We start from the raw sequence: 118,406 nt of genomic DNA on the forward strand, positions 1-118,406 counted from the left end.
TATGGCATTTGCAACCAGGCACAATTTACTCTCTGGTGGGCTTCTGCCCAGCAACCTGTGGCTTAGCTGGTGGGCCAACATGATAAATGATCAACCACCAGGTGGCTCTCTCAATGTGTGGGAAAGGCATCCTTTGCACATGAAAGACTGATACAGTTGGAAGGGTCTTGAAGCTAATCTGCTCCAACCTTTTACAAATGCAGGAAATGCGCTGCTCCAATATTGCTGATCCATTGCCATCAGTGGCAAGTTCTAATGAAGAACATCTCACTTCCATGGGAGATGCCTCCTGCTGTCAACTAGCTTGCACTGAAGGGTGGAATCATCGGTCCGTTTCAGTTTCCTCAGGTTCTCATTTTTCCAGTCTTAGTTCTCCAAATTTCTGCAGGAATTTGCAGGTTCATTCTTTTAATCCTCATGAAAAGACATCAGCACTCTAGTGCTGATTTCTCCTAATAAACACTTTTTTGTACACATTGTTGTGTACAACACTTTTTTGTACATTGTTGCAGGGGATTTCCCCTAATACTGTATACAGTGGTACCTCGGTTTAAGGATGCAGTTGGTTCCTGGGAGCCGTTCGCTCCCCGAGCAGTACCTAAACAGAGTGCCTCTTCCGGGTGTGTGCGAAGCGCTGATAGAGCACTTCTGTGCATGCGTGTGCCGTGCAGATCGCTTCTGCGCATGCGCATGCTGCGCAGATCGCTTCTGCGCATCCGCGCACCATGGAACCCAGAAGTAAACACTTCCAGGTCCGCAGAGTACTCAAACCGCAGTGGACTTAAACCGAGGTATGACTGTATTCATTTTTATGCACACTTGCCCCTAGTAGATCCTTTTTTGTAAACATTGTTTGGAGAACTACATCACAAAATTTGGGAAAGCGTGAATTTCAAAGGATGGCTCTGTTTCAGTTTGCTCAATGTTTCAGAAAGTGTGAATTAGGTAGGTTCGCCTTAAAATGCAAAGTGAATTGAATTTCTGCCCCGTTTCCTACTTCCACTCCCATGAAGTTCTTCCTAACATTTAGTCTATAAACAATTTCCAAGTGCTACTCTTTGGAGGTTTGCTTTGAACTCTCAATGACAGGTTATAGGACAACTGTGTTTTCGTAGCATATCTTTTTCATCTATAGCACAAACCGCCACCCTGGCTGTTTAAACTGCTGAACAACAGGCTGCTGCAGAGTAAAAAGAAAGCTGGTGGATGAAAGTCTTTCCTTCCGTAACATTCAGTGCAGGGTGAGAACACTCCCTCTAGCAAAAAAGTTTGCATTTCCTGAAGGCCCAAAGTGGGTGGACCAGATAACACACACATCCATTACCTCTCCTTCCTCCCCTCCTGCATCACAGAGGACAGGCCTTTGTTGGAAGACATCCTCTATTTAAGGGCTGTCTGGTCCAAGTCTGGTTTAAAGATAAAGAAGAGCCTTCGGAAAGGAATGGAATGGAGATGGATCAGGCCCCAAGGTCACCCGGTCCCTGGGGCAAAGGAAGGGGGTGGGGGGGACGCCCCGGGTGTCACCACTGAGGGGGTGACAAAATGGTGGGGGGCACTCACCGCGGGGCCTGCAGTACGCCCAAAGCACATGTGTCTCCTGGGAGTGACACGGTGGCTTGGGTGCCCACAGGCTCTGCTTTGCTCCAAACGGTCCACCTGCCGCCTCCCCCTTAGCTGTAGGGCGGCTGAGTGGGAAAAGGCAGGCAGACTCCTTGGAAGCCCCACGGAGTGTCCTGCCCCAGCTCACCCCACCCCCGCAGGTGGCTGGCCCCGCCCCTGGGCGCAGGGCACGCACGCCAACCCAGGCACCTGATCAGCTTGTTCCGCCACTGCCCAGTCCACTGTCTTTCCCACCATAGGGAGGTATGTTTCTATTTAAATTATAATAATTGTTTCTAAATGTGCACACAGAGATATAAATTGCAAAGTGCAAAAGTTTTGGCAAAGTTTGAGCGGCCACTCTATCTCTCCAGTGGCGTTCCTCCCCCAGCTGATACCGGGGGCAGCGCCTGCGTGGCGCCCCGTGCGGTATGCCCATATGTGGCATCCCGCGTGTGCGCACTCTGCACATGGCGGGGTGCATACGCAGTCCACACGGCACCTCCATATGGAGGGGCGGCTCTGCCCAACTCAGGGAGGGAGGGGAGAGCGGGGCAGCGGCCCATCACCTCCCCAGCCCAGCAAGCTCTGCCCACGTGCGGAGAGCGAAGCAGTGGCCCATCACCTCCCCAGCCCAGCAAGCTCTGCCTCCGCGTGTGGTCCCGCCCCCACGGGCCACTGTTGAGTGGCGGATGGCAGCCAGCAGCATCGGGGTGGCCTCTCCATGATGGCGGCCGTGGCGGCCGTCGTCAGTGGAGGTGCAGAGGGGCCAGGGGGCACTGCCGCTGCTCTCCGCAGAGTGGAGCGTGGGGCAGCCCGCCCCCTATGCTCCCCCGTTGCTATGCCCCTGCATCTCTTTCACACACATATGCCAGCACCCCAATAGCCAGGGAGGGGGTAGCCTGTGGAAAGTCTAGCAAGCCAGACTGAGAAGCCTGGTGATGGGGAGCGGGGGCATCCACAGGACTTTTCCTGGGCCAGGGGGTTGTGCAGAGAGAGAAATATTCAGAATGAATAAATAAATATATACACGTAACCAAAAGGTGGGAGCAGGCAAGCTTCTCATGAACCAAATGAGAATAATGTCTGCACAACTAACTTTAAATCCCAGGTTCCAGAAATACTTGAAGCTTACCATTTTAAAAAAATTAAAGCTGGGAATCTGAGGATTTTGGATCAACTTGGGGGGAACTGCCCCTCTTGAAGGGGCATAGCAGGGGGGCATAGGGGGCGGTTCGCCCCGTGTGCCACCCTGGAGGGGGGGTGACACTTGGCACCTCCCCCACGAGTGAGCGAGCAGCCAGCCACCGCCCAGTAAAAAGCTTCGCTTGGCGGCTGGCTGCTTGCTCACTTGCTCAGCCGGCATGCTTTGCTTCTTCCTGTTGGGACAGAGGCAAGGGACGGGCCAGAAGGGGCCTGCCCCTTGCCTCCTCTTGAATGAGCCTAGCAGGTGAGCAAGCAAGCTGCAGAGCGAGGCTTTTTAAAAAACCTCGCTCCACGGTTTGCTCGCGATTTGCTGGCGCCGTCACTCTAGTGCCGCCGCGAGCAGAGGATCCTGCCACTGGAGCGCCATCACCGACAACCTGCTCCATAGTGCGCATGTGCAGCATCGCTACAGAGTGACTACGGAGTGCATGCATCACTCCGTAGCGACGCTGCACATGCGCACTATGGAGCAGGTTGCCACCCCGGGTGACCAAGCGGCTTCCTACGCCGCTGCCCTCTTGTACCCCATGAACACCCATGCCTGGTGGGTCACATTCAGATAAGCACTTCTGTTGACCTTTCCTATGGTAAATGTTTCCTCCGTGAAACACTGGAAACTATTATTTATATTTCTCAGCTGCTTTACTCACAGAAATGACTCAAAGCGGCTTGCAAACACAATAGAAAAACTACAACCAATTACAATAAACACAACAAAGCACATCTCTAGAAATGAGAGACAAGTCTAGTAGTTCCTGCCTCACCAAAGGATCTGAAGAAGTGGGCATGCACACGAAAGCTCATACCAATGACAAACTTAGTTGGTCTCTAAGGTGCTACTGGAAGGAATTTTTTATTTTCTTTCGACAAAGGAGACCACACATACTTATGAAACCTTCAAATTAAGGGCCAAAAGATGATGATTGCAGGGTCTGGGTTGGTTTATGTCAGCAGAGGTACTGGAGTCCTGATCCCTTTAAGTTTTTACAGTGGTACCTCGGGTTAAGAACTTAGTTCGTTCTGGAGGTCCGTTCTTAACCTGAAACTGTTCTTAACCTGAAGCACCACTTTAGCTAATGGGGCCTCCTGCTGCTGCCGCCCCACCACCACGCAATTTCTGTTCTCATCCTGAAGCAAAGTTCTTAACCCAAGGTACTATTTCTGGGTTAGTAGAGTCGGTAACATGAAGCGTCTGTAACCTGAAGTGTCTGTAACCCAAGGTACCACTGTATAGGCCACAACCAGCACATTTGTGCCCAGAAACTAATCAGTAGCCACTGCAGTTGGACCAGGATCAGTGCAATGTGCCCAGACTCTGTTGCTCCAACGATCAACCTGACCACCAATCTCTGCACTAGCTGCAGTTTTCAAACTGTCTGCAAAGGCAGCCCCACATAATGTATTGCAGTAATCTAAACTAGAGGGTACATTAATCTTTTGTGTATTTTTTAGACTTCCCTGACAACATGGTTGAATAGCAGTCTATACATTTGTCAATAAATAATAAACATTTGTTACCTAAAGGGTAGGCTGATTTACACCAGCAATAGGGAGCTGGGCTACATTGTTGATCTGAAATTGTCAGGAGGCTTTTAAAAACAAAGAGCAATTCTAAGTGCAGGAAGGCTATATTTTTATTAATTTATGTTTTTCCTTAACTATACAAAAACAGAGCAGACCCCAATGGGCACAAAGAATTTCAAATATGGAAAATTTAAAAAATGTAGGGCACTTTTCCCATTTCATGTTTTGACAATGTGCATTTCTGAAAATCTGGGTTAACTTCCTCCTGAATTTATTGGGTTTTTTTGTACATGTATTTTGTTTTCTGATTTACGTTATAATGATCATTGGCTATCAAAAATATAGAATCTTATAACAAACCAATATGCAGGGGATACTTGGGGGATGTGGAACTGTGTGTGTAAAGGAAAGCAACATGACAGGACTGAAATGTGAGAGTTGGAGAAAACATCCCCGAATGACCCCAGAAACTAGAGAGAGTTCTCAATGCTCTTGACATCACAGTGTTTGGCAATCTAATTGTCTCTTGACACTACGGTTCATTTCTTATTGTTCCCCTTTTCAGCATTAAAACTTGCACTTATCCCATCAAGGTATTTCAGAGCTTTGCTTTGATTACAGGGGAAATGTCACATTCTTTTCCTTGAAAACAAATATTTGGAGGCAATAAGGTTGTTGTTTTTCCACTGGAAGGTGTACTCAAAGGAATAGCTTTTCCCACCTCTTGCTTGTTCTTGTTGTTTACCAGCATCGATGCTTGCTTTATCATCCTTTCTGGGGAATGAGCTGGCACTCCCTTGTGTGTCTGGATCGCATCACAGCTCCCTATTCAGTTTCGTTCCACGTGTGCACAGCTGTTAGTACAGGAGAGATGCCCAGGCCACCAAGCTCAAGCCTGCTCTGTTAGCTTTTTCCAGCTGCAGCCGGCTAGAATTAGTCAAAGGTAAGGTTGTGTTTGGGCCAGAGGATCTTCATTGCTGAGGCATCCAACCTTTAGCAATGGATGGAGACAGAGGCAACATTTTTAGGATGGATTCTTTACCAGTGGTGTGAACCTGAAATTGGGTCATGTCAGTTCCAGCAGAGCAAACACTGGGTCAGCTAGCAGCCTTGTGCTTCCTTTTGCCCAATAGTTAAGCGTAATGGAAGCTGACACATTTGCTCAGCCCTCCCATTATCCCCACTCTACCCCTAAATTATAAACCATTCCACAGTTGCTCTGGGGATTGAGACAAATGCCCCAACCACACTATACATTTAAGGCATTACACATCACTTTAAACAGCTGTGGATCTCCAAAGAACCCTGGAAACCGTACTTTGTTAAGAGGGCTGAGAGATGTTTGGAGACTTCCTTTCCCTCCAGACTGGTTTACCAACCAATCTCACTTTCCAAGGATCTCTGGGAATTGTAGCACCGTTTTACATTAGTACAGATGGGGCTTTAAAAGTGTGTTGGGCACACACTTTTTACCAGAATTTATTTCATTTGTGCCCAATTTTCCCCCAAAGCAGCTGAGTGTTCTGCCTATTCCCACAGTTTATCCAACAACAATATGAGATCAGTTGAGAGGGAGCAGGACCGGCCCAAGGTCGGTCCCAGTACATTTCCGAGCACAATTCAAAGTGTTGGTGCTGACCTTTAAAGCCCTAAACGGCCTCTGTCCTGTATACCTGAAGGAGCGTCTCCACCCCCATCATTCAACCCTGACACTAAGATCCAGCGCCGAGGGCCTTCTGGCGGTTCCCTCGCTGCGAGAAGCAAAGTTACAGGGAACCAGACAGAGGGCCTTCTTGGTTGTGGTGCCTGCCCTGTGGAATGCCCTTCCAACAGATGTCAAGGAAATAAGCAGCTATCCTATTTTTAAAAGACATCTGAAGGCAGCCCTTTTTAGGGAAGTTTTTAATATTTAATGCTGTATTGTTTTAATACTCGACTGGGAGCTGCCCAGAGTGGCTGAGGAGACTCAGCCAGATGGGCGGGGTACAAATAAATTGTTGTTGTTGTTGTTGTTGTTGTTGTTGTCATGGCTGAGTGGGATCTCAATCTGGTTCTCTCAAGGCCTCATCTGATTCTTTAACCACTACACCAGTGACAGGGAACCTGTGGCCCTCCAGATGTGGCTGAAATCCAAATTTTGCCATCCCTGACCATTGGCCATTCTGGCTGGAGCAGAGGTGAGTCACAGTCCATTAGGGCTGCAGGTCTTCCATCCCTGAACATCACTTTGGCTGATCAGAAGGTCTCTTCCTAGGCAGCCAACTCATTCAAACTGACCATGCTGAAAAGGATGTTTGTTTGTTTGTTTGTTATTGTTAAAAATTGTATACTACCCTTCATCAGTACTCTGGGCAGTTCACAGCACAAAAATACAAAATAAAAGCACAAAATATATAATAAAAACAGGAACAAGAATAAAACAAACCAATAACCCCCTCTTCCTCAAACACATTTAAAAGGGCACCGGATGTCCATCAGCCAAAGGCCTGGTTAAAGAGGAACATTTTCGCCTGGCACCTAGAGGACTATACTGAAGGCAACAGGCAACAGTGGCGTAGCTGGGAGGGCAGGGGGGTGCACTGGGTGCCACACCGTGGGGGCAGCACGCCCAGGCCATGCGTCTCTCCTGTGAGTGATATGGTGGCTCGGGCACCTGCAGGCTCCACCCTGCCCAAAACGGCAGTGTGGGGCCCGCTTCTCCCTCAACCACCCTACAGCTGAGGGGGAGGTGGCTGCAAGGCTCTGCACAGTGCACCCTGCTCCGGCTCGCTCTGCCCCTGGGTGCAGGGCGTGTGCACCGCCCCGGGCACCCAAGCAGCTAGTTATGCCACTGCCAGGCGAACTTCCCTGGAGAGAGCATCCCACAGATGGGGAGCCACTACAGAAAAGGCCTGTTCTTATGTTGCCACCCTCTCATGGAGGAGGCACATAAAGATGGGTCTCAGAGGGTGATCTCAGGGTCCAAGTCAGTTTATATGGGGAGAGGTAGTTCTTGAGGTATTGCAGTCCTGAGCTGTTTAAGGCTTTATAGTACTGGCTGCTGTTTTGCTCTGATATTCTTGCCTGGAGTCTTGTTTTGTCCAAGGGAGCCCTCAGATTTCCGTTAGCAGGTCTAAAGCAGCACTTTGAATTGCAGAATCCGTTTTCTAAAATCTGTTCTGCCTGCTTCAGAAAAGGTTACTGAAAGATGGGAGCAGCCAAGCTGGCTCATCTCACTTAGAAGAGTACCTGCACATTCTGCTTCATAATTTTCTTTCTAGGAGGCCCAGAGACATACTCTTTTTCAAAAATGTATGTGTGTTTTTTGCCCAGTTGGGGGGAATGCTGACTGTGAGCCTGGTACATCAGTACCCCTTGTGCGCACTTCTTGGCAGCCCTCCATGTGCTTTGGCACGTTCCTTTGAGATCACCAGGGCACCTTCCAGGTGGACCATCACCATGGAAGTTTGAGGAGGTCCAGGCCCCTTGAAAAAAATGGGGGGGGTGAAGGCCCCCCGATTAACCCCAGATGGTGCCCCTGGTTTTGCTCCTACTTTGAGAGTCGCTACAATAAAGTAGCATTCAGGGAGAGTAGGGAGTCAGAGAGCAGCAGTATCTTGCAAGGTTCCAACTTGTCTCCCATGCTCTTAAAATTGGAGCGTCCAAGTATTTGGGACATGCTGCCACCAATATGCAAATGACACCCAGCTGTGGCTCTTCATTGCATCTGAATCCAGAGAGGCTATGCCAGGGGTCACCAAACTTTTTCAGCAGGGGGCCGGTCCACTGTCCTTCAGACCTTGTGGGGGGCCGGACTATATTTTGAAAAAAAATATGAATGAATTCCTATGCCCCACAAATAACCCAGAGATGCATTTTAAATAAAAGGACACATTTTACTCATGTAAAAACATGCTGATTCCTGGACCGTCCGTGGGCTGGACTGAAAAGGCAATTGGGCCGCATCCGGCCCCTGGGCCTTAGTTTGGGGACCCCTGGGCTATACACATGTTTGATGAGGACCAGTAAACTGAGGTTGACTCTTGGTAAGACTCGCCCTATGGGTAGCTTGCTCCTGTGTCCCAGAATTAGCTAGACCATCTATTCTAGGTGGAATAGCACTCCTCAGACATAGCAAGTGCCTAGTCTGGAGGTACATCTCCATTCTAAGCTGTTGTGGAGACCCAGTTGGCCTCAGTAGTGCAGACGGTCTGCAGATGGTTGGCTAACTATGGCCATTCCTGGGCTGGGAAAAGTGGGTTGCAGAGGTCCATGCTGTGACAATTTTATACTTTTGCATGGAGGTTTTTTTGTTGTTGTTTTAAAGTAGTGGTAAGTCCCACCTGCATTTTGTAGTAATCTGGTCTATTTCACTACCTACAGTAATTCCCGCATGCCTAGACCCTGCTTATACTTAAGGTCACTTTCAAAACAGTACCACACAATCTTTTATATTTTAGGGATTAACATTATGGAATAAATTAAAGATTCTGAATTGACAAAGGCTGGAATTCTGTTCACTCTTACCCTGGGAGAAAATCTCACTGAACTGAGTAAAATTGCAAAAGATTGCATTGTTAGGCAGGCTGAAATCTTATGCCCATTTACCTGGGATGCAGTATGATGGAGGAATGGAGCAACCACGAGGACAGAAAATGAGATTTAAAAAATGGAGTAGCCTTGATGGGAGAGATGAGGGCAAAAAACAGGGCAGAGAGCAGCCCTGAGGGGCAGGGGCAGGTGTGTTTGGATAATGATCCACTGTGGGAGAGAGAAAGATGTGGCGTGAGTTGGCTGACAGAGAGGAAGAGTTTGCCTTCTGTGAAATGTTATTTGTTTCGGTTTGTGGCCTTTTGTGAAAGGGTTCTTTTGGAGCAGAAAGCTGTAGGTTCCAAGGATTTGCTGTTGTGTTTTGGGACTCAGACCCTACCTATCCCTTGTGCTCACTTCCTTCCTAGTCTTTTTTTGCTTCACCAGTTTCCTTCTGTCTGCCCATGCCCCCTAGGGCAGCCCTTGTGAGAATGGGCATGCCCCCCCCACTCCCCGACAGCCATTTTGTGGTGGTGCCCTTAGTGCTTTTTCAAAATTCGAAATGGGCTTACGGACCAAACACAATTGGGACTCCTATGGTAACTCCTATGACAAGTCTGTGGAGGTGGAGGACCTTGTTAGACCCCTGCCAAGGCTCCCATGTGACGAGGGCCCCTGGTGCCACACACCTCGAATCCCTGGCCTTCCTCCTCCTCACTGTTGCTGCCTGTTGCCTTATCTTGTCTAAGCAAATGAACAGGGACAAGACTGGCTGGAACAAGCATCCTCTTTTCCATTCATCTTCAGGTAGCTGAAGAGAGAGAGTAGCTGAAGAGAAATAGTAGATCAATGGGCAGTGCTGGCAACTGGGAGGCTGTGGGATTCCCTCTTCACAAAGCTGTGTCTGGCACCTTCATTATGTAGTTTCCACTGTATGTTTTATCCTGGCCTTTGACATCTGAGACCCGCTGACTCTGCGCCTGAGATGGTAATTTTTTAGACATTGTTTTTCATATTGAATTTTTAATTGTTGTAACTTACTCTGGCACCTGCTGGTGAAATGATAAATAATTAAATAAATAAGGAGGGAATAAAGGTACACCTGATGTTAGGTCCAGTCATGGACGACTCTGGGGTTGCAGTGCTCATCTCGCTTTATTGGCCGAGGGAGCTGGCGTACGGCTTCCAGGTCATGTGGCCAGCATGACTAAGCCGCTTCTGGTGAACCAGAGCAGCACATGGAAATGCCATTTACCTTCCTGCACTTTGATGTGCTTTTGAATTGCTAGGTTGGCAGGAGCTGGGACTAAACAATGGGAGCTCACCCCATCACAGGGATTCGAACCGCCAACCTTCTGATCAGCAAGCCCTAGGCTCTGTGGTTTAGACCACAGTGCCACCTGCATAGAAGAGGCTCATGGAGAGTCTCTTCTCCAAATCCACCACCCCCACCCCAAATCTTGGAGCCAGCAGTCTTTTTTTTTGCCTTTCATTCCCTCCCTAGTATGAGGATGGTGTGAATAATTAAAAGAATTTATATCCCATTTTTCATGTCAAGAAAAGGACTTTTTGATCCAAATGTGCCTACCTGCACAAATAAGACCTTCAACAGAGGCCGTCCTCTGGGTGGCTCTCAGGGAAGGGCCTGTAGTTGGTGGCCCCTCAACTGCAAGATTTAGTCCCCAGGGCGACTCACCTGGTGCCTATTTTGATGTCGCTGAATGTCATAAAAATCAAGGGATTGTAGAGCTGGAAAGGACTCCAGTGGTCATCTAGTCGAACCCCCTGAAGTGCAGGGGTCCCAGCAGGAATCTCCCCTCACTGCTGCTGTTTTATGCTGGTTTTTTAAACTGTGCTGCTTTAAAGTTGGTTTTGATTTAATTTGCGGGTTTTGTTTTGTCATTTTATTTCTCTGTGTGTGTGTCTCCCAGAAACTTACACAGAAAGCACACACTTTTGAGGACTGAAGAATTTGGGGTGGGGGTGGGGAGTGATCACCAATTGTAGTTTCTGAAAAACATCCCGCCAAGAGAGGAATGAAATGAATACATAAATAAAATGACCATCCTGACACCCTTTCACATGCCTTCCCACACCTTTGCCCCTGCATTACAATCTTAAAGTATGAATCATCCAAAGCAGAGAGCAGCCCCCACCCCGGCCGCCCGCCAACTTTTAAATACATGTTTCCTAGAAAGTAGCCAGTTCCGCCCCCTCCCCATCACCCCCCCCCGCTTCAATGTCTGTGCTTTAGGAATGCCACAAGGCAGATCTCAGATTACAGCCAAAAAGCACATGATATCACCCACTTGAGCCTCAGCTGGTGTTGGCTGAGTGTGAAGGGGGTGGGCCCTGGGAGGGGCTTGCCTGCCCTGAGAGAGGAAGACTCCCGTGAAATGTGCAAGGAGAAGAGGCTCTCCTCAACTGCTGCGAGGCTCAGTCCGGGAGAGGCGCTTTATGCAAGAGGATCGTTTCCCCGCAAGGTGTCCTGCCAGTAACTGCTAGGTAAGAGCAACCACTAGAGAATTAATGCGTGTAATGATGTACTGTACTGTACTTAAATTGATGGAGCTACAGAGTCAGCAGCAAACCAGGGAGAGTTACTTTCTCTCCGGGTGTTTGTGGGCACGTGCATTTCTCTCTTGCTTTCTCCTTGCCTTTGGTACCATCTGCATTCAGGAACCTGGAGGAGTCAACATGCAGAGTGTGGGGCATTGCTCCGTCCACCCCGTGCTTTGCAAGCAAAAGGTCCCAGATTCAGTCTTTGGGGTCTCCAGCTAAGACTGGAAAAGACATCTCCTGTCTGAAACTCTGGAGAACCGTAGTGTCTCGCTCTCCGGACTGGCTGCTTCCTAGGTTCTGAGCACTCCTGGCAGAATGTTTTTTTCAGAGACTGGGGTAATCAGCCTCTGAACAGCCGCTTTAGACAGAGCAGCTGGAGACCTGGGAGTCCATTTGCTCTTGCCTTCAAACTTTCTGTCAACATCATGAACTGTCCTGGGCATAAGAGGATAAAATTGAATAATATGTGGGGCCAGGGTGCTGGAAAAAGTTTTCATTACAACTCAGTGCACTCCAACTTAAAATGCAGCTAGCTCATTTTCTTAATTCCCAAAGAAACAATGGGATGAAGGATAGATAGGGATTGTGGCTAACTTCCCAAGCCAGCACTGGGAGTACACTGGATGCAGAGTAAGGGGGAGTGTGAACACAGCCACTTTTCCATTCTTTGTTCTTGGACAAGGGGAGCCAATATACGTATTAAGGTAAAGGTAAAGGGACCCCTGACCATTAGGTCCAGTCGTGACCGACTCTGGGGTTGCGCGCTCATCTTGCATTATTGGCCGAGGGAGCCGGCGTATAGTTTCCAGGTCATGTGGCCAGCATGACAAAGCCACTTCTGGCGAACCAGAGCAGCACACGGAAACGCCGTTTACCTTCCCGCTGTAGCGGTTCCTATTTATCTACTTGCATTTTGATGTGCTTTCGAACTGCTAGGTTGGCAGGAGCTGGGACCAAGCAACGGGAACTCACCCCGCCACAGGGATTCGAACCGCCAACCTTCTGATCAGCAAGCCCTAGGCTCAGTGGTTTAACACACAGAGCCACCTGGGCCCTAATATACGTATTAGGGGGAGATAAAAGTCTGTATTTGAGGAGACCCGTATTCAAACACGCCTGATCAGTTCCGAAGCTCACTTATTTATATTGGGCCTGTCTACATATTTCACCCTAGCCTACCTCACAAGGCTATTGTGAGGACAGAAAGAATTTATGATTTTATTTTATTTTACAAAATAAATCTAAATAAATAGATAGCTACGTACAAATCCTGCTCTGGGGTCCTCGGAGGGCAGCATGTGTTAATGGGAAATGCAAAGATTTTATATATAAAAATACCAATATCAAAATGCTGTGACTTTGCAGATATGAGTCTGTTGCCAGACTGAATCTTTCCACCTTGCAGTCCCTGACCTAATGAGGCAGAAAGAGAGGATTGCTAATTGCCCACAAGTTGGGGCAGTAAGCATTCAGCAATGTTGTTGTTAGTGTTTGTTTCACCTTAGGAAGCCACAGATCAGAATCGTGTGTCAATTCAGCTCTTACAAAATATGGTGAGCCAGACCTGGTGCTTGAGTGGGTTCCCCAACTTCTGCCCCATGACGCTGCTGATGGTGCCACTCTCAGGCTTCATAGTGAATGTTCAGAAGGGTTTGGCTTAAGGGAATCAGATGTGCAGTGTTTGTGAATCTGATAGATAAAGACAAGGCGAATAGTGGGAATGAATAGTACTGATAACCTCACAGGCTAGATATGACCTGAGGATGAAAAATGTGCATTGCAAACTAGAGGCAGTGGGACATGGAGGGGGCACCAGCCATGTAAAAGTGATAGAATCCTATAATGGTAGAGTTTGAAGGGACCTTGGGGGTCATCTAGTCCAAGCCCCTGCAACCACAGCTAAATCATCTGTTTGGAAACCTCCAGGGAGGGAGAGTCTACTGTACTACCTTCCGAGTGAGTGCCACTGTTGCACAGCTCTTGCCATCAGAAAGTTCTTTCTAATGTTTAGTTGGAATCCCCCTCCTTGTAATTTGAATCCATTGGTTCAGGTCCTACCCCTCTGGAGCAGCAGAAAACACAACTTGCTGCATCTTCCATGTGATAACCCTTCAGATATGGGCACAGAAGTGGATACAGTAACTCCAGTTGGGGTCTGACCAAGGCAAAATAGATTGGTACTACAGTATTACTAAGGCAATTATTCAGGCTGAAAGTAAGCTCAATTAGAGGCAAGCGAGACTGAGGAAATGTGTGCATGTGAATGTGGTGTAACACCGGCTTGTGACATGAGATGCTGTGTCAAAAACATTTTGGGAAGAGATGCATTTCCCACTCCCTTGAAATTCTGGGATGTATCTCTAACTAGAGGTTATCCGAATCAAAAAATACAAAAAGAATGGAAAGTCTTTAAAGAATATTTGGAACAGCATAACAACAACAACAACAACAACAACAACAACAACAACAACAACAACAACAACAACAACAATTTATTATTTATACCCCGCCCATCTGGCTGGGTTTCCCCAGCCACTCTGGGCGGCTTCCAACAGAAAAATAAAACACAGTGATCTATTAAACATGAAAAGCCTCCCTAAACAGGGCTGCCTCCCTAAACAATATCAAACATCTCCTGGCAGACATAGATGATCCTTGTAAGATAAAAATTATAATGCTGTTATATGCGGATAAAATTAAAAAGACAATATAATGATGTGGAACTGTGTGTGGAAAACTGGAAGAAATAATGACGCAACGAGTCTAATCAGAAGTCAAGTGTGTTTATTTTTGTTTTGTATCTTCTCCTCCCCCCTTCCCCCCTTTTTTGTTTTCTCTCCTCTCTGCCCCCCCCCCCTTTGAAGTCTTTTTCTTTCTTTTGTGGGGTTCTTTGTGTTAGACCTGCTAAGAGAGAGACAAAGGGATAAAAGTGGAATGTCAATATCTGGACAATCTAAAATGAAGTAATATACTATTACTTAGCTGATGTTAAGCGGGTCAATCGTAACGAAGAAATGTAGTAGTGAATGATATTCTTTTCGTATTATTGTAACTATTACTTTTGTTATTGTGAAATTCTAAATAAAGTATATATTTAATGGGGGGGGAGAAAAGAAATTCTGGGATGTATCTTCACTAGTGGCAAGCAATGTTTTGCCAGAAGTTTGGGTTTTAAGCAAATGAATTCAAGACTTTGAGCATCTACTGAATCTGACTATAGTTCACAAGGGCTTATGCATTAATAACTTTTTAGCCTTTAAGGTGCCTCAAGTCTTCTTGTTGTTTTTGAGTAAAGTGGAGTGATATACTAAAAATGGAGTAAGCAGCTCATTGCTTTGCGATCACTGTTCTTTCAGTGATATTCTTTGAGAAAGAGCAAATAAACAGGTCCTGGGGTGCACATCAACCTCTCTCTTACCTGGAAACCCTTCTGTTCCCCCCCACACACCCTCTGAAAACCATCCAAGCTGGTGGCCACCCTTATATTCAGCCCTTCGGAGTGTGTGGTGTATTGAACAGAGCAGTAATTTTTAAACTCTGCCCTTATTGGGAGTTCCTCAATAAGACACTCAGCAATGGCAAAGAATGCTTCCTGAGTGATTCCCACTCCTATTCATCTTCCCTTGGCCTATGAATGGAAGGAGAGTATTAACACAGCTTTATTTAAGGTGCTCTCTTGATTCTTGTTGGACAGTGATATGACCCCTGAGAACCAGCCAGCTCCCCATGTGAACTGAGCACTCCCCATAGAACACTCCCCAGAATCATTTGCAATCGCCAGGCAAGTGTGTGTGTGTGTGTGTTATTACCCTGCACTTCCCCCAAGGAGCTCAAATCAGCATACATACCATAGTTCTTCCCACCCCCACCCCCATTTTATCCTCACAACAACCCTGTGAGGGAGGTTAGCCTGAGATATTATAATCATCCTAGAGTTACATTGTAAATGTTATGGCCGAGTGGGGATCCCTGATCCTAGTCCAACATCATAACAACACATTGGCTCCACAGAGATGGAGAGGGGGGTGTATTTCCTGGAAGTCAGAAGTTTGAAAACACCCACTATAGATAGTTGTATCCGTCACTCCTGAGCCAGACTCAAAAAGGATTTGGAATGGCCTTCAAATGGTGAATATCCTGAATCAGAGGTGTGTGTGGTTTTTCCAAAGTACTCCCAGATGTGTCTACGAGCTCAGGGGACTGTAATATAAACGTCATTTTGACGGATTCTATCAGGACTGAATGCAGCCCTTATGTAGTGCTTTGGTTCATGGCTCCAGGAGATTCCTGCCTCTTCTGAGGATCAAGTAACAGGTGTCACCTGCTGAAGTGTGTGTCTGGAACCTCTGGAAATGCACAAGGGAGGGCCAAAATTTAGATAAAGTGACTTTGTAAGCAAGATATATACAAAGAGCATGGAGATTGAAGCTGGTGGTAATAACTGGGCTGAGGAGGAGTTAAGGGGGTTATCTGGAGAGTCACAAAATGTCTGTGTGGAAGGCACTTCTATGTAGGAAATGATCTGTATCCTGTGTGTGTAGGTTATCATTCTTTCTATTCATGTCTGAGAGGTATGTGTGTCATTGGCCCATGTGATGAAATGCATGTTTTTCCCCCAGGTCAGGTAGCTATATTTCTTTGTTGTGTGGGGAGCAGGGGAGAAGCAAGGTGTATTGTGTTACTTTAAAGACTAAGAGTGAGATCTGATGTTAGCCATACTCAGAGAAGACCTTCTGAAGTCATTTATTTCAGTGGGTGTACTCGGAATCTGACTATCCCGGTGTTTATAAATGAAATTATCAAGGAAAGATACAGGGGTTAAAGATAAGCAAGATTGGATTCTAGAAAATAGGTGCTTTCCTGTTCACACTTCAAGTTAAGCCCTCTTTTGTAAGAAATGTTGGTGAGATCTTGCTGGAAACTGGTGCTGTTGGCGTGGCAGTTTTCCACTGGAGGTGGGACACTTTGGGGGGCTCCACCTTGGGGGCTTCCTCCGCTCAAGATGGTCACCCCATCTTGCCTCATGGGCAGGCAAGTCCCTGAGCTTGAAGTTCATAATTGTTGGGGGAAATAAATTAAAGAATTCACATTCCACTGTGTGTGTGTGCTTTGATGTTTTCCTAGGCTTGCTGTTCTATATTTTGGCACGTCAGCTTGTAATAGTCTGAATGCTGAAGGAAAAATTGCTGAGGGTCTTGTGAACTGGAACTGGGAACTGAACATGAATGACAGTACTTCATTTTGTAAAGCTATGGGTGTGGACAGGAATTAGTTCCTTTTGGACATGCTGAACTAGAACTAGTTCTATTTAAAAATGAACTTTCCAAACACTGTTGCAGACCCTCACCGTCTATGAATAGGAAGGCTACAGGAATCGTGACTTTATGTGCACCTCACAAAAGAGACAAACCCTTAATCTAGAAGTTAAAAGATAAGGTTTGAAAGAGGAAATCAACCCCCAAGAGCATTTGAACCTCTTGGCTCGTCTCTGGTTTGTGTTAGGGCAAAGGACAATGAACTGAAAAGAAACCCCATTATCTGAGATATGTAGAGTTTAGTGGACCACAAGCACACTGAACCAGAGAAACTGCTTCAAGCTGGCTCTGGCTATGTAAGTTTCACTCAACAGCAAAGAGTACACTCCATCTCACCCTTTGAAAGCAAGTGCCCCATTCCTAGTCCACACTCATCTCTACCTCCCTTACATACAAAAGGTCCCCCAGTGCTATCCCTGGCAGCTCAAGCTAGGGCTGGGAAGATCCTGTGATCGGATGGGGAGGGGAACTTAGGAGCCTCCAGACACAGTTGGACTCCAGTTCCCATGAAACACATCTGAAGGGTCATAGGTTTCCTATCCCTGGTGTAGACAAAGCTCAGCTAGGTTGACCAGTTGTCTGACATGGCAGAATGCAGCTCCCTGGGCTCAGAGATTTAACACCGGCTCCTGGTGCCAGGACTTCCAGTTCAGCATGAAAACTTGCAAGCCCTATTATGTTGCATTCCGGATCAAGATTTCTTCATTGGAGGCTTTGGCCACTCAGCAAAAAAACCAGCATGTAGTGGAAGCTGAATCTCTCCCAGTGGGCCCAGCCAAGCTCCATGAATCTGTTCTGCTTTTACCCCTTTGTGATTTTCTGCAAAGGAATTCACAAAGCTTCTTGTAGTTAATGTAGGGGCTTTGAATGGCCAGCCCCTGTTCTCTGACGGCAGCAGCATTCATACATGACCTCATTTGGAAGCCGAGGTCTCAACTGGCACAAGAACTGATGTGTCTGTTCAGTTTAGCATTGTGGAGGAACATCTTATAGCCTGATCCTTTCTTGATGATGATGATGATAGTAATCATAATCATAATCATAATTCTTAGCAAGGGAGCTCAGAATTATTATCTTCATATTACAGGTGCAGGGGGAGGGGGAGGCTGAGACTAATACGGTACATACTGGATTGCATAAGGTGACCAGGCTAGTTCATGTTTGAGGGGAAAGGTGAATCCAGGATATTCTGACTCGCAGCGCAATCTCTTAATCATTAAAGTGGTGCTTTTTAGTATGCTGGCCTTTGTTGTTGGGTCACCCTGGCTCATGGTGGGTTGGATCAGTGGCACCAGCATTGTTTTCTTTTAGATTATTTGGGTTTGTTTGTTCTTTACGAGGAGAGAAAATTCCAATGAATTTTCAGTGCTGCTGAGCCACTGCTTTTGGGGCAATTGACTGAAAGCCAAACCAAGTTGGAGGTTCCACACAGGCCATCTTATAGCACTGTATTATCTAGCAATACCCAGACCCAACAGCCTTCAAGAGTATTTACAATTTGGATCCTCTCAATTTCTCATTTTTCCAATCTTAAATTCTGTTCTCCACATTTCCCCAGCAATTTGTGGGTTGTTTTTTTTAATCCTCATGAAAATTCATCAGTATTGTAGTGCAATTTCTTCCCAATAAACACACTTTTGTATACAGGCTTGACTAATGTGCACATTTTCAAGCAATTTCCCCTAATATAATGCACTTTTCTATACCATTTTCACTCATCTGCATTTTAATGCATTTCCCCCTAATTTGCTTGGTGGAGAACTGCCTGACAACATTCAGAGAAGTGCAAATTTCAAAGGGTAGCTGTACTGTGGTTCACATAGTACTGGTTGAAGAAGTATGAATTAGGTGGTTTCTTATTAAGTCCTGTTCCACAAAGATGCTTTTTAACATTAATTAAATGTTTCCTGTTTGCAGATGCTTACTGGTTTATGACTTCCTGTTGAGCCAGGGGGCCATGTGTGCTACTTTACAGGTGTTAAAGGTAAAGGGACTGGATCATTAGGTCCAGTTGTGACCGACTCATCTCACGTTATTGGCTGAGGGAGCCAGCATACATCTTCCAGGTCATGTGGTCAGCATGACAAAGCCACTTCTGGAGAACCAGAGCAGCGCATGGAAACGCCGTTTACCTTCCCACCAGAGCAGTCCCTATGACGTGCTTTTGAACTGCTAGGTTGGCAGGAGCAACGGGAGCTCACCCCATCGCGGGGATTCGAACCGCCGACCTTCTGATCGGCAAGCCCTAGGCTCTGTGGTTTAACCCATAGCGCCACCTGCGTCTGTAATAGTGCTCTGTAAAAGGACAGCTTTCTATTTGAAGGGCTGCCTGGCCTGCCAGGTTTAAATATAACCCTAAAAAGAGAAAGTAGGGGCCTTGAAGTTGCTCATCAACAGTTAGCATCTGACAGGAGGCCCAGAGGCTACCTCCTCCCAGTCTTCCCTGCGAGGGTGGGATGTATTAGCAAATGTATCTGTTGGACCATAAGTTCTTGTTGGACCATAAGTTCTTTCACCAGCACATGCCCACCAGTTGGATTCTACATAATAAATATGCAGGGGTGGGTGGGGACTGAGATGTTTAGAATCCTTCCTTAGAGCAGGAAACTTGACTCCAATAATGTTTGATTCTGACCTGGCTAAGGTTCTGCAATGCTCTGAAACATGAAGAACTGCCTTCTTTTTCCAGGATAAACCACACTGAAAAGCTATTAAACCCAATTAATCATCTCTGGCAGTAGAGGAAGGGGATCTGTTGTAATAGCTTTTCAGCATGTGGCTGTTTTAAAGCTTCTGCTTTCATGAGAGCAGGAAATAATAGCACACACCATGCATGGAAGGTGCAGATATGACGGGATCCCTGCATGGCCCTGTTAAGTGGGGCTCTCAAAACTGCAAACGTTGTACCTTTCAGGGTACCAAAAGGTGTACGCCAACCGTCCCAACCTGGTGCCTTCCAGCTTTTTTGATCTACAGCTGTCATCACCCTCAGCCAACATAGCCAGTGATCAGGGATGATGGGGGAAATTTGGAAAACTAGGTTGAGGAATGCTGGCGTTCACATACAATTACACTCACCCCAAATAGCATGACCGGACCTGCTTTGGTAACTCTAACCCCATCTGAGTTTCAGCTGTTTGGATTAAGAGTGTCTCTATTTGAATTCTGAACAGAAGCTGTGCTCTTGCAAGCAAGTCATGTTTTGCTCTATCAGCTCAGGCCTGCAAAGCTTGTCTAACATTGCTCTTTAGGAAACATGGGTGAACCTCCAGGTTCAGAAGCAGTATATCTCTAGATACCAGTTGTTGGGTAACAACAACAGGAGAAAGCTATTGCATTCATGCCCTGCTTGTGCCCTTCCTTGTTGGCTCCTGTGGGAAACAAGATCTTGGTTTAGACCAGGCATCCCCAAACTTCGGCCCTCCAGATGTTTTGGACTACAATTCCCATCATCCCTGACCACTGGTCCTGTTAGCTAGGGATCATGGGAGTTGTAGGCCAAAACATCTGGAGGGCCACAGTTTGGGGATGCCTGGTTTAGACCTTTGGAGTGATCAGGCATGTCAGCAAAACTGGCAACAACATCCATTTATTATTACATTTATCCCCTCTTTCCTCTGTGAGGTAGGGTCAGCTGGGAGACAGTGACTAGCCCACTGAGCTTCTTGGCCCAGTGGAGTTTTGAACTCTGGTCTCCTAGGTCTTACACTCCAGCCACTACACCACATTGCCTCTCCAAGAGTGCAATGCTTAGCAAAAGGCTGGTCTTCTCTTTTCCTCTGTCATTTCCTTATCACGTTTTTTGCACTTGGTGCTGAAAACAGCCTTTTCCCTAGATGTCTGTTTATGAGCTGATTCTTTCCTGTGTTTTGGCGGCTGCTAGGGAGAGTAATCCTACTCTGGGAAATCAAGTGGTGGGCTTCTCTCGCTGCTGCTTGGCCTCGCTTCACGTGGAAGCTATTCCACACACATGGCCCTTCCGACCGCTTCACGTGCCGGTTGCAAGGATGACAAAAGAAATTGGCAGCGAGTGAACCAGCGGGCTCAGTTTGAAGGCAGGCTCATGTTTCTTCCTTGTCTTTTTAAGTCCCTCCCCGGCTGAATCAGAGGGTCTTGAGATGTTCTGAGCATGTCCCTGTGGTTTCAGCCCCTGCCCCCCCACCCCCAACATAAACTGACTTGTTGGCCAGGGAGGAGAATGATGCACAGGCAGGGGGTGGCAGGCCACTCTCCGTAAAATTGGAGAGGGGAGAATCTCATCTGGGTCTTTTTGGTGGTCCTGTGGTTAAAACCAGACATTCAGTAATGGAAATACTCAGTACATGACATCATATCAGGGGCCTTGTGGGAGGGGGATATTCTCTCTATTGTGAACAGTGGGCCACAGAATTTATTTATTTGAGGATCTGCCACTTCTTTCTTCTTTTTTTATTAAACATGGTACAGAGGGAGACACAGAAAGAAGTGAGGAATGAAAGAGAAAGAATTGACCCAACTCACAGTTTAAAGGAACTGTTTGCTTATATCATCTTTGGTTTCTGTTTATTACAACTCTACCCCACCCTTCCTCCCAGGGCAGCCCAGGACTACAAACAGAGAATAATACAATTTAAAATGAAATGAAAATACTTCAAGCATATGAAAACTTTGAGAGCATTTTAAAACAGCAACACAGCGAATAATCTCAAGTCTGCTGGGTACAGTCTCTTTCAGCCAACAAATGCCTGGGTGAACAGGAGTGTTTTAAAATTCCTCCTAAATGTTAATAATGAGGAAGGTGGCTGCATCTCACCAGGAAGCCGCTGCCACGAAGGCCCTGCAACACAACAGCACCAAGCAGGCAGCGCAAGCTGTTAAACAGATCAAAATCCTCCACATCAGTTCTTTTTGGGTGGCAGGCTGGGAGGGCAGGAATGCAGACAAAGCAGCCATGCTCAGTGGATCCAGCATTTCATCATAAATGCTAACAGCAAACTCAGTTCTCTAGGTGTTTTTCTTTTAGTCACCAAAATGGCATCACCTGCAAAAAGATGGAGGTTATTAGTAACCGCAGAAGAGCCCAAACTTTTGCAGAAATACAAAAACAAAAAACAAACCACACACAACTTCAGGGGGGGAACAACTTCTGTTGGACTAAACAGCCCCCAAAACAGGCCAATGAAGGTTAAGCATGTTCAGTCACTACAGAAAGTGAATTGACTATTGTGGGGGGGAAACGACATCAACAACAACAAAAATGAGGAAAGGGAAAAGAGTATCCTGAATGAGACATCCTTTGGATTCATTGATTAAACATCTTGGGCTTAATTTAAACCTTGAGCCCTATTAACAGTGTTATTTAATTAACAGAGTTAAGCGTTTAAGTTATTGAGGGCTTTGTGTTTATATTCCACTGTACTTTTGTTCCTCACAAGTCGGCTGCTACCCAGGTATGTCTCTCCTTCTGCTGTGTGCACTGGATGGTTACCTCCTCCTACCTGGCCAACCCCCCCCCCTGGCAACACCTCCCCCAGCTGGATTGGACCACTGGCTGTGTGGGCGGAGACCACAGGTATCCAGCACGGGAAGGTGGTGCCAGCCTCCAAACTGCTGGGGGCTGTCCAGTGGTTCCCAGGGGCTGTGCGCGACCGTGCAAAATGTGTACCCCTTTTTATATGGGGAACAGTCATTCTTACCTACCACTTCACCATAATGTCTTAGGGTGGGTTACACAGCCGTGTCAAAATGCAATATTACAACCAGTTAAGACTACAGTATTTCTCTTTCAACTTTTAGCTGGCTGCTGGCTTTGGCTGGCCTGGAGAGTTCCCTTACCCTTTTCCTGAAGCTCAGTGTGAGCCCTGGGAAATTCCCCTTGTTTGGAAGATTCCCCTGCCGTTCTCCAGACCCAGGAGGAGGGCAGGGGAACTGACTGATCTTGTGGTGAGTCTCTCTGATGGCTGCGAAAGCAGTGGGATGACTCTCTTTCCTGGGCATCTGAGGTTCAGCACAAGCCATAGAACTGTAGAGTTGGAAGGGAACCCAAGGGTCATCTGGTCCAACCCCTTGCAATACAGGAATCTCAACAATGCAGACCATCCAACCTCTGCTTCAAAACCTCAAAGGAAGGAGAGTCCACCACTTTCTGAGGCAGTCCATTCCGCTGGAACAGCTCTTACCATCAGAAAGTTTTTCTTCCTGATGTTTAGTCAGAATCTCCTTTCTTTTCACTTGAAGTCATTAGTTCGAGTCCTGGCCTCCAGAGCAGGAGAAAACAAGCTTGCTCTGTCTTCCATGTGACAACCTTTTAGATCAGGCATCCTCAAACTGCGGCCCTCCAGATGTTTTGGCCTACAACTCCCATGATCCCTAGCTAACAGAACCAGTGGTCAGGGATGATGGGAGTTGTAGTCCCAAAACATCTGGAGGGCCGAGTTTGGGGATGCCTGGCTGAATCCGTTGCTCAACAGTCTTTAGCAGCTGGCATCCTTCTCACAGCCCATTTCTTTCTTTCCTTCCAGGAAACCAGCCCTGCTGCCTCCGGATCCTCTCTCTACTAAACTCAGCTGATAAAGGACTTGGCTTCTGGGGCTACCACAGTTTCCCAAAATGGAAAGGTTCCTCGATTCCAGCCCAAACCACTCTTTGTTCCCTTTGCTCCTCCTTGCATGCCTGAGCCACCTGACCTTGGCCCAATATGAACATTGGCCGCACTACCCTGAGCAACAACCACAGCAGCAGCTGCCTCCCCTGCCAGCTGACGCCCCTCAAATCCAGCTGCGGTTGTCAGGGCAGAAGAGGAAGCACAATGAAGGGCGGGTGGAAGTCTTCTACAATGGAGAGTGGGGCACCGTGTGTGATGACGACTTCACCCTCCATGCTGCGAATGTGGTCTGTCGGCAGCTGGGCTACGTGGAGGCCGTGTCCTGGAGCCCTGCTTCTAAATATGGCAAGGGAGAAGGTAAGGCTTTTCCATGTTCCTGCGCATGAAGAGCATTTGCTTTCTCCTGCCTTCTGCTAGCAAACATTAGCCCAGAGGCAGGGAACCTTTTCTTAGGGGTCCACATAGCAGTGGTGAGCAGAGCAATCGATGTGACTCTTAACCTTTGTAGAGCAGGTTACAATGCAGGCACACAAAAGCCAGAGGTTTCTACCCACACATCACCACCAGCACCACACCTCTCCATCTGCACAAGCAAGAGGCTTTATCTACAGTTCAAGGTTGCCTTCCATCCAGACAAAAGCACTTGTGGGGTTGGAGCAGGGTGCATCCTGGACAGGAGGGTGCCCTATGGAGAACCCCAAGAACTGGATAGAGGGCGACTCCTGCAGCCAAGCAGGTGCCAAATGTCTTGCTCTGCTTTCCTTTGGGCCACATCAGTGAGACTCAGAGGGGGGTCATGTTGTCTGGCCAGCCCAGGATGTGCATACACACTGTCCAAGCTTGCATCCTGACTTTGGTGCTGCTAATTCAGTGGTTTGACTTCACCCCTGGAGGCACACTCCATTGTCTCCCAAGACAGATGGGATACTACCCTCCTCTCCATTTAGATGACTCAGACAGTGGTTAAACTGAACCCCCCCCCTACAGCTGTTTATTGAATAGCTGGTGCCTTTGGATAGATGTGAAAGCTGCTAGTAAATAAAAGGATGGTTTTTCAGCCTGGATAATTGGAGGCTATGGACTAATCAGCAAAACTAGTGGAATTTGGTGACATTGCTGCATTGTGAAGTGACACTTGCAGATTTCAATGGGAGGAAGCTTGTGATAAAGGTCACTTTATCCTGACCCTTGTAAACTGCTACAGCACCATCAGATGATTGACACAGAAAGGAGGGGGGGGAGTGAGGGTTTTGTGCAGACATGTGCCTCTGGAAAGCCCATGAGCAGGACATGAGAACTATCGCACTCTCCTGTTCATGATCCCCAGCCACTGGTCTTCAGAGACATGCTGATACTGGAGGTATTATATAGCAATCTTGTCTAGCAGCCATGTATGGCCTTATCCTCTTTTGAAAGCTGTCCAGGTTGGTGGCCTTCAATATATATTGCATGGGGTCCCGGGCCATTTTTTGGCAGCCCTTGGCAACATTTGATGCGTCCTGCCCCAACAGCCCTTGCACTGCCTTTCCAAAGCCGGGTAAGCAAGGTGCTGGGCTTTGGGAAGAAGGTGGGAGGGCTCTGACAAGGTCCTAGAGTCCTCCAGGCTCTTTCTCTTCTCAATGCCTAGTTAATGCTTTGACAGCTTTGGGAAGAAGGTGGGAGGGCTCTAGCACCTGCCAGAGCCTCCCACCTTCTTCCAGGAGGGGCCCGTCAAATTTTGGCCTCGCTCCTCCCCGCCCCCCAGGAGTTCTGTCTCAAAGTATTCTCACAGCCCACTTGGTATGAAAAGTTGGACCACCCTGATATCTTGGAAGGACAATATATGACCACTCAGCCACAGTAATTGAAATGTGTGGCACAGTTTCGGGAACTTTATTTCTTGTCTTTCCTCTGCAGGCAGAATCTGGTTAGACAACGTGCACTGTAATGGCAGAGAGGCTTCGTTGGCTGTTTGCACCTCGAACGGCTGGGGCGTATCAGACTGCAAACACACCGAGGATGTAGGTGTGGTCTGCAGTGAAAAGAGAATCCCTGGCTTCAAGTTTGATGATTCCCTGCTCAACCAAATAGAGGTAAGCACAGCTCGGTATTAAGCAGGGCTCACCCCCTGAAGCTTCAGCTGCTTAGACCTGTGAGAACAAGTTGCCTCCAATTCATTTGGCAAACCATTGTTGTAGTCAGGGTGCAGAGTTCTCAAGTTCTATTTAGAAGAATGTTGATAAATGAACAATAAAATATGGATTAAGGTAGGATGCACCTTTAGGCCGTGTTTGCAAACTTGGGTTCCTAAAAGCAAGTCAGTGGCAGTGTGTGTGTGTGTGTGTGTGTGTGTGTGTGTGTGTGTGTATCTGTAGGCCGATTTAGGATAGGTGTTTTCCACAGCAGGATCCCAGAATCAATGTTCAGGGCTAAAACCCTGGAGCAGGCAGGCGGGAGCAGCTCTATTGATCAGATAAGGATAGAAGGCAAGGCTCCTTGTATTTATTTTACATTATACAAAATGTACAAAATACATTGTACATAGGGTAAATATAGATGCCTCTTTAACCAGGTGTGGGCTTTTCTCCTCCTCAACTGACTCTTTTCTAACACATGTTGTTGTTGTTGTTGTTTAGTCGTTTAGTCGTGTCCGACTCTTCGTGACCCCATGGACCATAGCACGCCAGGCACTCCTGTCTTGCACTGCCTCCCGCAGTTTGGTCAAACTCATGTTCATAGCTTCGAGAACACTGTCCAACCATCTCGTCCTCTGTCGTCCCCTTCTCCTAGTGCCCTCAATCTTTCCCAACAACATGTACCTGACTCTGATTCCAGTGAAGGTTTTTCCCTTCACTAGTTAGCTTTTATTTTAAGATACCTACAATGCTTTTACATTTAAATCAGGTTGACCAGGTGCAAAATAAGACAGAAGGTGCAGATCACTCTGCACAGCTGGCAGGAGGGAGGGGTTACATGATTCTCACAAGGCCTGGCCAATCAACAGCTGGATTCCTAAGGAAGGCGGAACAGCCTCTTGCTCCCAATTTCAACTTAGTTTGGTGGCTTGGCCATCTTTCCCAAGGGAGTAAGTATACCGGTAGATCCACTTACTGCAAGTGAGATATGTACAACTGTTCTTCACCCTGGATTTCTCCATATGCCTCTTTGGGGATGTTGTATTAGAGAAGCACCAAGCATGATTAGAATGCCTTTTGCTCTCTTTCTTGAATGTGTGGGCTTTTTGCATTCCACCCTGGTTCTCTTGGAGATGACTCAACTTGGGGAGGGCACAGAATGTCTAAGATGGCTTGGGTAGTCACTGGCTTCCCCAGGGACACATTTGCATTCTCAGAGCGGAGACTGGAGGGAAAAGATGGATGTCTAGACAGAGGTCAGCTATCTCTGGAATTCTTCATATATTTAATCATGCAAGTCAGCTTCTCTGCCTACTGCTTTTCCATTTGCTAATAACTGAAGTGTATGGGGTTAATTCAAGGCCATTCCATTCTCCCCTGATGAATCCATTTGCACTGACCTAACTCTTCCTAGGAACTTGAAAAATCATACTTTGGTGTGGGAGGAAATGGGAAATAAATTATCTGCATAGGAGGTAGAGGAGCAGAGACCTTGGCTTGTGTGTGTGTGTGTGTGTGTGTGTGTGTGTGTGTGTGTGTATCAGAACATTCACAGGCCTCTGGTTGATCTGGTGCCTGTTACCTCCATGCATTGACATTTTGTGTCTTGCATTCATGAATTGACCTGGAAACTGGTAGGAAAACTCCTTGCAGTTCACACTGCCCTATGCTTAGCTTTGTCCTTCATCAGAGGATCAAATCTTGGTATATCCTGTGCTTTTTTTCCTGGGGGTACTCAAGGGTATGCAGTACCAGCATCTTTCCCACCCAACTGTTAAAAGTGTGGCACTTGCTGTAACAACTTCATGGTGAGTACCAGTACACACACACACACACACACACATTGGGTATCTCCACTTTGGAAAAAATAGTTCAGGTGGCAGGTCTGGGGGATTTTTTTGCCTGAGGCCCTGGAGACTCAGTTAGCCTAAGGGGTGGAATTGCCTGACATCAACAAACTCCCAACAGATGGTGATCACTCTCACAAGCCAAGGAAAAATCACCTTGGAGTAATTTCCACTTCCACCAGGAGTGGGGAACATTTTTCAGCTGAAAGGCCACATTTCCCTCTGGTATATGTTTGTGGGGCCACATGTAAGTGGTGGGCAGAAGCAGGAAGCAAAAGGGAACAGAGCAACAAAGGAAAATGTGAGCATTGAACAGTAGTTTGGTCTTTACAACATTCAGTCGCTCATCTCTGTCCTTCATCCAAATAAGCAAGATGCATTACAGTGGAACATGTACGTTTGGGTTCTCGAATGCCAAAAACCCAGAAGTAAATGCTTCCATTTTCGAACATTTTTTGGAACATACGACGTGGCTTCCACTGAGTGCAAGAAGCTATTGCAACCAATGGGAAGCCACACCTTGGTTTTCGAACGTTTCAGAAGTCTAATGGGCTTCCAGAACAGATTTCATTTGAGGTACCATTGTATCAAAGTTCAAGGACACATTCCAGCCAGGCAAAAACATTTGGGGGGTGAAGCAGGGCCAGTGGGGGTATGGCTGGGGAAGAATCCAAAGGGCCAGATAGAGAGGAATGCTGGACCAAATTTGGCCCCTGGTCTGAAGTTCCCCATCCCTGCACCAGGCCATAAGCAGAGCAGGAGGACAGCAAGAGGCCTCCTGCCTCATAATGAGTATGGAAACCAATAATTGATGGCTCTTAAAACAGGGATGGGCAGTCTGTTTTATCCCGTGCCCTGGTGGTCTTTGGCCTAGTTTCATGTTGGTGACAAGAAGGCACAAAATGGGACAAGAGAGAGAGAGAGAGAGAGAGAGAGAGAGAGAGAGAGAGAGATATGATGATGATGATGATGACCACAAGGGCTATCCAGTCCAACCCCCTGCCAAGCAGGAAACACCATCAAAGCATTCCTGACAGATGGCTGTCAAGCCTCCACTTAAAGACTTCCAAAGAAGGAGACTCCACCACACTCCTTGGCAGCAAATTCCACTGTCAAACAGCTCTTACTGTCAGGAAGTTCTTCCTAATGTTTCACCCTGAAAGGTGCTGTTGCATCCACAACTGGTTGTGGCTTTACGTACCACCAGCATGCGACCTACTACAGGTTACCCCCCAAGGAAATAGGGCTTGCAACAGCAACAGCAAAAGGGTTGCCCGCTCCTGTCTTAAAGGTATGGTTGATACAGGAGTCGGGAGAGAGTTTTGGAGTCATGATAGACATTGGATGGTAAGGCTGGCTGAAGATTAGTCTGACTTCTTTGGATTTGGGGGCTGTCCTGGTTCCTCTGCAGGCTGTGGAGGCTGGTCCATTAGAGCAAGTGGGGGACTGCTTCACTAATCTCCGCCTTTCCTTAACCACTTGCCCTCACTTGCCTGCCTTCCTACTTACAATCAGCCTAAGGGGTGGAATTGCCTGACACCTTCCCCCTCCTCCTTAGTCTCAGGGCTTGTCCATGCCTCCATTTGCCCCGCTGTTTTCCCCTGCGGAATCCCGCAACTTACCACTGAATCAGACCAAATGGCAATTGCATTTCCCGTGGATTGTTGTTCGTTCTGATTCATCAGTAAAGAGCATCTTTTCCAGGGTAAAGCTGTGGAGTAAATGCAAAACTGCTCTGTGCCATGCTTTCTAGACCTGGGACAAGCATAGCAAGGAGGGGGATAGCAACCAAACCTGAAGTAGGTGGCTGTGCCTGTCATTGGCTCGGTCTCCCTGCCTTCCGGTTCCTGTGGACTCGCACTGCCTGCATTACCTGCTTCCTACTCTTGTTTTCTCAACCTGAGTATGTTTTGATCAAACAGTCCATCGGCCTCTCATGCTCTCTTCTGCAGTGGATACTTAACTTTTAAAAACCTGCCTTGGATTTTTCAATGCTTGGGGAAGCGGGAAGCAAAAGGAAACTTTTACAGCAGTGTTTCAGCTGCAGAAAGTTTAGCCTGTCTCTGTGAGCCAACAGACTACTCCCCTTTGGTCTTTTTAAAACTAGTCTGAGAGTGGCATCATATCTTCCGTGGCCACTTGCTCCCTTCTACCGTAGCAGCCGTGCTTTCGGCACGTGGCACTGTGCTGTCCCAGATCCGGCAGTAGACGTCTATGCATGTGGATGCAAAGCCTCAGACTTTTCTTCCCTTAACACCACAGGGATTCTTCTGTAATGGAAAAGCTGACCATTACTGACAAGACCTGGCCGCACAGCTGCTTAAGTTATTACCACTCATTGTATACGGTAGTACTGTAAAGATTGAAAAAAAAAAACCTTATCAGCTCATCAAAAAGCATTATGCTGTGCAATTCTGTTTGACTGTTGTAACAAACCACCACCATTTCTTACCCCTGAAGTTTCTGGAATATGTAACAACAGAAATGCAGAATCAATTTTTTAAACATGTGTATTATTTGTTGCAGTCCAGCCCTAAAGACCCCACTGCTCTCCCCCCTCAGTAAAAAAAAAAGTTTGCCTGAATTAGATATTGCGGCGCTTTCTGAAGATGCTTAGGACATTAGGTACGGTAAGTCAGGCCCACTGGTCTACCTAGCTCAGTATTGTCAACACTGACTGGCAGCAGCTCTCCAGGATTTCAGGCAGGAGTCATGCCTAACTGGAGATGCACTTCATACCTAGGAATTGCAGTTGGTGGTAGGAAGGGCTGCAGCAGAGTAGTATAGCATCTGCTTTGCATGCTGCACGATCAGTTGCCTGGTATTCATGGCTTGCCACTTTGCCATGCTATCCAGCAATTTAATGGGCCTAGGACCCTGCTATTTATATTTTTTTAAATTGTCACACACACACGTGCTCATGCACACACATACACAGATGTTTCTTAAAATAATCTCCCAGACATTCCTTTTAAAAAAAATAGTTGTTGACTTTGCCCTTTTCTGCTTAATATAGGTCTTGTTACTACTGTAAATATATCAAGCCACTGTGTAAACAGAATGGCTCTGAATTCTAGCAGCATTCTAGCTGTGGGCAGATTCAGGTACAGGTGTAATAGGACCTAGATCTCAGGTCCAACATTTATATCTAGAGCACTGTGGGGTTAATAAGCAATAGGGGCATGTGTACACATATATGGGAGAGTTAAGCTGCCCCCAGTCATGAGGAGAGCAATCAAGAATTCAAAGGTCCACTAATGATCTAAGGCTGAAAATAAGAATAAATCATGGCATTCAATCTTAGATAATTAGCAGAGCATCAACATATTGATTCCATACACCCAGGCAGCTTAATCTTCTCATTTATAGAAGAATGTCAAAACAGCTACCAAGATTACCATCTACAAGAATGAGGGTGTTTTAAGCTTATTTTAAACTTCAGTTGCTTATTTTCATTTCTTACTCTTCAGTTAGGTGTTACAGGTTTCTAGACTAGATCAGTGTTTCTCAACCTTTTTTGGGCCACGGCACACTTGTCCCGTGAAAAAAATCATGAGGCACACCACCATTAAAAAAGTTAAAAAATTTAACTCTGTGCCGCCCTATATTGACTATAATTATGACTGTAAGAAACACTTGCCAATTGCTGTGTTGGTTGCAATCTCCTGTAATAAGGCTTCACAAGCCGTCCGGCGGCTCAGCGTTGTGTATTGGCGGCCGCCAGGCTCGTTTGCACTGAGCTTTGGGAAAGTGGAGGAGAAATATTGCTTTTTGGCGGGTTAGTGTCTTCAGTATTGGCGGCCGCCAGACACGTGACAATGCAAATCGCCCTTCTCGTCACCGCACGTCGCGGCACACCAGCCAGCGTCTCGCGGCACACTAGTGTGCCGCGGAACAGCGGTTGAGAAACGCTGGACTAGATGGCAAATGTTCAGCTTATTTCCAGTTTGGTTGCTTCAGTTCCTCAACTTGGTTGTTTCATAGGTGCTACGCTGGGCTTTTTTTCAGCTAGAACTCAATGGTGAGTTCCAGAACCTCTTTTTCTAGAAAAAAAAAATAGCACTAGTGCTACAGCTTAATATTTTGGTTCTTAAAGAAGGTGGAACCTTCTGTCTGTTTCCCAAACTCTTTTTACTCCCACTCCTGAGGTACCTCTAGAAGTATAACAGACCCAGGATGCCCCCCCCCCCCGGTGACTGGATTTGGATTCTTCTCTTCCTAGAAGATCTCTTCCTGACTGACTGACATGAGACCCAAGGAGACGGTATCCTCACAGCTTCTCCTTCTCCAACTCAGCCCCCCAGTTCACTCCTCTCTGGATACTCTCCCAAGACACCACACTATGTCTTCCTATCTAAGCTACGAGGCTCCTTACTCTAGCTGGATATATTTTCCTCAGAGTGGCTGTTGCACACCTGACTATGCTTGACTCTCCTCTCCCTCCTGCTCTCTCTTAATCAATCTCCCCATTTGAATCCTTTCTCAGAATCGGTTCTTTTTATTCTCCCTCCCAAAGCGCTGGCTCCACCCCCTCTTGGTAGCCAATCAGAGAGAGGCTCCAGCCCTCTGGTGGAATTCCGAGGCACTGCATCACCAGACTCTGGTCTGACTAAGATGTCTGTCACCAAAGGTATTCCTGTTAGTTTGTTCACCCCACACTTTTTAGTGCATTTCTGTTATAGTTCATAGAATCATAGAATCATAGAATCATAGAGTTGGAAGAGACCACAAGGGCCATCCAGTCCAACCCCCTGCCAAGCAGGGAACACCATCAAAGCATTCCTGACAGATGGCTGTCAAGCCTCTGCTTAAAGACCTCCAAAGAAGGAGACTCCACCACACTCCTTGGCAGCAAATTCCACTGCCGAACAGCTCTTACTGTCAGGAAGTTCTTCCTAATGTTTAGGTGGAATTTTCTTTCTTGTAGTTTGAATCCGTTGCTCCGTGTCCGCTTCTCTGGAGCAGCAGAAAACAACCTTTCTCCCTCCTCTATATGACATCCTTTTATATATTTGAACATGGTTATCATATCACCCCTTAACCTTCTCTTCTCCAGGCTAAACATACCCAGCTCCCTAAGCCGTTCCTCATAAGGCATCGTTTCCAGGCCTTTGACCATTTTGGTTGCCCTCTTCTGGACACGTTCCAGCTTATCAGTATCCTTCTTGAACTGTGGTGTCCAGAACTGGACACAATACTCCAGGTGAGGTCTGACCAGAGCAGAATACAGTGGTACTATTACTTCCCTTGATCTAGATGCTATACTCCTATTGATGCAGCCCAGAATTGCATTGGCTTTTTTAGCTGCTGCATCACACTGCTGACTCATGTCAAGTTTGTGGTCAACCAAAACTCCTAGATCCTTTTCACATGTACTGCTCTCAAGCCAGGTGTCTCCCATCCTGTATTTGTGCCTTTCATTTTTTTTGCCCAAGTGTAGTACTTTACATTTCTCCTTGTTAAAATTCATCTTGTTTGCTTTGGCCCAGTTGTCTAATCTGTTAAGGTCATTCTGAAGTGTGATCCTGTCCTCTGGGGTGTTAGCCACCCCTGGTGTCACCCCTCCCAATTTGGTGTCATCTGCAAACTTGCTCAGGATTCCCTCAAGCCCATCATCCAAGTCATTGATAAAGATGTTGAACAAGACTGGGCCCAAGACAGAACCCTGTGGCACCCCACTAGTCACTACTCTCCAGGATGAGGAGGAGCCATTGATGAGCACCCTTTGGGTTCGGTCAGTAAGCCAGCTACAAATCCACTGAATGGTAGCATTGTCTAGCCCACATTTTACCAGCTTCTTTACAAGAATATCATGGGGCACCTTGTCAAAGGCCTTGCTGAAATCAAGATAGGCTACATCCACAGCATTCCCTTCATCTACCAGGCTTGTAATTCTGTCAAAAAATGAGATCAGATTAGTCTGACATGACTTATTTTTCAGGAACCCATGCTGACTTTTAGTGATCACAGAGTTTCTTTCTAGGTGTTTAAAGTGGATTTGTTTCATTACGACAGAGCAGTTTGATCCACTTCAGTTGCACAAACCAAAATTTCTGATACACACTTGTATCCTTTCCACAAAATATAACCACACACACACACACGTACGTACGTGTTCACTCTCCCCTTCCTGCCTATCTAGGGGCTCATCCACCCATTCCTCTCGCAAACAGAGATACCCATTTGCACTCTTAAGTCTTACAGTTTTCTGCTGTTAGTGCCATTCCCTCCCTCCTCTTCACTGCTTCCTACCAACACCCTGGGTATCCTGAGGCCTTTTATGCTTAGCATTTCTATTTCTTTTTAAACTTCTGAGCAGTTGGAATGCTCCTAATACATTCCATAGCACCTCATCCAATGAACCGATGGCTAGAGAAGGAGGACCCATTTCCATCAGCTGGAGGTGGAACCTCTGCAGTCGACAGCTAAAGGATTTCCCAAGATTGCAGCCTGTGTCAGGTTCTTTCAGCTTTATTTGAATGAGGCTGTGTGCATGTGTACACACAAAACTGACAAACCACAATTCGGGGCGGGGAGAACAGAATGCCCTGTGTGCTTTCATATGATATTTCAGCTTGTCTTGGTGTGATCATAGCCTTATACTTGCAGGTGGAGACTTGCAACACAAAGTGCAGCATATCCCTCCCCATTCCTGTTCAGGTCTCTAAGCGACTTGCAGCTGGAGCCAAATGGGAATAGGCAGGGAGGGATGAAAAGTCAACTATTTTATTCCCTACTCAACCCAAAGCTTCATCTGCTGTGCTTTTGTTGTTGTCATTTAGTCATGTCCAACTTTTCGTGACCCCATGGACCAGGGCACGCCAGGCACTCCTGTCTTCCACTGCCTCCCGCAGTTTGTGCTACATCTGCTGTGCTGCTGTTGTTGTTGTTGTTTAGTCGTTTAGTCGTGTCCGACTCTTCGTGACCCCATGGACCAGAGCATGCCAGGCACTCCTGTCTTGCACTGCCTCCCGCAGTTTGGTCAAACTCATGTTCGTAGCTTCGAGAACACTGTCCAACCATCTCATCCTCTGTCGTCCCCTTCTCCTAGTGCCCTCAATCTTTCCCAACATCAGGGTCTTTTCCAAGGATTCTTCTCTTCTCATGAGGTGGCCAAAGTATTGGAGCCTCAGCTTCACGATCTGTCCTTCCAGTGAGCACTCAGGGCTGATTTCCTTCAGAATGGATAGGAAATCAGCTGTGCTACATAGCACTAAAGCATGGGTGCCAGCATGGGGGCTGGTGTCCAACAATGTCTGGAGGGTCCCAGATTGGGAAAGAAGGACCTGTCAGTTTGGTTATCTAGGGGCTCATCCACCATTAACCTTTTGCCCCATGCTTTAAAGCACTGTGTTTGAGGAGGCCTCCCCCGGAAGCGCTTTCCCCACGAAAACCCACTCTTTAATGTTGAATCGGAACAATCAACAAAGGCTGCTTACCTGTTTTGGTGGTGAGTGGCGGTTGTGGCCCACTGCGGCACCTCCAAAGCCCACAGAGCCTTGTCACGTGTCCGCAACTATTGTCGCACCTCCCCAGCCGCTGCAGAGCATTGTGGGCACCACTAGGCCCACAGTTCAAATTCAGCCAATCAGCGGTGACTCGGGAGGCGGGGCTTGGGGTGCGGACCTGAGAATCCTAGACTTCGCTCATGTTTTCTCCCCGGGCATAAAAGCAGGCCGACGCTTCTTGCAGAAGCCCAGTCAGCCCTGGAGCTCACCCCCACCCCTGTGCTGTTGCTCATGTGGGTTTCCTTTCCTTTCACCCTTTTCCTTTCTACCTCTGCAGGCTTTGCTATGGTCTTCTGACAGTTGCCGTACTTGGAGCCGGGAAGGATTTTCCCCTGCCCGCAAGTTTCGCCTTTCCTGTAGCACTGGGTTTAGGCCTTGGGTGGAATCCTTTAGTCCATCCTTGACCAGGGCGGGGGTGGAATGGTGACTCACCCCCCTCTCTGCGGCAGCAATTACAGGGTACCCCGTTAAAGGGGTCTTGAGGGGAAGTCTCTGTCCATAGAGCCAGAGGTTGTTGACTAGCGGGCCATACAGCTTCCCCCAGCCTTTGGGTTGGCCCATCTGCATAAACCCATGTTTTGCAATGGATTCTTCTACCCAACCAGACCCTGTCATGCCCCAGTCCCCTGCAAGGGGTCTGGGACGTCTCCACACCCAATGCTTATGCCAAGGTTCACCAACATCTGAAATCAGTAAAGTTGTGGCCTTTTAAATCCCAGTTGAGGTGTCCATTCTTTTATCCCTCTAGTCAGCATGCAATTTGGGTTTTCCCATGGATTGTTTGCTCTGATTCAGTAGTAAAGTGTGGGGTTTTGTTAAGAACCACCAAGACAAAAAAAAAGAAAGCACTTGAACATGGCCCCCCAAGACACCCTCAATATTTCCTAGGACAGAAGTTCTTGACCTATCTTTGGGTGGTGCCACTTTGTTGCCCAGCTATCTGGACTACCAACAGGAATGGTTGTTGTAATTTAGAGAGACTTTCTTACAGAGAACATAAGGATGGCGTTATAGAGATAATCCCTGGGGGATGAGTGGGGAGCCAAGAGCAGAAACAGAGAGGAGCTCCAGCAGAAACTGTTTTTGTTTGGCAATAATAAAGGTAAAGGGTAAAGGGACCCCTGACCATTAGGTCCAGTTGTGACCGACTCTGGGGTTGCAGTGCTTATCTCGCTTTATTGGCCGAGGGAGCCGGCGTATAGCTTCCGGGTCATGTGGGCAGCGTGACTAAGCCGCTTCTGGTGAACCAGAGCAGCACACGGAAATGCCATTTACCTTCCTGCCGGAGCGGTACCTATTTATCTACTTGCACTTTGACGTGCTTTTGAACTGCTAGGTTGGCAGGGACCGAGCAACGGGATTTGAACCGCCAACCTTCTGATTGGCAAGCCCTAGGCTCTGTGGTTTAACCCACAGCGCCACCCACGTCCCTTGGCAATAATACATTGTATTAATTTCCACTTTGTTGTTACCTTCAAGTGACTTAACCCCTAATTTATGACTCCAGCTTCAGTATTAGAAGTGTGGCCAGGCGCAGTGCTGCTCTTAAGGGTTCCTGCCAGCGGATTCTTGGCAGATTCCTGCCAGCAGATTCGTCACACTCTATTAAATTCCCCTCTCCCAGTCTTCCATTCCTCCCCTGCAACAGTCAGACAGTGTTTCATGAGTATTCAGTATGTTCAGTCTTCATTAGGCTGTTTTGGGGTTTCTTTCCTAAGGTTTTCCTATACAGTCATACCTCGACATCCGAACACTTCGACTTCCGAAGGTTTCGACTTCCAAAGTCGACAACCCCCCGGAAGTGCGAAATCACGCTTCGCGCATGCACACGAGCAGCGCTTTGACATTCGAAAACCTTGACTTACGAAGACGGCCGCGGAATGGATCGTCTTCGTAAGTCGAGGTATCACTGTACTTCTGCAAACTTGCTAACGCTTCCATCATGTTCATGTATGGTGCAATTCTACAAACTCACAGTTGGAGAACTGAGTTTGCTATTAGTTTATAATATGATGAAGATGCTGATAGGTGCTTGCTGTAGAACAAGAATGTATTTCAATGCATTTCCATGCTCCTCATGTTTACTTTCTATCATGTTATGGGAATATCTTACATTTTCTGAATTTTTTATCCATTCCGTGTTTTGTTGTAAGTTCCTATGACCACTAGCTGAGACAACAGGCTGACAAATCCAGTGCTTCTTATCACAAGTATAATTCCCAGTGGTACATATGCCCATAACACTTGTATAACTACTGCCAGAAAAAAATGTTGTGAGTGTGGTGTAGGAGTACAGGCATGGAAAATAGTTCTATGATCAAAGGTTGAAATGTGTATGTAGCCGGATGATGATAGCAGCTGCCACTGATGTGGCCCCTTAACGTCACATCTGAGACACTCTTAAGTACCGTACATACGTAAATGTACTTGGTGTGAAATTCCTTGGATTCTTCAGCTTCTTGAAGGAACACTAGATTGCTGTGGCTGTCCAGACCCATGGGAAAATTCAGACAGAGGAATGGGATACCCTAAGCAAACGTTTGTGCCAGGCAAAGTGATCACAATGTTCAGAGGAGGCTCCCTTTTTCCAATAAGATTTTATTAAGACCTTTCATAATCCATTGCAATAAAAAAGAAACTAATAAAAGCAGAAAAAGAGAAAGGAGGAAGAATGCAAAGTCCTCTCTCACAGGTAGATCTTAACTCTTGTCTCACACAGAGAGAGGTGAACCCTTCCCTTTCTTCTCCCAGCCTCCCACCCTGACTTTCTTCCCTGCCTCTCCCACAGGGTCCTTCACCCCCATCTACATGCCAACCCCTCATTAACCCCGAGTGTATAACAACAAGAAACATGATGGAACAGAGCAAAGCAGAAACAAGAACAAAGCAAAAAACGAAAAGGAAAGATAACAAAGGGATATAAATATTAAAGGAATGAGAAAATAATAAAAGAACAGAAAAGAAAGGAAAAGAAACTTCCAACTCTCCGTCTGTCAGTTGTACATATATACAGTACAAGAGTTCTTCAAAATATTCAGATGTTCACCCCAGTGTAGTATCCAGCTCTTCCTCCCATGGCTAGTTGATTTCCCCCTTGGGCATCTCAAGTTCATTCATTGGGAATGTTCAGAGCCGGTTCAATGGTAGAGCATCTGCTTTGCATCCAGTGGGTTTCAGGTTTACTCCTGGGGCCACCTGCAAGTAAAAGGATCAGGTAGCAGGTGATGGGCAGAGCTGTACCTGAGACCCTAGAAAGATGCTGCCAGTCGAAGAGGAAATTGTTTGCATTTGACATCATGCTAAATCATACCAGCGTGGCATGAATGAGGAGGAACAAGACCCAGTGGGCCCTGGGTTTATGTGCTTCCCCCTCTTCTCCTTCCATGCAGATGAGAGAAGCTTTTGCTTCATGGTACGTTGTATCACCTGAACTCACAAACTTCAGCGATTCTTCAAGAAGCTCTGAACTGAACTGAACTGAACCGCATTGTCGAGCTGGCCTGCTTTTATAGAGGCTGGCTCAAACAATGCATCTAACATAATTCAAAGTTCCCTCCTAAACTATGTACGCTAATACATAACACTAATGATCACAGCAACTCTTCCCTGTAGATCTTGCCCCAATGTGACAGTTGCGAGGACTGAGGGTCTCTGCTTTCCCACCCCTCTCTAAGGCCCCTCTTCCCCCATTCCTTCCCCAGCAGCCTAAGACTCCATTGTCTTGTCTCCCATTGCTCCACCCTCTTCATTTCTCTGCATGTTTGGGGAGGGGGGAGGGGAAGCCTGTCACAGCAGGTGGAGGGAGACTCCCTGGGTTCTCCAGCAGCTTGACTCATCTCTGTCGCTTGGCCCTCCATCCTCTCCAGCTTCTAAATCGGGACTGCTCTGTGCCCCAGCTTCCTGCTCACTAAACCCTGTTACCACTTCAGTGTCCGACAATTCTTCCTCCCAGTCTTCTCCTTCTTCTCTCTCTGACCACCCATTATTGTCCCACCACCAATCCCTGGGCTCTGCGCCTTCTTCCCCTGGGGATGTCCTTGGGGTTTCGCTGCTGGTGCCTCCCAACACTTCCCTTCATCCAGCCAGTCCATGGCACTGCCCCATTGAGCTCAGGATTGTCCACACTGACTGGCAGTAGCCCTACAGGTTTCAGGCAGGGGGCTTTCCCATCTTCCTGTAGATGCCACTGATTGTACCTGGGACATTTTGCATGTGAAGCATGCAAACCACTGAACCACATAGCCGTTCATGGAATCACAGTCCTTCCCCTTTTTAAAAGAGCTTGATTTGAAAAACAAAATCTGCTGACACTTTTTAGTCAATCTTATTGTTTTAAATTAAATTGACCATAATTGATTAATCAGCTAAACAAGTTAAAAAAAAAGTTAAAATGGGGCCCACCATTTCCCTTAGCACCAGAAATTCATTTTCCATGATGAGGAACAGTATTTAGTCTGGAAAAACACTCAACTGATATCTTTTACACCATCATTTTAGTCAATGTAATATTACACGAGCAGATCTAGTGGGCCTATTTTGTTTTATAGGTGTGCAAACTGTGTGCCTGTATGAAGTTGAACTGGGAAGCAGGAAAGAAAATGGGACAAAGGCTTAAGTTAGCGTTTCAGGCAGATCTTAAATGTTGAGTTGTGGACCTGGTAAAATCATTAGCAGACTAAAACATCCTCTGAGGATAAAAGCTATGAAATATTGCTGATGAAATTGTTCATATGTGTTCTTAGCCAACACAGGATGAAAATCAGAGCAAAAGAGGGATGGATTTTTTATTATTATTTTGCAGTACTTGAATCTTCTTTTTTTGGACTAGAAACTTTAAGGAAGAGAAACAAGGACTGGTGTGCCACAGAAGCAGGGAAAATTTCCCAGAGTGGCATTTTTTCCTTTTACACCAATACCCAATGTGTTGGCAACTCATTTCTCAAGGCCAATTTAAAAGTGATTTCACTAGCTACAATTGTTAGTATACGAGCCTGACATGTTTGCCTATAAAGCAGAAAGATCAGGGTGGCTTTCACACTAAACTTTCCTCTGGCAGTGTAATCATCTATTTACTCACTTTTTTATAAAGCATTAACTGTGTTGTAGCTAGATTTTTGCAGTGGTTTTTCTGCTGTCCTCATGTATTTTTTCAGATGTCATCCATGGTTTGCTAGTGGTTTTTTGCAGTAAAATGTTACATTTGCAGCAGCATTCTGTCTACTGTGGAGAGGCAAAGCATAATTAAGGCTTTGGGGGGCTACTGTGCTTGTAATTTAAAGCTTCCTCCTTGCCTGTTGTGCCATTTATTTTTCTTTTTGTGCTTTCTGTTCAGCTACTTTCTGTCCTCCCTTAAAAGAAATAAAAGAAAAAAAATGAGAGGATTCCAGAAATTGAAGCCTTCACTGCCCCACTATAATCCCCCCTGAACTGGGAAGTAATCTTGCAGAAATAAAACTTTTAATTTAAGTTGTAAGGGATCTTAATTGTGAATAAACACTTTAGGAAGGTGTGACAAATTGAAGCACTTTTAAAATGTTTATTTCTGCCCGGCTGGCAAAGAGTTAACCCACCTCCAGCCTGACTGGCATAGAACTCTGATGGGGGCGGGACTGTGCCCGGTTTGAAAGGAGGGAGTGTCGGTTTTGGTCAGTTAGGAGGGAGAGGGAGGAAGGTGTGGTGTGGTGTTATGAGGTGGCTTGTATGAAGACAGTTAAGAGGCTAGGAAAACTTAAAGTTAAATGTTTGACTGAGTTTATTTTGTACAACTGGAACAAAGCTAATTAATAAATGACACGTTAAAGAATCACTTATGTTTTTAACACAATAAAACTTCATCTCTGTTTTTGCCAACAAGAGGTCCGTCTGTATTTTTCCAGCGAGGTACCAGGACTCACAACCGTGGTGACTCAAGAGAGGGCAAAACTCACCTCAGGCAGGGAGGTGGTGGTTTGTGTCCTGAAGTTACACGGAGGAGGCTAAGAAGGGTAACCTGAGGTGCCAAGAAGTTGCCAGAGTGCATAGGGCAAACTTCTACGGTGGGGGGAATCCAACTGAGGGAGACCCTTTACTGGAGGCAAGAGGTTATTCCTGGGGGACAGCCTAGAGTTTCTCAAGGTACCAGGCCACGCAAGCTGGAAGGCTCTCCTTACTAAGAAACCCATTAGTAAAAGGGGTTTATTTTTTGAGGCGCCAGGAGAAGAGGGTAGGTGTTTTCCCCTCTGGATTCCTGTGTCGCAGTGATAGTAAGGTAGAGTGGGACCAGGGTCGTCACATTTTTGGTGGCAGCGTCGTGATCGAAATTAAAAGCTCACGCGCCTAGTTTGGTTTGAGTCTGTCAAGATTTTCCTGTGAGGAAAATGACTCACGTAAGAAAACCCAGAGAGGCAAAAGGAGATGAAAGAACGGAAGGGGCTGAGGGAAGCCCAGGTTCTGAGGTAGAACTGATGAAACTACGAATTGAGATGGCCCGAATTGAAGCTGAGAGGGAAAAGATAGCATCTGAAAGTGAGAGGGAAAAAGCTAGAATTGATAGTGAGAGGGAAAAAGCTAGAATTGAAGCTGAGGAGAGAATGCAGTCCGAGAGGTTAAGGGTTCAATTAGAACAGGACAGAATGAAGCTTGAAGAGATACGTTTGCGATCAGAATTAACTAGTAGCCCAGTTAATAATGATAGTATCGCAATTAATTTAAAAAGGTTCCCCAAATTTGGAAAAGACGATAATGTCGAATCGTTTCTATTTACCTTCGAACGCGTTTGTGTGGAATTTCAAATACCTGAGGAGAACTGGATGCTTTATTTAAGACCTCAAATTTGTGGGATACTAAGTGAAATTTATGCTGACCTGAGGGAAGAAGAGCTGTCAAGTTACCAAGTATTTAAGCAAAGGGTCAGGGTTCGATGTGGACTCACGGCTGAACAAAGCAGAAAGGCTTTTCGTGAGGCAAAAAAGGAACATAAAGAGACTTATGCCCAACTAGCTAGCCGCTTAGATAAATTACTTGACAGATGGATTCAAGGGAGTGGAGTGAAGGACTTTGATGAGTTAAAACAATTAATTTGTTTAGAACAATTTTTTAAGCAAATCCCTAGCAATTTACGTTGGTTCTTGAGGGATAAAAAACTGAAAACTGTGGCAGGGGTTGCTGAGGTCTTAGACGAACTACAAGGAGATTTCAATGAAATAGCATTCCCAAAACACTCACAGAAGGGTAATCCATGGAGAAACAGAGAAAATAAAGACAGGCAAGAAAATTTTCCTGTCAGGGAATCAGTTTCTGACAAGACAGGGTCTAAGAAAATCACTTGTTTTTTCTGTAATCGTGAGGGCCATGTACGTGCCAGGTGCCCCCTGCTGGTTAAGTCGCAAACTACACCTACTGCAGCTAAACAAGTAAAACTGGTAATGCAGTCACAGGAAAATAGCTCGCCTCAGACAGAAGGCTCAGAGAAAACAGACAGTCCAGCTGAGACTACTTCTAAAGTCTTGCAGGTCTGGAGGGCTGAGCAGGAGTGCAACCAAGATTACATGGAGCCAATTGAATTAAATGGTCAGTTTTGTTTAGGTTTGAGGGACACAGGAGCAGAAGTCTCACTTGTCAAATCACAATTTGTTCCAAAGGAGCAGTACCTCAAGGGTCAGTCCTATAGTTTAAAAGGCATATGGGGCCCACATTTTGAAGTACCATTAGCTGAAGTTGATATTACCTACAAAGGATTTTGTGGCAAATGGAGAGTTGGAATCCTAAATGAATTGGAGGTACCCTTTTTAATAGGGAATGACCTAGCTAGTCAGAAGCACCGTATTCAAGTGATAACTAGGTCACAGTCTCAAGTCACTGAGAGTAATCCTCCTGCAGTTATAGAGACACCCATAGAACCTGGTGAGGATGAAGGGCTGATTAGCGTGCCAGTGGTCCAGGAGCACGGTGCCCAATTCTTGAGTGATCAAAAAGAGGATGAAACTATAAAAGAGCTGTGGGGTAAAGCACAAAGTCCTACTGCAGAAGTAACTGTGGAGAACCCCTGCTTATTTACCACCATTGAGGGAAGACTGTATAGAATTTCTAGGAGGAGGAAAACTGCTGCTGTTTGGGAAAGGAAGAAACAGTTAGTGTTGCCAAGAGCATACCGGTTGCAAGTGCTACAAATGGCACACGACGCACCCTCAGCAGCGCATCTAGGCATTAGAAAGACTAGTGATAGAATCCAAGCAAGATTTTACTGGCCTGGGATGGGCAAAGACATCAAAGAGTATTGCAAGTCCTGTGTGATCTGCCAAAAAGCAGGCAAAAGAGCGGACAAAACGCGAGGCTTGTTACAGTCTATTCCTGTAATTACTGAGCCCTTTTCCAGAGTAGGAGTGGACATCCTCGGGCCTATCTCCAGAGTTACAAAAAGTGGGAATAAATTTATTTTATGCCTCGTGGATTATGCTACGCGCTATCCAGAAGCAATACCTCTGAAGGACATTGACTCAAAGACTGTAGCAAAAGCCCTCATGTCGGTGTTCTTAAGGCTTGGATTCCCCAAAGAAATTATAACAGATTTAGGGACATCCTTCACGTCCAAGACCATGGAAGAGCTTTTAACTCTTTGTGGAATTAAGCATGTTAAAACTACGGCTTATCATCCACAGTCGAATGGCTTGACGGAGAAATTTAATTCGACCCTGAGCCGGATGCTAAAAACCTATTCCATCAATCATCCTAACGACTGGGATGAGAGGCTGCAACACTTCCTATTTGGTTATCGCGAAGTGCCGCAGGAGAGCACAGGGTTCTGTCCTTTTGAACTCCTATTTGGACGACAGCCACGAGGACCCCTAGACTTGATGAAAGCAGCGTGGTCAGGGGAGGAGCAGATCGACAGCCCTGATGTTGTGACGTATCTACAGGAGCTGCAGAGCGACCTTCAAGAGCTACGGGAGCAAGCTGCTCACAACTTGCAACAGGCACAGCGTCGACAGAAGCAGTGGTATGATGCACACGCAAGAGACAGAACTTTCCAGCCTGGTGACAGTGTGCTCGTGTTAAGAACAAGACGTCGAAAGAAGTTGGAGATGTCGTGGGACGGTCCCTTCAAAGTGGTCGAGAGGATATCAGCGGTGAACTATTTGGTAGAGTTAGATGGGGAAGGGAACCGATGTAAAAACTTTCATGTAAATTTACTTAAGCCTTATTTTGACAGAAATAAGTTGGTGTTGCAAGTAAAGGGGAAGGTGACACAAGGAATTCATTTAACTGGGTGGGGAGAACTAAGTAAGGGCACAACTCTAGCAGAGGTGTCATTCGATGAAAGTCTGACCCCAGAGCAAAAGGAGCAGTTAAAATTAGTCCTTGCTCAGTTTGCTCAGATCTTCTCAAACATCCCAGGGAGGACCAGCCTAGCAACTCATAAAATAGATACGGGGGAAGCAAGACCCATAGCTACCCCTCCTTACAGAGTGACGGGGGAGCACGCCGACTTGGTCTCTTCAGAGATCAGGGAGATGCTTGCACTGGGATTGATTGAGCCCTCTTACAGCCCCTGGTCATCGCCCCTGCTCTTGGTCAGGAAGCCAGACAATACCTTTCGTCCCTGTGTAGACTTCAGAAAGTTGAACCAGGTGACCGTGCCGGACGTTTACCCCATGCCACGGGTGGACGACTTGGTTGAGACCATAGGAAAAGCGAATTATATATCTACACTTGACTTAACAAAAGGGTACTGGCAAGTGGAAATGGATCCCTTAGACAAGCCCAAAACCGCTTTCATCACTAGAGATGGGTTGTTTGAATTTAAAGTGTTGCCTTTTGGATTAAAGAACGCGGCAGCCACGTTCCAGCGACTCATCGATAGGATGCTAAGGGGTCTGAATACGTTCGCCCTTGCTTACATTGACGACATAGCGGTATTTAGCCCATCGTGGAGAGATCACTTACAACACCTAAGTGTGGTTTTCCAGAGGATAAAAGCGGCAGGTTTAACAGTAAAAGCGGCTAAGTGTCAGATGGGGAAAAGACAGGTTAAATACTTAGGCCATGTTCTCGGAGGGGGAGTGATCAGGCCAGATACTAACAAAGTGGAAGCCATCAGAAGCTGGCCGGCTCCCAAAACTAAGAAGCAGGTGCGTGCCTTTATAGGAGCTATAGGTTATTATAGGCGTTTTATCCCCCAGTTCAGCACTCACGCGGCTGTGTTGAGTGACTGTACGAAGAAAAGCCGCCCGGACAAGATTATCTGGACATCACAGTGTCAACAAGCTTTTGAACTTTTAAAGGCTGCTCTGATGACAGAGCCCATTTTAAAAGCACCTGATTTCTTTTGCCCTTTTAATTTAATGACGGACGCTTCAGGTGTTGGTTTAGGTGCAGTGCTGGCACAGGAGGGAGAAGGAGGGTTTTTACACCCAGTATTATATATCAGCCGGAAGCTATTGGAGAGGGAAAAGCACCTCTCTACCATAGAACTCGAATGCCTAGCGATTTTGTGGTCCGTAGGTAAACTGAAGCCTTACCTGTGGGGCCGAAAGTTTACCCTATATACCGATCACTCACCGCTGAAATGGCTAAACCAAATGAAGGGTAACAACAGCAAGTTAATCAGGTGGAGCATGCAGTTACAGGATTACACCTTTGATGTCAAGCACATAAGTGGGAAGGAAAACATCATAGCGGACGCTTTATCCAGGTATTTTTGAGAGGTATAGAATGGTGCAAATGATTATATGAAACGGTGATAACCCTAGCAGAACATTTGTGCTTAGGCGTTATAATCTGACACATGCCAAACATGGTTTATCTGTGTACAAGTTTATGAGATGTTAATTTAGTTGACTTTGTAATATGAATGTTATAGAATGCATTGAAGTATTTTGGACCCCAAGCCCATTGCTTTGGCATTGCTCTAGTTAATTAAGAGCAAGCCGACGCAATGTCTTTGTGGTGGGGGAGATATGTGACAAATTGAAGCACTTTTAAAATGTTTATTTCTGCCCGGCTGGCAAAGAGTTAACCCACCTCCAGCCTGACTGGCATAGAACTCTGATGGGGGCGGGACTGTGCCCGGTTTGAAAGGAGGGAGTGTCGGTTTTGGTCAGTTAGGAGGGAGAGGGAGGAAGGTGTGGTGTGGTGTTATGAGGTGGCTTGTATGAAGACAGTTAAGAGGCTAGGAAAACTTAAAGTTAAATGTTTGACTGAGTTTATTTTGTACAACTGGAACAAAGCTAATTAATAAATGACACGTTAAAGAATCACTTATGTTTTTAACACAATAAAACTTCATCTCTGTTTTTGCCAACAAGAGGTCCGTCTGTATTTTTCCAGCGAGGTACCAGGACTCACAACCGTGGTGACTCAAGAGAGGGCAAAACTCACCTCAGGCAGGGAGGTGGTGGTTTGTGTCCTGAAGTTACACGGAGGAGGCTAAGAAGGGTAACCTGAGGTGCCAAGAAGTTGCCAGAGTGCATAGGGCAAACTTCTACGGTGGGGGGAATCCAACTGAGGGAGACCCTTTACTGGAGGCAAGAGGTTATTCCTGGGGGACAGCCTAGAGTTTCTCAAGGTACCAGGCCACGCAAGCTGGAAGGCTCTCCTTACTAAGAAACCCATTAGTAAAAGGGGTTTATTTTTTGAGGCGCCAGGAGAAGAGGGTAGGTGTTTTCCCCTCTGGATTCCTGTGTCGCAGTGATAGTAAGGTAGAGTGGGACCAGGGTCGTCACAGAAGGACTTTGGCTATGAAGAAAGTTATCACTCTAAGTGCTGTGTACAACTTCTCTTTTAATTCTGCTTCCAGCTACTTGCCTGAAGACAATGCCTGGCCAACACCATTGCACAGGGTAGCAATCTTGACGTGTTTTTCAGGGCTTGCTTCTGAAATTCTTTAGTACTGTACTAAGACCAATATCTCCAGGTATTCACTGAATATATTTTAGGGGACGGAGTATCTGTGATGGGGTTGTCTCTTTTTCACCATTCAGCTATTAAAGTGAGAGGCGGGGTTGTTTAATACTGAAAAGCAGACTACTTCATCCTAGTTCCAGCAGCAATCAGCCATAAAACAATACTGCATAAGGAGGACACTTGTGTTGCTAAGGAGCAGGAGGTAGAGCGATGGATGATCCAGCAGATAGAGACCAAAGACTGTGTGAGTTATGAACTAATATAAACTAATGTCTCACTGCAGTTGCCTCTTCTAGTAATGAGGGTTTGCAGTTGGGGAGGGATGAAGGACCCGTGACCCTCCAGATGTTGCTGAACTACAGCTCTCATCATCCCTGAGGACGCCTTGCTGCTTGGGGGCTGGTAGCGGTTGGAATACAACAACACTTGGAGAATCACTAGTTTTCCACTTGAGCTATAGGGACTTTTCCAGCAGAATATGGAGATAGTTGGCCCATTTCCTCTAGGAAGGGATCAGATTTATGCTGTAGCTTCAGGGAGTCCAGACAACTGTTTACAACTCTTCAGCTAAAGTGGATTGATAGGATTGTCCAGTCCAACTCGTTCTGCTTTGGGCTTGGGACTCATCACTTTCTCTCTTTGACATTCTGCTGAACCAGAACTTTGCCTGGTTTTGAAGAACACCAAATCTGGAAATCTATTGCGAAGAAGAGGGGGAAAAGTAGTTTTTTTAATCCGGAAATTTTAGCTGAATCCTTGGAACAAATGTTTGAATTCATGACTTTAATGTTCAGCAGGGTCGATATTTATTTGCATGACTGCTTGTAGGGGAAACAGGCAATTTTTGGCTAAATCAACATATGTTACAAAAATTCAGACAACATATGACCTGTTTGCATGGTGATGAACTGACTTTAGGCAAAAGTGTGCCCCCCACCCTGCTCAATTGCATGTGCTGCCTGCCTATCATGGACAGGTGGTGGAAAATTCAAACAGCCAAACTACTGCATGATTGTTGGAAACGCCCCATGAGAAAACAAGGGCTGGGTAAAACCACCATTAGATGTTAGAAAGGGGGGAGCCACATTGGATGTGCCACATTGAGCCCATCTTTCCATATTCTGTTTATATACAAACGGTCCAAAAATGTATATGTTATAGAGCGTTTCATAGAGAGAGGCAGCATGGAGTAGTGGTTAGAACATTGGACTTGGTAGACAACAACAACAACTCTGGGCGGCTTCCAACAAAATCCCCCACTCACCCATGAAACTCTCTGGGTGCCTTGAGCCAACCACTGTTTTTGTGAGGATAAAATAGCAGAGTAGAAAGTACCTCATTTAGCTGTGGTTCCTGTATTGCAGGGTGTGGAATAGATGACTCTTGGGATCCCCTCCAACTCTGCGTTTCTGTGATTCTATTATTTTTATTTATTAAATAAATAAATAAGCTCATTGAATTAAAAGCAAGATATAAATGTAATAAAAAGACATTCAATAAGTGTCTGATCTTGCTCTTCATTTTACGGTGCACAGTGTAGTAGTAAAAAGAAACAGCAACCGTGTTCTCCCTTTCCCCTCTGGTAGAGCCCATGTTGCTCATGTTAAAAGGACAAAGCTATAAGGCAGCTGTGAGCAGCAATAGAAACACAAATGCCATATGGGAAGGCATAAGAGATTATAAGAGCCTTTGCCCTACACTTAATGAAGAGCAGGGTAGGTGCCAGACAGCCTGGGGTGTTCCCAAGTCAGGAGGCCATAGCTGGAAGGACTCCATCTCCAGCCCTGCAGGGGGTCTATTGCTCCATTTGTGGTGCTGCAAAATGTGGGGGTTTCACTGCAAAATTCACTGCAAAAACCAGTTTTGAGAGGATCCCAGATTTTGGGGTTTGTAGTTAATGAAGCTGAGGCCATATGCAACTTACTTCTAACAGCTTTTCTTTACATTTGATTACAGTAGATTTAAAAAATAGCAACTATTTTTCACAATGCTACCCAATTCACTTTCAGGGATACTGTATTACATTTATAAATACCTAGGAAGGGGGAAATTCCACAGTCGTGACATAATGGCAAACAAACCGTGTATATAAAGGAAAACAAGCTCTTTGGGGTACTTTATGAAAGTTCCAGTGAGCTTCCCACCCCCACCCCTGATTCCTTTTCTTCCTTTTTGCTGCCTGTCTCTGCAGCTATGAGCCCCCCACCTGGCCTGCTCTAGCTTTTGGGGGTCGAAGTTCCTATGAGGTTTGCATGCTGCTGCTGTCACGTAGGCCCTGGATGTGAAAATCAGTCTCTCTTCGTGACTCATAACCCATCAATTCAGTGGAAAGGGAAATCCAGACATGCTCCAGAGGAGAATTAATTTCACAGAGGCAAGCACAGAAATCCTAGGAAATTGCTAGTTAAACCTATCTACCCTTTCCACTCTTGCAAGGCATAGCTATTGGAAGCAGAAACAGCGTAATTTTAGCCAGCAAATTTTATTTATCTGGTTGTTTGTATCCTGTCCTTCTGGTGCACATGAACAAGGTTTCCAGGCAGCCCTCTGAGCTGGGCTAGAATCTGTGGGAATAGCCAGTAGTCAGGACTGAAGAGTAAGTCAGAATCATAGTGTAAACCAGGATGCAGGATTGCGCCACATGTTAGATTCCTGCAAAAGAAATAATGGTGTATTTTAAAATAGTTCCTATCTGAAACACATTTTCTCTGAAGTAAATTGTATTAGTTTTGATGGAGTTGAAAGTCAACTCATGCTTACAATTGCAGCATTATTTTAATTTCCAGTTTATGATTCAGTTATAATTAGTTCATTAAAAGTCACTTTCTTTCAACTAGCCACAGGGCTGCAACAATAGTTAGTGGTTGGGTGTGTGTGTTCACACACTAACTGGTTACTTGTCTAGGAAACTCCTTACCACCCCCACCCCCGATCAGGCTACCCAAATGTAGATTGTGTCTAGAGATTGTGTCTGCCAAAGGTAGCCCCGCAGATGCCACAGACTGGTTGGGCACAGAGGAATGGTGGGAGGCACCAGCAGGGGAGCCCCCAAGGGAAGAAGGCTCAGAGCCCGGGGATTGGTGGTGGGACGACGGTGAGTGGTAGGAGGAAGAAGAGAGAGAAGAATAAGAAGGGGAGGTGTCGGAAGCTGAAGAGGAAACAGGGCTTAGTGAGCACAGGGTGGGGTGGTCCATGACAGAGAGAAGTCCACACTCAGAGGTAGAAGTGGAAGCAGGAGAGGAGGGAGGCCAAGAGGCAGAGATGAGTCAGGCTGGTGAAGAGGCACAGGCGTCTTCCTCTCCTGCTGTGACAAGCTCCTGGAGGACCAAGAGAGGCATGAAGAGGGTGGAGCAGAAGTTAGTTTCACACAAGGACAGTCTCGGATTGCTTAGGGTAAACCTTGGAGAAGAGGGGACTTAGGCAGCTGTGGGGAGGGACTTTCCGTCTCTGCAACTGCTTCATGGGGACAAGACCTGTCAGAGATGAGTTGCTATGCTCATTAGGCCAGACACTCCTGTGCAGGAAAAAAAGCAGTGTGTGTGTGTGTGTGTGTGTGTGTGTGTACAACCACCCATACCGCCCTAGGATCTTTTGATAAAGGGTGGTATATAAATTGAATAATTAATAATAATAAAAATAGTAATAATAATATTTGTTTTATCAGCGCAACAAATCTGTTGTTTGTGATCTATTTCTTGCTTGCTTGCTTTGTATCTGCCTTGTGGCCAGTGGATTAGCAACAAACCTTTTCCTGTCTCCATCTCCTTTTCCTAGAACATGAACATCCAGGTGGAAGATGCCCAGATCCGACCCATCCTCTCTGCTATTCGCAAGCGCGTTCCCGTCACAGAGGGTTACGTGGAAGTGAAAGAAGGAGGCGTCTGGAAACGAATCTGTGACAGGAACTGGACCACAAAAAACTCACGTGTTATCTGTGGCATGTTTGGGTTTCCATCAGAGAAGAAATACAATGTCAGAGTCTACAAGTAAGAAAGGGTTTTAAAAGGGGATGGTTGTGTTCTTGGTCCCTGCTTAGAGCTAGAGGTTTCCAAAAGAAGTGGCAAAAACCTAGGCAAATTGCTTTGGTGTCCCCCACCCCCTTGTCAATGTATTAGGCAGCTTCTTTTCTTCCTTTAATTTCCTTCATAACAAGGGAGGCCCCCAGGCAGCTGCAGAACAGCTTGTGTTAGGAAACTGTTTGTATTGTTTTTCCTGCCTGAAGACCATGATTTGTGAGGCAACTGTGGAGGGAGGTCCAAAGGCTCAACATTTGCGGTTTTTATGCTTGTTCTTCTGGCTTGTCAAAAGGCTGTTTCCCAGTAAGGTTCCTGCTTACAGGATTCCACTATGTTTCTTGTTGTTCTTCATTAGTGAGAAAAGTCAAAACAGAAAGCCTCCTGGATTGGAATCATGTAAAGCAGCATGGAAAGGCTTTTTCTTTTTCAAAGTCCAGATGCTTTTGTTTTTTTCCACAGGCATCAGTAAATAAGTGCTTCCAGGTGACGTGGTGTTGTGTCCAGTGCATGGGGACAGAATATCACATGTTTACGCCAATGCTCTCTTCCCCTCTTGGAATCTTCAAAACCCACTGTTTATATTTCAGCCTGATGCATTGTGAAAGAATCCAGAGAGAGAGAGAGAGAGAGAGAGAGAGAGAGAGAGAGAGAGAGAGAGAGAGAGAGAGAGAGAGAGAGAGAGAGAGAGAGAGACTTGCTTCTTTTTGACATGGTGCTGACATGATGTGGTGCTTTGTCAATTTATATCTGGTCATCTGCTCCTTACCAGAAATTGTATCTTGTCAGCCTGCGCTCTGCATGCACTGGTGCCCTACAGCAGCGGTTTGCAAAAGTTGAGGTTTAGTGGCAGTGCCAAAGTACTACATCCTGCCCCACCTGAACATCTCCAGATTAAATGGGGGCAGATTATAGGCTGGCATTTGATGGCAATGGCTTGTATCCCATGCAGCACTTAGGAACTGTCTCATCCATGCAAAGATTCTGTGTTTCCTGAATATCGCAATGCAGTTCTGATGTCTAGCAATGTGTATAAAATGCACATACTAGGGTAAAGTGTGCATATAAATGCACATATTAGTGAAAAAAATCTTAAAATATTGGAGAAAATTGCATGCAAGATATGCATAGTAGAAGAAATTAGCTCTAACATGCTGATGAATTTTCAGGAGGACTTTATTTGCACACTAATGTGGAAATGTAGTGAACTGAACTTAATATTGGAAAAATTAGAAACTGAAATTTACATATTCAGCAATCCTAAATGTGCCTGACATGAAACTCAGCGTGTGCATTTAAACATGACACAGAACCTTCTGTAATAGTGGAGGTCATTTTTGTGGGAGATGTGGAATAGAGGTCTCTGAAGGCAGAAAAGCTTGAGAATAATTTTGCTAGGGATGTGAGGTATGAGTTTCTTTAAAGGCTGAGCCCCAGAATACCCATGTTAGGATTCCAGATGTTGGTTGGTATCTAGCAGCTCTCTCTTTTCCCAGTGTGTTCCTTAATACTGCCTTCATAGCTGCCAAGTTATCCCTTTTTTACAGGGATTTTCCCTTATGCTGAATAGGCTTCCTCGCGAGAAAAGTGAAAACTTGGCAGCTATGACTGCCTTTGTATTTTCACATACTGCCTTAAAGGGAATGCAAAGACTCCAGTCACTTGGATCCAGTCTTTTTTGCACGTGACTCTGAAGCCCTGTTAACATGCCTCTAATTTCTCTGGTTTCACTCTGCATAATATTGTAACTAGCCTTTTCCACTAGGGTGGGGCCTTTCCTTGACACAGTGGTTTCCACAGCTGGAAAACCAGTTTCCAAAATGGGTTTCTACTCCAATAAGCTGACTGTACTTTTGGGGGCTGTGGGTTAAAAGGAACCTTCCCCACCTCTCTTGCCCGCAGAACTAAGAATTTTTATTCCCAAAGCGTAACCTCAGCTTTTACATGCTGAGGCATTCCACGTGAGACTGCTGAACTTCACGATGGTGGGAAGCCAAAAGATTCCCAGATGCCTCATTTCGCTAAAGAAAACAACTTAGTTCATCATCGTCCTTGCTGCCAAACTCTCACCCTGGAATGTAATTTGGGTTCTGCATTTGACAGTGCAGTTTTATAATTAAAGGAAAAACAAACTTTAAAGCTCTGGGAGTTTCCTATCCTACTGTTCGTTTCATTGAACTCTTTGAGGCCATTTTCTAACTCATTCTTGTACCATAAGAGCATAAGAAGAGGCCCCCTGGATCAGACCAAAGGACCGTCTAGTTCAGCATCCTATTCTCACGTTGGGCAAATAGATGCCCATGAGAAGGAAGCCTGCGAGGAGGACCTGAGCTCAACAGAACTCACCCTATTTGTGCAACTGCTGTTCAAGATGTACTACCAGTCACAATAGTTATATTCTACCCCCAGAGCGCATGGAAGCACTGTTTACCTTCCCGCAGCAGCAATACTTATTTATCACTTGACACAGTCCTCCATGCGCCAGAAGCGGTTTAGTCCTACTGGCCACATGACCCAGAAAGCTGTCTGTGGACAAACACTAGCTCCCTTGGCCTGAAAAGCAAGATGAGTGCCACACCCCATAGTCACCTTTGACTGGGCTTCACTGTCCAGGGGTCTTTTACCTTTTTTATTATTCTGCTCCCACTGTCAGAGGCAGTACGTATATCCCTGAACAGTGGTTTCGGGGAATCCCAAATTGGTATGGTGTTCTGTTTTGGGGCTTCCCACTTTGAGAACAAGATGCTCTATTAGGGGAGCTGGTGGCCTGATCCAGCAGGCTTTTTCTGTTTTTATGCTACCTTGATGGTGAAGGCAGTGTATAGCCATCGTGGCTAGTAGCCACTTAATAGTCCTACCCTCCATGAATTTGTCTGATCCTCTTTTAAAACCACCCAAGTTGAGAAGAGCCCTTCTTGATGGTGTATTTAGTCCAGCATCCTGTTTCATGCACTAGTCAACCCGAAGATTCTGGGAAGCCCACAAGAAGGACATGAAGACCATTGTCCATGGGAAACATAGGAAGCTGCCTTATACCAAGTCAGGCTTCTGGTCCATCTGTCTTAGTATTTTTGACACTGACTGGCAGCAGCTCTCCAGGTTTTCAGTCAGGACTGTTTCCCAGACCCATGCATGTCAGGGATTGAACCTGGGCTATTGACGTCCTTCCCTACCTTGGCCCCACGGTATCTGAGCTTCAGAGGCATACCTGGAAGTCTCTTTTGTCAATTCACAATCTAAATTGTTGACACAAGTAGATAATTCCTTTAAAAAAACTACATGGATTTAGGCAGAGTGGAAGGTTTCCTCAAAGCATTGCACAACACAGCATTCTGAGATTTTCACTGCCATGTGTAGCAGGGATGGTGAAACCAGGTCCCTTCAGATTCAGTTGGACTTGCTCTCCCATTGTCCCTGACCATTGGCCAGGCCTGTTGGGGCTCATGGGAGTTGGAGTCCATTAGCAAGTGGAGGACCACAGGTTCCCCTGTCCTGCTATACAAGAAGTCGAATCCTTAAAGCCATATTGAAGTAGCTCAAACCCTGGTCCTGAATTGAGAGCTCTTCTTTTATGTATAAGAGATGTGTTCTTAATGAGTTTCTTCCCTGTTTCTTTCTTGTATCTCAGCTGTATATGCATTTGGATGAATATGCTTAATTTATTTGATTGTGTAAATTTACCTGGCTTGCATGTGAGTGTCACAGGACTTGGCCCATAAGGACAAACCTATTGCTTCGACTAATCTGGCTAAACACAACTTTTTGTCATCTCAGCATGTGGCTCTCAGTGATTCCAGTTTCTTCCTCCCTTCAAGGATGACGGCAGCCAGAAGAAAGCACACGTATTGGGCTTATTCCATGGACTGCACAGGCAATGAGGCACACATCTCCAGCTGCAAACTGGGCAATCGCATCAGTACAGCTAGTGGGAACGCAACATGTGAGAATGGGATGCCTGCAGTGGTGAGCTGCTACCCTGGGCATGCTTTTGCCCCTGGCAGCCACAGCGGTTTCCGAAAAGCTTTCCAACCCGAGGTAAGAGAGACAGAAATATGTTCAGCTATTGCTGAGGAGCATAAACTTGTGGAGCTTGAAATTAGCTGTGGGTATTCAACCAATCATGTGGCTCATGTATCCCACCTTTCCTCCAAGGTGCTCAGTGAGGTATCCATTGTTCTCTCCCCTCCCCTTTTTATGTTCATATGATGAGAGCTAATGACTGGTCCAAGGTGATTCTGTGACTTTCATAGCTGTGAAAGGGTTTGAACCATTGTCTCCTTAATCCAAGGCCAAGTGTGTGTCTAATCCATTACACCACACTGGCTAATTTCCCAATGGGAGAATGCCTGCCCACATTCTTCAGCCACGGAGAGGGCATACACTCCCTGGCTGAGTTCCTAGCGGGAGATGCCCAATGATACCATGACCTGGTGAGTTTGGGGCCTGAGTAAGTGGACTATTGCTGTCCTGTTCGCTGAATGTCTTGCATTCAAACATGTCTTCACTGTAAATCAGCCTTTGTCTGCCTAAAGTCCTCTGGACGCTTTGGACTTTGCAAACTCCTGTCAGCTCTAGCCAGCCATGGCATCTTGGGAGCTGAGTGAACCATGTGAGAGGTTTATGGATCTTTAAAAGAAAACTCTTCAGGGCCGGCCCTACGGCCAGGCTGGGTGGTGCAGGGCGCCAGGGCGCCTGCCCTCCAGGGGAGGGCGCCGCGGAGCTCCGGCCGCCCACTGCGCTGGGAAACAGGGCAGGGCGGGGGCGCCGGAGGGATCCGTCGCACCACGGCGCCAGGGCGCCAAATATACTTAAGACGGCCCTGAAACTCTTTGTATCCTCATCACAAAATGGCAGCCTTCAGATGTCCTTGGGGGAAGCTCTTGCAATTAAACTGGGTACATCAGTGCCCACAGCACTGTAGCTTAAGCCTATTTCTTTTACAGTTAATGTGACTGAAAGTTTGCACAACCATGAGCAATGGAATAAGATATTCCAGTGTGACTCATTGCACCTTTCCATGAATTCCTTGTGCATATTTGGGCATTATTTACAGAGCTGTAGGAATACACATACTCTCTGGGATGCAGTGACGGGATAACAGTGTTCTCAACAGTTGCCTTAGTAGATTCTCCAACCACAGTATGAACCCACCTTTGAAACTTGTATCTATCATCTATCTATCTACGGTATCTATCTATCATCTTTCATCTATCCAGTTGCAAAAGTGGTGCAGGAATTAAGGGATGGTTTCGTTGGTGATATCATGGGCATTAACCAATGAGTACTCATCGCAACTAGCCCCTCACCCCAATTCAGAGTGAATGGTGCAAGAAAGCAACAACCACGCTGAACCTCTTGTTTTCCAAAGCTTACCAGAAATGCATGCATGTTTGTTTGTTGGTAGGGAAGATGTACTCAACTCAAGCTACATTTACTACTTAAAAAGTTCCATCTGTCTTCAGTCCATCAGAGCAACATTTGTACTGTAGCAATGCTAGTCTTCCTATTGTGCAAGGCCTTGTTTATAGGCTCCCTCATATTTTGATCTGGGATGCTTTTTGACTGAGGAAAGCGTCCGTTCCATTTAGTGCTGGAAATGGCAAGCCTCTTGGCAAAACACTTGCCACATTCTTGTTCAAAATTCTTCTATTCAAGCCAATTGACTGCTGAGCTGGCTGGCTTGGCTGAACTTGCAGCTCCTTGTTTTTCTTGTGCTCTCTGCTATTCTTGCTATGTAAATGTTAAATGTGGACAATTCCTTTCCGTTATATAACTGTGACTTGTAATGGATAAACTGCCCAAAGGAACATACAGTACAAGCATTGGTTTTGAGTTTTTTTTTATATAGATGAATGTTTGATGCTGGTGAAACTGGTTAGCATCACTCCTGGAGATTATGGACCCATGATCCCATCTTGTAGAAAAAAGCTGCCACACTTTAGTGCCTGGGTAGGCAAACTAAGGCCCGGTGGCCAAATCTGGCCCAATCGCCTTCTAAATCTGGCCTGCGGTCGGTCCGGGAATCAGCATGTTTTTACATGAGTAGAATGTGTCCTTTTATTTAAAATGCATCTCTGGGTTATTTGTGGGGCATAGGAATTCATTCATTTCCCCCACCCCAAAATATAGTCCGGCCCCCCACAAGGTCTGAGGGACAGTGGACCGGCCCCCTGCTGAAAAAGTTTGCTGACCCCTGCTTTAGTGTCACACCTTGCTTCCTACATTCATAGGAGAGATAGAAATTGCAACACAGGAAGCATGATGCCATTTAGGTTGTAGTCAGATGTATGTAGCTGGATTGATTAGCCTAGGCCAGGCGCTTCCAACTTACAAAAGGTTGCGATCTACTCCCAGTATAAAAAACTGGCAGTGATCTACCCATTGTCATTGGAGGGGCCAGGAGCCTGCGCAGGGTGCTGTGTGGAAGGTGGTGGCTAACTGGACGCGGGAGGGGGGAGTTTAAGCATAGCTGCCAAGTTTTCCCTTTTCTCGCGAGGAAGCCTATTCAGCATAAGGGAAAATCCCTTTTAAAAAGGGATAACTTGGCAGCTATGGTTTAAGTAGGGGGGGGGAAGGAAAGCAAGGCAAAAGCTCTCTCCCCCCAAGCAGCTCTCCCCCCTCCCCCCATGTCAAAGGGAGCCGCACAGCTGACGTGGATCCCAATTGCGCCTGCCCTCCCTCCTTTCCCCCCCACCTTCCCCCCATTGTCAAAGGGACCCAGTGCCGGGGCCACCGCTGCAGCTGTGAAGGCTGGGCCCGATTGCAAGTTTAAGGAATGTCGCCCTGTCCAGCCTTCACTGCTGCAGCGGTGGCCCCGGTGCTGGGTCCTTTTGCCCAGATTTTGCCCAGAACAGGCAGATGCTATTAAGAGCAAATTAAAGCAACTGGCAGGATGCCCGACCTTTTGGAAATCAAAATGTTGCAACCATTCTAAGTGGGTGTGAGCAGCAGGTTTTGATTAAAAGGGAGTGTAGTACAGTCTCTGTGGCACATTCAACCAGACACAGCTAGCCAGGGGTGGGCAGATTGGTCTATTTCTAGTCTATGTCAGTTTCACATGTGCTTATTTATGAGTCTCTTCTGCCATTTCCACATTAATTTGTGATTTTAAAAAAACAACCATATGAACATTCATATTTAAATATGTATTATATCTCAATATAAGTATATCTGAAGGTGTTATATTCTAAACTATGGATCTCTTCACACATATTGGTTCTTCTTTTGAGCTGAGAACTATATCACAAAATTCAGAGACGATTGAAATCTACAAGAGAGTTATGTTCTGATCCGTGTATTAGTCCGGAAGGTGTGAATTAGGCCGGTTCACTCAAAAGGGCTGACTGAACAAAATTCTCCTCCCTCCCTGGACCTAGCTCCTAGCTTGTGGAATGACCACATTTTTTTTTGTGCAAAGATCCCAGGTCCAATCCCTAGCATCTCCAGGCAGGGCTGGGCGAGACTCCTCTTTATCTGCCAGTTAGTATAGACCAGGCATCCCCAAACTGCGGCCCTCCAGATGTTTTGGCCTACAACTCCCATGATCCCTAGCTAACAGGACCAGTTGTTGGGGAAGATGGGAATTGTAGTCCAAAACATCTGGAGGGCCGAAGTTTGGGGATGCCTGGTATAGACCATGCTGGGTTAGGGAGACCACTGTACAGAGTCAATTTAAAGCAACTTCCTATGGTATGTTCTTGATGCAGCAGGTCAGGGACCTGAGCTGCTGTGGCCTGGTGGTACTTGGAGGTATCCTTAGTTGGTGGGAGTGGTCTCCTTGCATCTCATTTGTTTCATCCAGAGCTGAGTGGGAGGGCCTCAGAGAACCATTTGAGATTTTGCATATTTACTCCATGTTAAGGGTAAATGAAGAAAGAAAGCACTGATGACGTTAGATCAGGCACCCCCAAACTGCGGCCCTCCAGATGTTTTGGCCTGCAACTCCCATGATCCCTAGCTAACAGGACCAGTGGTCAGGGATGCTGGGAATTGTAGTCCAAAACATCTGGAGGGCCGAAGTTTGGGGGTGCCTGCGTTAGATCTACATGAGAAACATCCTTGCAATGCAATGCACTGTGACGTTATTTGTGTAATAAGCATTAGGGCAGACCACCTGCCCACCTGCCCTTTCCATTTAGTGCTGTGGAGATGAAATACTCACTAAGCTGTAAACTCACAAGCCTTAAGCCTGCCTTGTTTACAGTACGTATCTCCAGATTACAAACACTTGATGCTCTTTAAATCTCCAGCCTTTCACAAATCATGCAGCTGCAAAAGCTTCTCTCCCCTCATGACTGGAATGAGACCCAAGGAGACGGTATCCTTGCAGCTTCTGCTTTCCCTGGCTCAGACTCAGCCCTCCAGTTAATTCCTGCCTGAATACACTCCCAAGACATGACAGCCTGTCTTCCCATCTAAACTGAGACACCCCTTTCTCTAGCTGGAGATATTTTCCTCAGAGTGGATGTCACACACAGACCAGAACTGACTACCCCTCCAGCTCTTTCCCTTAAATTATCTGCTCAACTATCTTAGAAAATGGCTCGTTTTATTCTCCCTCCCAAAGCACTGGCTCCACCCCCCTCTTGGTAGCCAATCAGAGAGAGGCTCCAGCCCTCTGGTGGAATTTCAAGGCACTGCATCACTAGACTCTGGTCTGGCTCAGATGACTCTATCACACCATCATTTGATTCCAAAATGCATCCACAAAACACCTGAGTTCTGTGGGAGTAGGAGGATTTTTCCCCCTAATGGAATCTCAGACTAACCTAGCCAGGGTGGAGTTCCTGGAACAGCCCTGTTATCCTGTATGAGTTATCAGAGAGTGCATTTATTTCAGCACCAAAAATTGCTCTATTTGTTTTGTATATATATATAAGCATGGATTTTCAGTCCTCTCACCTTATGGGGGAGTGTGTACATCGTGTCCTTGGATGAGGAACCTGTTTTCAGTTTATTTAAAATATTTCCTATGGCTCACAGCTGTGGATGTTCTTGTTGGATTTGGGGACCTGAAGGAACATGAGCATAAGAGTGGACATAGCTCTGTCTCTTTTTAATTCCAACTTTTCAGGAGCTGGAATTCAAAAATCATTATCATTATTAGTAAAGGCTGAAAGATGAGATCTTTATACCTGATACAAAATACTGTCAAACAAATCAAATTAATCATGCAAATTCATCTTTCACCCCCCCTCCATCCAAATTTAGAAAATGTGCACATATGTGTTTGGGTTACACAATCTAGCCTGCTTCAGCTAGTCATAGGGAGGGGACGCAGAAGCTCCTCTTGACCTGTGAACTACTGCGAAGCCTAATCTGTCCCTTTTAAGGCAGAGTTTAAAAAGAAAGTAGGTCAGGAACTACCTCATATTCCTTGAAGTGCCCATAAATTGGGGGGAGGGGAAAAATTCATTTTGTTTGCATTTGAATGAGAAATTACCTTGTTCACATTTCTCAAACCAGTATATAAACTGAAAACACATCTATTCTTCAAGATTCAGCATTCCCCAAATTTTGTGATGCAGTTCTCTGACCAAATAATTTGTACAAAACTGTGTATGATTTTGTTTTGTTTTTAAAAAAGAAATAGCAAATTGCTGTGAAAATGTGAAGAACTGATTTAAAGATTGAAAATTTGAGGAAACGACTCCTCTATCCCCACAATGAATCGTGCCCTAGGTTGCTGCACCGCTTAAACTTCTCTCCTTACAAAACAATGTGTGTTTTAACAACAATTTGCCACCTCCAGTAGTGTATTCAGGAAAATTGCATCTATAAACTGAGTTCATTTCATCTCCAGTTCCTAGTAGGAAGCAAATTGTTCCACGTTATAGACAGTTGCCTGTGATGGTTACATTCCTATGAACTTAAAGGTTTTTTTCCATTGGTCTTTATCTTTTAGTTTCCACTGGTGAGGTTAAAGGGTGGAGCCAAGATTGGTGAAGGCCGCATTGAAGTGCTGATGAATGGGGAATGGGGAACTGTTTGCGATGACCAGTGGAACCTCATTTCTGCAAGTGTGGTCTGCCGAGAGCTAGGCTTTGGATCTGCCAAAGAGGCTATTATGGGTGCAAGGCTTGGGCAAGGTAAGCATGCTTCCTGTGAAGGGACCTTCAGGGTGGGCTATCGGGACAGCAAGATGAAGAACTCAGTGGCTGAGCATCTGCTTTGTGTGAAGAAATTGCCAGGTTCACTCCCCAGCACCTCTGGTTTTAAATAAAGGGACCAAGTGTCAAGGGCTGGGCAAGCCTTGGAAAGCTGCTGCCATTGAGAGTATTAAGATGATGGTTATATTTGTTTATACCCTGTCTTTTTTCCTGACAAAGACTCAAGGGATGAACAGGAATGGGGAACTCTATGACTTTCCAGGTGTTGGTGGACTACAACTCCCATCTTCCCCTGGCCATTGGCCATGCGGTCCTGGGCTGAGAGGAATTGGAGTCCAACACCATCTGGAGGGCCACAGGGATAGAAAGTAGCCTGCTGTATGCAGGGTAAAGGTTACCAGGGCTGCTCCACCCAGTTTTGCCTGTGGCCCCATCCATTGCGGGCATGTGGCCCCCAGCAGGGAGCATGGTCCTCAAGCTGGGGGAAAAGGTTCCTCGCAGCTTTGTGAGGCAATTGTTTCCACGGACTCTTCCTCAAGCCTCCAAATCGTCCCCCTGGCCTGTGTTACTATCCACTACCTAACCAAAAGCCACACCATAAAACATAATGGAAGGGTGAAATGCCTCCAGAGCTGTGTGGTTTGGGGTGAAGGAAAAGGAAAAGGAATAAAAACGTATGAGACACACTGCAGCTCTCTGGAATCTTAAAAATGCAGGCTTGCCAGCCAAGCAGCACACAAGAGTTCTCTGATGTGAATTTAATTGCAGTTATGGCTGCAGAAGTGCCAGCCATCACCCGAAAAGTTTTGGCTGCCACGTGATGAGCTCAAGCGTGCTGCCTGCTGCCACATTACACAGTCAGACCCTGGAAACTCTTTTTTTTTTTTTAAACCGTCTTGGGTGGCTGAGCTGAAAAAGACCTTTCTCTACCTGAGGCCTTGGCAAGTTGCTGCTGCCAGCCAGAGCAAGCAATATTTGGTTTGATGGATCGATGCTGTAACCAATAAGGTGGCTTTGTATGTTGGGGGCAAAATGCTAGCGTAAATGGATTTTGGGCCTTTCTTAAGTCCTTAAAACCCATCTAGGCTGGATATGCTTAGATTGGAGAAGAGAAGAGAAGACGTGATTGTGGTCTTCTAATATCTGAAGGGCTGTCATAACAGAATATGGAGCAAACTTCTTGTCTGTGTCTCAAGGTGGCAGGACTAGGACCTGATGGGTAGAAATCGCAAAGAGACATATTTCGGCCAGGGTGATGCTTTCTAATAGTAAGGGGCGTTTGACACTGCAGCAGGCTGACTCAGGTATTAGAGGTTCCTTCATTAGAGGTTTTAAAACAGATGCCGGAGAGCCCTCTGTTAAGGATGCTATAACTGCATCCTGTGTGGCAGGATCCTGCAGATCCAGCTCTAGGATTCTATGATTTGGCAAACTGGGGATTTTCACATCAGTTTAAAAAAGGTAAAAGGGTGGTGCTGTGGGTTAAAACATAGAGCCTAGGGCTATCCGATCAGAAGGTTGGCGGTTCGAATCCCCACAACGGGGTGAGCTCCCGTTGCTGGGTCCCTGCTTCTGCCAACCTAGCAGTTCAAAAGCACGTCAAAACGCAAGTAGATAAATAGGTACTGCTACAGCGGGAAGGTAAACAGTGTTTCTGTGTGCTGCTCTGGTTCACCAGAAGTGGCTTTGTCATGCTGGCCACATGACCTGGAAGCTGTACGCCAGCTCCCTCGGCCAATAATGTGAGATGAGCACCGCAACCCCAGAGTCGGTCACAACTGGACCTAATGGTCAGGGGTCCCTCTACCTTTACCTTTTAAAGGACCCCTGACAGTTAAGTCCAGTCGCAGACAACTCTGGGGTTGCGGTGCTCATCTTACTTTACAGGCTGAGGGAGCCGGCGTTTGTCTGCAGACAGCTTCCGGGTCATGTGGCCAGCATCACTAAGCTGCTTCTGGCGAACCAGAGCAGCGCACCGTAAACACCTTTTTGGCGTGCTTTCAAACTGCTAGGTTGGCAGGAGCTGGGACCGAGCAATGGGAGCTCACCCCATCGCGGGGATTCGAACTATGCCGACCTTCTATGTGAACACCTGTGGTATGAAGAGCTATGACATCTAGGCAGCTGCCTACAAGATATGCACTCACTGGAAATGAAATGCTAAGATTGCACCAAAACCTTTGCAGGGTTTTGCAAATAATATTGAAAGCAGAACCATGTGTGACTGCCCCAATAGCATTGTGAACACAAATCATCATGAATGCGTTAGAGACTAAGACCTCTATTGTATTGTAGGGACCTACCCCAGAGGACAGGATCACACTTCAAAACGACCTTAACAGATTAGACAACTTGGCCCAAAGCAAACAAGATGAATTTTAACAGGGAGAAATGTAAAGTACTACACTTGGGCAAAAAATTGAAAGGCACAAATACAGGATGGGAGACAACTGGCTTGAGAGCAGTTCATGTGAAAAGGATCTAGGAGTCTTGGTAGACCACAAACTTGACATGAGTCAGCAGTGTGATGCAGCAGCTAAAAAAGCCAATGCAATTCTGGACTGCCTCAATAGGAGTATAGCATCTAGATCAAGGGAAATAATAGTACCATTGTATTCTGCTCTGGTCAGACCTCACCTGGAGTACTGTGTCCAGTTCTGGGCACCACAGTTCAAGAAGCATACTGACAAGCTGGAATGTGTCCAGAGGAGAGCAACCAAAATGGTCAAAGGCCTGGAAACGATGCCTTATGAGGAACGGCTTAGGGAGCTGGGTATGTTTAGCCTGGAGAAGAGAAGGTTAAGGCGTGATATGATAGCCATGTTCAAATATATAAAAGGATGCCATATAGAAGAGGGTGAAAGGTTGTTTTCTGCTGCTCCAGAGAAGTGGACACGGAGCAATGGATTCATAATACAAGAAAGAAGATTCCACCTAAACATTAGGAAGAACCTCCTGACAGTAAGAGCTGTTCGGCAGTGGAATTTGCTGCCAAGGAGTGTGGTGGAGTCTCCTTCTTTGGAGGTCTTTAAGCGGAGGCTTGACAGCCATCTGTCAGGAATGCTTTGATGGTGTTTCCTGCTTGGCAGGGGGTTGGACTGGATGGCCCTTGTGGTCTCTTCCAACTCTATGATTCAATGCCACAAGACTTCTCAGTAAATACACATAGGTCCAGGCTGCAACAGATTTATTGGAGAAAGGGCCTCAGGCTTAACAAGCAATCAACTTTGGCTAACTAGGTCCTGGTTTTATCTATGTTAAAGTGGGAAGTGTGAGTCATTCTACACCCAAAAAACCAAATTTTTTTTGATGATAAAATACTTATTGAAGCCTTATTGAAGCTCAAAACATCCTGTGGAATCCTTTTGTATTCTCAGAAGGCCAAACAATCTTGGACTCCTCAAGTAGCCCACCTGTATTTGAAGTTACTTGTTTTTCTGTTCTTTTATATTGCCCTGGAAAAAGTATCCTAGTTCCCACTGAAATGTCAGAGCTTGATCAAATGCAGGTTCCTGACAGGGAAGAAATTGCCAAAAGTGCTGGGTAATATATATATTTTGCTTTCAGTTCCCGAGCTGAAGTTTGTAAATGATGGAGAGGTGGAAAGTTGGCCTTTCTTTTCTTTCTGGCCTCTTTATTTGTAGCAAAATAAACTACTGGAAATGATTTCTCAAGCAGTTTTTAAAAAGTGGCATGAAGCATTAGCAGAAATCCTTACTCTGTGGTCTTCTTGGGTTAGTATCTGAAGTTTCTAGATCTTGGGATTTGATAAGTTTATAGTTCTGAAGTATGATATCCGAAATCCATTGTTTCTTCATCTTATTTGCTGTAGAAAATTGAGAATGTCTGTGTTCCTTCTTCAAGGTATGGGCCCCATTCATGTCACTGAAGCAAATTGCAAAGGATTTGAAAAGTCTTTCACAGACTGCAAATTCAGCACACAGCTAGGAAGTTGCACTCATGAAGAAGATGCTTCTGTTCGATGCAATGTTCCAGCTATGGGGTTCCAAAACCAGGTAAGGAACAGAGCTGTCTTGTCTATAATGGGAGAACCATTTTTCTGCTTTTTTTTTGGTATTTATGATATTTTCCACAAGCAACAGTTCCCTACACAAACAAGTGTGAAAATAAACTCTGAGCTAACTCACAGGAGCTAATTCACAGGAATATTTCAGAAAGCCAGCACCCTTTTCCACAGCTACTGCAAAAGTTGGAAAGTTCAAACCATGCTGACCATTTCGAAATGTCACACTAAACCATAGTTGAACATGCCAAGAATGAAGCTAGATGAGTTCAAGGGAAGGGCTTGCATGCTTCCCTGCCTGCCTCTCCTCTAGCATGGCTTTTGCTTCCAATTTCCCTTAACCACAGTTTAGTTGCCATAGGTATCCTAAGCTAGCCTTTGACTAATGTTTACCATGGTTTTTTAAAAATAAACAAACTAGCTTCATAACCCACTATATACAGGTTGTTAGTTTATGAAACAACTAGCTGCATTTAAGCACCAGAGGAAGAGAAAAGAGGTGGGAATGAGCAAACCTGAGGCTTTCTGAAGTAGGTCTTTGTCATGCTAAACTAGTGTTTATTATAAACAAATTCCTTCCAGCAGCACCTTAAAGACCAACTAAGTTTTTATTTTGGTATGAGCTTTCGTTGTGCATGCACACTTCTTCAGATACCTCATGTGGCTCAATGTGGTGCCTTCCATAGTTCTAGTTACAGGTAGGTAGCCGTGTTGGTCTGACATAGTCGAAACAAAATAAAAAAATTCCTTCCAGCAGCATCTTAAAGACCAACTAAGTTTTTATTTTGGTATGAGCTTTTTATTTTGGTATCTGAAGAAGTGTGCATGCACACAAAACCTCATACCAAAATAAAAACTTAGTTCGTCTTTAAGGTGCTGCTGGAATGTTTTTATTTTGTTTCGACTATGCCAGACCAACACGGCTACCTACCTGTAACTAGTGTTTATTATGACATCAAAACTTTCCCATTGTGGGTGAAATCCAAAATCCACAGTGCCACAACAGCTTTATTAGGATCAACCAAAATGTCAGAAAGTTTTGGGCAAGCTTTTTGAATTCTCCTGCACTTTTCATCACACAAGATGTTGAACAAAGTGGTAGCAGAAGGGAAGGGAAAACGCGGCATGGTCTTTTTATCCTCAAGGCTGCAGTACTTAAGCTGGAGTATAGAAGGAGGAGTCGTGCAACATTAACCTGAATGCAGATCTCTCCATCCCTTGCCTGGTCATATCAAGATCCATAACTCAATAGTAGACAATAGTTGTGCGTGCTGAAGATCTCAGGGTTGAAGTATTTGTATCTCTAGTCAAAAGGACATCTCAAGGTGCAGGAGAACTTCCAAGCAGATTGTGCCCATGGCTTTCTGATCAATGTTACTTCCTTCATCAGGTATTTTTTTAGAAAAGGAAGTGCTGGAACTCACCATGGGAACCTTCCTCATTCTTTTAGAATGGCAATGGTGCCCACCTGAGAGGTGCTGGAACTGAGTTCCGGTGAGTTCCAGCTGAAAAAAAGCCCTGGGTATGCCACAATGACATGTCATGCATTGATAATTACGGCAACACCAAGAAAATAGGCTTCTTTCAATTTTAGAAGCACAAAATAGTACAGCCACAATCAAAATGTTGAGAAGAGTGCTGGATGTTTTTACTCTGAGCTATTCCCCTTCAGTATTATTGGGATACAACTTGCTTGTTCAGTAGTGTTGCTAAGGAAACACAAGGGATGTGCTTTGTGCCAAAAGAACACTTGGGAATGTCTTTGTGGATTTGTTGTTCTACCTGTATTGGGGGGGGGATCATAGCAGCAGAGTAGTATGGGTCAAGGAGCTAAGGGCAACTCCAGTCTAGGCTGAAGCAAAAGACAAAATCCATTACAGTCCTATGTAATGGTGCTAACATATTTGCAAATGGGCACTTGATGTGCTACATTGCAGTACTATATTGGCAAAATGGCAGCCACTTGAAGAGGCCATCATATCATATTCAACCTCACTGCAGATGTTCAAATAAGGCTCTTCAGGTAGCTATTGTGTCCCCACCCCACCCCAAGGTGATGCTTTGGACTACTTCTTAAAAGTGTTACTAAATATGTATTTAGTTTTAATGAGAATGAGAAGAGGTTTTGCTCATCCCTTCACATTGAGGTCACCTTCAAATGTTGGCTCAAGATCTTGGCTGGCAAGCAGACCACTGAAGTTGTGGGATTTGTATCCTGATCATTTGGCCAGACTCTACTTGTTCCATTCACTTTAACATCTGTGTTCTTTTAGAGCCAGAGAGCAGAACATGCTAGTCATTCTTCAAGATCTGTGCTTCATAAACACTCCGGTGCTTCTCACTGCTGGTAGCATTAAAACTTTCTCAAATATGCAACTTTAAATGACACTAAGGAAGCTGCCTTGTACCAGACAATTGGAGCTGATCGGAAGCCCTTCTCACACTTAAACATTTGTGCCCATCTCTGTGATACCTGGCATTAGAGATTACTTATAGGCATAGATCACATCAACATCTGTTTCAGACCCTCAGCCAAAGAGGCTCTGCAACTTCTGCTATGTACAAGGCTTTTCTTAAACCCAGGCCCCATGTCCTGGGGGAAGGGGGCATACTCTGAGACCCGATCCTGAGTGGTGGCCAGTCCACAAGTCTGCTGAAGTCAAAAATAACAGCAAAGTTCCCAGGTCCCACATGACTGACTTCATCTGCACAGCTACTGGCAAATTAACCACCAATCGATATGCAATTGCATTAAGGGGGCGGTTGACAGATGGGCAAGAAAGGCCTTTAAAAGTTGTTCCTATAATGAGTGATGCAGAGAAGTGGAAAGTTCAGCAAGCAAAAAGTCAAGCAGCTCCCAATCATCTCAGCCCATAAACCCACCGATGAAGCATTAGAGCCAATTGTAAAAGGTTGTAGGTCCCAGAGGAGGCCGGAAGGTCGCTAAATCCAGCTGATCTCTAAGTGAATGGAGTGACACCCTGGGCACTTAAAGCACTGACCACTGTTGAACTTCAGAATGTTTTCACACATCCCAGCATAGTGATCTTGCCCATAAAGGTAAAGGTAAAGGGACGCCTGACCATTAGGTCCAGTCGTGACCAGCTCTGGGGTTGCGCGCTCATCTCACATTATTGGCCGAGGGAGCCGACGTATAGCTTCCAGGTCATGTGGCCAGCATGACAAACCTGCTTCTGGCGAACCAAAGCAGCACATGGAAACGCCGTTTACCTTCCCGCTGTAGCGGTCCCTATTTATCTACTTGCAGTTTGACGTGCTTTCGAACTGCTAGGTTGGCAGGAGCTGGGACCAAGCAACGGGAGCTCACCCCATCGCAGGGATTCGAACCGCCAACCTTCTGATCAGCAAGCCCTAGGCTCAGTGGTTTAACCCACAGCGGCACCTGGGTCCATGATCTTGCCCATAGTTCTACATAAACTATATCAACATTGGGCTTATCCACACCTCTGTTTGCCCTGCTGCTTAACCACTGAATTGGAACAAACGGCAACTGGGCTTTCCCACAGATTGCATTTTGTTCCTATTTAGTTCTAAAGAGCTGGCTTTCCAGGGGAAAGCAGTGGCGCAAAGCCAAAACTGCTCAGCCCTGTGCCTAAAAGCACCAAACATGCAAAAAAACCACTCAGCCTTGTGCTTTCTAGGAACAGGACAAACAGACGTGTGGATGAACCCTTTGTGCAATTCAGCCATTACGAACTGGAGGTCTTCGGATGATTATCTGGATGCTTGCAAGTCAACTAGAGACAGAACTGTGTTAGCTGTTAGAAATCACACAGGCCAGCCGGGAAGATGCTACTGACTTTTAATAAGTTTATTTGCCAGGGACTGTTCTTGTTGCTCTTGTTGTTCTCCTTTCCCCATTTTAGCGCTCTGTGTAGAATTGCCCTGTGCACACTTCCTTGGGAGTAAGCTGCATTGAACTCCGTGGGAACATAAGAAGAGCGCTAGCCCAGCATCATGTTCTCACAATGGGCAGCCAGATGCTGATGGGAAGCCTGCAGGAAGGAGCACAATGCTTTTCATTACCAGCAAAGTATTCACAGGCCATCCACCTCCAACACGGGAGGCAGTGCATAGCTGCTTGTCCACACTGCTGTTTGTCTAGTGCTTTCCGAAAGGTTTTCATATTTATCCCAGCGCAGAAACGCAAAAGATTTAAGTTTCTAAGTAACATGTTTCAACAGGAAAGGAATTTTGGTCCCCTTTGCTGTTTGCACAGGACCAGGTTTGTTTTGGTGACAGGAGCTATCACTTTTTATTTTTATTTTTCTTCTTTTATAATCTACAGATACGTTTGAGTGGTGGCCGCACACCCTACGAAGGCCGGGTGGAAGTCCTCCGGGAGCACAATGGCACACTCAAGTGGGGCACAGTCTGCAGTGACAAATGGGGCACAATAGAAGCCATGGTGGTCTGTCGCCAGCTGGGCCTTGGCTATGCTGCCCATGCCTTCCAGGTATGCTGATAACTCTTGGCTGGTTTCCTAGTGGGCCAATGGGATAAGAGCTGTTCGACAGTGGAATTTGCTGCCAAGGAGTGGGGTGGAGTCTCCTTCTTTGGAGGTCTTTAAGCAGAGGCTTGACAGCCATCTGTCAGGAATGCTTTGATGGTGTTTCCTGCTTGGCAGGGGGTTGGACTGGATGGCCCTGGTGGTCTCTTCCAACTCTATGATTCTATTCTAAGAGCAGTATTACCTAGGATCCAATTTGAACACTAACCTGCTACATGGGAACCACCTATCATTTTCTTTTTAAAAAATAGGTTTTTATTAATTTTCTTGTTAAAAACATTAACAAACAACATAATTGCAAACACAAACACAAAACGTTCTTCATCCACATATTTCTTTTACAAAAAAAAATACAGGAAAAAAAATGATGGCTGCATTTTGTAGGAATGGGAAACTGTGGCCTCCCAAATATTGTTGGGCTCCAATTCCTACCAACCTCACTCAGTTTGGCCAATGCTTAGGGATGATGGGAGCCCTAGTTCAACAACCTGGAGGGCCTCCGGTTCCCCTTCCTTTGTTAGGGGCACACTCAACTTTTGGTCCACAGTGCACTGAGGTTTTCATATGCATGATGGGAACTACCTGGAGCTTCACATTGGCTTCAGTGTGTACAAGCAGCCCAGCTGTCAATAGACCTTAACCTTAATTCCAATAGCATGAGCTACAAGCAGCCTTAACTTCTGCTTTTAAGGAATGTTCCAGTCATACATCAGAGAATCGCAACCTCATTTGTATTAAAAGTTGGCAAAACTAGGGAGGCCTAAAATTATTGAGCCATGTGAGACTTGAAATGGGTCGTGGAAATTGAACATTCATCTATACATACCCAAATAATCCACTTCTTCTTTATGGGCAATTTGTACCCATGGGGAGAAAGTACAGTAGTAGTGTTGGTTTTAGGTCACTGCAGGAGAGTTACAATGTCTTTGTGAAATAAGCCATATGGTCTTACAGTACCCATTGAAAATTCTTGAAGTATTACCGTAAGACAAGCAACTGTGGTAGAAAGTGGACAGTATAATAGCTTTGCTGCAACAAGTAAAATGCAATACAGAAATGAAAGAACTCCAGGAGAATGTTTAAGATGAAATCATATCCAACCGCACGAGAGAAGCAGACCACCTATATTTTGGTGAGTGTTTTTGGTTGGGATGAGGATGGTACCAAATCCACAGGTAGGCTGCGCAGAGCTACCGTGTTTCTCCGAAAATAAGCCATACCCCGAAAATAAGCCATAGTGATAGGCAGTTTAAACTTGTAGGTTAAACTACTTAATATACTTATTATTTATATAATATAATATAATATAATATATATTATTATATTATATTATATTATATTATATTATATTATATTATATTATATTACATACTTAATTAAAAAAAGACATCCCCTGAAAATAAGCCACCATGGGGTTTTTTAAAGGAAAAATAAATATAAGACGGTGTCTTATTTTTGGAGAAACACAGTAGTCCCATGCTTGTTAAGAGGACAGACCTGCCTTAATATCCACATTGCCTGAAGTCCTTTCCCTTCTGGGCCTCTGGCTTCTGGCTTCAGTTTGCCTGTCATCAGCTGTCATGGAGCTTATTGATTAATCACATTGGTATCCCCACCCTTCCTCCAAGGAGCTCAGGGAGTTACATAAATGGGGATTGTTCTATTTTACGGAGAGGCGTCAGCAGCTCTTCCCAAACCCAGGCCCCTCTTTTATGCAGTCACCCACTTATTTTCTGATATATTTTTTGAATGCTGTGACGAGGCCCTAATTTCCTGGGCCATTTAAGACTTAAATTCACAATTATTGTTCATTACTTGATGCCATACTCAAGCATTTTCCGCTCAAGGAAACATTGCTATTCTTCAGCCACGCTTTGGCTTTCCTGCCAGGGGGGAAACTTGCATTTCTCTGCAGAGAGTTGTGGAAGCTGCAATTGCATTGGCCTCCTGACCTCAGTTGAACCTTCCACTTTAGCTAACCCAGAAAGTTCACAACACCTGGTTCCTTTCTAGGAGAAATATTCCTTTTTGAACTTTCTGCTTCCCAGGATGTTCTGCTGCAGGGATGGAGAACCTTTTTTGGCCAGTGGGCTAGCTCAGGCACCCCCAAACTTCGGCCCTCCAGATGTTTGGGACTACAATTCCCATCATCCACTGGTCTTCTTAGCTAGGGATCATGGGAGTTGTAGGCCAACACATCTGGAGGGCTGCAGTTTGGGGATGCCTGGGCTAGCTCTTTGTTTTCTCACCCCTGGCAAGCTATATCTGACAGATGCCACCAACTGTCAATCACCAGCCGTCACTATGGTGTAACATGTCTGCCCTTTGAAACCCCAGTTGTGGGCTTGGCTTCCCCATAGCATGGGACAAATGGGGGGTGCCTGGTGGGCCAGGTTTGCCCCACTGTCCAGATGATTCCCCAGCCCTGCTTTATTGGAAGACACAAAATTCTCAAGACTTATAACACCTTAATTAATTAGGTTGTGAAAGTTAAATCTTCATCTAGGCAACACTCAAATCTTCCAATTCTTAGAGCTCTTTTGGTCTATATTATAAAATGTGTTGGGTTTAAACTATTGTTGGGAGAGAATTTTGGTTTCTGTCTGCATGGAAAAGGCTCTGCTAAGCAGAAAAGCAACTCTATGAAACAGCAGGCTTGGGTACTACTGGTGAGTAAATCTGTTGTCTAGGAGACTTCCAGTTTGCCACCTGCAGCTCCATTTGAGAAGATAGACCAGTGCTCCCCTCACATAGGGTGGCCATACACCTGGGGTTTCCTGGACACATCCTCTTTCTTAGTGTTAATATTTCTATCTGGGCAGATTTTTTTAATTTTGCAAAATGTCCGGGTTTGGGGGGTTGGGGTTGGGGGGGAGGCATACACACACATATGTAACACACACACAGTCCAGGTGGCAGTGTTATCCCTTTCATCCTCCATGGTGTGTGCACTTCTGGTGGCACTTAAATACCCCCATGCGCAGGTGCAATCTTATTTTCCTAAAGTGCATCTGTGTCCTGCCGGCGTGCTTGGTGTGCGTTGTGTAGGAGCGGGCAGGCAGGCAAGAGGGAGGAGACAGGCAGGCAGGCAGCAGGCGAGGTCTGCAGAGTGCATGGCTGGATGGTAAAGAGAACGAGTGGGCGGGTGGACATGTGTAGAGACAGCTGGCCTTTCCCCTTGGCAGCCCAGAGCCTCTGCTGTCCTGGTCATGGTAACCCAAAGATGTCCTGTGGGCTTGTGACCAGCATCGTCTCCTCTTCAGTTGCTGCCACAGCCGCTTCCCCAACCTCTCCAACCCCACCAGCCACTTTCCTTCCCCCCTCATGAGGCAGGCTGAGCTCCCAGGTGCCAGTCTGTGAGTTAGCAGCATGAGAGGCTGTGGAGAAACCAAGGGTGTGAGGGGGCCAGGAAGGGAGGAAATAACCCAAAAAAGAAGCAAAACTGAATAAAAACAAAATAACGCTATGGCTTATCTGCCCCCTGGAAGCCAGGGCACATCCTTTCCCTTCCCTCCATGAAGGTGCGTGACACTTCTCTCCTTCCTTAGTTTCAGAGAACTTCATGTCAGTTGCTTCACTTGCTGGCCAATGCACATGCAGCCCCCCCCCCAAAAAAAAACCATTGGCAAACGTATCCTCTTTTTTGCATTTCAAAATATGGCAAGCCTATCCTCACCAGTGGATCTTGTCCATTCTGTTGTGGGTAGGTGATGACAAAGAGTCCTTCCTAGCCAATGAATTTGGATTAACTCTTCACAGGGAGAAGATCATACATTCAGTTTGTGACACAATGCCAGCTTAAAACACAGCTAGCTCATTGTTTTTCTCAATTCAGTTCAAATCTACTTTGAGGGGAAATGCATCGAAATGCAGTATTTCCTAAGAAAGGACAGGCTAGATGTTGGATTAGCAGTGAGAGTACACTGGGTGCAGAATGAGCAGGGCTGCAGCCACAGCCTTTGACCTTGTTCAGACATTATGCAGGACGCTGCTAGGAAGTGAGGTCTTCTTAGATGAGGAATTCTGTTTTGCAACAGTACCCAAAAATGGAGCTCCCTTCGGTGACCCCACCCCACCCCACCCCCAATATGATGCAAAAAGGCACCAACTGTTTCTGGGACATTTCCCCAGGAAATAAGCTGGTGCCCAAACACACCTGAATTGTCAAGGCTAGAGGAGGTGGCAGGAAGGGGAGCTAGTGCTACAGTCTGCTGTGTGTTCCTCTTAAAACTGGAGCTGGAAGGCCTCACTTTAGAGATTTGGTTTATTTTCTTGTGCGGCTGCCAATTCCTAGTTCAAGAGTTGAGGGCAACTACATCCATGGAACACCATGCTTTCTGATCTCTCAGCTGTGTTGACATAAGCAGGGCCAGTGCTGTTTGATGTGGGGCATTTCCTGTGGCTGGGGCTACTGATACTTGCAAGAGAAAAGGCCCTTGTGTTCCTCCAGGCTGTACCCTTGATTGGAATATACGGCAACCCTTGTGCGTGGAACAGGGCGCACCCTATGTGTGTGTGTGTGTGTGTGCAGCCGTGCAAGGGGGCTATTGGCAATGTAATTAACTAGACCATGTGTTACTGCAGAAGCAATAGTACATACAGTTCGTTCACCCTTCAGAAGCATATCCTTTTATGATGTCCTCCCTGCCTTGGATCTTGCCCAAAGAGGACAATACAGTGGAACCTCGGTTTATGAACACCTCGGTTTATGAATTTTCAGTTTACAAACGCCGCAGACCCATCTGAAACGGATTAATTCACTTTCCATTACTTTCAATGGGAAAGTTCGCTTCAGTTTATGAACGCTTCAGTTTATGAACAGACTTCCGGAACCAATTACACCCATGCTTTGGGTTAAGTACACTTCAGGTTGCGTACTCCGCAGACCCGTCTGGAACGGATTAATCCACTTTCCATTACTTTCAATGGGAAAGTTCGCTTCAGTTTATGAACACTTCAGTTTAAGTACTCCGCGGACTGTCTGGAACAGATTAATCCACTTTCCATTACTTTCAATGGGAAAGTTCACTTCAGTTTATGAACACTTCAGTTTATGAACAGACTTCCGGAACCAATTGTGTTCATAAACCGAGGTACCACTGTAGTGCTAATCTGATGCCCTTCTTGCATTTATACCACATGTTGCTGAAGCTAAGGAGCAGGGCGCACAATTTGCATGTAAAAGGTCACAGTTTCAGTCTCCATCAACTATTGAGAAGCAGGTAGCTCTGGGAGAGAATGCTGTTTGAAATTCCAGAGAGCTTCTGCCAGCCAGTGTAAACAATACCGAGCTTTATGGACTTGGTATAAGGCATCTTCCTATGTAGTAAATACAGGAATGCGGACTGCCTGTATATAGAGAAAGCCAATTTCAGTCTCCTGTAAAAATACCTTTAAGCTGAGAGTGTGGGGACATGCATAATGTCTTAACAGCAGCCATGAGGGGTCCTTTACCAGAGACTTCACAATGTGTCTTTTGCTTGGCAGCGAGTTCAGTGCTAGGTTAGCTCTCGGTCTTCACAAACATATACACACATATGCCTCTCCTGCATGCTCAGTAGGGGCAGCATCTAGGGGGAGCCAAGGGGCCAAGGGCCCCAAAAAAAATTTCAAGGAGGGGGCCGAGCCCCTCAGTATTCCATGGTGATGTGCACATGCCACACTCATGCACACACCTCCCTATATGCTCATGTCACATGTCAAGCCATGTGGGGCGGGGGCTCACCGGCATGTCCCGTGAAGTGCATGTGGTGTGTGCGCATGATGTGAGCACATTGCATGTGCCGGCCCCCTTAATCGCAGGGGCAAGCCAGTGTGCCTGATGCTCAATAAGATGGTCACATGCATGATTTATCAAGCATTAGAAAGTAAATCTGAGCCACTCAGAAACATTTCAATCAGTTCAAAAATACCTTAAACCAAACAGGAGGTTTAAAAAAATTAAACAAAATATAGTTAAGAACTAAATGAGGTGTTTGTGTGGAACTAAATAAAAAGGAAGGTATGCTAGCAAGATTCTTTAAAATAATAATACCGGTAATAATGTTTAAAAAACTGCTCCAGGAATTGGAGTGTTAGCGATCTCACAGCAGCTAGCCAATAGGCCCCGTTCACAATTGGCTTCTCATAGAATCTTAGAGTTGGAAGAGACCCCAAGGGTCATCTAGTCCAACCCCCTGCAATGCAGGAATCTCAGCTAAAGCATTAATGACATCCCTTCTTCCAAAACCAAACCACACTGAAAACTTCACCTCCAGTACTAAAAAAGGATTGTCAGTATTGCATTTAAAAACAGCCCCATTGCTATTGACGTGGTGTCCATCTTTTCAGGATCTTATCATAACTTTTAATAATTTCCAATACTTTACAAACCATCTCCATGGTATTAGTTATAAAAGTGCATCTTGGCTACAGAGTGAACTTTTTGTTGTCCTTCCAAACACACAGATGTTGCAAGGGAGGCCTCGTTTATACAACAGGCAACAATATTATTGTGGCAGCACTTCTGACTCAAAACAGATCAAGCTGATAAATTAATAGATGATTTGTGGTTTTCAGGGTGGAGTTGGGAATTCAAAGCTTGGCTGCCCAATTGCTATAGCGAGTCCAGAATCATTGCATTCACAATGAATTGCATCATCAGACCACCAGATGAGGAGGAGAGGCTAGGATGGTTGGAGTAACCTTCAAGAACAGTCTGTTGCATTTCCCAACCTTCCAGCTTGTTTGATAGACCAGGGGTTGTAGGACCAAGCCAGTCCCCAGCAAAGGTTGCTTGCTATTTATTTATTACAATCGCCTTTCAGGGTATAGGCTTATAGCCAGTGTTACTTATACTCAGAGAAGACCCAGTGAAATTAATGGGTATTGCTTACTTAGTCCTATTAATTGTAATGTGTCTACTCTGAGTAGAACATAGTAGTTTGAGATAACCCTTGGATCATACCAAAGTGCCTTACAAGTCGCATTCAGTCATATCTTTTAAAAACACAATAAACAATATTAACAACTCGGGAGGAAAGTCCAGCTGGAGTGGGTCTGCTTGAGGAATCCATTCTTTGAGAATTCTAGAACTAATTTAATGGGCTGATCTGCAGCACTTAGAGTGACATACAATTGGAATGCAGTTATTCTTTGGAATTTGCACTTTTCTGAATGTTGTGAGGCAGTACTTCACATAACAAAAATGTAACAAAATGCATATGAAAAATAAATATATTTATGAATGCCTATTTTGAGAGGAAATAGTAGGCAATTGTCAACTATCATTTCCCACTGACACATGATTTCGTTTTCACAATGGAACTTCTCACCTCCTGCCCCTGTGCACCCCCTAAATGTGTTCTAGGGCAGTGGTCCTCAACCTTGGGCCTCCAGATGTTTTTGGCCTACAACTCCCATGATCCCTAGCTAGCAGGACCAGTGGTCAGGGATGATGGGAATTGTAGTCTCAAAACATCTGGAGGCCCAAGGTTGAGGACCACTGTTCTAGGGGTTCCCCCAACCCTCTGGAGCAGATTTGGGAAGGGTGTGTGGCCTGCATGGAGAGAAGCGAGGGGGAACGTTCCATTGCACAATAGAAAATCCCTGCACCAATGGGATGTGTTACCTGGATACTGGCCTTGTTCTTTAAATACGACTTCATGTGCAGAATTGTTATTATTTTAATCGTGGATTACTGTGGAAACATAATACAGAGGACTTTGGAATGAACACATGCAAAACTGACATGGACCAGTAATAGACATCCATCCATCCCTACCAAGACCATTTTCCTTCTTCAGCTCTGAAGCAACAATTTCACTCATACTGGTACAGTTCCAGCATTAGCATGTTCACACTAGGTCTCTCATGCAGGTGTAAGGTAAACGTAAAGGGACCCCTGAGCATTATTTTTTTAAAAAAATAATTGTTTATTCATTTTATAATTAAACACAACCAACAACACATAAAACAAACATATCACTAACATAAAACAACATAAGAAATATACAATAAAAAGAAAACTAAAATACAGTAAACTATTTCCCTTTAACATTCTGCAAGGGGACTTCCTCGAATTCCCCCTATCTGCGGTTCATTTCTATTCATCTTTAGCAATTTCTAATTCATAATTTTAAAATCCTCCCAATTTCAATTCTCTCAATCTAACAACATATTTAACCTAATTCTCTAACCTGCAGTTTTTATATACTTCTAAATCCATTCCTAATACTCAATTTTACCATACTTTTTAAAATACATTTTGAAATCTTTCCAATCTTGGGACCCCTGCCCATTAGATCCAGTCGTGACCGACTCTGGGGTTGCGGCGCTCATCTTGCTTTACTGGCCAAGGGAGCCGGCGTACAGCTTCGAGGTCATGTGGCCAGCATAACTAAGCCGCTTCTGGCGAACCAGAGCAGCACATGGAAACACCGTTTACCTTCCCGCTGGAGTAGTACCTATTTATCTACTTGCACTTTGACGTGCTTTTGAACTGCTAGGTTGGCAGGAGCTGGGACCGAGCAACGGGAGCTCACCCCGTCATGAGGATTCGAACTGCTGGCCTTCTTATCGGCAAGCCCTAGGCTCCGTGGTTTAACCCACAGCGCCACCCGCGTCCCTCATGCAGATGTACTGACATATTAATAATGGTGCTACATTGCTGGCTGGCCAGTCCTTGATTAGACTGCTTGCTGGTTCAGAGCCAGGTGAACTCTACACAGATGGGAATTCATTGGATTGTGCCCAACACTAGCCTTGCTTAGAGGAGACCCGCTTAAATCTGTGGCCATGAGTAATTTTTAAGTCCATTTATTTCAATGGGACCTGCCTTGGATACAATCTATGATTAGAAAATAGTTGATGATATCTTTGTTCGAATGAGACACTCATCAGAGTTTAGGGAAGGTTGCACATGCAGAGCTAAGGGGAGATAGCAAATGGAAGTTGGTAGTTTGGGAGAAAAGGCAGAGAAAGTCGAAAGTTAGCTGAAAAGGCCTCTGGGCGATGATAGGCCTCCCAAAAGGGGTCTGATATCTGCTGCCTTGCAGGAGTGCCTGCTGTTTACCTCTGCTTTTACTCTTATATTCATTCAGTGTGTTTTTTCTGGGGGGAAACAGGGGTATGCATACCCCTAAACATCTTGTGAATCTAAGTTTGGCCTCATTGAGGGGCAATATTTTAATATGAGTAGGAAAATAAGAGTACCCCTAAACATTTTTTAGAAAAAGCACTGCTTAGATTTGTAAATAAAGTAAGGTTACGCCTGATTTGGTGCATCAAATGTTAACAGGAGCTTAATATATTATCACTTTGTACATAGATTTGGCTGGCTGTCAGCTGCATAGCCTTGCCTTCCCATTGCTTAAGCTGCTGTAATGCCCCTGATCACTTTCTGACTGCCGTGGAGGAAGGGCCAGTCATGGAATGGTGACTATATGTGCAGTTACTGAGTGGAAAGTGAAAGATTGGGCTTGCTTGGCAGGAATAAAAATTCCTCCGAATGGCAGGAGTGTCTCATGAAGGTTTGATGTGGGGACTGAGGGCCAGGGAACCAGAGGGTTGTGCAGAGTTGAATTTCATACAGTGATTTGAAAGAACTAGCAGAAAAAGAGAGCAAGGAATATTCTCGCCTCTATTAAGTGAGCATAGATATTTTCTTAAAGCTTTCCATACCACAGCTTTGTGTCCCCCCCCCTTTTTTTGCAGTAGTGGTCAGTCCTGTACTTTTGGGCAGGGCAGCTACTTGAGGAAAAAGCCACTCCAGCCTCAGCCCATCTCCTGTGCTTGGCTCCTGGTTAGCTCAATGGGAGAAAATGCATGACAAGACACTGAGCTGTTGCCTGTTTTCCAGGACAGGTGCCAGGTCTCCATTACTCAGGGAGTTCAAGGAGGTGGCATTTTAATTTGCTCATAATTCAATTAATTCTTCTTGGGCAAACGTCAGCGGTCTGGGATCCAGCTGCTAAATAGATGCTTCCTAGATCCAAGGATCAGATAGTAGCAAAAAAACCTCGGAGAGCTTAATTAGGTGTTGCAAGAGACAATGAATGGCAGCAGATTCCCCACCCCCACCCCCCAATAATGTCTGGGTAAAGAATGTGTGATGACTGACACAGCATTGTTCTGCGTTGTTCCCCCACCTATGCCAGGACTATGACAGCATGCATTGAGTTTACTTACTAAATTGTGAGAGGAAAGAGTACAGCTCTGTAACTTTCACAGCTGTGGAAGTTCAAATTTCAAAACTTGATTTCAAAACGTTATGGGACTGCATATACACTATCACTTCCCCCAAAGAATCCTGGGAACTGTAGTTTGTTAACAGTGCTAGCAATTGTTGCTCTGTAAAGAGTAAACTGGGGACCCAGGTGGCGCTGTGGTTAAACCACTGAGCCTAGGGCTTGCTGATCAGAAGGTCGGCGGTTCGAATCCCTGTGACGGGGTGAGCTCCCGTTGCTTGGTCCCAGCTCCTGCCAACCTAGCAGTTCGAAAGCACGTCAAAATGCAAGTAGATAAATAGGAACCGCTACAGCGGGAAGGTAAACGGCGTTTCCATGTGCTGCTCTGGTTTGCCAGAAGCAGCTTTGTCATGCTGGCCACATGACCTGGAAGCTATACGCTGGCTCCCTCGGCCAATAATGCGAGATGAGCGCGCAACCCTTTACCTTTAAAGAGTAAACTACAGTTCCTGGAATACACTGGGGGAGTCCTGTGCTTTATCTCAGCCTCAGCTGAGACGTGGTGGTGATCATAGTAGCCTCTTATAAGCCTACTATAAGGTGTAGCACTTTGAGCATTCAAGAAATGCAGTGAATAATAGCAATAATCAATAGGAACAAAGGAATAGCTACAAAAACCACAAATAGATTCAGACTGAGGGTGGATCTACACTAGGCATCCCCAAACTGCGGCCCTCCAGATGTTTTGGCCTACAACTCCCATGATCCCAAGCTAACAGGTCCAGTGGTCGGGGAAGATGGGAATTGTAGTCCTAAACATTTGGAGGGCCGAAGTTTGGGGGTGCCTGATCTACACACAGGAGAAAAGTCATAAATTAAATTGTTAAAACAAAAGAATAAAAACACTATGTAAAATCACATAGAAAAGTTTTTTGCTCTACAGCACCATCTGGTGTTGCATGTTTATAATGCATTCAAAATGCTGTGGTTGTTTTTTTTTTACTAATGTAGCTGAGTCCTGACACTGCCTGTGTTAAGTTATAAGGCAGATTAATGCAACAGGAGATTCACAGACCTTTTAGAAAAAAACAAACTCAATTTAGATTAGTAGGGAGGGACTCATACACTGATTAGCATGGGATAGTTATAAGATAGTTTTTTAAAATTTTCTTAATACAAAGGCCCATCTGAGCCAGCATCCTGCTCTCACAGTAGCCAACCAGATGCCTGTGAGAAGCCTGCAAACAGAACCTGAGTGCAGCAGCCCTCTCTCTACCTGCAATTCTCAGCACCTGGTGTTCAGAAACCTCCTGCCTCTGACAGTGACAGTAGCTCTCATAGCTAGTAGCCATTGTTAGCTTCATCCTCCATGTGTTTGCTTGATCCTCTACTGGCCATCACTGCCTCCTGCAGGAGAGAGTTCTTGAAAGGCTCCTCGCGTACCCCTGAGGGTGCTTCCACTCTCCAATGATTGTGTATTCGCTGCTAATCGTGCCTAGAAGTTTTGTGCGGCATCAAAACGTCATCACTTTTTGCTTTCCCGTTTAATTCAGATTTGCCAGCCCTGGTAAAATCTGATAAGTAAAACAGAAGTAAACAGAAAACAGTAAATGTGGATTAAGTGGGCCTGGGTGTGTGGGGTGACATTTTGATGAGAACAACATCATGGGGGGGGGGGTGTTGTGGCATGAGGAGTTGGGCCAGGCAGCTCCAGTTTCATTTGCACTGATAAGGTTGAATATTGAAGCCACTCTTCCTATGGGAGAGTAGGGACGTGCCTTATTTTCTCTCTCTTTTAGTTAGTAAAGGAGTGGTGCTATACATTAGCATCAGGAGAACAAGCAGTTTAATGATTTTGTTGCTGCAAGCTCCAGGATTTTCAGACTCCTTGATGGGGAGCCTTTTAATCTGCAAAATGAAAAAGGTGACATTGTCTGAAGCTGCCTCCAGCATCTTCAAGTGTTCCATGCAAAGTAGGCTGCTGGGTCTTGGGAGCCTCAAAAATGACAAATCCCATGTTTCCCTGAACTTGCAATTATTATTTTTTATTTTAAACCATACATTGTTCTCTTTTTTTTAGCGTTAAATTCTGCTTCCATTGTTTTCTGCTAGGAAACCTGGTACTGGTATGGAGAAACGAGCGCCAGTGATGTCCTCATGAGTGGGACGAAATGTTCTGGGACAGAGATGGCCCTGTCACACTGCCGCCACGATACTCACGTATCCTGCCCCAGAGGAGGTGGGCGCTATGCAGCTGGCGTTTCCTGCACAGAAAGTGAGTTGTGAAACTTCCTTTCCTAGGTACCAGAAAGGCAAACCTCCCATTTATATTTTTTACCCTGGATCTTCCTTTTGTTGTTTGTTTTGTTTTGTTTTGTTTTGTTTTGTTTTGTTTTGTTTTGTTTTGTTTTGTTTTGTTTTGTTTTGTTTTGACAGCTGCCATTATAAACGAGATTTGCCATGTATTGGTGAATTTTTAAAACTCTGTTTTAAAGATCTGTTTCTGAGTCACTCAGGGCTCTCTGCTTCAAATTATTATTTTGAAGCATCTCTGCATAAAGTGAAGGTGTCTGTTCCCCCATTCACTACTACAAGGGATCTAAAAATCCACAACTTTTTCCTCTTGGCCAAAATGGATGGAATTTCTAGGCACAGGAGTTCCTCCAGAGTAAATTATGTCTGCCAAACTGAAGACAAATAGGTCCAAGAAATGGGGGGGGGGGAAATAAAAGGGATTCACTTTCCTCCAGAATCTCTTTCTTTCCATGGAGGCGCAGGTTGCATCCACAGCAAAGGTGGCATTTTTCCATCTCCGCCGTATCAAGCAGTTGGTCCCTTACCTCTCTCATCCTGATCTGACCACAGTGATCCATGCGACGATCACCTCCAGGCTTGACTATTGTAATTCGCTCTACGCGGGGCTGCCCTTAAAGCTGACCCGGCCACGGGATCACATTCATCCAGTGCTTTACCAGCTGCACTGGCTCCCGGTGGAGTACAGGATCAGGTTTAAGGTGCTGGTTTTGACCTTTAAAGCCCTATGCGGCTTGGGACCCTCGTACCTACGGGACCACCTCTCCTGGTATGCCCCGCGGAGGACCTTAAGGTCCACAAACAACAATATTCTGGAGATCCCGAGCCATAAGATGGCTAGATTAGAGCCAGGGCCTTTTCAGTACTGGCCCCAACTTGGTGGAACGCTCTTTCCCAGGAGACCAGGGCCCTGCGGGATTTGTCATCTTTCCGCAGGGCCTGCAAGACAGAGCTGTTCCGCCTGGCCTTTGGGTTAGACTCAGCTTGACCCCTGTGTTTTTCCTCCCTCATGGCTTGGATTTATGGAATACTTGAATTGAGGCTGCACTTTAAATTTTAATACTGTATTTTAATCTGTATTTTAATTAATTGTTTTTATGTTTTATTGTAATTCTGTTGGTGTCAGCCGCCCTGAGCCCGGTTTTTGACTGGGGAGGGCGGGGTATAAATAAAAATTTATTTTTATTATTATTATTATTATTATTATTATTATTATTATTATTATTATTTATGTATTTCTTACTGTGATATAATTAAAAGGTGTCTGAGTGGTATGTAGTTTTGCTTGTCTTTCTGGTGATTGATTGTGTTCTCTAATACCTCTAATATGCCTTTCACTTTAAAGCTTACAAGGTAGTCCCATAAAGGACTCCCCTTAGGGAAATAAAAAAATTCCTTCAGTAGCACCTTAAAGACCAACTAAGTTTATATTTTGGTATGAGCTTTCGTGTGCATGCACACTTCTTCAGAAGGCATCCCCAAACTTCGGCCCTCCAGATGTTTTGGACTACAATTCCCATCTCCCCCGACCACTGGTGCTGTTAGCTTGGGATCATGGGAGTTGTAGGCCAAAACATCTGGAGGGCCGCAGTTTGGGGATGCCTGCTTAGGGCTTTGCAGATCTCAAGCTGCCCAAGAACTCTGTGTAGGGAGTTATAAAGGGATCTTGGGCGTTTTGTTGTTGTTAGAGCAACATGGGATTTTTTAAATGAAGCTTTTAACTTTTTTTTTTTTAAAAAAGAAATAATCTGATGTCGTGCTTTAACAAAAAAGAATCCAGAACTCTTCAATGCTCTGCACGCAACATTTGGGACAACCTCACTAAGCCCATGGATGTAAGAAGCATAGTGATATTTAGGAAAACATAGCTGTGCAGTACGGAAAAACACAGCTAATGCAACATGGAGGGTGCTGGCATCATATTTGGCCTGAAAAGTCTGTAGGTTGGGACTAAGAACTGCCCTTTCTTTTCTGGCCTCCAGCTGCAGCTGACCTTGTCCTCAATGCCAAGGAAGTGGAATACACATCATACCTGGAAGACCGTCCCATGTTCATGCTGCAGTGTGCCCTGGAAGAGAACTGCCTGGCCTCCTCAGCTGTCAACACGTCCATTTCCACTGGCTATAGAAGGCTCCTGCGTTTCTCATCCCAGATCCACAACAATGGACAGGCTGATTTCCGCCCCAAAAGTGGACGCCATTCCTGGATTTGGCATGACTGTCACAGGCAAGACTTTGTTGTTCACCACCACCGTTGTGGATTTACCCAGTAGAAAAAAACTTGGGGGGGTCAGAGTTCTGGCCTCAGTAAATTCGATAAAAGGCAGATTAAGATCCTTGTGAAATGTAGGGCAGCCCTGTGAATAAAACGCTGGATAAAACTCAATGTCCACAGCTGCCAGCAGCAAGTGAGCTAGTTTCAGTATCTCTTCTGCATATATTTTTAGGCCCCACTAGGCCTAATTACCAGGACCCAGGTGGCGCTGTGGGTTAAACCACAGAGCCTAGGGCTTGCTGATCAGAAGGTCGGCGGTTGGAATCCCTGTGACGGGGTGAGCTCCTGTTGCTTGGTCCCAGCTCCTGCCAACCTAGCAGTTCGAAATCACATCAAAATGCATGTGTGGAAGGGGGGAGGGAGTCCTGTTATGCTAGCGGTAATCTTTGGGCTGACAGGGTGAGTTTCTTGAATTATGCAGGGGTGCATCATTTCCCATCTAGCACACGTCTGAATAACTTGTGATTCACCAAACCAAATTCAGCAAGCATTATGGGGCTCACCACCTCTTTGACAGACCCCATCCTCCCCATTTTTGCAGCACTCAGTCAGCTGCAAACACATAACAGTTACCAACCTCTGGTGGCTGTTGGGCCACGTCTACCTGGGTGGGTCATGAGTTCTACAGGCCTCTTTCTGCTTAATCCCAGAGCCCACCAGAAAAAGAAAAAGACGAGTCCCACCCCAGCGCGCTTCCTCTCTGGCATTTCCAAAGAAGATCGAGTTAAGTGAGGCAGCTGTAGCCCATCCATGTGTTTAAGCCAGTCTCTGTTTGCACTAAGGAATACAGACTCCATTCCTCTTCAGTATTTCCAGTCTGTAAACACCATAATATAAACAACTATCTGAAAGAGCAGACATATTTTAGCAACGGAGTCAGACCTGAGGTTTAAAGCTTTTTATTTCTTTTTCTTTTTTGCACTGGAAATACTTTCAGCATCCAACCTCAATGTAAATAGTGTGGACATCTCAAATTTTTCTCCCGCTCCCTGACCATCTCAGCCTATTCCTGAGCATTTTTGTCCAGGATACAAAACCAGGGAGGCAGGGAGGGCTACTTAACAGGCAGGTAAAAGGAAACCAAAGAACATCTGGCAGTGATTCCAGGGCAATTAAAATTTCCCTTTCTGCCCCCCCTCCCCTTAGGTCAACATATTTAAATAGAATAAACATGATGGGTGTACTAGGTGCTGCTACCTGATACTGAATATCAGCTTTTTAATATTAAGCCATGGTTTATTTTTACAAGTGAAAAAGAGCAAGCAAGCTCCACTTTTCAGTTGCTTGGCTTCCCTTCCCTTAAACTGTGGTGTGTCCATTAGAGGAGCTTGGTTTCCAAATGGGGCAAATCTCAATGTTCGTCTAGACTCAAGCGTTGCCTGAGTGTAGGGCTTAACTCGTGGATAAAGGTGCTAGGTGCTTTGAAGGCAAAAAACAGGGAACAGTGGCTCTTTGAGAGATGCTATGGCTCTCCCTTAGCATCCTCTCCACAGGTTTCTCACTAGCTAGCTCAGTAGAGCAGAGCACCATGCTAATAGTCTCAAGCCCAAGTCCATGATAGCCGTCAAGTAATTGGTCAAGGGTTTCACGTTTGTGCTTTTTGGAGAGGGATCATAGCTCCAGTGGTGGCTGGTGCTCATTGGCACTGTTGGGGTGGGAGGCAGGGAGGCAGGGGCAGTGATAGAGACAGAGCCAACTTGCTCCTGCTGCTCAGTTCTACGGGGGCAGCCGTGAGACTAAAGAGAAGGCAGCTGAGAGGCAGAGACGCACCTTGAGCTGGTTGTCAGTAAGAAGGCAGGCAGGGGAGGGTTGGCTGGTGGAGCAGCTTCCCCTTTCACCCTCTTCACTCGAAGAGCACATGGTCCGTATGCAGATGTTGTGTCAAGCTAGTGTTGTTTCACATTGACCAGTGCATTTTCCCTGTCACTTTCCTTTTTGCAGAAAGTCGGGGAGAGGTTTGTTGCACAAGAGTTACACTTTAATCGTGTAATTTTAATTTATCAGTATGTTATTGAAACCCAGCCCAAAATAGTAATATTCTGAAAGCACCCAGCAAAAATATAACTGATATGCTGAGTGCTTCTAGTGAGGTTCTGTGGACCTCTGACAATACAATCTGCCCCATTTGTTGTTGTTTAGTCGTTTAGCCGTGTCCGACTCTTCGTGACCCCATTGAACAGAGCACGCCAGGCACTCCTGTCTTGCCTGCCTCCCGCAGTTTGGTCATGAGTGCAGATTATTTTTTGGCATTTTATTCTTTGGAATAACTGCAACTTGCTCTTGTGAAGAAACTTAACACGCTTGTCAACTGTTTTACTGCCACATGGGTTGAGCAGCCCAGTTTTGAGCCTGAGCAGAGCAGAGTTGGACCTCTTTGCTTCAGGTGCTTTGGCTTACGATACACCCAGCTAGAATATTCCCAGTCCTCGAGGACAAAATGAGTGGGAATTTCCCCTATGCGGAAAGCTTTCAGCAGTTGGGGCATTTTGTTTTAGAAACGAGATGAGTATCAAATTATGCTTGGCATGGAGAAAGTGGGTTGAGAAGTTTTCCTCCCTCTCTAATAATACTAGAACTAGAATGGTGGAAGATTCAGGATAGACTAAAGAAAGTACTTCTTTATACAGTGCAGAATTAAATGATGAGATTTGTTGCCCCAGCAGGTAGTGATGACCACCCATTGGATTAGACAAATTCATGGTGGTTACTAGCCATCATGGCTATGTTTTTGTCTCTATGGTCAGAGACTGTATCCGTCTGAATAACAGTTGCTGGAAACTGCAGCAGGGAAAGAGTGCTCTCGTGCTCGCATCCTGCTCGTGGGCTTCACAGAGGCAGCTGGTTGGCCCCTGTGAGAACAGGTGGACCTCTGCCCTGATCCAGCAGGCTGCTCTTATGTTCCTAAAGCATGTGCTTGGCTTGATCTTGTGCAATGCGCTATGGCACATGGACTCAAATGTGCTGTTGTCTGGGGTCAGAGTAACATGAATTCCCAGATTAAATGGCTGCATATGGTGTTAATATCCTGCTTCTATATTAATGTTATAAGGCTAAATTTTTGTTACAAAATTCCCACATTTGGGGTACATTCTGATCTGGCTTTTGAGCATTGTCTGAAAAATGCCTGCTAATAACTTGGTTAAGGAAAGGATGGCATGTCCTCCAGGGAATTAGAACTATGTTTCTGGCTCCACATCACCAATCCTACTGGAAAACAGCATTTTTTCCTCCCAGTGAATAAAGCTGTTGCTCTTGCTTTGGCTGTAACATTGCATATGCTATAATGACGTCCTGATATGTGATAGTCTACAGCCCACGAGGCAGGAAGATCTAGGGATGAAGTTGCTTCCCAAAATAAGAGGTGCTACACCCCAGGTGGCGCTTTCAATAAATCTGGGCAGCATTACTGTAGAAGTATGGAACCTGTCCTTAATCAAAATGTTGGCTTTCTTCTTACTCCTGCAGGCATTACCACAGCATGGAAGTGTTCACACATTATGATCTGCTGGACCTCAATGGGACAAAGGTAGCAGAAGGTCACAAGGCCAGCTTCTGCTTGGAAGACAGTGAATGCCTAGACGGTACATACATTCCTAATTTACTCATAAAATACACTCTAATGTAAAATAACCCATTCTGCTCTCATTTCTACTGGGGGTCTACTAAAGATGGATGGAGAAAAATGTGCAATTCACATTTAAGAATTCGTGATTCTCAAAACAGAATATGTACAAAATGAAATGTAACAATCCTTCAAAATTTGCACTTCTTCAAATGACAGTGCAGGTCTACAGGAGCAACAAAAAGTTTATTATTTAGTTCATTAAATTTGCTTGATTGGGGGGTGGGGGGGAACCACCTGAAAGCTGTTTAGAAGAGTCATACAAAGCAGTTTATACTGACAAAAGTTTTGGCCCCGAAAGCAAACATTCCTGAACATAACATGTGAAAATGCATATAGTTAGGGTGAAATTGCTTGTGAAAAATTGTATAGCAGGCAAATTTGCATATGTATATTATGAGAACACATATGCAAATGTGTGAGGATTTTTGTGTCAGCTTGTGAACTGATGTGAATTCTTGGCTGTCTTGACTTGGCTGTGTTGCGGTCCTCTTTCTGTTGCAAATTGATGACAATATTCATTCACAATTGGGGCAAGTGGGGTGAGGCAGAGACTCATTGGAAAGGGAGGTTCTGCTCCAGAGGCCCCAAGACTAGCTCTGCTTTAAACATGGTTACATCCCCACTTGGAACCCCTAGTTTACTGCTTGACACTTTCAGCAGAACACTAGAGCTGGAGGGGAGGCATAACAGCCCCTGGCAAGACTGGGGAAAGGAGAGAAAATAGCCATTGCCAACTAACCTGGGAGGGGCTGGTGTGCAGCTTCCCACGACCAAAGACCACCAAGACTCAGGGATGGCTTTTCAGAATTTAATGCTATATACATATGTACAGTTCAGAGTTCAAAAAGACATGACCGCCTATTCCAAGTCAGAATCCGGATCTACGCCAGCAAAGCAACCTCGGCCCGCTTCATTTCCTTCTTTGCTCCTGATGCTTTTCCTGTCTACGGACCTCAGGGGAGGGAGCAGGACCAGACCCCTCCCTCGAACTGCTAAACAGCCTCCTTGATTCTCACACTTCTGATACCTCCCCTGCTGCAGTACCTTCAGCCACCTTTTCTCCTGCGCGTGCGCCGGTAGCATCCCAGAGCTCCTCCGCCTCGCTCAGAGCCCTTGCACCGCCTTCCGGCTTGCGCTCCAGCCAGCCCCCCTCTTGCTCGGCTGGTCCCCTTAGTTCCTGTTCCTGGGCGAATTCGCTCCCCTCCCAGGGTCCCCTGACATCCAGGGCTGTAATTAAGCATCTGGAGCATCGCAACAAGGTTGGGCTTTCAAGTTCTACAGCCCAAACACTTACCTGAAGCCAGGACTTTCTAAAGGGCCTCTCGGCACCACACTGCTGCTAACATTTTTTCCACGTGTGCTTTCTTTCCCCCTGTAGGTTTCCAGAAGCAATATGAATGCGCCAATTTTGGGGAGCAAGGGATCTCGGTTGGATGCTGGGATGTGTACCGGCATGACATTGACTGCCAGTGGATTGACATTACAGATCTTGCGCCAGGAGAATACTTCTTCCGGGTAGGCTGGGATTCTTCAGATTCTGGAGTGCTATCAGAGTAGCTAAGAGCCAGTTCATGCCATCACCAAAACCAAGTGGTAGTAAACCTTTTAGGTGGATAGTAGCATTCAGGTTGCAGAGAATGGCAAGGAGTACTGCATGTTTAAAAGCCATATAAAAGGGGCCAGTTAAGAATGGCGTTTCAGCTCTAGGACAGGGGTGGCTGACTTGGGACCAGCAGATGTTGTTGGACTACAGCACTTGCCATTCTTGACTACTAGCCATGCTTGTTGGGGGGCGAGAAGCTGGAGTCCAGCAGCAGATTGAGGGCCACACCAGTTCCCTGTCCCTGATTTAGGAATCCTATAGATATTTTGCAACTTGTGAACTGACCATTAGGCAACCTACAAAACCATAATATGCATTGCTCAAGATACGTCTTCAGAGTTAATGGCAAATAGAAAGCAAAGGACAACTTGAATAAGTTTTTAAAATCCTGCTTGTGGTCACATTAAATATCAAGGTCTATTCATAAATACTGGATATGTTTGGTATAAGTATCAGCCTTGCATCACAGCATGGAATATATTTTATGCTATTCATTTTGTTTTAAGCTTTTTTATTATTTTATTATCTTGTTTTTGAACTCCTCTTGCCTTCATGACTGTTTTTATGATTTTTATAAGTAACTAGTTGGCCCTGCCACGCGTTGCAGTGGCTCAGTTTGTTAAATGGAGCCTCAGAGTCCCACTTCAGACGCCCCTCACCTTCAGAATCCCCGTTTTTCGTGTGTTATGTTTACATAGGCACATCCATGTCTCCCCCCCACCCTGTTGTCCCTCCTCCCCCCATCCCCTGGTTCATCCCTGTGATGGGCCCACCCTGTCCCAACCTATGACCTATTCACCCCCCACCCCCCACCCAGGCAGGCCCCTACCTCCACTTGGCCTAGTCTGGAAAGCGGCCTAGTCTGCTGCAGCCGATTCAGTCTGCTGGGCAATGTTGGGCCTTGTTGCTGCAAAAGGCCTGTTTTCGGTTGGTTGCTGTGGAATTTTGTGATGTCACCTGGTGGTGTGGCTTTGGAGGCAGCAGTGGGCGATCTGCCTTTCTATTGGATGCTGCTGGAGTCTTCAGAGCTTCTGCTGGTGATGTCTAATTTGGGCGCCACTTTTTCGTGTTTAATCATTATTTTAGGCGTGAAATGTGTGCTTTTTTGGAAAAACTTTTTTATACCAGATCCCTCCCTGATGGGCAAGATACACTTTGCCCTAATTTGATGCAATTCGGTTCAGAGGTTACGGAGGAAGGGTGTTACATCCGCGCGCACAGTGGGAACATTTTTATATATATAGACAAGGTCTTTAAAAAATGATAATGAAACCGCATTAAAATAATCCAGGTTTTTTTTTAATTCTGTAGCGTATATATAAATAATATTTAGTTGTGTTTAACCCACCCAACAATGGTGAACAATTGTGTCTGAAGTTGTGTAGAATGAGTAGCAAATAATTTCAGGAAAATAGATTTGTTTTCATTTGTTTATGCTGTTAATATGTGATGTTAAGTTCTCAAAAAGGATGAAAAAGTTCAGACACAAAGAAACAGGATGTGAGAGAGTGCAGAGAACTGTGGTCTCCAAAATTAGTCATACTTTGAGTAGACCTATTGAGTTGCATATTCCACACCTCCGCAAACAGGATAGTTTGACTACATGCAGCCCCAGCTCCTGAATCAGAGACACAATTGAAGCACCTTGATGGCACAAAGAAGTTTCCCCACTTCTGGATCAGGATCTATGTCTTAGATAAGATGGCCCTAAGATCCCTCTGTCTGTCCTTTCCCAGATCATTGTCAACCCAAACAAAGAAGTGGCAGAGTCCGATTATTCCAATAACGTCATGAAGTGCAAGTGCAAGTACGAACTTCACCGGGTCTGGATGTACAATTGCCATATAGGTAAGTTCATTATGGAAGGAAAAGAGAAGAGTCTAGTGACAAAGATGAGCTTTGCATCAAGGTGGTGATTCAGAGGGGACCTGGGGCCTTCCAGGTGTTGCTGTGCTGTCACCCCTGACCAGGCAGGCTGGGGGGGGGCTGGAGTCTCCCAACAACGGGGGTGTACAAGGATTCCTTCCTTTCTGTCCCCCCGCCCCCCATTTGTTAGAATGTCATTTGTTTAGTTAATGGGCACTAGTTTATTCACTTCTGTAACTCCCATTCATTTTCCTCTTGTGATGGATGTCATTGTGAAACTTGGCCTGTAACGCTGTCTGTTGCTTGGGAGTTTCCCACCCAGTTGGCATGACATTGCTAGGCATCCTACTACTCCTTCAATACCAGCCAAATTTCAGATAAAATCTACATTTCTTAGGCAGTTTTAAAATACAGGCAACTCCCCATTTGGACGGGGGATACATTCCAGGCCTCCCCACACATAACCCAAATCCCTTATATTGGGAGCACCCTGAAGGGGAACCAGGACTTGATCAGCTGGCATGTGGGGAGAAGGTGGCAGTGGCAACTGCTGCCGTGCTGCCCCACACATCAGCTGTCAGGAGGACTCAACAAAGCCCCCGTGTGACTCCGGCTCATGAGGAGACCCTCAGGCTCTGGGGAGAGTCTGCTCACAAGCCAGGACTCTTCAGGGTGCTCCCCATTTCCAGGTTCCCGGCACCATGTGTGTGTGTGTGCAGTTGTGTGCAAATAGAGTGTTCATAAATGGGATGTTGCCTGTATGAGGACCCTAGGAGCTTCCCATGAGACACAACTATTCCTCATCTGCCTGTCGCTTCTGTGTTTTCCATCCGCAACTGGCACAAAATATTTAGCTCTTCTACTATCCAGACACGCAGATTGGGGTCTCCAGTTTGCAAGGCACGCAGACTCAGCCTAACTCCTCCCTGTAACATTTCTGTGACCTGTACAGGCTGCAAGTGAAATTACTTGGTTTTTGTTTGCAACTTGTTTATCTGAATTCTCATTCGTTTGTTTTTTTTAACTTATGTACCACTTCATTACAAAAAAATGCTAGAGTAATTTACACAAGTAAACAAATGAAACATGACTTTTTAAAGAAAGTGCAACCCTAGTAAGGGACAATTTTAACACATGGCCTTCTGCTTTCAGACACAGGTAGCCAAACTTCCTATGACACTGTCTTTTCCCATTTTTCTCCCCCTCACCCCGACTACAGCTGATGCCTTCAGTGAAGAAATAGAAGAACAGTTTGATTTCAATGGACTCCTAAACAACCAAGTGTCTTAATTGCCCTCTTTTCAAAGAAGGAAGAATGCCTTTTCTCAAGATTTCCCTAACCACTGCACAGAAAACTAAAGTAATCAAGCAAACAACTATGAACTTTTAAAATTAGCTTTGTAAGTTATTTTCAAGTGTGTGCTCCATGCCTACTTTATGGTGTTCAGCAGAAGAAAACGGGTTGACACTTATTTCACATCCATTCCAGCTGAATGACGATTTTGCACTACCTGCAAGACCTCGCTACCCTTCGTGGGGATCCTAACTTATTCACAAGGAATTATTTGCAAGCTCTCATCAGGCCTTTGCTCACTGCGGTGCACAAAGGCAGCAGCGCCACCTGCCCACAAGCTGCGTAAAGGATGCCTGATGCTGCCAAAATATCTTCATTTTTAAGGGAATTCCTTTCTCGGCCTTTGTGTTCTGCCATGATAAAGATTTGAAAAATCTGACTCTACACCACTGACGCAGAACAAAGGAATCATGACCCACGGAGGTCTTGAGGCACTCTGTCGTATTAATTTCCTGTACTGTCACATCCTTGGCACCATCCCTCCTCTGACACTCAGTTTTGACAGGAGGTTTGAGAGACCACAGTGAGGAAAAATCTACCAAGTCATTCCATATATCTTGGTTTTTGATGCCACTAGACTGTGATTTTTTTTTTTTAAGGCAGTAAGCTATTCCCTTGCCTACATTTTCCCTTTGACCCATGCCTTCCTGCCACCCCCTTCACTTCCCACCCCCACCATGAATACTGCAAACAAGAAACCCACTACCAAAGATAACTAATGGCTTTATGCCCTCAAGGTTACACATCCCTTCTTATTAAGTCAGACTATCCTGTGATGGTGCAGGGAGGGAGAGCTTTTTAAAACATACACATTAGTAAATGCATAATGGTGCTGAGCACATGTGCCTCTGTTGGTTTGAGGCCATGCACTTGCATTGCAACAGGTGCCAACAAATCTACACCCTACTTGAATCTTTTAAAGTGCTTTTTGTCCAGGAAAAGAAAGAGCTGGTGTGATTTGTACTATTGCCAGTGACTAGAACCAGCTGGTGTCCTTTTATTGCATTTTGTTTTGTTTACTCTTCTGCTGCATGGTTAAAGAATGGGACTGCAAGACAGAATTAGATCAACCTTGCCTCTGTGGAGCAGACCACAGTTCATCTAGTCTAGCGTTCTGCTTCCAGAAGCAGACAGGCAGATGCTGCAGGATGTTCAAAAAGCAGGACAACAAAGATAACTGTCCCCCGTTTGTCCTAAGCACCTGGTAATCAGAGGTAAAAAGGTAAAAATCAGAGGTGTACTGTATCTGTCCCTAGAGGTTCTGCCATAGCTACTGGCCATTGGTAGAACAGGCTCTATGCCCCACTTGTTTTGGTACAATGAGTGAAGGAATTAAAAGGATACCTAAAGCTCAGGCAGAGAGCACAAGAGTGATTTGGGAGCTTTCCCTTCTTAGAACCTCTCCATCACCTCCCTTGTGTGATGTGTGAAAGTAAAAAAACTTCTATAACTGGAGAAATGAACTATAGACCCACACACGGTGCTATCAGAATTGTATTGTCCGCTAGTGGAGAGTCTAAAAAGCGAACTAGGTTCACCCCTCTTCTTAATCAAGGACTGAATTTTCCACAGCAAACCCATTCTCTCATCCTCCAGTTCAGGCTGCAAAATGAGAGTAAGAGTCGCTAGACCTTTTTTTTTGCATGATAAATGAGGATTATGGAAAGACATTTTAGCTATGCAAAGTACTATATGAATAACTTGATGGTGATGCTTACTGCTTGTAGATGTTTTGCAGTAATGCACAAGGAGGATTTCATTGTCTGTTATTCTTTCCCCCATGATATAACCTACCTCACAGGGGTGTTGTGAGGCTAACGGCCAGTTCACATAACCAGGCTAGGACTGGCCACTTTGTTCCTTCAGCAGGTGATGAGTGTGATCATTTGACCTGGAACCAAAGCCAGCAGTATGTCAAGTCACCCAAAGTCCACACTGCAATGATGCAAAGCAAGCTATGGGGGGGGGGGTCAAGCAGGCCTGGCACATGAGGGGCAGGAGAAGCCACACAGCATCCACCAAGTTGAGAAGGGAGCTGGATGAGATATCCAGAGGCCTTATTTGTGAATGATTGACAGGAGTAGTTTAGAATAGCCTGAGGACCACAACATAGGCCACCTCCATCCCTCCACCGTTGCTCCCATTATGCTGTAACCAAAACAGAAAAAAATGTTGTCAGGAGCTGGGCCAGGCAAGGTCTCGGACTACTTCTGCAAGGGAGTGGGGGGCAGGAATCTGCATTCTACCTATTCCACCACACTGGAGTTTCTCAGAAACTTTGCCTCATTTTGGAAGAGGGAGGCTTGTTCTTGAGACCTACTTGAGCCTGGCAGCTATGCTACGCCAAGTAACTGCCAGCGCAGCTCCTCCAATGTAGGACCACCTATGCAATACTGGGATCAAGAACACAGCTACATCCCATGCTGCCCAGGATGTGGCCATTCTGAGTGGCAATCAATAGAAGGGATTAGAGGAACATCAAAAGTTGCCTTCCAGCGAGTCAGACCATTTATCCATCCAGCTGAGCACCATCTACTCTGACTGGCAGGGGCACTCCTGGATCTCCAAGGGAGAGCCTTCCATCACCGGCTACTTAATTTTAAGATCAACAAGCCATGTTCTGCAGGTGCCAAGGATTAGCATAGGATTTTCTGCATCAAGGCATGTGCTCTGCCACTGAGCTGCGGTCCTTTGCCAGCACAGAAGCATGCAAGCAGGAGATGCCTCTCACCCGTCACACCTTCATGCAGCTGTTCAATTCAGTATGGTAACTGAAGGCTTGGCTATCAGCTTAAGCTCTACAGTTCTCCTCCTTCCCTGGCTGATACGGCCAGCAGTCAAACTCTTTCCATGTGACCTCAAGCTGCTTCTGGTGCCCATACACTCTGGGAAGAGCCCACATTGCTGAAGTGAAACAGGTGGGTATGCAGAGGTCAGTCCATAATTTAGCTAAGCAGGCTAAAGGCTTGCTCCTTGTTCAGAGCAATAGAAGTAGAACCTGAAGTGGTCACCCTGCCTGCTCCTGACTAGGGCTTTGACTGAGCCAGTGCTTCAACAATTTAGCCCCTGAGCCTCAGTCCAATGCAAGGGCTTCCAGTGCTTCTCAAACTTGGGTCCCCCAGCTGTTGTTGGACTACAGCTCCCATCATCCCTGAGCCCTGGTCCTGTTAGCTACGGGTGATGGGAGTTGTAGTCCAACAAGAGTTGGAGATCCAAGTTTGAGAAGCACTGGCTTAATCAGTAGCAGGCCGGCTCAAGCGGAGCCACAATGGGCTGACCTGGATTCCCAATGTTGAGCATTGCTGCTGGTTACCGAGGTGGAGCGGCATGGGAGCAGGGAGCTAGACACGGCCATGGAGCCAATCCATGACGCTCCATGGTCCTGAGGCTGCAGCTAAGCCAAGCCAAGCTCGCCACCGGCTTTCCCCTTCTTCCATTGGTAACTGGCAGCAACACGCAGCTTGGCAAAGTCAAGTGCTGGCTGTGGCCTTGCAACCCAAAGAGAGAGAGAGAGAGAAGATGACTCTCTACCTGACCCAAGTGCCGCTTCTTGACCACTGAAGAATTACAGCCACCTCCCACAATTTGAGAATGGGGGGGGGGGTAGGCTGCCAGGCAGGATTGAACTCCTATACTTGTTTGTTCCAGGCTGTTTTTTTTCCAAACACAACTTACAGCAAATGGGCAGTTTTCTCTCTCTTATCACTAACGGAGAACTTAAGATCCAGAAGGGGCCCCCTTCCCCCAAAAAAGGAACCAGCAAGAAGAGAACAGGAAGTAGTTGTTACAAGATAGTGGGCAACAGAGGATCCAAAAAACCACCGTGCATGTTGATTTGTGTATTAACAGCTTTAATTTTAAAGAAGAAAACCCAGAAAAAATATTTACAAACTTCAGTAAATAAGATATTGACTCCTGCAAACATGTCTCTCTCCTGTCTGCTTGTAAACTAAAACAGCCCTGGGAGGGGGGGCAGGGATGTGTGTCTCATTGGTTCTTCCTACATAACTGAATGGAAGTTTTCCTGCCAGTGCTCACCAACAGCAGACTAGAGCTGGGGAATCTCTGGCCCTCCTGATGCTGTTAAGACTCTGGTTCCCGTCAAGCCCAGCAAGCATTTGCACTGGGGTCAGAGATGGTTGGATTTGCGACCCAACAATAGGCAGAGAGTCCCCCACCCCTTAAGTATATATTCTGCCTCCATCTCATCTCTTCAAAGCACAGTGAGTCCTTCTGCTGGGAGAATGTCTAGTGGACAAATGGCAAGGAGGGGAGAAACACTTGATCCTTCAGCTGCTGCATTCCCCCCACAAGGAGATCCAAACCTGATTTTCAAACACACACACTCAGAACGTGAAATGGGTGAATGGAGGGGGCAGGGGGTACACCTTCTGCAATCCCACCCCTGGAAATTGCGCACTCTCCTCTCCACTTCACGATAGGTTTGGAAGAGACATGGAAAGGAAAACCAAAATTGTTTAGTTCCACCTTAATGGCTCCAAGGAACGTCCCGTGCAAACAAAACACCAGATCCCAGCCCCGGCCAACTTTTCAGAGCGCAGGTTTTTAAATTAAAATAATATCAGCCAAGTCACATATACATAGGGAAAAAAACTTTGTAAGGTATTTCGGTTATACTGTATTGCACGTGGCTAATTGGGACAGTTCTCTTATTGTGCTAGAGCGCCCTCTTGTGGTGTCTGTATAAAGGTCAGCCTCCTTCCCAGCAAACGTCCAGGAAGGTCAGTGCCCAACAATAACTCACATGGGCTTGGAATCCCTTTCCAGTTTCAAACACAACCAGCCACTATCACCACCACCTGCTTACTACTTCAATACTAAAAGAAACCTGCACCCACCACCGAGCCAGCTGAGCACAGAGGAGGCCTGCAATCACCATGTGAGGAGTACACAGTTTTTTAATACCACCCCAGACCATCACCTCAAGCCACACAGGGCAACCTGTTTTCTACTCTGGCAAGCTTGTGCTTTCTGCTGGATCCAGCACTTGCCAGCCGGAGCTCCGTGGAGGTTTGCGCTGTAATCCCAGGGCCCTGGTCACCAGCCTCCGAGCCACCGCCACGTCCGTCTGAGGTCTCTCTTTGGCCAGCTGAAGGAGCTCTGGGGGAAAATGGAAGAGGAGAAGTAGTCATGGAGCAAAAGGGGTGCGGTGGGAGAGAGACGCAGTCTTGTCCGGGGTGGGGAGTCTGTGAAGGGTCTGGCAAAAGGGGTTTGGACTCCCAGGTGCTCTTCCCACAGTACGGAGATGGGCTGGTCTAGACATGAAGGCAGTTGGATGGGGCATAACATTGCAAGTGATGAATATCATTTTTAAGACAATTTTTATTTATTTAAAAAAAGCCACGCATGAACACAATCACTTCCCTGAAAATATATTAAAAAAGAAAATCAGCACCTCAGAGAGAAAGCTTCTTAGCTCAGCCCACTTCCTGCTAAGTGCCTGGCTAAATTCACTGGGCCAGTTCACAGTAACAGGAATTCTAGCTTCCCGATAAACAAATGTGTTTGTGAACTGACTTGGATACTCTCCCCTCTTCTGATGTGTGGAGGAGGAAATCGTTGAAGGCATCCACCTTGGAGACGAGCCACAGCTTCCCATTACATCCAAACATGGGGTACTGTGGTTTGTTGAAACTCCACTTAGCAAACAAACCACTGTGGCAAATGCAAACTATTTCATAATTGTGTCGTGAACTGGGATGCGTTTGAAACCAGAATATGTTTAAAGCTTAAACAATATAAAACCAGCATCCGTTCTACACACAATGTTGACATTTCATATCCCTTCCTATGCAATATGCTGACAATCTGGCTCCCTGCAGCAACTGAGTCCTGCTCTTTTCCAGTGTGTTGCTGCTGCTGCTGCCTTTCACAGCTGGTCTCACCCTCATTAATGCTCACACTATCCATTGCATTCTCTATAGGCCAGGGGTGGGGAACCTGTGGCCATGCAGAGGATGTTGGGACTCCAGCTCCCATCAGCCTCAGCCAGCATGGCTCATGGTCAGGGGTGATGGAAGCTGTGGTCCAGAAACAAGAAGAGCCACAACTTCCCCACCACCACCTCTGCTCCAGGCAAACTCTGCCAACAGCTTTCAGTCCCAGATCACAGCTCCCACTTCAACAATTCCATTAGTATCAGAACTCAAGGACAAGTCCCAATGAGGAAAAACAAGCAAGGCAGGAGCAAAGCCGAGCCACTGAGCATGTGGCCTGTGGAAAGTCTCAAGGGTCAGAGAGAGGTCCAGAAGCCACTGGGCCTGAAGTTTCCAGCCCTTGCTTTACCCCACCCAAGTGAGCGTTCCTGCATCTGCCACACCAGGCTCAAAAACCACTGTATGATCCTTGTTTGCTCATTCGCTAGACTTTGAACCTCAGATCAGAAAAGTGGTGGCCATAAGGAATTCACCTGGCAGCCATGAGCCTCTAAGCCCCAGCCAGGGTCCTCTTTGTGAGGAGGAAGTACAAAGAGACAAAAGAGGAAGTTGGAAGGGCAGCACTCTGACCCGCGTCCTCTTACATAGTTCTTTGGGAAGAGGGACTATCTGTTGAACCACTCTGGGAATTGTAGCTCTGATGGAAGACAACACTCTCAGCACCCTTAACGAAGTACAGCTCCCAGAATTCACTGGGGGAAGTCACTACCACTTAAAGTGGTATGAAACTGCTTTACACATGCAGAGCAGATGGGGCTTTAGACCTTAGCAGTAAAGTGACAGACATCCATCTACATATATAAGTAGGTCATTGCCTATTGGGGGGTGGGCTTGAGGGTGCCAGAGGTCTTTCACCACACCCAGCAGCAGCTTCAAAAATGCTCTTACTTGGCCGCTGAAGAGCCTTGATTTTTGACTGCCTTGTACCGTGGATTAGGTGCCGGATCTTTAGGGAGGTATAGCTCTGTTCCAAGGCTTGAGAAGCTGAAAAAGAAAGTGTGATTTTTCAGAAATAAGACCAAGCATGGTTTTGGACTACAGCTCCCAACAATCCCAGCAGGCACATGCTGCCTAGGGCTGATGGGCATTGTAGTCCAATCACGTTATCTGGAGGGCACCAGCTTGTGGAAGGCTGACCTGAACTCTCTCTCCCAGGGTTGCCACAGATGGAATCAAATTATTACTGGAGCAAAACATAGCTTGATGCCATGATTGTTGCCCAGTGCTTGGGAGTGTCAAATGGGAATATTGTTCACGCCCATCACCCCTCCAGGTGAATATCCTTGTAGCTGCTTCCTGCCTACACATGCAGCCACCGAGTGGGTGCACAAGCGGCAGCAGGAGCCAGAGGGGATGCACATCACACACATTTGGTTCCCATGCAACCCCAAACCATGGTTTGGCATTAGGAAGGCAAGGCTTGGGCTCAACATTGCCCCTTCCAATTTCCATTTCCCAACTTCCTATTTTGGACTGGGAAGGAGAGGGAACTGCACCAGACACAATTTGAGGGGAAAGCAGGAGAGACATCGGTCAGCCCTAAACTCACAGGCATTCCTACAGAAAATCCAAAATTACCTGCTGCCAAACTGGAGAAGATCCCAAGAGCATGAGTATCATCGACCCACTGTAGCTTAAATCCACTCTCTCTAAAAGACAGACAGACCACAGTGTTGCTTGTCAGTTACATGAAGCCACGGATAGTTCCACCCAGATAAGAGGATTAACAGAGGGCCTCTCTCTCTCTCTCCACGGCACCCATACCTTCCCAGTTGTACACCCTTGCCCCCAGGCCACACCTCTCACTGGCCCTGCTTTGCTTCCTCCTTGAATGCTTTTCCCTGGCTGGAATGTGTCCCTAAACTCTGCATCATGCCTCTGGCTTGCCAACATCTCCAGGTCTGAGTTGGGCACATGCCCTGCTTGAAATTTCATAGATACCAGCCAGTATGTACAGCCCTGAACCAGATGGGCCAGCCGTCTGATTCAGTGTAACACCGCTTCCAGCATTCAGCCAGTCCCAATCAGGAAGAGAAAGCCCTTGCCCATCTACTTACTGGAACTCTGCAAAGGCCTCCAGAAGATGCTCAGTTTTTAGCAAGGGAGAAAAATCATATATCTCTAGCACGTGGCCAAAATCTCCTTCATTGATCTGTGCTTCCCCATAGCTGGAGTAATCATATTGGATTTTCTCAATGCTTATGTCCTTTATGGTCAAGTAATTTGTGATCTGGGGGCAGGAAAAAAGAAGAGAAATCACATTGCAGGATCAAGAAATATTTGCAGAATAGGAAACATCTGAACATGGAATACAGTCAGGATCAAGCTACACCATCGGCAGAAACAGGTGCCAAAGCTTTTTCTAGATCACTGTACCACTTCAACATGCAGGTGTACTGCTGCATTTTTCAACATTTCCCCATTAAAATCACCCTGCAAGTAGAAAACTAGAATGCTAGTCTTCTGTTTTCTTCCACATCAGTTGTGGGGTACCTTTGACCCTACAGAAGTTGCTGAACTGTAACTGCATTAGCCTTGGTCACCGGTCATGCTAACTGATGGGACTTGTAGTTCAGCAATAGGGTTGAGTGTGGTATCGATACATTGTCCAAAACCGGTTTGAAGTCCAGATCACGATAACCGTTTCATAATTTTTGACCTGGTAATATATTGTGCCCGATATTTCCGAAGGGGAAGAAGATTCCCCAATAGCTTGCCCACGTGCAAAGATCAGGGTCGCCTGCCCTTTCGCCTCTGACTAAAGACCCAGCATAGCAAACACAGAAGCCAAGCCAAGTCTACCTTATCGCCTGATCACAAAACATAAACCTCTGACTTTGCTGATCTCCCTCCCTCCACAGCCCAGCCACTGGCCTTGGCTGAGAGAGACCAGTAAGGAGAGAGTAGATTATAATAACTAGGACTGGTCTGAAGTCCACATCCAGGAACCAACCCTCAGCCACTGCTTCCTCCCCACTTTACATCCTCCTTCCTCCTTATTTCAGGCATCATGCTATATTGGTATCTCACAATTTTTAGCTGGTGATATATCTGTTGAAAACTATAACTCGCCAAAGCCTATTCAGCAACATCCCCACACCTGCTCTATGAGCTTGTTTTTTACATGCAAAGAGCAGGTGGTATTCCGTGCTAGTCCTGCCCCGAGGAGACCCCCTGAGGCAGGACACAGCTGAATACAACCTAGGGGTTTCCTCCCAGGGGAGCCTTCAAACGTGCAACACTCCACCTGCAGCCTCAAGTGGTACAGTCCAGAGACACATCCACACCCTACAGTCGAAGCACGTTAGGCCACTTTAATAGCCGTAGCAACCTCCAAAGAATCCTGGGGTCTGTAGTTTGCACAGACTGCTAAGAGTAATTAGGAAAACATTAACCAGCTACAGTTCCCAGGATTTTTCTGGGGAAGCCATGACTGCTAAAATGGCAAGAGTGGATGGTCCAGGAGTGATCCAGTAACAGTTTCCCCCCACAATTCTGCTGATCCAACTCTCCCTTTTTTGTGCCAAAGGGCAGCTCTACACAGGAGGGGTTTGGGGTGCTGACTGAGCCCCAGAGTAATCCTTTTTTATGCTGCTACTTTAGCATTTTGGTTGCTTGTTGCTGAAATTGAGGGAGGATCTTATGTCAGGGATAAAGGACCCAAATCTGCCTGCGGAGTCCCAGGTTCAATCCCTGGCATCTCCAGGTAGGGGTGGGAGAGACCCCCTTTGAAATTCTGGGGGAGCTGCTGCCCATCAATGTAGACCAGGGGTAGAAAACGTGATGCCTCCAGGTGTAGTTGGACTACAACTCCCATCACCCTGACAGCTGGTCATGCTAGCTCATGGGAGTTGTAGCCCAATAACGTCTGGAGGTTCTTCCTGGAGTAGGAAATACTAAGCTAGATGGACCAAGAGTCTGACTCAGTAGAAGGCAGCTTCATAAGTTCTTAATCATTTGGGAAAGCGCTGTAGCTCATGGCAGAGCATCCTGCTTTGAGTGTTGAAGGCACCAGAGTCAACCCTTGGCAGCTCCAGACAAAAAGGAGCTTCCATAGGTGACAGGAGACCCCTTTCCCGAGAACCTGAAGCACCACTGCCAGCCACAGTAGACCAGGATGGGGAAGCCTTTTCAGCCCAGGAGCCACAGTCCCCCATGCGCTCATGCCAGTGGGGACAAAACCATGTGGTTTGCTCTGTGTGACCCAATCATGGCTTCTTTGGGAGAAACAAGCCACAAATGCTGGTTGGGATGTGATGCAAACCAGCTGCACTGTGATTCGTCTCCCTGCTGAAGAGAGGAAGCAGCAAAGTGGAATTACTAGAGCTGGGTGCACCAACAAGCAGCCCGGGCACAAAGTGGCTAAAAGAAACCATACTGAATGGCTTAACACAGCCTTTGCCAACCTGGTGCCCCCCAGATGTTTTGGACCACAACTCCCATCAGTGCCAGCAGGGGCGAAGGAAGGGGGGGCGGGACGGTCCACCCCGGGTGTCACCACTGAGGGGGGTGACGAAATGCCGGGCGACACTCACCGTGGGGCCTGCAGCATGCCCGCAGGCTCCACACTGCCCCAAACAGTCCGCCCGCCACCTCCCCCTCAGCTGTAGGGCTGTAGAGTGGGAGGAGGCAGGCCCTTGGAGGCCCCACGGAGCGTCCTGCCCCGGCCAGCCCCGCCCCTGGGCACAAGGCACGCACACCACCCCAGGTGCCCAATTGGCTTGCTCCACCGCTGAGCGCCAGGCAGCACAGCAGAAAGGGCTCCTGATTAGCAAAAGCTGCCTTAGTGTTCCACAACCATAGTGCTAAACCGTGGCTTACTGTTACACCTGAACCAACCCACTCAGAAACAAGTCTGTAAGTTAAAACTATTACCTCTTGTAAGAGTTCAGTGCCACAATCATCCTCAAAGATGCTGTCCTTTTCCTCCACTGCAGAGTGCCCCACACTTCGATCTCCAGAAGAGAATTCTAGCCCAGGCCACTGGTTGCCTTCCAGGTCTACCACTGCTTTCTCCTGGCTTTCAAATACGAGGACGGCTTTATCAGGATCAGATAGAGAAGTACTCAAAAAGGGGGGAGCCTCAGGATCCAACAGGGGTCGATCTTTGCCATTTTCAGTTACAGGAGCGGGTGCCCCATCTGGCCCAGAGCCACAAGGACTACTTTGACCCTGAGCATCCCCGTAGGACTCTGTTTGGCTACACTCCAAGGCCTCAGTGCAGTCCTTCTCCTGGGTTTCCAGTGCTGATGCCTCTGGGCTTCGTTGGAATGCAAGGTCATTCACAGCAGCACCATCTTCCGGCAAGGGCAGCATCTCGCTACATTCTACCTCCGTGGCACAAGCACAATCATCATCCTTATCTTCTGCAAGGGAGAGATCATTATTAGGCTCCGGCAAAATGGCACCTGCAATGTCTCTCACAGGGTCTTCCAGTACAGGTGGGAAAACACCACTTTCCAGTACAGGGGAATCCTGGTCTTCTGCAACTGACAAGTTTACGCTCAACTCTAGAGCAACAGCTTCTAGAGGTCTCTCATCCTGGCCTTCTGGCAAAGGATGGTGTCCACTTTCTTTGGACAGCACCCCACCAGAAGGCTCTTTCTTCTGTTCTTCCGAAAGGCCTGAGGTTTCACAGCACTCTAGGACCAAAGCATCTCTGCTATCTTTACTGAGGCTTCCCAGTGCAATCAGGCTTGGGCTGCTCTCCAGCACAGAGACTGCCTGGCTGACGTTGCTTTGGCCATCCGGCTTCAATGGATTAGGTGCACATTCCAACACAAGGCAGCTTGAGTGCTCCATAGCCCCTTCGCCACTTACACTACTGGGCTCCAAATTATCTGCACACATCTCTCTAGGGCTTTCAGCCTCTGGGTGAGGCATGCAGGGATCACTGCTGGCAGGTAAGCTGTTGGCAGCTGGAATCCTTTTGGCACCGGACACCTGGTGATCATCCTCACTGACCCCAAAGCCGGACCCCTCACTCGCAAAGGCCTCTGGACCTTCCTGCCTCAAGCCCTCAGGCTTCTTGCGCATGGCTCTGGGAACATACAGAGCTCTGTCCGGCTTCCTCCGGGGCTGCCTCCTGCCCCGGCCACCTCCTCTCCGGGCTTGAGAGCCATCTGCCAGCATGTCCATGTGATGTGGGCCTCCTCTGGGCCGGCCTCCTCTGCTTCTCGATTGGGGAGGGTGGCCTGAGCTGGGGGCACTGCTACAGGAGCCATTTTGATCATCTGGTTCATCTGGCAACCTAAACCCAAAAGAGGAAGAACAGCAACAGAAAGGAGATGTTCCAAGGAGCTCGTCACGCATTAACTCCCCGTGAACTGCTCCCTTTCCAGCACGGGACCCAAAAACAAAGCGCTTTCCTCACTAAGAAATCCAGCCTTACCTAACCCTATTGCAAGTTTACTCCAAATTAAATCTCCCTGTGGCCCTCCAGATGTTGCTGGGACTACAACTCCCATCATCCCTGACCACATCCCTGGTTTGCCGCTTTAAGACCATGGCTGCGCATGAACATCATGTCCTGCTTACATATTTCTTATAGAGTAGGAGCTGATAGACCTTTCCAATGGGCCACCCAATTATCAAACACCCCCCCCCGATGTCAGCTTCAAAGGGGCTCGCTGTCAGCATCAATCCCATCAGCCAGTAGCTCGTGTTTCCCAGAATTCCTGTTTCCCAGAATTCTGAATTCCTCAACACTCAGGAGCCTGGCTTACATTTTACATAATGGATGCAATGTGTAGCCGAGCAGTGGGAAACCTCCCAACTGGAGTCTGAATTTGGCTTGCAAAGGCCATGCCCACTTGCCCCACACCGGATGTCCTATATGGAAGGTGTGGGGCAGATGAAGTTGGAGCTGTCTGCTGAAAGAGGGTTTTGCCAACCCCACTAACCATCAGCACTTGCAACCCCCTGAGAAAAATGCTGCTGCTGACAGCAGACAATTGACAGGTGAGCAGCTCAACCCACCTGTCAAAATGCCCCACGGGAATTGTGGGAGGTAAGAATTCAGCCCACAGGCTGGGCAAGTTTCTCCTTGGGGAGAAGGTGAGTCAAGGGCTGTAGAACTGTGAGAGTCCAACCTGATCGCTGAGTGACAGACCACTGTCCTCCTCCTCCAGCCTTCTCCAACCGAAAAGCTGCTCAGCTGGTCGACATCATCCACAGTCCTGTGGATCAAGTACCGGAGGCGACTGGACAACGGAGGAAACAAGAGGACTCTGGGAAAGGAAAGGGAAAGGACAGAATAGTCAGTAGGGAGTGGTCACACCAGCCAGTCCCCAGAGGTTGTTCCAGATGTTCCCCAATTTCTGGCCATTTTGCAGCTGGGGTAAAAACAGCTCACATTCATAAGGAAGGGGGTCGGGGAAGACTAAAGCCCTCCAGATATCACTGAAGTACAAAGCAAATCATCTCTAACCATCAAGGGTGGTTTTTTTAGGGTACAGTGGTACCTCAGGTTAAGTACTTAATTGGTTCCAGAAGTCCATACTTAACCTGAAGCGTACTTAACCTGAAGCGAACTTCCCATTGAAAGTAATGGAAAGTGGATTAATCTGCTCCAATGAAAAACACCCCCTAAAACAGCAATTTAACACAAATTTTGCTGTCTAACGAGACCATTGATCCATAAAATGAAGGCAATAATCAATGTACTGTAATATAAAATAAATTCTGACGTCGCGGAACCCGGATGTAAACACTTCCGGGTCCGCGGCATTCATAAACGGAGGTGTTCATAAACAGGACTGTTTGTAAACCGAGGTACCACTGTATTGTAGATGAAAAAAAATTAACATTTACAGTGGTACCTCGGGTTAAGTACTTAATTGGTTCCAGGGTGCCATTCACACCCCGGAAAGTACTTAACCCAAGTGGCGATAGCATATATGCAAGAAGCGCCGATAGAGCACTTCTGCGCATGTGCGAAGCATACAGAATGCTTCTGTGCATGCGCGCACGTCAGAACTCGGAAGTAAACACTTCCAGGTCCGCGGAGTACTCAACCTGAAGTGTACTTAATCCGAGGTATAACTGTGCAGTCAAACACCAAATGTGAGGTTGGAAAAAAATGTGCATTTGGACAGCTGATAATGTAGTTTGAAAAAATGGGGAGGGAGATATCAGACATATTAAGCATAAATGCATGTGAAAACAGGCTCCAGTGGATGGAGCGGACAAGACCAAGAGTGGGCTCAACAGTCAAGAAGGCAGTTTCTGCATATGCTGTTGAGGGAAGTGAGGGGCAGGTGGGGCTCGTCTACCTGGGAAGGGGGCCCACCTAGGAGAAGGAAAACTCTGATCCTAAGCCTCCGCTGCCTAGCGGAATATCTTCAGGAGAAGAAAAGACCCAGGAGGAAACCCTACACAAAGCCGGAGCGAAGTCCCTAAGGCAGTTGGATGGTGCCTTGTACGCCAAACTGGTACCAAATGTCTTGCTCTGCTTTCCTTTGGACCACGCCATCTCGAGACAGACAGGTGCCAACAAATAGGCGATGGCAGAAACAGAATGTGCACATATTATCTAAGCCATATAAAGCACCTTCCTCTTTTTCATCTTTGGGCAGGTAGTGTCTCACTGCAACCTTGAATAGTAGATACCTTTAAAGAACTCCATTTTCTGTGCCTGCAAGTTATGGAACTAAATCAGGTTTATCAACGAATCGTTGCTATATACTAGCACAGGACTCCTAAACCCTGTGGAGAAACTGTCAGTGATACAGGGTAGAAGTAAGGAGCAAGGCACACTTTGTGTTTGCTCAGCCTTTCTTTTTCCCTTTTCCATTTTTGGGTGTGGGGTGTCTGATTGGTATTGGGGCCTGTGCTATTTAAATTGTTCACAAGCAATCTAGAGCTGGGGGGAGCAGTGTGGTGACCATGTATGCTGATGATACTAAAATGTGCAGGGCATTAGAACAGAAAGGGAAGAGCTCCGAAGAGACATTTCCAAATGGAGGGAATGGTCAGTAAAATGGCAATGTAAGCAAGTGTAAAGTAGGGGCATAAAATAATAATTTCACACGAGGTCTGAACCGGCAATGACTGACCAGAAGTGAGACCTTGGAGTTGTAGTGGGGAGCTCAATGAAACTGTTGACCTGATGTGTGGGACCTGTGAAAAAGGCAAATTCTGAAAATAAAACTGTCAATAGGATAATGCAGTTATACAAATCTATGATGGAACCACATTTAGAATACTGTATACAGTTCTGGCCATCTCATCGCAGAAAGGATATTGCAGAGTTGGAAAAGGTTCAAAAAGGGCAACCAAAATGATCAAAGGGATGGAGAAACTCCCTATGAGGAAAGGTTACAGCATTTAGGGCTTTTAATTTAGAGGACAGGTGAGTAAGAGGAGACATGATAGAAGTGTGTCAAATGATGTGCATCATGGAGGAAGGGGAAAGAGAAAAACTCGTCTCCCTCTCTCGTAACACTAGAACATTCAATGAAGCTGAACATTGGAAGATTCAGGATGGACAAAAGAAAGTATTTATTCACACACCACATAGCTAAACTGTGGGATTCAGTTCCACAAGAAGCAGCGATGGAGACCAACCTGGATGGGTTTGAAAGAGGGTCAGAGAAATCCAGGGCTATAAGTGGCTACTAGCCACAATGGCCTCACTCTGCTTCCAGAGTCAGAGGCAGCAGGTGCTGAGGGCCAGATGCTGGGAATCACAAGTAGGGTTGCCAGACTCAATAGAGGACAGGACTTCTGTGCCTTTAATTGCCCTGCTCTCTTTTGAGTCTGGAAACCTTAAAGAGAAACCAGCAGACCCTTTGCTTGGAAATTAAACAAAGGGTCTGCTGGTTTCTCTTTAAGGTTTCCAGACTCAAAAGAGAGCAGGGCAATTAAAGGCACAGAAGTCCTGTCCTCTATTCATTACCGAGGAGGCAGACTTAGTCGTTGTCTGAGGACTATCCCTGCCTCCGGGTCTGGTCCTGACCGGACGGATATTGGAATCAGCAAGGGATACCCACATGACCTGAAGGTGCTGCTGTGCAATGCCAGGTCGATGATGAATAAGACCACTGCCATTCACGACCTGATTGTGGATGGAGGATTTGACCTGGCATGTGTGACAGAGACCTGGTTGGATGAAGCCGATGGGCCCGTTCTTGGCGCTGCTTGCCCACCAGGTTTCTCTTATGCACAGCAACCCAGGCCATCTGGGCGGGGAGGGGGGGTTGCAGTGATTTTTAGGAAGTCATTAGTTTGCACCAGGCGTCCTATTGGTAAGACTGAGTTTTCTGAGTGCATGTTCTGGAAGTTGGGCAATAGGGGCAGTACAGGATTCCTTTTGGTGTACCGACCTCCCCGCTGCACCAAGGATTCCCTGCCCGAGCTGCTTCAGGTCGTGTCGGATGTGCTCCTGGAGACACCTAGCTTGGTTGTCTTAGGGGATTTTAACATCCATGCCGACACGACCTTACAAGGAGCCGCTCGGGACTTTGTGGAAAGCATGGCCACCATGGGGCTGTCCCTGAATAAGTCTGGCCCAACTCATAGCCGCGGACATGCCTTGGACTTGGTGTTTACCTCTATGGATGGTGGTGATCTGACATTAAGTAAAAGCGAAACAAAAGAAGTGCCATGGTCAGATCACTTTCTGGTGCAACTGGACTTCTCCGCAACCCTTCCCCTCTGCAGGGAGGTGGGACCGATTCGGATGGTCCGCCCCCGCTACTTAATGGATCCAATTGGCTTCCAGAGAGTGGTAGGGGATGTTTTATCCCATGTCGATGGCCTTTCAGCTGATTCCCTGGTGGCCCGCTGGAATGCGGAGTTAACCAGCGCTATTGACTGTCTGGCTCCGAAGCGCCCTCTCAGATTGCATGGAGCCCGGACAGCCCCGTGGTTTTCCCCGGCGCTGAGGGTGATGAAACAGTCATTGAGACGGCTAGAGCGCCGGTGGCGGAAAACTCATTTTGAATCAGACCGGACACGGGCTAGAGCTCAACTTCGAGCCTACCAAGTGGCAATGGCGACGGCGAAGAGGACCTTCTTCACAGTCTCCATCGCATCTGCAGAAAACAGCAGCAGGAGACTCTTCCAGGTGGTTCGCAATTTAGCGGAACCACCTGCTCCATCCGGGCCCAGTATGGGCCACATGATCTCCTGCAATGATTTTGCAAAGTTTTTTGCAGATAAAGTCGCTCAGATTCGGGAAGAGGTAGACTCCACCGTGGGAGCAGGGCCGGGGCGGGGGAGTGCTAGAGTCCTGTCTAGTCAAGTTTTGTGGGATCAATTTCAATCTGTTACCTCCGAGGATGTGGACAGGCTGCTTGGACGAGTGAAACCAACCACCTGTCTCCTTGATCCTTGCCCATCCTGGCTTATAAAAGCTAGCCGGGAAGGGCTGGGCGATGGGCTTCGCGGGTTGGTAAATGCTTCTCTCCATGAGGGAGCCTTCCCAGACCCGCTGAAAGAGGCGGTTATTAAACCGCTTCTAAAAAAACCATCTTTAGATCCGGCCAATATGGCCAACTATCGCCCAGTCTCAAATCTTCCATTCTTGGGCAAGGTGATTGAGCGAGTGGTTGCTGAACAACTCCAGGCACGCCTGGAAGAAGCGGACCATTTGGATCCCTTCCAGTCAGGATTCAGGCCTCATCATGGGACTGAAACTGCCTTGGTCGCACTGGTTGATGATCTCTGGCGGGCTAGGGACAAAGGTAAGAGCTGTTTCCTTGTTCTGCTGGATCTCTCAGCGGCTTTTGACACCATCGACCATAACATCCTTCTGGACCGTCTAGAGGGCTTGGGAGCTGGGGGCACTGTCATGCAGTGGTTCCGCGCCTTCCTCCTGGGCCGTGTTCAGAAAGTGGTGGTGGGGGATGAGTGTTCAGACCCCTGGGCTCTCACTTGTGGGGTGCCTCAGGGTTCTGTCCTCTCCCCCATGCTTTTTAACATCTATATGCAGCCGCTGGGAGAGATCATCAGGAGGTTTGGGCTGGGTGTCCATCAGTATGCTGATGATACCCAGCTCTACCTCTCTTTTAAATCAGAACCAGTGAAGGCGGTGAAGGTCCTGTGTGAGTGCTTGGAGGCGGTTGGAGGATGGATGGCGGCTAACAGATTGAGATTGAATCCTGACAAGACAGAAGTACTGTTTGTGGGGGACAGGAGGCGGGCGGGTGTGGAGGACTCCCTGGTCCTGAATGGGGTAACTGTGCCCCTGAAAGACCAGGTGCACAGCCTGGGAGTCATTTTAGACTCACAGCTGTCCATGGAGGCACAGGTCAACTCGGTGTCCAAGGCAGCTGTTTATCAGCTCCATCTGGTACACAGGCTGAGTCCCTACCTGCCCACTGACTGTCTCTCCAGAGTGGTGCATGCTCTAGTTATCTCCCGCTTGGACTACTGCAATGCGCTCTACGTGGGGCTACCTTTGAAGGTGACCCGGAAACTACAACTAATCCAGAATGCGGCAGCTAGACTGGTGACTGGGAGCGGCCGCCGAGACCACATAACACCGGTCCTGAAAGACCTACATTGGCTCCCAGTACCTTTCCGAGCACAATTCAAAGTGTTGGTGTTGACCTTTAAAGCCCTAAACGGCCTCGGTCCGGTATACCTGAAGGAGCATCTCCACCCCCATCGTTCTGCCCGGACACTGAGGTCCAGCTCCGAGGGCCTTCTGGCGGTTCCCTCACTACGAGAAGCCAAGTTACAGGGAACCAGGCAGAGGGCCTTTTCGGTAGTGGCTCCCACCCTGTGGAATGCCCTCCCACTAGAGGTCAAAGAGAACAACAACTACCAGACCTTTAGAAGGCATCTCAAGGCAGCCCTGTTTAGGGAAGCTTTTAATGTTTGATGGATCTCTGTATTTTAATGTTTGATGGATTTCTGTGTTTTAGAATTTCTGTTTTGTTGGAAGCCGCCCAGAGTGGCTGGGGGAACCCGGCCAGATGGGCGGGGTATAAATAATAAATTATTATTATTATTATTATTATTATTATTATTATTATTATTATTATTATTGAGTCTGGCAACCCTAATCACAAGGGGGGAGGCTGCAGTTGTGCTGAGCTCTTGTTTGCATGGTTTCTATATAGGCATTCTGGTGGGCCACTATGAGAGCAGGATGTGAAACTGAACAGGCCTTTGGTCTGATCTAGTATGGCTCTTCTTAGGTCCTTAGCCTTTTCCGAACATGGTCGGTACCCAAGGCGCCTTCCAGCTTGGGCACCTGCAGCGCTGGACTTGGGAGACCAGCGCTAGCAAGCATGGTGTTGGATGCTGCCTCCAGCCAGCACATAGCCAATGGTCAGGGATCTAGAGGGCACCTCACTGCCTCACCTGTGGCAGACTACCATACAAAGGCCTAAAGCAGACGAGGACAGCATCCGCCAGCTGCTTACAGGAGCCACTTACTTCTCCAGCTGGTTGTGAAGCAGGAAGTGGTCCAATTCCTCCACAATCTTGTTGACAAAGTCATTCTCCGTGGGGGAAAGGAATACACCGTCCAAACAGCGCAGCGCCAGGGTGACAGTGGGGTGGTGGCCTGTCGGGAGGAGACAAAGCAGGGTTAGCCATCTGGCTGATTAAAAAGAAACATATTCACTTTGTTAGAACAGTTAAGCATGACAAGTTAATCAACAGGCTTGATATTCATTTGCAGGTTACATTTCTTTTTTGAAAAAGCAAATTTATTGTAAAACAGTTAAAAGTAACTTTAAAAACAACCTGCTGTAAAATGAATGCAGGTGAGTTAGGTTACCAGAAATGTGAATGACTTAGTGAACTTCTTAGGAAGATAGGAAGCTGCCTTATGGTCTGCCTGGCTCAGTATTGCCTACACTGACTGGCAGCAGCTCTCCAGGATTTCAGGAAGTGTCTCTCAGCCCCACCTGGAGATGCTGCAATTGAACCTGGAGCTCCTGTATGCCCAGCACATGCTCTAACCTAGTGTTTCCCTAACTCGGGTCTCCAGCTGTTGTTGGACTACAACTCCCATCAGCTCTAGCTAGCAGGACCAGTGGGCAGGGATGATGGGAATTTTAGTCCAAAAGCAGCTGGAGACCCAAGTTCTGGAAACACTGCTCTAACCAGTGAGCTATTATGGCCCTTCCTCATTCTATTTGGCTGTGTCATCTCGAAGGACCAGGGCTGTGGGACAGCTGCAAAGTTCTTTAAAAAGGGGAATCCATGAAAAATAGCATCTCTGTTTCAAAGAGACAAGTATTTAACAGGCAGCTGGGTTAGGCAGACAGCAAGCACCAGAAAACATCTGACGGTATTGAGCCACAATCCAATAATACCTCGTCGAGTGACAACGTCTGATGGGTCAACTGACCAGGGTGGCAAACCCAGGACAGGGGGTGGAGGTGGGGGTGGGGGTCACTTTTAGGAGACAAAGACAGGGGTGGGGAGCAGGGAAGAGGTAAAAGGGAAAGAGCAGCCGGCCTCGCTGCTCCACGGGCGAAAAGACCTCGAGGAAGCAGGCGAGTTATGTCAAGAGGTTGCTTTGAATCGGAACCATTTTGCCGCCCCGCCCCCGCGAAAGCGCTGCAGGGTCCGGGGGGCCTTGCAAGCGAGGGGGCGCCGCCCGGAGGCTCCGTCCTTGCGGTGCCCCAGCGCCGCGCCTCCCCTCCCTCCCTCGGCGAGGCCGCTTCACGCAGCTGCCCGGCCGCCAAGCAGCCCCGCCGCGCGCCCCCTTTCACTGCCCCCCTCCACCGGAGAGCGGCAGGGGGTCCCCGGCCAGAGCCACGCGGGGCAACGGCGAGAGAGGCCCGGGAATCGGCCGAGGGACGGACAGCCGGCTCGTCGCCCCGCCGAATGCACGTACCGCAAGGCCCGGCCTGCGGCTGCACGGGCTCCCCGGGGAGGCGGCGGCTTCGGCGCCCCTTTCTGCTTTCCGGCGGCGGCGGCGGCGATTATTGCGGAGGCTCCTCCCTCCGCCGGCGGTGGCTGCAATTACAATTGCAACCGCAGCTGCTGTAGCTCCTCCTCCTCCTCTCCCCTCTCCTCCCCTCTCCTGCGCTTTCTTTCTGTGTGTGGTTGAAGCAGCCGCTCAGTGCCACCTCCTCCTCTTGGCTCGGGCGCAAAAAGCGCGCAGCCGGCTCCAGCGAGCGCCGCAACATCCCTTCATCTAGGAGGAAATGGGTTATACACTGTCTCTCACCATTACAAGAAACTCGCTTCTGAATACGCAAAGCTGCTCTGCATTTGTGTGAAAAAGGCTAGGTGGGGTCAAAAAAGAAGAAAGGCGGGTGAAGCATCCCGTTTTAGGATGAATTCAGCGGCAGCAAACTGGCAAGACTGAGATTGCAGTCCTAATCCTATTCATCTAGAAGTGGGCCTTATTGAACTCCGTGGTAATTAACTTTGGAGTAGATAAGCATACCGTAGCATCGCACGACCTAGGTACCTCTGAACGTTTTTATGAAGCTTCCAGCAATGCAATCATACGTTTACTCAGAACTAAACCCTACTGAATTGTGTGTATAGAATTGCAGCCTGCACATTGTGTACAAACTATGCATGCTGCTTTTGTTTAATATTGCAGAGTTTACGCAGGCTGTCCAGAAGCATTCAGTTGCAAGCTGGCAGGATGAAGCAGGAACAAACGCTGCTCACCAGTAACTTGGTTACTACAGATATATATTATTTACAGCAGACTCACAAGTTACTATATACAGGATACAGACACGGATCTTAACTCTCTCTCAAACAAACTCCAACTACAGTACAATCAATCACCAAGACACCTCTCCTCAGACCACACAGGGTGACCTCGTCCAATAGCAGAACTGTTTCTAGGCTCCATATCTCCAGGCTGAATAACTCACTCTGCAGTCTTTCTGGCCTTCGGCCAAATCATTAATTGTTTCTGTGGGAAGCTGCTTCAAAGAGTAAAAAATCCCAACAGCTTCTAGTGATTACTTGTAGCTGAATACGATTGTCTTCCATGAACACGGTTTTAACAGTGGGTCTGTAAATGACTGTGGAGGCCAATTCTGGATCCACATGTCCTCCTGCAGTGGGTTTCCATGCGGAGGTTAATCACGGTGAGGGTTTGCCAAATGTGCCTTCCTCTTAGCACATTTCTCCCTTTCGTCCTGAGTTCAAGCATCTTCAAAACCCATGACACTTTTGGTAAAGGCTGTTCTCCAACTGGAGCGCTCACAGTCCAGTGTTTCCCAGTTGTGGGTGTTTATACTACATTTTTTTTTACATTTGTCTTAAGAGAGTCTTTAAACCTCTTTTGTTGACCACCATCATTACGCTTTCCATTTTTAAGTTTGGACTAGAGTAGTTGCTTTGGAAGACGATAATCAGGCACCTGAACAACATGGCCAGTCCAACGAAGCTGATGTTGAAGAATCATTGCTTTGATACATTGCTTCTTCCAGTTCACTGGCATTAGTTTACCTGTCTTCCCAAGTGGTATGTAAAAATTTTTTGGAGACACCGTTGATGGAATCTTTCGAGGAGTTGGAGATGGTGTTTATAAGTGGTGCATGTTTCACAAGCATACAGTAAGGGTGGTAGTACAATAGCTTTGTAAACAGGCGTTTTGGTTTTCTGCGAATGTCCTGGTCCTCAAACACTCTGCCCTTCAATCAGGAGAAAGCTGCACTTGCCGAGCTCAGGCAATGCTGGATTTCGGCATAAATGTCAACCCTTGTGGAAAGGTAACTGCCCAGGCAGGAAAAGTGATCAAAACATTCCAACATTATACCACTGAGTTGGATTTGTAGCACTGCAGAAGGGGTTGTTTTGTGCTTGTTGGTGCAGCACTGTGGTTTTTTTGGATGTTGAGTGATAGGCCAAGACTTCTGCAAATATATTTAGGATGCTCATCAATGGCTCCTCTTCATCCTGGAGAGAAGTGACTATTGAGGTGCCACAGGGTTCTGTCGTGGGCCCAGTCTTATTCAACATCTTTATCAATTACTTGGATGATGGGCTTGAGGGCATCCTGAACAAGTTTGCAGATGACACCAAATTGGGAGGGGTGGCTAATACCCCAGAGGACAGAACCACATTTCAGAATGACCTTAACAGATTAGACAACTGGACCAAAACAAACAAGATGAATTTTAACAGGGAGAAATATGAAGTACTACACTTGGGGGGGGGGAAGGGAAAGATGGGTGACACCTGGCTTGAGAGGAATCTTGGTAGACCACAAACTTGACATGGGTCAACAGTGTGATGCAGCAGCTAAAAAAGCCAATGCAATTCTGGGCTGCATCAATAGGAGTATAGCATCTAGATCAAGGGAAGTAATAGCACCACTGTATTCCGCTCTGGTCAAACCTCACCTGGAATACTGTGTCCAGTTCTGGACACCACAGTTCAAGAAGGATACTGAAAAGCTGGAACGTGTCCAGAGGAGGGCAACCAAAATGGTCAAAGGCCTGGAAACAATGCCTTATGAGGAACGGCTTAGGGAGCTGGGTATGTTTAGCCTGGAGAAGAGAAGGTTAAGGGGTGATATGATAGCCATGTTCAAATATATTAAAGGATGCCATATAGAGGAGGGAGAAAAGTTGTTTTCTGCTGCTCCAGAGAAGCGGACACGGAGCAATGAATTCAAACTACAAGAAAGAAGATTCCACCTAAACATTAGGAAGAACTTCCTGACAGTAAGAGCTGTTCAACAATGGAATTTGGTGCCATGGAGTGTGGTGGAGTCTCCTTCTTTGGAGGTCTTTAAGCAGAGGCTTGACAGGCATATGTCAGGAATGCTTTGATGGTGTTTCCTGTTTGGCAAGGGGTTGGACTGGATGGCCCTTGTGGTCTCTTCCAACTCTATGATTCTATGGTTTGGAGGTTGTCCTCTGAGTGTGCACACACTACATTGTCATCAGCATATTGCAGCTCTATGAAGGAAGTTATGGTAATCTTACTCTTTGCTTTCAGTCTACTCAAAGAGCTTTCCACCTGTTCGATATAAGATTTCTACCCCGGTGGGGAGTTTCCCTTTGACAATGTATGGGATCGTGGTAGTGAAAATAATGAATAGAGTTGGGGTGATAACGCATCCCTGTTTAACACCTAATCCCACTGTGAATGGGTCACTTTGAGAACCATTGTTATCTGCAATTGTTGCTGTCATATTATGGAGCAGCCAAAGGATGTTCACAAATTTATCTGGACAGCCATATTTCCGAAGGACAGTCCACAGGGCACTACAACTTACAGTGTTGAAGGCCTTAGGCTGATAAACAGTATATACAAGGGTTAGTTTTGCTGTCTGCATTTTTCTTGAAGCTGTCGAGCAGTGAAAATCATCATGTCCATTATCCCCCTTGAAGGTCAAAAACCATTTTGGGATTCAGGAAGGGTAGCCTCGGATATAGTTAGAAGATGGTTTGCTAAGATCAGGCATCCCCAAACTTCGGCCCTCCAGATGTTTTGGACTACAATTCCCATCATCCCTGACCACTGGTCCTGTTAGCTAGGGCAGTGTTTCTCAACCTTTTTTGGGCCAAGGCACACTTGTTCCATGAAAAAAATCTCGAGGCACACCACCAGGGAGGAGGAGGAGGAGCGGACCCAGCGACACACCCGCCCCGCGGCTGCCTGCGCGGCGGCAGCCATGGCGGGAGAAGGGCCGCCGGCGGGAGCCGAGCACCTGTCTTGACGGCCCCTGGGCGCCCCGTGAGCTGCGCCGGGCTGCCAATGTCGGGAGAAGGAGACCTGGCTGGCAGAGTCGGGAGACCACGAGAGCGTCAGCCCTGCCCCCTCCCACACAGCGCGGACTCCGGCGGGTGCCTCGCGGCTGTCTGGAGGGTGCCGGACAACTCCCGACATTCAGGAGAAACCGCCGGAGTCCACAGCTGCGCTTTGCGCATGCGCAAAGGACTCCCGAACGTTGGGAGCATCAGCGTCAGCCCCTGCCCCCTCCCACACAGTGCGGCTGTGATGACGGGCGCCTCAGGCGCCGCACGGCTCGGGAGTCGGGCGCAACTGCCGCGGGCCCCGGACGACTGCCGCGGGCGCAGCGGCTCGGCGCCCCTGGCAGCCCGGCACGCCGCGGCACACCAGCCGGTGTCTCGCGGCACACTACTGTGCCGCGGAACAGCGGTTGAGAAACGCTGAGCTAGGGATCATGGGAGGTGTAGGCCAAAACATCTGGAGGGCCGCAGTTTGGGGGTGCCTGGCTAAGATCCTTGACAGAATTTTGCCGTCTGCAGCTAATAAAGAGATGCCTCAATAGTTTCTGCAATCCGTTCTATCACCTTTTTAAAAAAAAGGTTGATAATTTTGGCACCCCTAAAGTCTGCTGGGATCTTCTCTCTCCCCCATATTTTTTTGATGAGCTTGCAAAGTTTTTGTGTCATTTCAATTCCGTCCACTTTGAAAACTTTGTCAGGTATTCCATCAGGTCCTCTGGCTTTGTTGTTGTTGTTTTAATTTGGTTAATAGCTGTACACAACTCTCCCAGATTGCAAGCTCATCTCTAATTTGTTTTTGCAGAATTTGTGAGAGGACCTCAGCAGCTACGGGGAAGTTGCGGTTAAGGAGATGCTGGTAATGTTCTTTCCAGCACAGTGCAAAAGCTTCTTTATCCTTTAGAAGTGTGGTACCCATCTGTTGAGCATAGGGGGCATATTCCATGATTTATTGGCCCATAGATGGTCTTTGTGGCTTAAAAAAAACACTCAGTGCATTATGAGTGTCAGCTAAGTGCTGGATCTCTTGAACTTTTTTTATCCACCAGGTGTTTTTTTAGTTCTCTGGTTCTTCTTTGAACCCCAGCCTTAGCGTTGGCATAGGTTTTTTTTCTTAGTGGCACAGTTTCTATCTTTTTGCCAGATCTGAAAGGCCTTCCTTTTCTTATCAATCATACATTCAATATCACTGTCATTCTTATCAAACCAGTCCTGGTGTTTCTTGGCTTGGTATCCAATAGTTTGTTCACAGGCTGCAATAATGGATGTTTGGAATAATGGAA

General features: G+C 46.5%; 2 protein-coding genes across 2 annotated transcripts; one reads left to right on the forward strand and one right to left on the reverse strand.

Moving 5' to 3' along the window:
- Window positions 1–11,211: 11,211 nt before the first annotated feature.
- LOXL2 (lysyl oxidase like 2) lies at window positions 11,212–97,123 on the forward strand. Its single transcript, XM_060268311.1, has 14 exons — window positions 11,212–11,343; window positions 23,216–23,655; window positions 25,195–25,370; window positions 50,422–50,633; window positions 54,476–54,695; window positions 60,565–60,748; window positions 64,634–64,785; window positions 69,103–69,270; window positions 81,603–81,765; window positions 83,786–84,029; window positions 87,543–87,658; window positions 89,081–89,217; window positions 91,042–91,153; window positions 92,391–97,123. Exons 2-14 carry the CDS (start codon window positions 23,304–23,306, stop codon window positions 92,459–92,461), a joined length of 2,307 nt encoding a protein of 768 aa, XP_060124294.1. The 5' UTR covers window positions 11,212–11,343; window positions 23,216–23,303; the 3' UTR covers window positions 92,462–97,123.
- Window positions 97,124–97,190: 67 nt separating this feature from the next.
- On the reverse strand, window positions 97,191–117,262 carry R3HCC1 (R3H domain and coiled-coil containing 1). Its single transcript, XM_060268603.1, has 9 exons — window positions 117,017–117,262; window positions 113,286–113,373; window positions 111,872–112,001; window positions 105,574–105,711; window positions 103,358–104,732; window positions 100,540–100,712; window positions 100,061–100,131; window positions 99,371–99,466; window positions 97,191–97,646 (listed from the first exon to the last, which is right to left on the reverse strand). Exons 1-9 carry the CDS (start codon window positions 117,260–117,262, stop codon window positions 97,495–97,497), a joined length of 2,469 nt encoding a protein of 822 aa, XP_060124586.1. The 3' UTR covers window positions 97,191–97,494.
- Between the last annotated feature and the right edge of the window lie 1,144 nt (window positions 117,263–118,406).

The sequence above is a fragment of the Zootoca vivipara genome, chromosome 15, assembly GCF_963506605.1.
Source record: "Zootoca vivipara chromosome 15, rZooViv1.1, whole genome shotgun sequence".
In the NCBI taxonomy this organism is placed as follows: Eukaryota; Metazoa; Chordata; class Lepidosauria; order Squamata; family Lacertidae; genus Zootoca; species Zootoca vivipara.

Bases quoted from the DNA above. Each gene is read 5' to 3' on its own strand.
- LOXL2 (XM_060268311.1), top strand. From the start codon at position 23,304: ATGGAAAGGTTCCTCGATTCCAGCCCAAACCACTCTTTGTTCCCTTTG. The intron at 87,659-89,080 runs GTACATACATTC...TTCCCCCTGTAG, and splicing joins AGACAGTGAATGCCTAGACG to GTTTCCAGAAGCAATATGAA. The intron at 89,218-91,041 runs GTAGGCTGGGAT...GTCCTTTCCCAG, and splicing joins CAGGAGAATACTTCTTCCGG to ATCATTGTCAACCCAAACAA.
- R3HCC1 (XM_060268603.1), bottom strand. From the start codon at position 117,262: ATGTCGGGAGTTGTCCGGCACCCTCCAGACAGCCGCGAGGCACCCGCC. The intron at 105,712-111,871 runs GTAAGTGGCTCC...TTCCTTTCCCAG, and splicing joins CTTCACAACCAGCTGGAGAA to AGTCCTCTTGTTTCCTCCGT. The intron at 97,647-99,370 runs GTAAGAGCATTT...ATTTTCCCCCAG, and splicing joins CAAGGCTCTTCAGCGGCCAA to AGCTCCTTCAGCTGGCCAAA.